This window comes from Genypterus blacodes, unplaced genomic scaffold (genome assembly GCF_046128005.1).
Source record: "Genypterus blacodes isolate CSIRO-AG114 ecotype Tasmania unplaced genomic scaffold, CSIRO-AGI_Gbla_v1 ptg000067l_1, whole genome shotgun sequence".
Lineage (NCBI taxonomy): Eukaryota > Metazoa > Chordata > Actinopteri > Ophidiiformes > Ophidiidae > Genypterus > Genypterus blacodes.
In genome coordinates this window covers 7,661,836-7,803,640 of record NW_027466879.1, presented here as the reverse complement: position 1 = coordinate 7,803,640, position 141,805 = coordinate 7,661,836, and the positions used below count along the sequence as shown (strand labels likewise).

The 141,805-nt window shown below is 40.6% G+C and overlaps 12 protein-coding genes and 1 long non-coding RNA gene across 16 annotated transcripts; 8 read left to right on the top strand and 5 right to left on the bottom strand.

Moving 5' to 3' along the window:
• Positions 1–8,730: 8,730 nt before the first annotated feature.
• On the top strand, positions 8,731–11,330 carry LOC143004449 (guanylyl cyclase-activating protein 2-like). Its single transcript, XM_076155314.1, has 4 exons — positions 8,731–9,044; positions 9,171–9,320; positions 10,591–10,699; positions 10,835–11,330. The coding sequence occupies exons 1-4, from the start codon at positions 8,844–8,846 to the stop codon at positions 10,960–10,962; spliced, it is 588 nt and encodes a 195-aa protein (XP_076011429.1). The 5' UTR covers positions 8,731–8,843; the 3' UTR covers positions 10,963–11,330.
• Positions 11,331–16,666: 5,336 nt separating this feature from the next.
• LOC143004937 (retinal cone rhodopsin-sensitive cGMP 3',5'-cyclic phosphodiesterase subunit gamma-like) lies at positions 16,667–17,210 on the bottom strand. Its single transcript, XM_076156123.1, has 3 exons — positions 17,113–17,210; positions 16,859–16,893; positions 16,667–16,743 (listed from the first exon to the last, which is right to left on the bottom strand). The coding sequence occupies exons 1-3, from the start codon at positions 17,208–17,210 to the stop codon at positions 16,667–16,669; spliced, it is 210 nt and encodes a 69-aa protein (XP_076012238.1).
• A 4,798-nt stretch (positions 17,211–22,008) lies between these two features.
• Positions 22,009–23,714, bottom strand: LOC143005053 (E3 ubiquitin-protein ligase TRIM39-like). Its single transcript, XM_076156293.1, has one exon. The coding sequence runs from the start codon at positions 23,712–23,714 to the stop codon at positions 22,086–22,088; it is 1,629 nt and encodes a 542-aa protein (XP_076012408.1). The 3' UTR covers positions 22,009–22,085.
• A 1,780-nt stretch (positions 23,715–25,494) lies between these two features.
• nadsyn1 (NAD synthetase 1) lies at positions 25,495–34,873 on the top strand. Its single transcript, XM_076156188.1, has 21 exons — positions 25,495–25,660; positions 26,126–26,186; positions 26,526–26,642; positions 27,061–27,114; positions 27,299–27,388; positions 27,881–27,932; positions 28,052–28,140; positions 28,235–28,352; positions 28,652–28,783; positions 28,979–29,050; positions 29,147–29,271; positions 29,712–29,760; positions 29,914–30,016; positions 30,431–30,599; positions 30,977–31,112; positions 31,355–31,461; positions 31,683–31,814; positions 32,119–32,188; positions 33,085–33,213; positions 33,476–33,652; positions 33,916–34,873. The coding sequence occupies exons 1-21, from the start codon at positions 25,576–25,578 to the stop codon at positions 33,949–33,951; spliced, it is 2,103 nt and encodes a 700-aa protein (XP_076012303.1). The 5' UTR covers positions 25,495–25,575; the 3' UTR covers positions 33,952–34,873.
• Positions 34,874–35,792: 919 nt separating this feature from the next.
• tpcn2 (two pore segment channel 2) lies at positions 35,793–50,570 on the top strand. The gene is made up of 25 exons (XM_076155516.1): positions 35,793–36,126; positions 38,581–38,636; positions 39,272–39,348; positions 40,447–40,624; positions 40,912–41,028; positions 41,200–41,306; positions 41,470–41,542; positions 42,826–42,925; positions 43,010–43,075; positions 43,192–43,256; positions 43,397–43,488; positions 43,649–43,730; positions 45,004–45,093; positions 45,171–45,290; positions 45,377–45,436; positions 45,678–45,806; positions 46,772–46,821; positions 47,044–47,143; positions 47,596–47,667; positions 48,006–48,076; positions 48,442–48,529; positions 48,644–48,726; positions 48,827–48,908; positions 49,132–49,223; positions 49,312–50,570. Exons 1-25 carry the CDS (start codon positions 35,973–35,975, stop codon positions 49,385–49,387), a joined length of 2,280 nt encoding a protein of 759 aa, XP_076011631.1. The 5' UTR covers positions 35,793–35,972; the 3' UTR covers positions 49,388–50,570.
• A 971-nt stretch (positions 50,571–51,541) lies between these two features.
• pop4 (POP4 homolog, ribonuclease P/MRP subunit) lies at positions 51,542–54,099 on the bottom strand. 2 transcript variants are annotated; one of them, XM_076155518.1, is made up of 7 exons: positions 53,973–54,099; positions 53,146–53,198; positions 52,534–52,760; positions 52,276–52,353; positions 52,129–52,190; positions 51,869–51,970; positions 51,542–51,679 (listed from the first exon to the last, which is right to left on the bottom strand). In XM_076155518.1, exons 1-7 carry the CDS (start codon positions 53,998–54,000, stop codon positions 51,543–51,545), a joined length of 687 nt encoding a protein of 228 aa, XP_076011633.1. In that variant the 5' UTR covers positions 54,001–54,099; the 3' UTR covers position 51,542. The 2 variants fall into 2 exon arrangements, with proteins under 2 accessions (XP_076011633.1, XP_076011632.1); XM_076155517.1 differs by having other exon boundaries at positions 53,146–53,202; positions 53,974–54,099.
• A 452-nt stretch (positions 54,100–54,551) lies between these two features.
• Positions 54,552–56,360, bottom strand: LOC143004824 (uncharacterized). 2 transcript variants are annotated; one of them, XR_012963989.1, is made up of 4 exons: positions 55,655–56,360; positions 55,411–55,550; positions 54,909–55,300; positions 54,552–54,641 (listed from the first exon to the last, which is right to left on the bottom strand). It is a non-coding gene; the product is annotated as an uncharacterized LOC143004824 (long non-coding RNA). The 2 variants fall into 2 exon arrangements; XR_012963988.1 differs by lacking the exon at positions 55,655–56,360 and having other exon boundaries at positions 55,411–55,641.
• A 1,422-nt stretch (positions 56,361–57,782) lies between these two features.
• Positions 57,783–59,243, top strand: LOC143005094 (pleckstrin homology domain-containing family F member 1-like). The gene is made up of 2 exons (XM_076156344.1): positions 57,783–58,209; positions 58,335–59,243. Exons 1-2 carry the CDS (start codon positions 57,963–57,965, stop codon positions 58,913–58,915), a joined length of 828 nt encoding a protein of 275 aa, XP_076012459.1. The 5' UTR covers positions 57,783–57,962; the 3' UTR covers positions 58,916–59,243.
• A 1,716-nt stretch (positions 59,244–60,959) lies between these two features.
• LOC143004413 (pleckstrin homology domain-containing family F member 1-like) lies at positions 60,960–62,572 on the top strand. The gene is made up of 2 exons (XM_076155275.1): positions 60,960–61,362; positions 61,488–62,572. Exons 1-2 carry the CDS (start codon positions 61,116–61,118, stop codon positions 62,066–62,068), a joined length of 828 nt encoding a protein of 275 aa, XP_076011390.1. The 5' UTR covers positions 60,960–61,115; the 3' UTR covers positions 62,069–62,572.
• Positions 62,573–64,339: 1,767 nt separating this feature from the next.
• Positions 64,340–65,875, top strand: LOC143004446 (pleckstrin homology domain-containing family F member 1-like). The gene is made up of 2 exons (XM_076155309.1): positions 64,340–64,703; positions 64,829–65,875. Exons 1-2 carry the CDS (start codon positions 64,457–64,459, stop codon positions 65,407–65,409), a joined length of 828 nt encoding a protein of 275 aa, XP_076011424.1. The 5' UTR covers positions 64,340–64,456; the 3' UTR covers positions 65,410–65,875.
• A 2,283-nt stretch (positions 65,876–68,158) lies between these two features.
• rwdd3 (RWD domain containing 3) lies at positions 68,159–69,918 on the bottom strand. Its single transcript, XM_076155843.1, has 5 exons — positions 69,731–69,918; positions 69,310–69,542; positions 69,005–69,226; positions 68,524–68,642; positions 68,159–68,367 (listed from the first exon to the last, which is right to left on the bottom strand). The coding sequence occupies exons 1-5, from the start codon at positions 69,813–69,815 to the stop codon at positions 68,253–68,255; spliced, it is 774 nt and encodes a 257-aa protein (XP_076011958.1). The 5' UTR covers positions 69,816–69,918; the 3' UTR covers positions 68,159–68,252.
• A 1,211-nt stretch (positions 69,919–71,129) lies between these two features.
• chrna7a (cholinergic receptor, nicotinic, alpha 7a (neuronal)) lies at positions 71,130–83,975 on the top strand. Its single transcript, XM_076156222.1, has 10 exons — positions 71,130–71,230; positions 73,405–73,544; positions 74,187–74,231; positions 76,312–76,421; positions 77,216–77,295; positions 79,169–79,336; positions 79,754–79,948; positions 81,675–81,761; positions 82,075–82,184; positions 82,904–83,975. The coding sequence occupies exons 1-10, from the start codon at positions 71,182–71,184 to the stop codon at positions 83,444–83,446; spliced, it is 1,527 nt and encodes a 508-aa protein (XP_076012337.1). The 5' UTR covers positions 71,130–71,181; the 3' UTR covers positions 83,447–83,975.
• Positions 83,976–84,394: 419 nt separating this feature from the next.
• trip4 (thyroid hormone receptor interactor 4) lies at positions 84,395–140,454 on the top strand. Of its 2 annotated transcripts, none has more exons than XM_076156220.1 (13): positions 84,395–84,576; positions 85,252–85,433; positions 85,550–85,680; positions 85,818–86,024; positions 86,170–86,248; positions 86,334–86,439; positions 86,600–86,815; positions 86,903–87,023; positions 87,300–87,493; positions 87,754–87,878; positions 88,032–88,123; positions 104,268–104,370; positions 139,630–140,454. In XM_076156220.1, exons 1-13 carry the CDS (start codon positions 84,497–84,499, stop codon positions 139,692–139,694), a joined length of 1,701 nt encoding a protein of 566 aa, XP_076012335.1. In that variant the 5' UTR covers positions 84,395–84,496; the 3' UTR covers positions 139,695–140,454. The 2 variants fall into 2 exon arrangements, with proteins under 2 accessions (XP_076012335.1, XP_076012336.1); XM_076156221.1 differs by lacking the exon at positions 139,630–140,454 and adding an exon at positions 139,484–139,623.
• Positions 140,455–141,805: the final 1,351 nt, after the last annotated feature.

Here is a 141,805-nt window from a genome sequence, read left to right as displayed (position 1 = left end):
GCAATAAATGACTTTGTGCTACACCTCCTTGTAGTAACAGGAAATGACACCTGAAGCATCTGATGCAACTTTGGAAAGTTTTGGAAAGCTGACAAATCTTTTTAGGGATAAAGATTGTTGTTGAAAGACAAACTACCTTTTCCTCTATTTCAAGATGATACTGAAGCTGAAGCTGCCTCACTGCTGTCTACTTTTATGAAATTGACGCAGAATGTTATTTAGCCATTAGTGCCAATACAAAAGGACTGGATTCACTTTGACATGTGAGCTACACAAATTACCCAGTTATTCTCAGAAGCAAAGCCAATAACAAATTCCATCGCTTACTTACTTTCGCCCATATAGTCTTAATTGTTGGTTTCAGTAAAAAGTTTCATACAGTTCCAGATATGCAGTCACATCTCTGCATCTACGCAGCCTTTTTTATTGTTAAAGTGTTGGACTTCTTACTGACAACATTACATAACACAACGTGCTTTGAATTCAGGATTCAACAAATTTAGTTCAGTGTCACTGTCTCCTGTGTGTGTGAGAGTGTGTGTGAGAGTGTTGCTTTACACTCCCCAAGCACTGTAATCTTAAGTAAAATGTGAAAGTTAAAGTTAAAGGTAAAGTTCAGTAAAAAAAAAAAAATCTAAATGTTCACCTGGAAATGATCTATTAGGGTTAAAAATGTGTCAAAAGTATGACACAACCTTTCATCAACTAACATTTCTAAGAAAAGTTTGGCAAAATATTGCAGTGAATAACAGTACCTCAAAAATCACTTTACATTTTGGCAAATAGCTGTGAAATCATATTGGAGGTCTCTGGTGAATCCCGGCCCTTTTTATTCATTCACTCTTTTTATCCACTGTGTAGGGTCATGGTTTGCTGGCACATATCCTGGCATTCACTGAGAGCCAGGGGACACATTTGACAGGTTTCTCGTCTATTGTAGCGCACAATCATACTCACTGGGAATTCCAGAGCGTTTCCAGTTCACCTAACCACTGTGTTGTTGGGACCGTAGGAAGAAACTGAAGCAGACAGGGGAAATCCAGAAAGACACAGAGAATATGCAAATTCTGGAAGAAGAGCCTCAGCCTGATTTGAAGCCAAGACTTTCTCTTTGTCAGCCATCAGTGCTGACCACATCCACTGTTCCACCAGTTGGCCACTCAGGTCAAGACCACTGTGACCGCTGAGATGATATCAGCCAGAGCTACTGTTGATGTTTATGTGTGCTGCTATTTGAGAACATGAAGTGCTAACTCATATTCCAATTATGGGGCCATATAATGCACAGCATCTCCTCACCTTCTCAGACACCCTCTACAGGATCTCATCCCTGATGATGAGAGGGGACTAATTCAGGATGATTTATCAAGGTATGAGGTACTTTAGGATCTTTCATCGCTCACTAACACCATCAGGCAATGGTTTGCAGCCCAGCACAGGATGGTGATGGAACTCATCCCTCCAATTCCCCATTTCTTAACCCAATTGAGGAATTCTATTCAGCATGGAGGTGGAAGGCTTAAAATCACCAGCCACACACTCGATGACCCTGCTGGCGGCCATGAATGCAGCATGTGAGACCATCACAGAACGCTCTCTCGCGCTGAATTGCCGGGGAAGATATCCATTACAGTACATTAAAATTGTAGCTTTATTCATTATAAATCGTTGTCATCTAAACTTTAGCCACAGTTAAAATCAGAGAGTAAACTAATCTTTTGAAAACATGGTTGTCATTCTGTGGGCACTGCATTTAGGATTTTTGAGCAAGTTACAGGCTTTTTGAGGTAATTTCTTTGTGTGGTGCTGTTTGTACTAATTGTTTTGAGAATCGCACTTAATGTTTTGCGTAAGTTAAGGATGATAAGAGAAATGGACCAAAGATATGATGATATGATGATATTTGGACCACGCCTCTGGGGGCATATAGAGAGCTTAAGCCACTGTGTCTTAAGGGTCACAACAGGTCTTCATGCCTGAGGGTGTAGAATAGGGCCCCGAGAGAAACTATCTATGGAAGACAGATTGATTTTGGCCTTTCCGAATGAACACGTCTTCTGATACATTATTAATATAGATTAAAACATCTGTACGCATTGTCCCTTTAGAGAGTAACTCATTGATTTTCAAGACCCCTTGACCTTTCATCTTACAAAACCATCAGTCCATAATTTGACCTCCCTGATGTATAACTATTCTGTCACATGCCCAACCCCGTGTTGACAGCGAAAGTAATTGCCAGAGGGAAGATTATTGGGCCTCGATGGAGGTCACCACTCTCCTGAGTGCTTTCCTGTATGAGTCTATAATTTATTCAGTCAAATATTGCCACTTTTTGATGCCAAGAAAAGGCAGGACTTTTCAAATTTAGGTGGTAAATTGCCCGAGCTATTTCAGGAGAAGTCTCAATAAAGTGCAGAGTTTATTAAGTATATTGTTCAATGTCACCTGGTCTGACTGCTGTTTGCACATGAGAAATGGGGTTGTGATAGAAAAGAGGAAGGACCAAAGGGCCACTGAGAAAGTCCAGAACTCATCTGTTCTGTCCTTGGGAGAGTTAAGCTTGATAGTGTGTGTGTGTGTGTGTGTGTGTGTGTGCGTGCGTGCGTGCGTGCGTGCGTGCGTGCGTGCGTGCGTGCGTGCGTGCGTGCGTGCGTGCGTGCGTGCGTGCGTGCGTGCGTGCGTGCGTGCGTGCGTGCGCGCTTGCGTGTGAGCTTGAGTGTGTGTATGTGATGGAACATTTTTCAAAGAGGAAATGAAAATCATTGCACCCTTGTGTGATTAACACAATTCTTCTCTTTCACCCCAAGTAGTTATGACCATTGACCTTCACAGACTGACACTACTGGCACTACGGGGGAAAGTATTTCTGTAAACTCACTAATGCCACCTTGAGTTCTCATTGAATGATTGATGAAAGTAGCCATTAAAGAGAGATGAGAGATCAGCAATTTCTCTACGGATAAATAAAGTTTTATCTTGTCTTATCAACCTTTATTGTTATGTAAACCAAACCAAAAAAATATTTCACAGTCTCATCCTAGCTATTCAAATGTGGACACAGATGCGACACACATATGAATCAGATTTGTTTCTATCTTAATGCAAACAATTTTCACAGCAAATAAAGAATAGTGTGCAGTGGACTGGAAGGTTGTTGGACAAACTAGACACTGACAAACTGTGTTGGTTGTATAAGCGGGGTCTTGGTGTGCTGTTTGTCGCCTGCAGAGGGTGCAGATGGCAGGGGGGGTGGTGTCAAAGGGGCTGGCTGCTGTCATCAAAACAAGACTTTGCACTGTGCAAACTATTCAAGCAGAGACAGTGTAGTTAAGAACTTGACAAATAATGGAAACCTCTCCTAAATAGCACCAAACCTCCCATAGAATAAGGTCTTCTATTAAAATAGTTGTATAGATAGATAAAAATAATAAAACCCAAATGATGGTCACCAAAAATATAATAGTAATGTAACCATTAAACAGAGGAACACAGGAACACACCCATCAAATACTGTATAAGGCCAGCGAGCGTGTTCATCAGCATCAAGTTTTGCAGAGTGGGGCTTTCACTCAGTGTACACAGAGGTGCAGCGATGATTAGAAGTGGAGGTCTGTATAATATGATCCCTTTTGAATTTGACATTTTCAGGAAAAGAGAGAGACAACGAAACCTTTGTTCTTTTAAAATGGGGAAGCAGTTCCTTCACATGCTCCATTGCGCAGATTTATCTGACACAGTCATTCTTCTGCCTGGCTGGGGTTCTGCCCTGCAGCCCTAATCCTTGTTCCATGGAGTAAAATGGATTTCCAGATGGAATTTGATTTTTACCCGAAAATAATCTGACGTGTGAAGTCTGGACGTCTCAGCTAACTGACTTTTCTGAAGGTCTCTTGTCCAGTCAGTCGCTAAAAGAACAAAACCTTCCTCTTTTCAAGCTTTTCATGTTCATTTAACCCCTTTGAACTCAGACAAAATCATCAGAATAATGTATTTAATTTATTTCAGCAAGAAAAACACATTTATGATTTATTCTGCTTTAACTTTTCAGCATAGTGTTTATGTTATACGCATATTATCAGTTTGCATTAAATTCCAGTGGCACACATCGATGTTTAATGCTTCCATGCACAAGTTTCAAATTTGGGTGAATGTGTCTTTAATGTAAAAACAATTTAACCTTGGATTTTATGTTTATGCACCAGATTCTTTTTTCTGGATATTTTACAACTGTAAATATAAAATTCACTCTCTAGCACTGTTTTTGTTTACACTAAGTCCTGGGAAAGGGTTACCTTTGTTTGTGTATATTTGGTTGGACAACTGCGACTAAGTACTTAAAGAACCTGCGACCAATATTTTTCAGGAAAAAAGCTTGAAATCGACAGTTAAACCTCTTAAAAACAGACCTATCTTGAACAGTTTCCAGCCAATAGCAATACTCCCTTAAATGAAAAAACAGCCACACTCAATGGAGGATGAGATCTTTTTTACCACAGGGAGATAGGAATCATGTGCTCCAGGTCAGAGGTGAACAAACAAGGGGAAGGGAGGCATTCAATACAGCACAGCATGTCTGCTGACTTAGATATTTTCCCAGATAATGGGTTGTTTTACCACACTAGCACCATTAATCCAAAGGGTTTGCTATGCTTTTATCCCTACCTTTAGACCCAAAGCATGATTGATCGGATGATAAATATAAAGTTCTGCAATCCCTCTGTGAGTAATCAGACAGAGTACAAGAACATTGTGTTTTGTGTATGTTATTGTGTGCGTGTGTTTTTTTGTGTGTGTGTGTGTCTGTGTGTGTGTGTGTCTATAATTATGCATCTGTGTGTATACTGTCGTCACCGTATTCACTCAGCCAATGTGAATATAAATTGTTTAGAATTATACATCGTACCTAAGATATATAGGGTAGGTGTTTATTTTTGTCAAATTCACATTAATATTTCAAATGTAAGCTGACAGTTTCTCCCTGTCGACACCATCTGTGTTGACAGAAGGTAAGCAATGCAGACAGACAGACAGACAGACAGACAGAAAGAATGATATAAGTGAAATACAGTGCACTCCTATTAGTGAGAGTCTCTGAAAACAATGATGAAAGCAATGGCAGGGGTGGGGAAGGAGGTGGCGGAGAGGGTCTGCCATGGAAAATGGGATAGAGATAGCAGATAGCAGAGGGATCCACAGAGCCCTATAGATGGACACACCCGGCATCGCTCTGTCCGAGAACTAAACTCATTCACTACTACTGCAAAAAGGAGACTGTGCTTCCTGTTCATTGGTGTGTTTATTTTTATTTTATCAAAGTACACTGAGAAGAGGTGAGACTTTAGACAGGACTTAAAGATATCAAGGAAGCCTGCCTCTTAAATAAGTGCATAATAATAACAAAAATGAATTGCGGCATGAAGTACATCAAAAAAAGTACATTAAAAACATATCACATTATACTAGTACTACATTATTTACCAGTGTACACACAAATAGGTTTCGTTGAGGATTAAGCTAAATGCAGCGGCAGGTTTGTGGGGATTCCTTCGGTCAGGAAGTTATTTTAATCTAATGAGATTTACTGGCAACAGGACAAACATAACACCGTCTTGGTTATCCTGTCACGAACCACAAAGCTCTGTGCACAGGGAAGATGTTTCACTTCCTGTTGAAAATGATCTTGCTTTGCTTATTCAGGGATCAAATGGCTCATAACAGTGATCATCCCCATGACCAGAATTCGATTTTGAAACCCTACAGTGCATCAATTAAATTGCAATTTTGTGTTCTTTCTTGTTTTACTGTCATCTTTTTATTCTGGCCTGCTGCAATCCATCCCAGCATGACATAAACAGAGAAGCCAGTTTGCTCGGCAAAATATGCAAAACAGAACCCTCCCCAAACATGGCAACAATGTAGCTGCCCATTTTAGAGCAAGTCTAAACAAGTTGACCTTTGGCAGAGTTGCACCAGAGTTGTACCAGCAGATTGATGTCTTCATTATCCAATTCAAATATCCCGTCTTTCTTTTTAACTTCAGCCAAGGCTTCAGGGCTGGATTGGGACTTATTTTCAGCCCAGCAGTTTCACTTCTCAATCGCACTTTGGCAAAAACGAGGGTTCCACAATGAAAAATATACGGTTCTATTTGATGAACAAGTATGGGCAAGTATGTATCTCCATTATAGGGCCACAATTAAAAAAAGTGAAAACAATAGTATTAACACTAGTGAATGATAATAACAAAATATATTTAAAAAGAGGTTTTTGAACATGGTTTGTTCCAACCTTCAAACATAAATAATAAACAATAAACAAATAATAAAAAGTGGGAGTGAAGGTAGAAGAAATATTACACAGAACAACAGAACAGAAATAATAATCAAGCACTAGGATCTAGATCAAGATTAATATTTCAACCTGGATGAACCAAGTATTAGTATTTGTAATTTTAAGAAATTTGAACCTTAGGTTTTGCAACTGTTCCATACGTTCCCTACTGCCACTCTGTGAACTATGAACATGAGTGGAACGATGTAAAAGCATAATATGCCCCCTTTCATGTCCAAAATTACAGTACATTATACAAACATTCCAAACTTTGCATTGGTATTATTTATAATCAAACAATCATAATAACAAGTCATCTGTTGTAAACACAATATGAGCGGTGAAGGCTACAAAAGTACATCATAACAAAGATAGATCAAATTAAGTCATTATTCAGATGCATCTGTCACTGGGAGGAGCAGCAGACAGACACTTTAAAGATAATGTATCTATAAACAAATGACAAACTGTCAGCTCTCAGCCTGAAGTGGTGGAACGTTAAATAATCAGATGATGATTTACACTGCAAGTAATTATTTGGCACTGTTTCAGGAGCTACAGTGGAGTGACTGCAACATATATGCAGTACTAGTCAAACGTTATCAATTGTATAGTGGCAGCGGTCCCATTGAAATTTATGTCTTTTTTCTGTATTGATTACTATTTTTTCTACAAATAAATTGAGTAAAATCAAACTTGTGCTTGATAATATCCAAGCTGACCAATTGCAATGAGAATCTATGGTAATTAGGCTCTGCTTGATATCACTAACATAAAGCAGTTGAATCCAGTAAGTTCCATCGAATCACATGCTGCTAGCCCATGTTGCTTCCCCATTAGGCTATTTCCCAGATCAACATCTCAGAGAGTTATTATGGGAGGACAAACTATTCAAGAGCTTCACCGAACGAGGACTACTATGCTAATGTCAACAACAGTTGAACACTGGCATAGCACAGGCTACACACTGTGTCATGAAGAGGTCAGGGAGAGGCTTTAGTTCAAAACCTTTGAGCACCAATTAGAAGTTAATAACTTTGTGATGTCATAGAGGGCACATCTCTATTTACAGTGTAAGCCCAAAAGCCTTTATGTATTTTTATCACATGCTGTATTGTGATCACCAAGACCAGAGAACTAAATTTGTTAAGTAAAATTGGCAGTTCCGCTTTAATTATTGTGAATATGTATCTGCAGTGAGATTATTTAGTGTGAAATTGAATGGATAATTAAGAATAAGGAAAACCTTTATCAGTGTAACACATATTTTTGGACATGCATGAGAAGAAATAAATTGCAACATTAATTCAGCAGAACTCCCAGGATCTCTGTTAGGACTCATATTGTCATCTTTGATGATATTTTGATTATTGTAGGAAACATTTTACAGCGACAGCGACAAAAAATTAAACCAGTCAAAATAAAAGCACAAAAGTAGCAACTCCCGAGGGACAGGATGAGCAGTTTGGACATCAGGAGGGAGCTCAGAGTAAAACCATTGCTCCTTCACGTTGAAATGATCCAGTTGAGGTGGTTCAGGCATCTAATCAGGATGCCACTGGGACACATCTCTGTGTGTTCCAGGCATGTGCTACTGCAAGGAGACCATGGTAGCCCCAGAATACACAGGTGGGATTGATATTACAAATTACAAATTACCAGGACTCTGAGCTTCTTGGATTCATATCTTATTTCCTCAACAACAAATTGATTAGAGATATAGACATCTGCCATTTTCACAATAAATTCAATGACATCATGACACCTCAAGCTCTCTGTATCACAGACAGCAACCATATGTAAACACGACTCACACTTATAGGGAAACAGCTCTTCTTCCATCCACATCCACTTTTAATGGAGTATAGTGCAGTTTGTTCATAACAGTAGAGCATCTTTCTTTCAGGTAATATCTTGAGGGTCAAGTGCATGTTAAGTCACAAGTCATTCAAGACAAAAGCCAATTTCAAATTGCAGATTCTTTTCAGTTCCTCAATGTTAAATATGACCTCTATTGCAAGGCCATGACATTCGTTCTATATATATTTTTAAACTGCATTTGAATAATGTATGTCTAATAGCGTACTAACTGGAGACATATCTTAAATGTCAGGATGAACCTTTATTCCAATTTTGGAGGATTAGGTTTTGCAAACCTGGGTTTTTCCTGGTACCTATTTATATTATTATCCATCACATAATTATTCCTGCAAAGGCCGGATTAGAGCATGTGATTATTGGAATGCTCCCCACTCATATCAAAGACTTTTACATTCACAATAACTATCAGCTAAAGTAAGACTGAGGGAACCCCACCAAACTAAACCTGGGGTAATCCTGAGGATTTACTTATCACCTGACTCAGACTTAAACTAGAGCCCTGGGACTCCACAGGATTATGACTGCACCTGATTGTGTGAGACACGCAATTCAAGTCTGGCTCCTTCAGCTGGGAAAGAAATTCACAAATTCAACAGGAAAATGGACCCTTTCTAAATTCCAGGCTAGCCATGGGACAGACACAGCAAACCGGGACTACTACTGAAGAGATTGAGGTCAAAGCACTTCAGGACATGTACAGGAAGTTTGTCATGGAGTGTCCCAGTGGAGTACTTTTTCTTCATGAGTTCAAGCGTTTCTTTGGTGTGGACCCAACAGGAGATGCGTCTGATTATGCAGAGTGCATGTTTCGAGCTTTTGACACAAATGGGGTGAGAAAATAATTGCTGTGACAAACTGCATATGTGTTTGCAAATTTCCCTGTTGTGGGACGAATGAAGGATTATTTTATGATTAAAACTGATTTAACTGTTCTTTATTCTTCAACCCCCACTCAGGATAACACAATCGATTTCCTGGAGTTTGTAGCAGCTCTGAATCTTGTTTTCCGGGGAGATTTAGAGCATAAACTGCGCTGGTCTTTCAAAGTGTATGACAAAGACTCCAATGGCTATGTGGACAGGAGTGAGCTACGGTCAATCATTCAGGTAGGTCCATCTATTCAGACCTCATATGTAATTAAAGTGCACTGAGCTTGGCAAAAAATAATCCTTGTATGTAACTGTTTTTAAAAATTCCCTGAAATCCTTTTTATACCCTGAGAAGAATCCAGAGATTTAGTAAGTTTAGTCTATGACCAGTATTGTGTCTCTGTAGCGCCCCCTACTGATCGAAACCCATTGAGCACAACAATAGCACAATATTACCACATGGGGATCATTACCTGGGTGGAGGCAGGACTGGTGTGCAGCAGATAGACAAGGGGAGGGAGGGAGTCGATTGGCTTTTCTTTGTGATTCCACCTACTTCACAATCCTGCAGATTATCACATTATCACATATCAAATTCAAACTTTTCAGATTGATGAATTTGTTTTTTCCCAATTTATTCTTCATATATTCTTTGTAGCTCCTACAATATGCAGGAAACGCAAGTGAAGTAGTACAATTCTGCACTGAAACACTTGAATTGATGTGACTCAAACAGAGCGACTCATAAGATGGAGCCTGTTCTTAACCCCAATAAAACTCTTTTATCAAATCCAAGGATGCCCCCAGTTTAACGATTGTGCTGCTGCTTTTGATGAGTGTCCTTCTAAGAGCCATTTTACTGAAGAGAAAGTTTCTGACCATTTTTAGATCAGTGTGGGTGAATGCCACTGTCACTTGAGATTGCGTTTATCAGGCTGCCTTAAGATTCATCATTTGCTGTGTTTATCATTTCTGTGTCCTTGGAAAAGCCTCAGAAAGTCTCTGACATTGGTTCCTTTCATTTATTTCAAATCTTAAGTTGTAGATGCACTGAATGTTAAACTGGTCTAGGTATTTGAAGAGAAGTTTATGCGCAGCTACGTAAAGAGACTGCTGTGCACTAGAACAAAGGAAGGAAACAACAATTCCTGCAAACCGCAGAGAGTTTTGGTTTATTTATTTCGGTTATATTGCACACGACTTTCATCAGGCATCTTGGGAACATTACAATAAACTGACTGACGGACTGGCAATGTTGACAGTTAGCAGGAGCTGTTGTTTTCTTTCTCATTCTTTTTTTATTGATTCCTTTTGTGTCTTCATTGGACTGGTGCAAAATAAGAATGGTTGATCTCAACAGTCTCCTGGTAAAATTACACAAGGTGGAAAATTGTGCTCAAGATCATTTTAGGTAACATAACAAACATAGATAACAAATAAACAATATAATAAAATATACCTCTGATACGATTTAAGTGTGTTTCCTAAAAATATATATTTTTCCTAGAGCATCTATCGAATAAAGAGAGGAACAAAGACCGACATGAATGATGACCACCTTTCCGTAGATGACGTCGTGGAACGAATATTTCAGGCCGTAGACAGTGATGGAGATGGTAAGCATTCATATTCCCATTTGCTTTCGGAGCCATGGAGCCAAAAATAATCTGCGGCTGCTCCTACATTAGCCATCAATCCTGTAATCCTGTTTGGCCTTTAACTTTTAATTGGACTGAATTTGGATTTCACAGGTCATATTAACATGGAGGAGTTCATTAAAGGGGCAAAGGCAGACCCATGGGTGTTAAACATGTTGAAGCTGGACATGAACCCTTCTCGATGGGTGCTCGAGCAGAGGAGACGGAGTGCAAGGTTCTGAAATCCTGTTGGCCTTTACAATTTGAAAAAGAGAGGACGATTCTGAGGAAATTTCAGATTTCGAATAGAGTTTATAAGATATTTAAACATGTGTCCATTAAGTGTGTGTGTAGCCATCATATGGCTCAGAATAAATGGTCCGGAATATACACAGCAAACACAGCACTCCACTCAAGGCCTTTTTGTCATTAAGTGTCAATTTGTAAAAAAAGGTGATAACATGAATGCATTTTGTTAATATGTTTTGTACAGATTGTAATCTATTGATGATTATTATATAATGACATTATTTTAATGTAAACTGAAAGCTATTGTGAAGCAAAGTGATGTAACACTGCTTTACCGATCACTTTCCTGTCCTTAATAGCATGGTTTAAATGTCTATAAATAAAAGATACATTCAAAATAGAATGTCACTCTCCTATTTTTTGAACGATTTCTCTGCGAAAAAATCTTAGGATAGTACTTTTGCTTCTCTCTCTTTGTTTCCTCTTCTCTGCTCGGTCCATCTGACACACTACAGTGGAGGGAATAATACTCTCAATGCAACAGGGCCATCTTGTGGGTGGAGTGAGATTTCAACAGAAACACATATTGTCATATTGATATTTAGTACATTACTAGTACTACAGTATTTCAGAATTTTAGATAGCAGTAACCGTTTCTAAGAATTGCTAACTGATACCTAATTAATTCTTACCAGCACCTATTATCAAATTAATTGAATTATATATTTATATTTCATGTTCATGAATTAATCTATACATTGTTTTGTTTTTGTTGTAAACACAACACAGCAACTGCACAACATGTGTGTAACTGATCAATGTTGTCATGCCACGATTGCTAATGTGGAATTTACATAAATAGCCATGAGACCCTCAGATACGATCCTGAAGTGTTTGTCAGTCACAGTACAAAGGAAACAATACTTGCTCTGGGAGCTTCTTGTTCTAGCTACATAAGAGAGGCCACAAGAGGGCGCTCAAAAAGATGACAATGATAAATAGCAGGCTTGCTGTTGCTCTGTTATTCAATGCTTCTCCCAGAGGGATGAGTGGGCTCAAGGCTATTGCACAGTACACGAGAGGGCAAAGGTGAAATCTATTTTTCTCTCACACACAAAAGACACATTAATCTGAATCTCACAGAATTTGTAAGCACTGGGATTGGTCAGGCGCCCATGTATTGCATTGCATTAATACATCTTATCTGGATCTATCTGCACTATATGGACCTGCTCATGTGGTTATCGTTGGTGAATGACGTGAGAGATTAACATGAAGGTGGCTTTCCTTCATCCACCTTGAGGTGTCAGAGAGCCATGTGCCAAGATGGTTGGCTGAGCTGAGTGGAATCAGCATATAAATGAAATCACCAGCAATGTGATGAAATGATCACACATACTGTTTTATATTAAAAAGGGGACCATTACTGATCCTTCAGGTACCTCAATTGACACACACATGAACACAAAGCCAAATATGCATTTGGACACATCTGACCATTGTGTGTGAAATTTGGTGTAATTATCAGTTGTTTTGCAGATTATGTGTTTAGAACATTCACATTTGTTTTATTTTGGAGGGTTTTATTATTTAATTATTATACTAACAGTCATTCAGAAATGCCTTAAGTTAAATCCTCTAATGATCAGTTTCTCTGACGTGTTTACATCTCGCTGGCTCAGCAACGGTCAGGTTTCACGTGTTAAGGAACAGAGTGGTTTTATCCCTCTAATGTGAGATGAGTACCTCATAATTCAGGTCATCAGGCATAATCCTATCCAAAGCCTTACCACCTCCTTTCAAATATTGCACTGACACTGAGGATGTTGTCCTTTTCTGACCTTGTTGTCTGTCTGACAATGTGTCCATACAAAAAAAAAGAATGGAGAATAGCCTAGGAAAGGTCGCATTTCATTGTGGTGTGGATCCAGATCAACAGAAACATCTAGGATTTGCAAGCTAGGGTGTTATAACTTTTGTGAATTTCTTCAAAAGTAATACGTAAATCTCAACAAAACAAATTTGTGATTTAAATGGATTGGGGGGGGGCATTAATAGAATTGGAAATAAACATACTTCATAAATCTTATCGATAAACAGTCATCATAAGATGACCCAATTTGTTAGATGCCTGACAAACTCAACAGACTCATTCCAATCTGGGAGTTGACATTTACATGGTACATGTTGTTCTCAGGGTGTTAAGATTATCCCTGAAAACGCATCATCTCTGCTAGATTAGATTAACAGCAGGTATATAAAGGACTGACTGACTTCTCCATAGCACACTCTAGAGAAACTGCAAGAAGAAAGAGGACCAACTCTTTGTTTTGCATAGATTCCGTTTCATCTCCTTCCAGGAACCCACCCAATAAACAAGGTAAGACTTTTTATTTGCCAAGAGCTTTCATGTGGCAGTTAAGTTTTATTTGAATGAAGTGACATTTCAACATATTCTTTTACCTTTTACCAACCAAGTTAACAGCTGTATGTTGAACTTTGTTAATTATTTCAATTTGATCAGAGCAGACGATGAGGAAATTAGAGCGTGTTCGATCATAGCAATGTCTGTACAGCTAAAAAGCACAAATATTTGCATTAATATGTAGTATGGAGGTCTTGGTTGAGGTGATGTTGGGTAAACCTGGACTGTCTAAAACAATCCAAAAGAATTATCAATAAATTATTCCCTTATAGTCAACTTTTTTGGCACCTTGACATCATCAGTGTTGTAACATCTGGATGTGACCTTAGGATGTGGGATATATTGACAGTATTTCTCAAAAGGCTGATGCAATTACTGTTACCATAGATGAACGCAGCAGCAGCAGTTGCAGAAGGCTCCAATGCCGCTCCTCCCAAGTTCAAGGAGAAGGAGACCAGGCAGTTCAAGAGCAAGGCCCCCAAAGCTGGACAGAAGTCGTGAGTTTTGAAAAAATACATCATGTAAAACTCTGAAGTCCTGACGTTGGCACATTTCAGCATCGCCGTTTGTTCTTTTTTTTTAGATTTGATGATATTCCAGGGATGGATGGCCTTGGAGGTACCTATCTAAATCAGCTAAACCATAAGTCTTCATGTGCCATGGAGAGCGGAGAGGCCATAGCTGAGCATTTAAATCAGCTATGTTGGCCCCTCAGCCCTCCTTGGTCCATAGTTGGACACCTATGATTAGAGCACAAACTGATACATAACATCTGATTATAAAATTACACACAATGACAACATTCATTAATCAATGGTTTTCTCTCCTTCAGACACTGACATCGTCTGCCCCTGGGAGTCTTTTGGTGACGTCGAGCTGTCCGATCTGGCTCACTTTGGCATTGTTTAAGCCTTAAACCGAATGAATCTAGTTTATTCCTGGAGGCTGTGACCGAGCAGCTTTTTTTGCTCTGCTCTTGAGTTCTCCTCCTCTTTGGGAATGGAGAGGATCCATAGGTACCACCTCAGGAAGAGCCAGAGCGTGTTTCTTCTCCCCTCAATTGTAGAGGAAGAAGCTCTCGGACAACAGTCCCCAAGAATGACGATTCACTGTCCTGGCAACTATATCACATATCATCAGCTTGTGTTTTTCTATCTCAGAGGTATATTTAATATTTGAATACATCTGGATGAAAAAGTCAATATGTCTCCATCATGGCCCTTTTTCCCTATGCAACCCACGACTTGTGTAAAAGTGTGATACACTGTGCCGGTGCTTGGCTAGCAAGGGGGGCAATATACAGTGAATGACACATCTTAAATTTATCTATCTATCTATCTATCTATCTATCTATCTATCTATCTATCTATCTATCTATCTATCTATCTAACTCAGGGTTTCATCATCTTGTTCTTCTCATATCTCTATAAATCTTCATTTTCCTCCCTCATATAAAGCCTCTGTTTTATTTTAGCACCAACACTGGTAAACATACACAAGACCAAATCAATAATTTATGCAAAACAAAGTTGCTTGTCACCACACCTCCGACAGTGGATGTTGCAGCTATCACAATGCAAAGCAAACTAAGTTAGGTAATAGGCAGATAAAACATCTGGATAATATTTGGGTTTTGAGAATTTTGAGATACTCTGCATACAAGCAGCTGACAGAGGCTCAGTTTATCCATCACACCAAAATGTTATCTGTACCCACATATTATCCAGATATGGAAGAAATCGGGTTATTGGTTATATCGGGTGTAAATGCAAACGAAAACTACTTTTGTTTAGAGTTCAGTGGTGGATGGGTGTTGTTTGGCTTACATTGTGATCAAATCTATCTTACCTGCCTGATATACACTCACTGGCCAGTAAAGTGGCCGGTGAGTGTCAATACAGTCTGGACAGCTCAGACTAGTTGAGTTGGTTTCCTAGTGTATTATTTGATGTGTTCATCATCATCAGTCAAGATAGTAAGTGCAGATTGTGTTCTCCAAATCCTGTTTGCAAACAGCAGTTTCAATCCACAGCCACGGGGAAATAGTTTACTGTTTGTCAAAGTTATTTATTTTATTTACACTTTTTTGGTTTTAGGGGTTTATATATTTTTAGTGTTGCAATAAATATGATATATATAAATAAATGTATATCTTGCCCTCTGGTTTCACTTATGTTAAGCCACTGGCAACAATATATTTTTGTAATGTCGAGCTTGTTTGTATGATTGAGTGAACTGGGCCAGGCAAGAAAAACAAATTAGAAGAGCTGGTTCGTTATTATTAGATCCTCTTGGTGACGTAACATTTAATGAGGTCTCAAAATTAGACATAATCAGATCTCAGCGATGAAGGCCAGCGCAAACGCTTTGACTGTTAAGGGGATTGGTTAAGGGTAACGCAGGTTAACTACAGACAAGCAAGAAATCAATAGTTATTTATCGTCGCCCCGAGCAGCCATTGCAGAAGGCATCACTTTTGCTACTCCTCAAATCAAGAAGAAGTAGACCAGACAGTTCTGAAGCAAGGCCCCCAAAGTGGGGTCTGGAAAAATCACATGTCACGATCATAACGGTGAGGTCATGCTGAAGATAACATATTTTCATATTACTCTGTTCTGTTAGAGTTGATGATGTTCTGGGGACAAAAGGCCATGGAGGTAACTGTGGATCAAAGGTACGTCTGAAAAATGCTGATTGACACTAAACTGATTGACGCAGAGAGGACATTTGTTTTGTCAGCAGCCACAGATAATGGTGATTTTCCTCAGAAATTGTGTGAATCCTGAATAAAGGACACTGTGTTAAACTAAACAAAAATGTTTTATTATTGAAAGATACTAACTTCTTTATATAGGTTTTTGCATCTCTCATTTGTTTGTCACACCTGCCCATCAAATATCAGTCATACAGCATGTTCACTTATGGATAAAATGACACGACAGCTCTCACCCACTCACTTTACCTCCTCGCTAATGTTCCTCCCTTTCCTGTAAAGTTCAAATTGACTGAAAATAGCTACATGTGAACATTTGCAAAGACTTGAAACATTGAAACATTCCTAACACTTAATACAGTGTACAATACAACAGCTGTCGGTCTATTGTAACCATGTTTCCCACAATGGAAGACTGTTAGGACTTATAGAGCTGTTTCACAGTCATTGCGCCAACACTTGATGAAATCAGTCCCCTTAAATCGTGTTTCTGTCTTCAAAACAGACACTGTGAATTCCCAGCTCTCCACAGCCTTGGTGGGAAACACATTCTAACAATCTAGACAATTCCAAACTGAGCCAAGTCACTCAGCTCCATGTCCCCAAATGCCTCCCAGGGGCAGACCACTGCAGAGTCTGCAGGAGAGGAACACACACGTTTTAGCAAAGAGTGCATGCATATTTCATAAAATGATTTTACTTGATACTGTGCATCATATAGGGAAGTACTTATTAAGGTAACTATTCTTACCTCCAAGACCTTCCATGCCTGGGACATCATCAAATCTGTGGAAGTGTAGAAATGCACGGCATTAATTCTGGATTCATGATGGTCTTTTAACTGTTGATTTTTCAGAGAGTTTGTTGGTTTGTTATGAAATGTTTTGGTTTGCTCATAGGTGGTGCTTGTTTCAAAAGGTTTGAGAAACACTTTACGCTTTACATGGTATCATGTTGTTGTATTTGTAGTTCCTTCTGGTATGTGTTAATGTAGCTGTATCTCACCCCTTCTGTCCGGCCTTGGGAGCCTTGCTCTTGAACTGCCTGCTCTCCTTCTGCTTGAACTTGGGAGGAGCAACCTTGGCGCCTTCTGCTGCGTTCATTTCTATATGGTAAGGATAACAATTTGTAGTCTGTATTATAGCCTCGGTCACACACACTAGTAGCAATACTGTGTCATTAAGTGATAAAATACACCGCATTGCCAAAAAAAAAAAAAAAAAACACACACACAATATAAAAATGGTAGGAGATGATAAGGAGAAAGAATAATGAATTATGTCTGCCAGTGAGGCTGGTGTTCCAAATGTTGTCCACAAGACACAAGTACAAGTCACTTATTATAGTCAATTATTTTAGAGATCTGTTGTAGAGAATTTTTGAAATGGTACAAGTTTATTGTCCAGTCTTTCTTTGCCCTGTTTCCCCTACCAAGGCACATGCAGCAGGGCTGACCTAATAGGCAGTGTTACATTTTTAATGAACTATTCAATCAATGTAATTCTCAGATTTGCTGTATTCTGCTCTTTGGTTATGGCTATTATAATTTTTAAGTTTTGTTTAACCTTGCCTCTACTTTTGACAAGCTGCTGCTTACCCAAAGGAGAGGCCCACTGCACGTGCCTACCAGCCATTAACAAACTGAAAGGCAAACGCAAAAGAAGAGGCTGTGGAACAACTATTCTTTTTGACTGATCATTTGAATTTTCAACACCACATTTCTATTCAAGAAAAAGACTAGTTTTGGATTATCTAGTAATGTATCTATCACATAGTAACACTGAATGTGCCACAAGTTACAGTATATTTCAATCTCTCCATAATGTAGTGAGAAAAAAACATATTCCTTACTGTTAAGATGAGTTTGTTGACTTCTCCAGCAAAGATTATGTTGTTCTGTTGGTCTTCTGTTTTCACTCCCACCCTTTATATACCCGCTAAGTCTTGTTTGTAATCCAGTTATTCATAATGCCTGGAAGTGGAAGAGGCTTTTGTGTATTTAAGGACAGACTCATGAGTAAGACCAGAGCAGACGTGTCCCATGTCATATTTTTACCTGGGGTTTAAATTAACTGATTATGTAAGAGCGTGTTTAGGGTATAATTTTATCTGCATGTTAACTACAATCACCCACTTTCTTGATAATGACATATTTTTAATTGATTTTTGTTTTTATTTGTTCAATTCCCGGGAACAAGGAAATAGATGTTCCTCCATTTGTTTTCATTTCTGATTCTAAAATATAAAGTGGAAAAAAAATTGTAGTACAGTATTGCTCACCTGAATATCAAATTAATATCAAAGCATTTCCTGACACAGATAGCGGTTTCTATATTTGTATTCACATTTGCTTTAGTGACCAGGAAATCAAATAAAGCACGGAAGAAACTCAAGCTTAAGTTTTCTTGTTTGTAGGTGGTCATGCTGTCTGTATATGTTGTTAATGGAATATATCCTGTTTAAGGTTAACAAGAGGATTGTCATCAATTACCCTGACTGGGATGACCTATCACAACACAAACAATGCAAAACCCAGACTTTTTCCTTTCTCTTCTTTTTCAAGGGTGGCACGCTCATGAAAGAATTATACAAAATTTTGTGACTATATGCACAAGATTGAAAGTCAAGGTTTCCCTGAAAAGATTTACTGTGTTTGATGCTGAGTAACAGAATGACTTCAATAGAAAAGGGTTTTTGTAGGTAGAGTCCAAGAGCCAGTGACAATGGTAAGCCTAAGAGACTGAAGCAACATTAGGGACTACTTTAGGATGTCTGTCTGGGGTCCCCATACCTAAGAAAAGCTCTCCATCTTTATTTTAAAGATCCAGTTTATGATCAAGTTTACTGTTACGGTTACTGTTTCAGATTTTGAAATTTGCAAATGTGCTTGTCAAAACGAGTAAACCAATGTACGGCCTCAAAAAGAAGCCAACACCTCTATGAAAAATCACAAAAATGATGTATGTACCACTGAAGCTAGAGAAACCTTTCAATTGTTGTTTGGAGGATGTAAACCAGCAGACTGAGTTACACAATTTGGTGTTATGCAAAGGTGTTCTGATCCTATAATTTCACTGCAGGGAGATTATTACCTCTAATCCCTGATTTTCACACGGTGTTCTGTGTCCCTGTGGAACCCCTGAGTTATATCATCAGTTTGTTGTGACATTCCTTCATCATTATCCCAGTTACAACTGCTCATGCCCATCAAAGGCAGTTGATAGTGAAGTTTGCAGTTTATTTTACATAATTGTTTACAGTTTACAAGGTATTTTACTTAATGGTAAGTTAAAAAAAACATCCCTATGTATTCATTGTATGGGGCTTAAGCCTACACTCAAAATATCCTACACACACCTGATGACTCAGGAGCAGCGCGTCACGTGGTGTTAGGGGGGCTTAAAGCAGGTATAAAAGAGATGCGAGGAGGTGATGAGACACAGCAGAGACTGCAAAAAGAGAGAGGATTCCATCTTTGTTTTGCATTGTCTTTGTCAAACAAAACAAGTAAGTGCATTTTTCTTACATTTGTACTGACTTCAGATTTTCACTTGCAAAATATCCTACAGCATGAAAAATAGGCAGTTTCAAAAATCCTCTGTTGGAATGTATTGTTTATATAAACCTTAACTATGGCAATGTCTAGATGTTGTTTTTTTAATAGTAGGTATGGTAGCATGGTTCTTCTAATTCAAACTCAAAACAAGTGTTCCTGCAACCAAAATAAGAGTGTTTTCTGTCACTTTATATTTTTTCTTTAAGTAATTTATCATTGTATCTCATAAATCTCATTTGCACCTATTAGTGTTCATGAAATCAAACTATACAAATGATTGATGACGTTGTTATGAGTCAGGCTGCAATCCTCAGGTTGTGTTGATCCATGACTTACCTAAGACCACCTTGTGACTCTGTGACAGCCTATCTATGGAGTTCCAACACAAACAGGATTATAGGATTGTTATTCTAAATTACCATGTAGAATATTTAAAACAAGTAAGAAGATAGGACAAATAAGATCATGAGAGGTGACTTCTTTATAAATAGAAATTACATTACGAGAGAATTTAGAAAGACTAAAAGGATAAAGTATGAGACAGAAGCTTGTTAGTTTTAAAACACATTATCCTAGTTGATTATCATTATTTTAGGATTATTCCTTGTTTGTCTCCAGAATCCTGAAAGATGAACGCAGCAGCAGCAGCAGAGGGCGCCAAGGTCGCTCCTCCTAAATTCAAGCAAAAGGAGAGCAGGCAGTTCAAGAGCAAGGCTCCAAAACCTGGACAGAAGGGGTGAGTCCAAGAAAGTGGTTTCCTTCTCACGCTCTTCCACTCATTAGCCTTGTCATCCATAGTTGCAAAACCTTAACTGAATGTACAATTTAATTTTTCGTGTCTATTGTTGCATTTCCACAAAGGTTTGACAATGATGTCCCAGGGATGGAAGGTCTTGGAGGTAAGAGTGAATTCTAAGCAGCATCCAATCCATGGTCCATCTGACCTGGTCATGATTTGGTCATCTCCTCTCTCTCTCTCTCTCTCTCCTCCAGATTCTACAGTGGTCTGTCCCTGGGAGGCTTTTGGTGACATGGAGCTGAGTGACCTTGCCCAGTTTGGTATCGTCTAGACCTGTTGACTGTTGTTGGCTGACCTTGGTCCTGGAGGGACAGTGTCAATGTTTAAGACGCTCACACTCTGTAAGATGAACGACTGATGCTACCAAGCGATCACTGTGAAACAGATCTTTGCAGTCCAATGGTTTGGGAGCCCTTTAACCAAATACATTGGAAAGAAACATCAACATGTATTATATCAGAAATCTCTTTATTTTGTTATATGGAAACCAAAGTTCTTTAATTCAAATTCCATCTAGCCCATCTTAATAAATCAAGCTATTCTTTCATCCCTATAATCTAAATAGTCTTTAACAGATCCTGATGTAGAAAAACTGTCACTGTGGAGAATTCACTATTTACTGTATATGCTTTTTTGTATAAAAGTTATTTTCCATAGTTTGTTTCATATGTTTTTTTACTTGTCATTAGGTCAGCAGATGTTTTTTTTAAGGCATTTACCACCAACTTTTGATGACCTATTCCCTAAATACTCTTACTGTAAACCAGGGGTGGGGAACCTCCGGCCTACGGGCCGAGGCCATTTGGTCCGGCCCCTGGAGACAATTTTGGCTATTTCAATGACGCCATATAAATAACAATACTTTGATCATAATCCCCCCCGTCAGATCGCAGCGCAAATTTCAAGGCGCACCCCCGTCAACAACAGTTTTGTGTATCAAAGGTATTCAGCATGCAACCACTTTACCTCTCAGCACATTCAACATATTCGTGTCAAGGGAAATGGGCCTCGCACTCCATTAAGAGAAGACAAAACACAATGAAACAGGTTTTAGTCACAGTTATAAAGGAGCTCCATCAGTGGTGCTTAGGAACACCGGCCTACGCACGGCACTTGACAATACTGTAATGTGTGAATCCACTCTATCACACACAGGAGTGTGTAGGCAGGAGCATAGCAGTAAAAATCAGTGGGAAACTACTACAGTATTATTGACTTGTGAGCCTTACAAAAAGTGTATTGTCACGACTATGTGGTAAAGGCGTGTGTGTAAACATCGTTTAGTTTTGTGCTCAATGTAACTGACTAGATCTAATGAACTCACATTTTCATTTGTCACAAGACAAAACTAACAAATAGAAATCTAGAAGAATCTTTTTGGCAGCAATTAGAAATGAGGTATGTCGTCAAATTCTTCCCCATTCACTGATGTACATACAAATACAAATCTTCACATGCACGGTAAAATAAGTAAAGTGATAATATGAAATTACTTTATTTGATATAAATGACAATAAAATAGACAAACAGTCAATACAAACACTAAAATCCATTTGGAGGCAACAGTTTAGCCACTTCTCATTTGTCCAAAAATACATAAGTTGGAGCTTGTCTATCTATATTTTAAATACTTTCATCTGCGTGGGGGGTGTGCGGGGTCACGTCAGTGAGGATGAGCGGTGCCGAGTTTGTTCCCCCTTTGTTATCTTGGGGGCAGAAGTATGGATAGAGCTTCTCCCTGAAGCGATGGCCGCAGAAGGAATAGAGCCAGGATTTGGAATCGGCGTCGTAGAAAGACACCAGGCCCCTACTGAAGTCCACGAAGACTCCCACCCTTTGGGGTCTGTGCTTGGAGGGGATTTTGACATGAGACATTCCGTACGCTTTGTACACACCCCTGTCCAGCCCAATGGTCCAGAAGCCATTTGTGGTACACAGCCTGGCTTCTGCCTTTCTGTCCACAGACTCCCTCATCACGCCGACCGCCCACTTGGTTTTCCCCTTCACCAGCACTTCAAAGTAAAATCTCCCTGTCGTGAAGCCCTCCATCGCCAAAACGTCTGGATGTGCATCAGGTCTCTTAGGGAGGTTCTGTCCTCTCCTTGCGTACGTCACCTGTTTCCCATCTTGGCTCACGGCGAGCAAGCCGTGTGCCGTGGTCGGATCCAAAGTCAGGTCCACCGCATGCCGCCTTAACTTTTTTATTTTCCTCTCGGGGAGCATTTCCATGTTTCGAGCGATCTCCTGCTTCACCAGAGCCATGGTGGTTCTCAGCGACTTCACGCACAGGTCGCCGTCGACGCTCACGCTGGACCAGTCCTTTAAAGGGAGACGGTGCAAGGTCAAGTCGCTCTGAAGGAAAGCATGGCGGTCTTTGGATTGCAACAGCTTCTCTACCTGGGTTCCTATACACTGGAGGTCAAACATTTCCACTCTCAGCTCTCGGATGAACCCGCCTGCCCTCTGCCTCGTCACTTGATGCCTCTCATGGATAACCGTGATGACCTCAGCCAGGCTTATCCGAATGGAACTGATCAGGTCGGTGAACACCTCCACAGTGGCCGCCTCTTCTCTCTCAGCTTCCTTAAGGCTGGTGACCATCGACTTTTCCAACTCACGGATCTTCCTCGTTCGGGAGTTTAACAAACTTTGTATGTTTGTCATTATTTCATCTTTTTCTGCATCATATGCTTCCTCAACAGAAACTACATTGTGGTCTTTGTGGTTGGTTTTGAAGCACAAGACACAAATGCAGATCTTTTCAGTCTTGCAGTACATCTCTTTGAGTTTGGTGTGCTTGGTGCACACCCTCTGACCCATATTCCATATGGGCTCCACCAGCGTGTGGCTCCTCAGCACAGGAACTCTGTCATGAGGCTCTAGGTGCACATCACAGAGGGACGTTAGACACGTCAGACACGATTTCGCAGCCGCCACTTTTATCACGGAGCAGATATCACACAGAACAGTCGTTTCTGGATGATGCAAGACTGGAGATGAGGCTTTCCCCAGGATCGACTTCTTGTACTCATTAGCCATCTCGGACAAACAGGTGTTGACGTGGAGTTCGGGTCGACTGGAAAATTCCCTTCTACACAACGGGCACTGGTAAATGCTTGTGCAGTCCCAGTACTGATTGATGCACACACAGCAGTAGTTGTGCCCGCATGGCGTTGTAACCGGCTTGGTGAACACGTCAGTACAGATGGCACACAAGAATATTTCCCCTGACAGAGCGTTTGCTGCAGCCATATCTAGACAGAAAGAGAATAAATGTGTATGATTGCAAATGGGCGAAATACATCCTAGAAGTAGCTTCATCTTACCGGCAAAGTAGGAGATTTTCAGTGCAGCAGTGCAAACCACAGCCCAGCAAGAAGCTTCATCACAAGCTCCTCTGCAGCATGTGGCCTTTTAGCTCCTCCTCACACAGGTGTTTCCCATCAGGATCAAATCAGTGTCTCTCCCGTCCCCTCTGCTTCGTGTTGGCTGAGGAAAATCTGCCACTGGAAAGTTTGCAAGTTGCTCCACACATCTTAAATCCTCCTGGGCTTTGCAAAGCTGCACCAGGCTACACGACTAGAATCTTCCTGGTGAATCACAGGTCAGATCACATGCAGTTGGCACCATCAGTGATAAAGCAGCAGAGCATTCAGCTATTTGTGTCATGATGTCACCATCTTGTAGAGGACAGATCATTCAGGAAATCATACACATAAAATGAATCCAACTCTTTCTACAACATACTCCAAAACAAGATATCAACATTTATGATCCGCCCTCGACAGACCGATCAGCCAGTCTGACGGCTACAGGTCACACTGCACACTGCACACACACTGCAGTCATTCCAGTCAAACATCTTCAATATTTAGCTGTGTATTTTAAGGTCAAAAGCTTCTCACATAGTGTTAGGCAGTGAATATGCTACTAACCTATTACCTCTTTAGATCATTTTCACCTTATTACAAGTACCGTTGACCCTAAGATAATTTTAATCCTAATAATTTTGCTACTTATGACATTCTGGCATCATGCACTTCTCTACCTCTAGCACCTCTGCACTGCACATTGAGCCATCTGCAGAATGCGCGCTCGTCTTTTCATGCCAAGGCTGCAAGTGCCGCTGCAGACATCTCATTCACCTCACTCTGTAACCAGGCAACTGTTGGTGGCTGGAGGGAAGATGGGAGGACCGGATCAGCCAACCATGCTACTTACAGACCTACAATGTGAAATATGTGAACTGGAACTGTACTACACCAATGAAAATGTCGTCCTAACAACAAAGGAAAATGATTACAGCACTCCTCATTGACCCCAGTGGGAAGACTGGTCCCATTGGCCCATGTGACTCTAATGCCCCGCAGCAGCAGGAACGGCAGCACCACTGGAACCACTGGAACTGGAAAGAGTAAGCAATCTAAGGAAACATTTAAATAATAACCTAAACCAACTTAACTATACAAATTAGTGTTTATTGTGCACATTAACTGAATGTGCGGACTTACAATCAGACCAATGCACTATAATCAAACACAAACTATGAACCAAAATCCATGTGTGCCAATTTACTAATTATACCAAATGTAGTACAAAATAAATACATGAATTGAGACAGACTAGATTGCGGTCCCATGTAACTGTGTGGCTGGAGGTGTAGCCATCACAGGCTGGAATCAAGCATCAGAAGGCATTATAACCTGAAAGAATAGGACACACAACTCAATTACGCACAGCATAAACGTAAAGAATAGGACACACACAACTCAATTACACACAGCATAGACATAAAAGACAGGAGCATGCACAAATCGACATGTAACGTCATTACACTAGAGTCTCCTTAGCACACTAAATGCACAGATATGCAATCAACTTCTTAATGGAATTAACAATGTTATGAAGGTAACAAGTATGAATTTTATTGAGAGTCAGTTGAGTCAGTCTACTGCTCCACACTCCAGTCCAGGTGGTGGCGGTATTACGCCAATGAACTCACCTGCAATGCGACTAAAAATGGAAAGAAGAAGAAGTCTCAGCCTATACTGTTTGTGCCCAGACTTGTCGTGTCAGTTTGTTATGAAAGTTGCAGCAACTGAGTGCTCACAAAATGGGACGGAAAGTCACTCTCGCTACTTGTTCGCTGAATCAATGGGCGTTAGACTTCGAGGGGAACCTGGAGAGAATTCTGAAGAGTAAGAACGAATACCTCACTGAATCTATGTACTTGAAGTTGTTGTTTTGCGGCAGTGACTGACGACTAAAAACGTCCTTCATTAGTACTCTAGGGTAAAGTGCATTCGATAGTACTCGGGTAAAGTGCTTTCGTAAAAAGCACTTTATACGAGTGTATGAGCTACTTTTATGTAAAAAAAAAAAAAAAAAAAAAAAAAAAAAAAAGCTATTGCACAATCATTGGCTGTAAAATGTCCAGCACATGTTTCCCTGCATTATGTGTACATGAAGTTCTTTCACACTGTAATTGGCCCGTGGGTGTAACCAGCCCATACTGTAACCTGCAGCTGTAGAACTGGTGCAGTAAGTCTGCAGTCATCCAAACAAGGCTGCGGTCCATTTGTCCACCTGCACCTCTGTAGCCAGTGCACACATACCAGCAACGGTAATTCTGTCTGTCCATCTGTCTGACCGTTTCCCTACAGGTATTGAGATTGCAAAGTCCCAAGGAGCCAAATACAGACTGGGACCAGAGCTGGAGATATGGTATGCATAGGCAATAAATGCATCGATTTGTTTCTAAAGCAGGTTTCACGTCTATATGAAAACATCCTGACATAATTTTGGCATGCACATTCTAATAACATTTCATAGTACAATTTACAAAATGTTACTGGGTTATCATATAAAACATAATGAAACATGTGTGCAGACAATACAAGATTTCTAGGGTGTGGGGTTCAGTTCTAATATTTATAGCATATGTTCTGGATCCATATGTTCTGTATTTATTTCACTCCTTTCCCTGATCAGCTGCTGTAACTTTTGTTCTTCACTACTTTGGTATAAGTATTTATGTTGTATTTGTATTCTCCCCTTTTGTAGCGGATTCGGCTGTGCAGACCACTTCTACGAGTCGGACACGATGCTCCACAGCTTTCAAGTGCTTAGACAACTTCTGGAATCTCCCATTACTCAGGACATCATCTGCGATGTGGGAATGTCCGTATCACTTTTACACTTCTTTTCGATCTTAAAGCAGTATCCAGTCTCATAGTGGTATTATTCATGGCTGTGAAATGTCGGTTATGCCCTCACCTGAAGAGCACAGTTTGAATAGTTTGAATATAAGCTGGTTACAATGGATATTAATAATGAACAGACCTCAATGCAGAAAACAAAATCCATAGTTTCACCAGAATATGACTCAAGTTGCATGTACAAATTCAATTGCAGCCCCAATTCACTTGCAAAACCTTGCTAAAAGTGCATGTGTTACAGTGGATTCCATACAACTCAGAAGTCTAAATGCATATGGAGAGGAAACTATGACAATGGGAAAGGAATCTAGGAATGATGACTGTTAATGACTGTTGATGACTTAATTTATTCATTCATATTTTGTGTTTATCCATCTTAGGCCCATCATGCATCGCAATGCGCGGTACAACTGCCGGGTCCTTTTTCTCAACAGGTATGTTAGTGTGCACTATCAATATCACCATTCATACTGAATTATGTCTCTCCTTTTTTGCAATTCATTTCCATTCCCTTGTCTCACTCATATCATACATTGGGTATAAAATATCTCAGACTTTTTGGTGTTCATTAAACTTATACAACATACACAACTGATTCACTTTCTTTCCATCCTGAAGAAAGATACTGCTGATCAGGCCTAAGATGTCAATGGCCAATTGTGGAAACTACAGAGAGCTGCGCTGGTTCTCACCTTGGAAGCAGTTAAGGTTAGTCAGCATTTAGACATTTGTGAGACAATTGTGAGTCTGGTTGCTACGGGACAGAAAAGAATGTGTTTGCAAGATCTGTCACTATGTAGAATGTAGTGTCAGCAGGTATATTTTGTAGTATTGTGGTAGGATTAAGCAAAAGTGGATATCTTTGCTGTACAGCTTGGTTTACAGGGATCAAATCTTGAACGAGATGCCATGTTTGCAATCTGCCTTGGCCACAGGCAGGAAAGGAGTGTTGCTAGGAGATGAGGGACATGTAACAAATATTTGATTTTGAATTTTTTTGGATTCAAGCCGAGGCTTCAGATTTCAATGGGTACTGAGAACGTTTAGTACTGATAATTGGCTCAATACCTTCCATTAATCCCACAACATATTCATCTTTGGCCCAGAGGTAATCTGGGACACCTTGTAAGGAGGGATGTGAAAAGATAGCTCTGGTGTATTAAGAGATGTCTTTTTTGTGTGTGTTTCTCTTTTCTCAAGGCAAGTGGAGGAGTACTCTCTGCCCAGAATGATCCAGGAAGTAACACAGCAGGTAAAACCAAAACATCATCACCTGGGTTTAGTTGAACCTCTTATCTGTAATAGGGAGACCCGAGCCATTTACTCCCCATAGAAAACAAATCTTTCTAATTTTGCTGTTTTTTGTTTTAGGACACTGTACCATTTGGGGACTGTGTGTTAGCCACCAAGGACACCTGCATTGGTACTGAGATATGTTTAGAGCTCTGGCGCTCCCCAAGGTAGGGAAGAAGAGGATTGTATAAGGATTATATTGTTGTAGTTTAGTGTGTCTTATTAGAAATGATGTGTGTATGTTTGTGTGTGTTCCCTCAGTCCTCATGTTCAGATGGGTCTAGATGGAGTTGAAATATTTACAAACTCCTCTGCTAGCCACTATGAGCTAGGCAAAGCTGGCGAAAGAATCAACTTGATCCAATCAAGCACCAGAAAGGTATTACACATTACCCCCAAGGAATTCACAATTTTTTCTTGGTTGACTTTTTGCAATCAAAATTGCAAGACAGTAATTAACAATATGTGGTTAAATGAAAATAAGAGTAATTTGAGTAACATGTGGTTATTGTTTACTGGTTGTATAAAAAGAACATGTCAGTTTAGAAAAAAAATCAAATATATACCGTGTATGTATACATGCATATATACTGTATATACATGTATATAAACACACACAATATGTGCTACTTCAAATATAAAACAAATCACAAACTGCATTTTTTGTTGTTCTTTCAGAATGGAGGTATCTACCTGTATGCCAACCAGAGGGGCTGTGATGGAGACCGTCTGTATTTTGATGGTTGTGCTATGGTGGCCATCAATGGGGATATTGTGGTACAAGGAGCACAGTTCTCCCTTAATGATGTGGTATGTACCGATGAATTGGGTGTGAACGAAGCGGCAACTTCTCACAGTGGTGGGGAAAAATCATTTACTCAAGTTAAAGTACAGGTGTAAAAAATACTCGGTTCCGACTATAATGGTGTGCAAATGCATATTATTTGTTATCCGGACAATTGAGATACTGTATGTTAAAAATCTAAATGTCTCTCTTTCATACAGGAGGTATTAACAGCCACTCTCGATCTTGAGGATGTGCAAAACTATAGAGGCGAGTACTGCCATCCACACATGGTGAGTGTGACCGCCTACAGCCTTCATAAGGCATGATAGACACAAATCCTATTTCCTGCCTTATCTCTGCCATTCCCTCATATTTCTCTTCTTTAGGAACTTGAACCCAAACCATGCCACAGAGTCAAAGTGGATTTCTCTTTATCTGGTCATAATGATATCTACCTCGCTACCCACCAACCAATAACATGGCGCTTTCATACTCCAGAGGAAGAAATCAGGTAATGAACATCTACTGTATCTACCATAGATGTTGTGTGTTTTGCATTTAGTATTAAGTGGCATATTATGCAACCTACAGTATGGTGAATTTGTAGTATATTTTCAAGGCCACCTTTTATCAGCACCAACTTAACTATGTGCAGTTTCCATATCAACTTTTGGGCCACCTTAACAATCAGTAGTATCTCAATCATTTTCTAAAAGCATTACAAAGCCATGTGTGAATATTAACAATATACCTGGCTTGACCTGGCTTTGTCATCAAAATTAGAGCAGGGCTGAAACTCTACAGTCATTTTTAACTCAAGCAAGTCATAATTTTCCCTCCAGTGATTCAGTTGGACCATTTTAGTTACATGGCTATATGAACCTCACGTAGCTAACTTGTACTGTCTGAGTACATCTAGTTACTCTTAGAGTCTATTAACTTGTATTTCAGTTTAGGGCCGGCCTGCTGGTTGTGGGACTACCTCAGGAGAAGTGGACAGGTAAGGAAATAACTCACAAATGCTGGACAGTCTGTAACATTATGTGTCTGATTTTGGTTGTACACATTCAAAATCATTGACATTAACAAGTATTTTTAGAATCCACTTTGTGTGTTTCATTTGCGTATTTAATTATTGTGGTTTCTGTCTTAGGCTGGTTTTCTGTTGCCTCTCAGCGGAGGCGTTGACAGCTCCTCCACTGCCTGTATTGTCCATTCAATGTGTGTCCTTGTCTATCAGGCTATTCAGGATGGCAGTGAGTATGATTTGATCTGTTGAAAATGTATTAACATTTATGTCAACCAAGAACTCACATTTCTCTTTACAATTACCATGGATAAAAATAATCACTGCAGTGAATAATGTGCTTTTTTAAACTATAGTGACGTCTTTACAAATGACCCTAGTTTATCAATGAACATACAACATAGCATTGAACCATAAACAAAAGCCTTCATGCTGTTTCACTTTTTAGACTCTTAGAATCAACCCAAGGTTAATTTAGTTATTTTTGAGGGGCTCATTTTCACTTTTAGACATTAGGTCGCGTTAGGTCAGTGTACTGTGACAAACCTTTGTATTAATAGTATTTAACTCTAAACTCTGTATCTAATAAAATACACAGAAAATAGAATCCCCTTTTTCTTCTTTCTTTCGCTCCTGCCTTCAGATATCCAGGTAATGGAGGATGTATGCAGGGTGGTGGGGGATGACTCCTACCGTCCCCAGGACCCCCATGAACTCTGTGGTAAGATCTTTACCACCTGCTACATGGCCAGTGAAAACTCCTCAGAAGACACGTGCAACCGGGCCAAGGATCTGGCCAGTCAGATCGGCAGGTAGATGTTGACATTTTAATAAAAATAATTTTTAGTCTCAACAAGTCTAATTTTAATCCCTAAAATTAAAGACATGTTCTTCAATAAAACTGCATTTGTTAATGGAACAGTTTTCAATGTTCATAAAATTCTGCTAATTGACTGCTGGATGTCACTCACTCACTTACTATAAAAATAAGTATTGCTATAACACTCACTTATTTGATGTACTTATGACTAATACAAAGCGTTGAAAAGATGGAATGACCAGAACATACACTCTTGTATGGCCCATTCGCTAAAGTTTAGGGTCATGTTGATCTATGATATTTCCCAACATTTACCAGTCAAGATTCTCTGTTCTCTCTCTCTCTTTTCATTGATCACATGGTTTGCAGCACACATCTGAATATCAACATAGACCTGGCAGTGAAAGGCATCCTGGGTATCTTCTCCATGTTTACTGGGAAGTCGCCTCGTTTTCTTGCCAGGGGAGGGAGCCACAGAGAAAACATGGCTCTGCAAAATGTACAAGTGAGTGACATACTTGATCCCACATCACCTCTGTTTCAATGATGTTATAACTTTGACTATTTTTGCCAAAGCTGTTTATTATTTCTCTCCTGCTGATCATTTTGTTGCTATTTAGTCACGTGTAGTTTAACTACAGTCCTTGCACTAATGCTTTAGAAAAACTATTGTGGTTAGTTTTTTTACGCTATTCGCCTGTGCCATTGATAGATTTTTGTATTCTTTGTGTGGTTTTGTATTTTCAGGCCCGTGTCAGGATGGTCTTGGCCTACTTGTTTGCCCAGTTGAGTCTGTGGGCACGGGGCAAGCAAGGTGGTTTGCTAGTGCTGGGCTCAGCCAATGTAGATGAGAGGTACTGGTTTCTGTCATATGATATGATATGAATTCTGTGATATTTCATATTTTCTATTTAGAGTGAATGATGACTGTTGTTGTTCCTACGCACATTTTACTAGATGCCAATGTTAGTTCAATTGGCTGTTCACCAAGAACAAAGTGGTGTTCCAATTACAAAGAAACAGCCAAAAGACAGAACAGTAATGTCTTGTCTCTCCCTTTCTTATCTCCTCTAAGTCTAACAGGGTACTTCACCAAGTATGACTGCTCCAGTGCTGACATCAACCCAATAGGAGGATTCAGCAAGATGGACCTGAAGTCTTTCCTGCTTTACTGCGTTGAGCAGTTCAACCTCACTTCTCTGAGAGGGTAACAAGAGCACAAACTTTATTGGAGATTGTCATGTTTGTCAAATTAAATGTCTGATGATAAAGAACATGAACATGAGAGGGTTTGAAAGGCTGAAGGTCAAGAAACAATTAATAATGTCAGATATCAACAAGACTAGTATGACGATATTGCCCAAAGCTGTCTGAGCCATGGTTTCATTTGTTACACAATGATAATGCTTAGGTATCACAGATGATAATGTGTTTTTACCAAGATGTGGAATGCATCTTGTATGGTAACATTACATAAAGTTTTACTTCAGTGGATATGTTTTCCTCTGCAGGATCCTCGCAGCTCCACCCACAGCTGAACTTGAGCCGCTGACAGATGGACAAGTGTCACAGACAGATGAGGTAAAAGGAGTCATCACTAATAATAGAGACTGGAAAATGAAATCTATAGTGGGAGAATGGAGTTGCTACACAACAGTGAGTTAGGAACAATTTGCCCTGCTGACTCCACTACTCATAAGGGCCATTAATTACAAGTCGATAATGTGAACATTGGGGGGACAAAACATGGAAAAAAGTGTGATGAATGATGATGGGAAGTCTGAGCATTGAAGGTGTCATCTTTACCATCTTTTACAAGATTACACCGTACATCTCAGACCTTTATAGAACAGGTAGAAAATAGGTAAACAAGGTTAGATAATCATCCCAGGAGCTGTACAACCGCAATGTAGTATAAATTACAATGTACCCGTGGTTACATTTTGGAGTGTCGCTTCTTCAGCCTTGCTAATACATTCCTTAGAAATATGGAGATGATTATTTTCCCCAGTCTGGAGTAATGCTTCATTAGGCCATCATATTTTATTTTAGGGCAGTACCTATTTCTGACCACTAGATAGACCACTCCCCATGTATGCTATGGGACCTGGGAAACTTGGTACTCGTCTGATGTTGGAGTTACAGATGGGAAAGACAAGTTATTATATATAGAAAATTTTTTTATTTTTTTTAATGATTGTCCAGGGAGCAAGGAGGAAAGATTTATTCTTTCTTTTCTTGAAAATAATCTGTACAGCAATTTCAGTTAAATATAATTTCCAAAAGCTGTATACATTCACAAAACCAGTTTTTGTTTCTGTGCCAATATGGTTTCAATATGCTCTCCAATATGTAGAAGTTGGTATATTTATTTGCTGCATCTCAAAATATGTCTATCATTTCCCTTTGTCTCTTTTGTAATGAACCAAATCAATTTCCAGTTATTGTCCTCACTGTTAATTTGTCTCCCTCCTTAGGCGGACATGGGGATGACCTACTCGGAATTGTCAATAATAGGAAAACTCAGGAAGATCTCCAAGTGTGGCCCCTTCAGAATGTTCTGTAAATTGATCCACGTGTGGAAGGAGGCTCTCTCACCCATAGAGGTCAGTTGATGTTTGGAAAAGGTAATTTTTTCCCCCACTAGTAGATAATTAAGGTTGCCATCTCAGTTTTTATATGACTCACTGTGCCTCAAACATTGCACAGATGCAGGAAAGGCTGCTTTAATTGCTAAATTCTTCATTTTTTTTCAGGTACAGAAACCATTGAAATGTTTTCAGTCTTCAATCTTTCAGGCACCTCAGCATTCGGTTTCCAGTTACACGGAAAGATAACATGCCAATATGTGTTGTCTTCTTCCTTCAGGTGGCACAGAAGGTGAAGCACTTCTTCAGAAGATACTCAATGAACCGCCACAAGATGACCACAGTGACGCCTTCCTACCATGCTGCAAGTTACAGCCCTGATGACAATCGCTTCGACCTCCGTCCTTTCCTCTACAACACCCGTTGGACCTGGCAGTTTAGGTGCATCGACAACGAGGTAGCAATATATGTCAGTTTCTTTTGGTGAACATGGGTTAATCTTATTTCCTTTTAACACAAGTATTGTGGTTGCTGTAACAGCAGCAACACAGTCATGACGTGTGAAATATCAACCATACCTACCTAAACAGCGTTTCTGCTTAGACACAGACTCAGAGTCATGTGTGTGTGTCTATACTGATTGAATTGTGGAGTTAATACATCATACAAGTTATTTCCACAGTCAGTTGAATAACAGTGTGTTTCTCTCCTTTCCCACAGGTGTCTCAGATGACAGCAAACCCCCCAAATCAATGAGATGCTTAGGTCTGTCAGGTCAAGTTTTATGCATCTTTCAATGCAGCTGGATATCTGTCCTGGACCAGCAAGCAGGATTCTTAATGCATGGGATTGTTAAAATGGTGTCTTAGTTTGAATGGCTTTTTAAGAATCTCAATTGTGTTAATTATTGATGTACATAAAACCACTAGACTTGCCAATAAAATGGTAAAGTAAGATTAAACACCAAACCAGGTTCTGTGTAGAACCATTGGACCACCATGCAATCATAGACCTGGGTGAAAACAAGCCCAAAGTTTCTGGCATTGTACACAATCTGTCAAATGTATCTTAAATGTGCTGTTGCTGTCATTAACACTAAATATATCACAAGTTCAGATAGGAGATGTACTTTATAGGCATGATGTATTCAAACTGTTGACTAATGAAATCAGTAGACTAGAAAAAACATCAAAATTTTCAATTGAAAATGAATTATACTAGATAGTAAGTGAGTAAGAATCAGTACATAAATTACAAATCTGTCAGTCAAAAATGATGCTAGATGATGATATGATCCCTCCACCATTGAACCACCTATGCTGTCAGCAACAGGTGACACAGGGAGTTTTATTTTCCAATTCAACAAGCATTTAGCCACATTCCACTCCAGTTTTATGTATTATTCATATAAAAACCCTTTTATATGAATAATGTTTACCTTGTCATTTCCTTCACATGGGAAGATATTGTTTTTTTCTTGGGTTTCTTCTTCTTTGAGATGTCTTCACATCAAGCCTTTCAGTATCCCACCATTAAATATGAGGCACCGATGTGTGTGTATGTGTGTTTTTCTTGTGTGCTTCTCTCTTTTGTGCATTTGCATTTAACGGAAGAGGATGCAAAGAACTGTCAGGGATATTATAAGTGTGGTTCATAACGTATTCTGTTGAATTTACAAAAGTAACCCTTTTAATAAAACTAAAAAATGTTATTTTTGTTGGATGATGTTTTTACCAACAATACTGAACAATAGTGAGGTGTAGCAGTTGTGTCCTGTTTGGCCCATCAGAGTTGATGTCCTCTATCTGCAGACTTATGACGTTTGTTGCCAGTTTCCTCTCTCTGATAGTCTTTGAAGTTAGAGGCATGCCTTTCATTTTCTGAACTGTCTTACTTCCTATCTTACTATCTGAACGACTTTCAACGGCTTCCACTGTCGTACTGTGTCCTGAGCTGCCTCAATGTACATTTGCTCTGTTTTGCTTATCTCAGCCGTTGTAATGTCACTCTCTTTCTCTCATCCCCATACACAGGGCGCTACACGCAGGCTATGACGCACATTTAATTGGCGACATTTTTAAACATTTGTTTTAATTCGGTGTATGAGGTACACATTTTTACAATTGGAGAATGTACAGATCGCCGACAACAACACATGAAAATTTAAAAGGTTTTTTTAAATCGTTATTTATTTCCACACAGTTGTTTTCAAAGCCACTGGGGCCCACTGGGCTAAACCATGACTCTCGGTGGACGGGCTGGACATCTGCGGGGAAGGACCCATTAACTCTAGCTCGGTGCCTGAAGGTGGCACTTTAATAATTACATTTATATACTGGCCTATAAGTTTTGAAACCTACGTCATCAAATCAATCAAAATGATTTTTCCGTAGTATCCTTCAACTAGGCTCTGCGTGCATTCTAATGTGTTTTCCTCTAGTTTACCAACACATATTTAAACCAGAGTTCTGTACTGTCACCCCGCCGAGATGAATGGGCTTGTCGGTTGGTTGCACCGTAAACCGTGTACAGTAGGTGGAGTTCGTGTGTCAAGTCACACATCAGACAGGAGGAGGAAGAATAAGAGTCGAGGAGTGACTTCCTAAAAGTAGCTCCCCTCCTCCTTCCTGCCCGTCAGTCTGAACGATTTACTCGGTTTCACTTGTTTTCTTCGTGTGCATTTTCAGTTTACAGCCGTTTCCCTCCGCTCTGCCGCCTTCTACAACTTTCGGTGTGCCTGCCGAGAAGCGGCGCCGGCCAAACAAGCCGTTTCCTGGATGGAAACAGACAGTCTGTTGGCCGAAAGTTCTAAAGGAGGCACGGCGGATTATGGCACAGGGTCTGAAACAGAACCCGGGCCGACCACTAGGAGCCGAGGGGGGTCACGCTCCGCTGCTGGGGAGTCATGCGGCGTAGAAGGAGGGTACACAGGTGAGTGGACTTCTGCTCAGGTGCTGTTCCCATAGCCCAAACCGGGTCCAAATCCCTGAATACACCCGCCTGAAATAGCCACTATGTCAGTAATGTAGCCCAGCCTGTGAATGTTGGGAATCACTGTGGCAAGGACGTTGAAGTACGCAAAGACCGCAGGTCACTGAAACGAATCAGCAGCAGAGCCATTCTGTGAACAAATCAAGGTGCCTCCCCTGACACGCCACGTCTATGTAGATGTATTCTCTTAAAGTTATGCTCTCTACGAACACGCAGACAGAGATTCAAACTGTTTTGTATACTTGGCAGTAAACTAAGCTTCTGATATTGTATTAGAAGTTTCTTAAACTGTCCAAAAATCCAAAGGGGTTCCATTTAAAATGATATAAAACGAGCAGTAAACCCTCACATTAGGAGATTTCAACCAGTAAATATAAGGTATTAAGATTACAAGTTAAAGCAATCCATTTTGAAATAGTAAGGATAACTGTTCATGAGAATCACATAGGGTAGATAATTAAAGATGTCACACTTTAAGATTCATGGTACCATAAACAAGGCAGTGAATGATACTGTAGAGATAAAGAAGTGGGTTAACTAGAGTGACAGTACCCTTTACTGTATTTGTTCAGGTCTACTCGCACTACAATAGTGAAAATCACTGCAAAATAAATTAATTAATTTAAAAGGTTTGATTTATGGAACCATATGAGTGAATTACAGTCAAACAGATGTTAAAGTCAGGAGTTAGCTCACTGTCTACTGACTAGATATGAAAACGAGACTGACACCTCATGATCTGGCTCATGTGTCGTCCCCCATTAACCTGGAACTCAGTTCTATACCGTTTGATTGAAATATTACTGATACATTTAGAACATTCCAATGAATTAGCAACAAATTCCAGTTTCACAGCTCCAATCATTTGACCAAGGCTTTATGTCATTGGGGACCTTAATACATTCCTAAACAACACAGGCCTCAAATTAACATCTGCCCAACGGTTTAAAAAAAAATTCTAAATCAAATTTCCCCTGGTTATGCCTCTCTAACCAGGGGAACAAGTCTGGGCCTGTTGTCATTCATTTGTGGACAACAAGCTTGAATACCTTATGCTAGTTTATTAGCACTTCTGAAAAACCTTCTACAAAGCACAAGGTTTAGCCTCTCCTTGGCCTGTATCGTGGCATCCAATTGTTCAGTGTTTTGAGGAACTGTCAAACAGTGAGGGGTAATTCTGTTACTTTAAAAAGTCTGAGAAGTTCTGCTCACAGTGTGCGTGTAAGTGGAGTTCGGTCTGCAGCCATTTGAGGTGTTACTTAGTCACCACCACCCTGACACTTGCTGACACAACCAGTGAGTCAGCAATGTGTATGTGTGTGTGTGTGTGTGTGTGTGTGGCATCAATTGAGTCATCGGGTTTGGTTGCATGTAGGTGCTAATGGAAGAGCTTCAGTCATTTAAAACAGTCTTATGAGCACTGTGAAACTAATTGCCAGCAATGTTTGACCTCCAGGATGGAATGTCTTGGCTTAAGTATTATCTCAAAATGTGTGTATAAGATTTAGCAGATTTACAATTTTAATTCTTGTCTTTTGTTCCTGATGATCATATTGTACTGTTACTGACAGCATTTGTCATAAACTACTTCAACTTAAAGTTCTTGTACCCATTTTCAATATCCACTTGCCAATAAATGTACTAAATCCATATATGTATGTATTCATATTTCCTAAAGGATAAACGTTTATCCTTATCCTTATTCCTCATGTGGCACCTCAGGCCAAACAGTCACCTTTTCACAAGAGATACTTCATAATCAAATAGGAGGCTTTGATTATGTTTGATTAAACATTCAGGCTTCTAAGGAGAGCATCAGTATCAGGACAAAGAGTAAATGTTTGCTTTATTGTTTGCACATTTGTTACAGCGTATTGTACTTTGTGTGGAATGAAGATCATGGTCTCACATACTGCATTTGTATGTAGATAATGTGGTTTTAAGTTTTGCTGTGACAATCTCAGTGACATGCTCATTTATTTTATTATGACGTAATAATAGTGTTTGCCCTTGGGGTTGAGTACATAATGCCCATATATAGAAAATTGTGCACCACACCTTTTGACGTTTAATGGGTTTTCTCATTTTGTTTGTGTTACAATTTGGCCCTGAGAAAAAACAAGCCGCCTGTCCAACCAGTTTGACAGACAACATCAGGCATCATCAGTTGTAATCCTGTTTCCTATGAAGTGCGACGAGAGTCGACACATTCTATCCCACAGGCAGCACACTTCTCTTCTGGAGTTTCTCTAAGCCAGTGTACAGATGTTATTTGTTAGGACAGCAAAAATAGAATTTTCTTTGCAGACGTGGGATACGTAAAGATTTGGTTCAGTCTGTCTGAGGGACAAACTAACAGCAGCGTTTCCATGCTCCTGTTTTCACTTACCACAGGTGATGAAGCCCTGTACATTCAACAAGCTGTCGTATTCATCGAGGATGCCATACAGGTAACGATTAACTTCATTTCCTTCCCGTTTTCTCTTAAGATGAAAGATAAGAGGCGGTAATTATGAACATTGACACCCATATGTAATTCATAATATTCCAAATAGGGTTGTTTTTGTGTTTAGTAATTGTGTGAGTGAAGTCAAGTGAAGCACAACAACAAACGGTTCTCGACCCAGCCCAAAGCTCTCTAATAAGACAAGGAAATCTTTGCTTAAATGTAGCCAGCTAGTGTAATTGTGACCCACATTGTGATACTCAATGATTCTGAAACGGACATCTCTGGGAAGTACTAGTTCATCACTCTGCAATGTTTTTCCCTACTAATGCACTGCACGGGGTTAGGGTTAGTGTTGTATGTTTTTGTCTGTGGAATAAACTACATGGTGATTCTAATGTATGAAAATATTTGTAAAAAACAATGCATTCAATATGTTAAGGGGTTTTATGAGTAATTGGTTTATGGAATAGAAAGCTAGGTTAGCTGTCAGGTTACATAGACAGTGTTTTCATACAATTGTGTCATTGTTAGTTTTCTCTTCATTTGATTTGTTACAATATGTATGATTTGTACAACAATAATAATAACATGACCATCCTTTCTTTAATATGTCTGTTGTAACTGTTTAACATAAAGTACCGGTCCATCAATCACCGGGTTGATGCAAGCTCACTCCGACTGTATCAATGGTACTACTCACGGATATGCCAATGGTACGTTCAGCTACAATGCCACACCTGTTTAGAACTATGATATGCTACATGCTGTTACATTCAAATATCCTAGAGTTTGAAAGTGAACACACAAAGACTCTGTTGTCTTCTGTTGGGACTGATGGAGTTATAGATCACTGCTAATAACTCTAACTATGAACTACTAATGTAATACTGCAGTCTCTTTATTACTTTTCTCTCTAGTATCTTTAAAACCCATAGTATGTTATTGGACAAAGAAGATAAGTGTCCTCTGACTGTGTTGCAAGGTTAGAAATCATTCAAATGAAAGATGGCATCATCTGGGGAGCATGAACGTCTTTGGCAATAGTAAATATTTTGTTATATCATGGATATAACTAAATATTTTGACCTACCTGGAATATAATTTTTTGTACATTCTTAATTGAAGAAAGCATTTTACAAAGCAGTGCGCATACAGTCATAGGACATTTTGGAGATCATGATGAGATCAAAGAGAGAGCAAAGCATGTGCACATTTGATTTCATAATGAGAGAAAGAACATAAGACATGGGAACTTATCCATTCATAATAGGGAGTAAAACAGTCCTAACATGTCCAAAACTGGTATTCTGGCAAGGGTCGCCTTTTGGGAGGTTACTGTTACCTAAAGCAGGTGAAATGCACTTTCAAACACAAACCAGGGAGGATCCCTAAAGTGTTCCCTAAGGCTTTCATCTGTATTTGATCAGGATAATGCCCTCACCAATGTTGTTGGAGTAGATATTGTGTTATATAAACAATCCCTACTGGCACATCCAGCAGATTCTCTGGAGCATTAGTCATTAGAGACTATCATTACCGGGGGTATGTCCTGGGAACCTAATTGATTCAAGTCCAATATTGACTACCAATGTCATGGCTGCCAGCAAACATACCTATTGTAACAATAAACAAAACGTGTTGATATCAATGCCATAATAGTTGTGAAGGTTACTTATTACGCCACATTAACTGGCAAGTAAGTGTTTGTGAAGGTGTGAAGGATAAGAGATGTTTAAATCTTTAGAAGGGACATTTGAATATGCCATATGCCCTCCACTTGTTAAATCATCAACCCACCTATCTGTCCCCAGGGGCTTGGGCCTGACCATTGCAGTGGTGTTGTTGCTGGCATTCGTGGAGCGTCCCTCTTCCCTGACAGCCACCTCAGACCTGCGATATCGCCCGCCACCCTGGGAGCCTTCCTGTGGCTTGACTGAGAGTATCGAGATAATCTGCATCATCATATTTTCTCTTGATCTTGCTGTCAAGGTAAGCACAGCCAGGATCGGACACAACTCATGAGCCATATCTTTCTTCTCCAAAAATATACCAGTTCTGTAACTGCAAAAAATCTGCTCCTATGTTTTCTACTTCACAAAATATTTTTTATCCAATTTTATTTTATGTTTTATGTCTGACCAAACCTGTCTCACTCCTTTGAGTATTTCCTAATGATTTGAACCACTTAAAGAAAGAAAGACACTTTATTGATCCCCGAGGGGAAATTGTAAAAAAAAAACGTTTTTTATTTTCCACTTCACCTATTCTGTCCCCAGAGCTATTTGATTGGCTGGGAGGAATTCAGGAAGAGCAAATGGTTGATTGGCTACACTGCAGTCATTACCGTGTCTGTCATTGACTGGATGTTATCTGTCAGCATGGTTTGTGATGAGGTAAGGCAGTCTGGTTTGTGATGGGGCAGTTGCTTTGTATATATTGGGTCCAGTGGTACAGTTTGCAAGCACACAATGTGAAATTAAACAGAGAATTGCAATAAACAGTGTCAACATGTAGGCTGGATTTCATTCAAGACAACTAATACATCTTCTCTCTTAAATGATCAGAAACTGAGAGTGCGACGACTCATCCGGCCATTCTTCCTCCTCCAAAACTCCTCCCTGATGAAAAAGACACTGAAGTGCATCAAGAGGACTCTACCAGAGATTGCCAGGTATCTGACCAATTTGTACTTTTGAAATGTACATGTTATGCCTAAAAGATCGGATCACAGTGTTTTTAAATAGGCCACAAAAAGAAAATAACACAAAAAATAATTGAAGAACAGACTCTAGACTCTGTGTGAGAGAGTGTGTGTTTGTTTCTTGTCCCTCTAGTGTCATCCTGCTGTTGGCACTCCACCTCTGCCTGTTCACTATGATCGGTATGCTGCTGTTTACTAAAACAGAGGTGAGCCACACGTGTCCTCACAGCCTTCATCTATCGGCATAACACAATGAACAATATATGCCACCAATAAACAATTTAGAATGATAATCTGATCAGATGACACTTGTCGCCACTTGCGTAAATCATGCATGATCCAAAGAGTTTTTGTAATGGGGTGGGGCAGGGTGTACTTACAACAGGGAGGTTCTGAAGTAGAACGTCTGACATTTGCATAAACACAGCCACCACATATTTGTTTAGATCAGAGCACGTCGAGTCTTCTGTCAAGTCAGGTCAGTTTTATTTGTATAACCCATGTGAGGTCCATAGGCCAGAGAAATGGTCAGTCAATTCACAAGATATAATATTAAGGGGTTACAGAAGGATATAGATAGAGAAAAAGCTGATGCGCCCCATCCTCTCACTACACTCACACAACCACGCTATCTCCAACAGAAATATTGAATTATTCTGATTAAACTATACAATTTTGTAAAAATGACCATCACATTTTATCAGCGATACTTGTAAATAACTGATATGTGAGGTGTTTGGTGTTGTGTTTATTTCCTGTTTCATTTTGTAGTAGTTTCTGTTGCGTATTTGAGTTTACTTCTCGCCATTGTGTTCCCTGTCTGGTGTTACTTGATTGTTTCCTCCTGTGCAATCGCCTCACCTGTTCCCTGTTGTTGTCAACCCTGTGTGTATTTAGTCTGCGTCCTTCCCTCACCTCTCGTCGGTTCCTACTGGTTGTGCCCTGGTCTTGGCCCTGCCGTTTCTCGTGGTTCCCTGGTTTTATCGTTGCGTCACCCCTGGTTGTTTCCTGCTTGTGCTACTGTTTGTTTCCCGATTCCTCCCTGCTTGTCCCCTGTTCCCCGACTATGTTCCTCAGTCTTCCTCCATGCTCCTCATGTTTTGTAAGTCTGCTTTTTCCCCTTGTGTTTTTTCGTAACCGTTTGTTTGCTCCCATTTCAGTTTTGAGTGGATTTGGTTTCCCCCGTGTTTCCTGAGCCGCTCTTGCACAGTGTTTGAGTCTCACCGTTTTCTTGTAATCATGAGCTTGAATTTCATTTATTTCTCCCTTGTTGTCCCATGTGTTTGTATTCTTGTTTTTGAGTATCCCTCTTTGTTGTCTACTCTTTTCTGTTACTGTGTTTTTGCAGTTATTAAATTTCCTTTTCTGTTGCCCCCTGTGTCGGCCCACATTTTGAGTTCTCCTCCTCTCTTGCACCCAAGCTGGCCAGAGAGCTCTCTCTCTCTCTCTCTGTCCAAGATCATAACACCTCCCGTCTGCTTCCTCTCAGGAGACAGAGAGGAATGGGGAATGGGAGCTGTATTTCAGAGGCCTTCCTCATTCCCTCACCTCTCTTCTGGTGCTGCTCACCACAGCCAACAACCCAGACGGTAGTATTACTACTACTTGCTAACACTGTACTTTGATGACATTGTGTGTGAGACTGATCTTTTTTTTGTGTTTTGTCTCGTCAGTTATGATCCCTGCCTATTCTTTACACAGAGGCTACTCACTTTTCTTCATCACCTTTAGTGTAATTGGTAGGTACTAATCACTACCTAATGCCTGTTAATTTAATCCACAATATTAAATATGATTCTACAGAAGAAAAATACAAATGTCTTTTTCAGAAAATATTTGTTTTACTTCCTTCTAGGAACCTATTGTTTGATGAACTTACTCACAGCCATTATCTATAACCAGTTCAGAGGATATTTACTGGTGAGTCACACGTTATTTGCATAGTTGTATGAAATCTTTTTTAAGTTAGCTTAAGTGTGTGATATTGGACACAACTCCACAGCCAGGAACACAAATATTTAAAGAAAATGTTCCTATTAATCATTCATATTTTGTTCCAGTTGTCAGTCAAGACTTCTATCATCAGAAGACGGCTGGGAATACGAGCTGCTTTCCAAGTACTCAGCTGCCAGGGAGCGGAACAACCCACTGAGTATGACACACACACACACAGCCACACTCACCAGAGCATTATGCATCACTGAATAATGCTCCAATCAATTGTATTTGTCCCAATTCCCTATCCAAGTCCTTTGGTATTTGTTTTATTATCAATTATCAATTTGATTTAGTTTCATCATTCTCTGTGTTAGAGCACGTGTACTTGTTGATGCGGTGCTGGAGGTGATGTCCAAGGTCCAGATGAAGAATTACTACAAAGAGGCAGTCATCACGGTCAGAGCTGACAGTACTCTCTGTATACACACTCAGACTATGCACACTAACACAGTGTTCCAAATCAAGACTGCGATCCTGTGTTTTACCCGCTTTGTGTTAGGGGTGCAGACAGGTGTTAGGTCAAATGATGAAAGCAGAGAGAAAGTCAACTGCTTGTGATTTTTGTATCCCTCGTGTACTTCCCATGACCACAAATGGGCTGGCATCTTCATAAATAGCTGACAATAGCATGTCCAGTTCATCCACAAAGTTCCCCGAGCTGGCCTGGTGGGCGATACATACATCCATCCATTCTCATCCGCCTATCCTTTCAGGGTCGCAGGGGTGCTGGCGCCTATCCCAGGGTTGATTGGGCGCGAGGCAGGGTACACCCTGGGTAGGTCACTAGTCTATCGCAGAGCTAACTGATCACTCACACTTCTTTACCACCGCTGAAACAGCCCCTTTTGGCTTTCCACAGGAAATGGAATAGATGTGAGGTGTGAGGTGTAACTCCCATCTATTGAAATTCAGAGTGAAACCAGGAAGTGGTCAGCTCAACCAAAAACAAAGCTTGTCTTCCTAAGAAAGAAGCAAATGTTCAAACACACTTACCAATTGTTATCTTAGAGCCCCAGCCATTCTCTCTTTAAAGAGTTTTAGTGAAGATACTGCCCCTTTCAGTTTTCAACCACAAAAGCGTAGATAGAGGGTGTGACCCCATCACATGACACATGTGTCTCTGCCAGATAGGTAACTGTAAATGTAATGACTCAACTATTTTCAATTTATTATTTTATTAATCAATGTCATGTAGTTATCTGTTTCATTTAATGTGTAATTAGATGCATTTAGATGTAATTTTCTCTTTTAGCCTATCAAGGGACAAATTCTCCAAATAAGCTTTAGCTGGAATCCTTACATTATCTGTTACATTCTATGTGACAGCGTCTATATGTATGGTCCCTATTGAATAAAACAAATAGACGAAAATAAAAATGTGTATGTGTGCTCAAACAATTAAGGGCAAACAACTGCGTCATTACTCATCACAGTATAACACCAAGTCAGTTCAACTTCAGAGATTTCAATCTTCTTGTGCTTGTGAATCAATTTCTACTTTGATGCAAATAAAAGTGACAATGGAGAGGCAAAAGCAAGACAATCCCCCAAAAGGAAATGCTTTTTGATGTGGTGTTATATTGGTGAGGACATATTGAGATAATAATAATAATGTGTCTCTTCTCACTCTTTCTTTATTCTTCTACCATCTCTACCTTCATCATGTTAGAAGGCACAGCAGTATGCAACCACTGGCGACATGGATCGAGAGCAATTTAGCAAGATGTTTGATGAACTGGATAAGGATAGAATCAAGGAGGTATGTCCTCTCCTTATTTAACAATTAATGTTACTTTGAGATCTTTTTGTCACTTTGGTTATGTGTGTGTCTTGCAGCACCCTGCCATGCCTGAGTACAACTCTCAAGGCGTGCAGAAACTTCAAGTGATCTTCAGCCACTACTATCTCACAATATTTGGCAATGCAGTGGCACTGGCCAACGTCATGTGTATAGGTGTATGTTCCATTCCCACACACACATACACAGATTGAGTAATTCAAATGGCAGGCAAACCCTATAATGTTTCTCATGTGTCTTTCAGACGATTCTGGTGTTGAATTCTGAAAAGTCCACAGCAGAGAGAGATGACCACTACTTGGAGGTTAGTATCTGATTTCTAACTGGTTGCACATTTGCTCTCTGCTCTCTACTTTTACCTTGTGGCACAGTAATTGGCACCGTGGTTGTTTCAGCAATAGACTGCTGCTTTCCCAGAGGGAAGCCGGGGTTCTCCACCACCAGGACTCAGTGGCTCCCGCTGCCACCTCGCATGTTGAGGATATAACATGCTAATGAAACGAGCTGATAACACTGACCTTTATTTCCACTGTCCTCATTGTCAGGTGATCAACTTTTGCTTCATCCTGTACTACCTGTTTGAAATGTCTGCAAAGATCTTTGCCTTTGGCTGGAGAGGATACTTTTCCTACAGAAACAACGTCTTTGACGGCTTCCTCACCATCTTTCTACTGGTAACACTGCTATTCCAATTTATTTTGATGGTTATTATGCCCACGAAGAAATATTGTCAGTTATAAGTTCAGCTGCTCTGTGCTCCCACTTCAGTAAATGTTACATTTTGCATCACTGGTAAAACTCACATGGCATTATTACATAAAAATACTTATTACATATTCTTGCTCTTACATAAAAATCAAAAGTTGTGGGTGATGGGGAAAAGGTGTGCAGCTAGAAAAAGCACAGCGGATACATGAATGGTTGCTAGTCATAATTTCTGTGCCAGTATAGGTTAAAAGGAGCAATAAATTGTAAGTGCGTGTTTCTATATCTGCCAACATTACAATTGACCCCACACTGGTAAAACTGACCATCCCACTTCATCCAGCCAAATACTAGAGGTGATTCTTTGTTTTATTATCCACTGTACTGTAACTGTTGCACAGTAATTTCCCTCTGGATATATATATATATATATATATACTTTTATCTTATCTTAACTTATTAGAATTTTTCAGTTGTCAGTTGTGAAAATGTATGCAGCTCTGGCGCAAACTGTACTTAATGATAGTCTTTTTCATTTGAGATTGGTATATATATTTTATATACATAATGCTCTATTTTAAATATTCCGATATCCTCCCCTGGCTCTGGATTTACACAGGGGAGCCTGATGTGCACTGACCGGCAGGGACTTTGCCCAAAACATACTGCCAAGACAAACACAGCGGCTTCAAACTGTCAAAATAAACTTAAGTTGAGACAGACACAAGCAAATGATATGAAACTTTCGCTAGGGACACCCAAAATATGAATTTCTGTGGTGTCCGTTTGACTTTGGCTATGAATACAGACCCTGAATGGTCAAACAGCCATGCACATTTCAAAAATTGTCATGGTAAAGAAAAATGTAAAATATCCATATGAGCACTGGGTTACTTTCTGTACTTCATCACAGATCTTTTGTTCACCATTATAGGTCCTCCAGATCATTATATTTGCCATCTATAGAAGTCCCTTTTCTCAGTGGTAAGTTTGCATTGTCTTCTTTTCATTGCGCCCCATTTTCTCTTTCTTGTTTTTAACTGGAAATTCCATCACAGAAATAAACCAGTTTCTGTCAGATCTAAGTGAAAGTTAAACTAATCAAACGTTGTATTTTGGAAGAAATGTTAAATTAGTCGGATCAGTTGTAATCATCCTCACTGGAGTTACATATAAGTGTTTTTGTATGTGTGTGTGCCCCAACAGGGTGCCAGCTGCTCATGGTGTAATGTCTCTATGGGAGATGGTTCGCTTGGTCAACATGCTCATCGTCTTCCGCTTCCTTCGCATCATCCCAGATATCAAGGTATGAAGAGGCGTCTCCCTCTCTCTCTCACTTATTAGACGTGAAGTGGATGAAAATATATCAATACATTACCATTATACCAAGTGGACAGTTGTTTAGAAGCATATCCAACACAAGGAAATGATTCTCCCTTGTAGTGTTGCTGTTTTATGCAGTTATAAAACAACAATTGACAATGAACTGTACTGGCAAACTGAGCCACCACTCCTTTACTTGGAATTTTATCCAGGTACCTTTTACTTTTTATAACCTCTACACCTACTTGTCAAATCAGGGTCTAACTTAAAACGCTACAGGTAAAACTTTGTGCTGGAGACCCATGAATATCAATGCACAATATCAAGATGTCAGCATTTTGTTTTACGATAGAAAGATTCTTCAGAGAGACGAGGCAACAAATGAATGTTTGTGTTGGGTTCCATTCTGATGCATCTTTTTGTCCTCCTCTTCAGCTCATGGCTTTAGTTGCAAGCACACTGCTGGACTTGGTGAAAAACCTCAGAGCCTTTGCAGGAATACTGGTGGTGAGTTACAGAACATATACCATATATCTCATTCGCTTCACATTGGACACCCCGACAAATAACATGGCAATAATGGGACCAGTAAGCTTATAAACATAAAGGACACTTTCACAATGCTTATTTAACATGGTGTGTAAGACTTGTGTAGCTTGGGTAAGGGTATTCGCTCTAATGAGTGCCCTTCCATGTTTGTACTCTTTTAACTCGTCACTACAACAACAGAACATTTAAAACCTCCAAGTAAACATTTTGGCGTTCCAAGTCTTTCATTATGTCATCAGTGTACATGGACCAGATCAAGAAGAATGATGCTACCTTTTGTTGCTGTCTCTCTGTAGGTGGTGTACTATATATTTGCTGTTTTGGGGATCTGGCTGTTTGAAGGAGCCATTAAAGCTCCACCACATAGGTACAGTCATTTCTCCTGCACACATTAAAAACTGATTCGGTTCAGTTCATGCATCTCTACAACATCTTCTGTGTCTGGCTTGACCTGTGCGACTGAAGACTTATTTTGGTTAGAGGCCTCCTTGTTTTCCGAGTGTTTGAATTTGCAGTTGTTTCTATTATATCTTGATGCTTAGCTTCTCTACATTAATCTGAAACATTTTTCACTTCTTTCAAAAAAATGCGTGGTTTTCCATCGTACTTACCAGTGTGAGGTGAAGCCCTCTTGTTTTGCGATGATTTGATTGTAATCCAAAATTGTGTGTGTGTGTGTCTGTGTGTGTTTGTCTGTGTCTGTGTCTGTGTGTGTGTGGTCTCTCATTTCAGCATGAATAACACCAGCACTAACTACAGCGTGGAGTGTGGCACCTATGAACAGTTAGGCTACTGGCCCAACAACTTTGACGACTTCGCTGTGAGTCCAAACTCAGACGAGTCAAATGACACAGCTATTTATAATCATAAACATCCTCATTCCATAAAATGTAGTAGAAAGGAATAGCTTCTTTCCCCTCTCCCCCTCTGTTAGGCTGCTGTCATTTTGCTGTACGATGTCATGGTGGTCAACAACTGGCAGGCCTTCATGGATGTGTACAGCAGATACACCACTGAGTAAGACATCACACACTTTACTGTCATGTTATTGTTGATGAGAAGAGTGTTGATGATGATGACGATGTTGATGATGATTTTGATTCATCTTATACCCCAGGTGGGCCAAGATCTACTTTGTGTGTTGGTGGTTCACCTCATCTGTCATGTGGGTCAACGTCTTTGTGGCACTCATTTTAGAGGTGGGTTCACTCATTCATTTACAGTACAGTGTGCCATGACATTTTCTTTTCGGCATATTTTTTATCATAAATACTTTGAAGTTCACTTCCCTCCAACTGCACGAGGAGATGGCCAATCTAGGTCTAGGCTATGATTTATACATTTTCAATTTACTAACTCATCCTTCAGACAACAAGCATTATAAACTACATCTTAATGGATATTATTTGTTGTCTGGAACAGAACTTCACCTATAAGTGGGACCGTAGTCACAGCTGTTCTGTAACAGAAGTGGAGCGGATAAGATATGAAACGTCTGTGCAGCTCATGTTCAGGTAAATTGATTGTGCGTTTAGATTATTTTGTCCTTAGTGTCCAGAGTGACTCTTACTCTATTCTTGTGTGTTCTCCAACCCCATCCAGGGAGCAGATCCAGGAGCCAACAGAAGAGGAACTACTTTGTCAATTACACCAACACCGGCACCTGCACTTACACTGATGACTAATGGAGTAGCACACGCACACACACACACACAAATCACACGTGAGGACAAGCCTTGAGGAACTTTTTCACTGTGTACTGTGGGTAGAAGATCCCCACTAATAGTGATAGACCAAGATCAGCAATTTGTTGTCCTTGTTGGAACATTGCAATCCCACCAAAACCACTTAGTTCAAATGTTTTGTCAGGTAGTTCTGAATATTGATCCTTACCAGAGCCACTCAGGTCACAATAACAAGCTCAAGGTCAGTGAAACATCAGTGGGTGGAGGTTTTGAAAATTGATGCTCTGTTACTAAATTCTAAAACCTTTTAAAATGGATTTTAACAATAGTTAGTCTAAGCTAGGTGAGCTAGCTCCACGGCTCTCAACCCTGTTCCTAGTGACTCACAGCTGTGCATGTTTTCCATCTATCTATCCAGCTGAATCAGGTGTCTAAACTTGACCGTTGTTTAGTGCATCACACACACAAATCTTGATTGGCTAAATACACTTTATTATTATCAGCTTTGGGTGGAGCAGTGAAAGAAAATCTGCAGTGTAGTCAGTCACCTGGACCTGGATCCAAAAGGAGAGAAGGAACAATTTTTTTATATTTACATAAGTATGGTTTTATTTTTACATTTGCTTAAGTCTCAACACTGAGTACACACTTTGTTTCAGTGTTTTGTTCATTTCATTTGTTAGCACAGTTGCCACCCTAAAAGAGTGTAGCAGAGCTGCTCGTAGCCCTAAAATTGGGAACTCTGGAAGAAGATGAAGCATTCTGGTTTCTATTGCTGTGTCGACTGAGGGCTTGAAGGTTATCAGTGGTTTTTGGCCTTGACCGTTACGATGAGATTTCTCAGGTTTCTCTAAATCTTTTAATATTATGGACTTTGTATATGAAATCCCTTAATTCCTTTCAATCATGTGTTGAGAAATATGGTTCTCTTAACTCTTGGTATATTTGCCCTAACTAATTTTCACAAGTTGGTGAACCTGGAACCATCCACTCTTAAACAGCCGTCCTTTTAAGAATGGTTATTTTATACCCATCACCTGTTACTATGAACCTGTTTACATGCTGCATGTTTTTTGAACATTCTTCAACATCCCTCCCCCTCCCTTCTGGAACATGTTGAAGGCATAAAGTTTAAAGAGAAGTTTATATTTGCAAATAAAATGAAGTTACATTACATTTTTGTATTTGTAGTTTTTAAGTCATTAACTTAACTTAACTAATTTAATAAAGAAGGGTAATATATTTCATTTTACACAACCTCTCAACTTTTATGGAATCAGGGTTTGTATTAGGGTTGGTTCTGTGAGAGGTGAGCGATAGTCAATGTACAGTTGGACTCACATTCTCACAGTAAAATCCTAGCTAGGGGTTGGATTCTCCTTTGGGACTTCCAGAGCTCTGTGGTGGAATGGACTACTGTGCAGAATGAGAGGGTTGCCTCTTCTTATGATTATAACATGGTGGTGATATTATAGAGAGAACATCAATGAAATGAATGAAGACCTATCACAGAATTCCAATCTGCAAATCTGCAAAATCATGACCCATCAGGAATGGGCAAAGACAATGTACTTTGATGATAAAACAATACCCCATATTGTCAATATTAAATAACATAGTGTATTAAAATCAGACCCCTCATGAATTGATTGAAGTCTGTTGCTAAGTAAATGTGAAGTAAAATGACTGAGAACTGTAACTGTAGCACAGACAAGGGTTTGAAACATCATACACGCTCAAAACGTCAGGCTTAGTTGAATGATCACGGGGATAATCCTGATTGGTGTGGGGAATAACAGTTTCTCTTTTTGCAGTGTGTCTTCTGTTATTTCTTTATCCTGGATCATAAAGTGACTGCATGTAAAAAAAATCACAGAAATGAATTTATTAACAAAATATTACAAATGTATTTCAATCCAATCAGATCAGTCTTATGATCTCATTCAGCTCAAACTGCCACGTGTCCGGTTAAAGTGGAATAAGTTTCTTTCACTTCCTTTCCATCACCACACCCTTGATTACCAAAATCTAAACATTGCTGCCAATATTGTTGCCATTGCTGCTGATGACCAGAAAGTCCAGTTAAATCCTGCTTGTTGAGTCGTTGTCCACTGTGGCACAGCAGCTCTACACAAACATGAACTGCCATCACAAGTCAATGGTTCCTTTAACTTTAAACTTCTTTGCGGAGCGTTCACTAGCACGATGCTCAAACTTGCTTCCGTAGATGTGTGAAACAAAGCCGCCTATTTCCACTGCAAATACGTTATTCCTCTTTGGCATAACTGTCAAAGGATAGATAAAGGGAGAGAAGAGAACAATGTTAGCCTCAATATCTGAAAGGTGATAACATCATTTACAAGCCATGTGACAGCAACTTCTGACACACAACAACACAGTTAACATCAGTATAAAACAACACAGTGTGGGAATCATGTTGTGTTCAGTGACTGAGGGTCATTGAGCAGCCTAACCTTTGAGTTTGTCCTCTTTGGTGATGATTTTAAAGATGTGTTTTAACTCTTGAACTATAATCCCTGTAGTTCCCACATACGATGGACACTTGGACCGGACCACTGCAGGAATCAACACACAGCAAACTGTTAGTCAAACACTGCTAATAACATCTGTCAGTCAGCGGCTCATTCAGTGGTCAGCGACAAGAAAGAAAATTTCAAACAAAGTGCTGTTAACATCTACTTAGCTACAGAGAAAGTAATGAGCAAAGTTGTACCTGTGATGATGGCACCATGGAAGTCTGCCTTCAGAAGCTTCTGCTGGATCACCTGAGGGTTGCTGTCAAACCAACAGAAATGTTAAGACTGAAAAACCAGAGCGATCAGGTACAATTCATCAAGTACTTATATCCAAAGTGCTTTACCTGGAAGGCTTTAATCCATTGCACAAATCAACAACATACTGTGTCCAGAGCTCATGTAGAGGCAGGAAAAGATCATATCTGCAGTGGAGAGCAAACATTTAAGCTCGTCAAGAAGTCTAGAAACAGAACGGATCACCACTGATAAGCCTGGGGTTCAGATTAGAGTCTAGATTTGTTCTCACAACAGGAGATTTTGTTCTTCAAAACTGTTTATTCTATTATTTCATTGATTTATTTATGACATGATTATCAACTAACCTCTGCTGCTCAGGTTTGATCTGGAAAACTTTCATTTCTCTCTTCTGTCGTGCATTGAGCCCTTTAGCTTTCTTGCTGTTCCTCTTCTTTTTCCCTTTCTTCCCCCTGGTGAAACCGAGTGTCACGGCCTTGTAACGCAGACTTTTCAGATTATGAGATGAATGTAGCTGTGTGCTGTTCCTCAGGAAGGCACCGGTGAAGGCCTCAGCTTTACCGACTGCTTCAGACTGAAAACAGGCAATCATGACATCGGTTATCTGAACTCTCTTCCTCTGCAACATCAAAGGTCCAGACACTTGTTAGTCAGCATTTCAGCCACAACACTTGCAGATTGTGAGAAAGTTTACGAGAGGACCTTATGTCACACAGCATGTATACATGCATTTAACACATTTTTAGAAGATATTGCTATTTCAGACAGTAAATGGTGTACTGTCACTTTAAGAGACATGCTTATTTGCCTACTGGGAGCACTTTCCCTCCATGTATCAGTCTTACTCTTATTTTTGCTTTAGTTGCAGAACAGGGAGGGAAAAACAATGGGTGTGTAAACATATGGACGGTGACACTCATTATCACATCACATGTTGATTGAGAAAAAGGTCTACTCACCTCAACACCAACTAACTTTTCGAGCTGAGATGGAATCTTGGCTTGAACGAGTCCTTCGGTGGAAAAGAAGTTATATGCTCTGTAAATAATACTAGTATCAAACAAACTGGGCTTAGACTACAGTACAAAGCGGCTTTCTATCATTACGTCATCATTATCATCAAGAGCTGTCAAGACAACAAATGTCTGCACTTGTCTTTAAAATGGCTCGTCACAATAAAGTTGATTTCTCATCTTGCTGTGGTAAAGGGGAAAATAGAGAATCAAGTGTGTTGTGACAAGACTAAGGTTTTACTCCCCTTGTTACATATTGTAACACATTGTAACCCTCTCTTTGACTTTATTACATCTCTCAGTTATAAAAACATTGACAATTGTTAGCCAAGGTCACTGCTGCGGCTGATGACAGTATACACTGAAATTATAGCGTTTTCCGTTGCGTTTGTAGTTGTGCTTTTATTTTATTTTAATTTTTTTGGGGGGGCACCACATCTGGTGTGACAGTAAAATGGAACCGTACTTGAACCGACGGATGAATGGCTCCAAAATTAAAAAAATAAAAAGTTTCATTTATCAAATACACCAATATCGGATATGCCGTGTTCATGGGGAGACTGTCAAACTCGTGATGGAACATCAGCTCCAGGTTGTTGAAGATAATGTACAAGAGATTAAAAACATGCAACAAGAACAACAACAACAACTGTGTGGCACACGTGCAACCGCGGAAGATAGACTCAGCACAGCTAACACAGACTCAGATCAGCTAAGACAGATTCAGCTCACACAGACTCAGCTTAGACCGTGTTTGCCATCACACATCTTACCTGGACAGTTTCTATCCTCCTTTTGCATTCTAACGTTGACCTCCTGTCGCTTCCAATAGCTAAATGAAAACACATAGACTGGTCGAGAGTTCTAAAAACACCAACGCAGACCCTGTCTTTCTTCTTCTTGATGATTTATTAAGTTTACGGTTGGCAAACATTGGTGCATTACCGCCACCAACTGGTATGGAGTGTGGAAATACAGTATAAAGAATTAATAGTACTGTATATTTAAAAAGATATCCTCTCCATCAAAAGCTTTTTTTGTAAAATATCTATTAAATCTAATTACATATGTATATATTTCTTCTTATATACATATATAATCATAATTATAAAATTTGTTTCATTTGCTCCAATTCTTGATTGTGCAATTTAAGTGTTTCTTCACTGCCAGTTAAATAAATGAGGCAATACTTCTTCGTCTCGCTGCAGGAGAATGAGCGTCCACATAACCGTTTGGATGTAAATGACCTTAAAACATAAATGGCTTTAAGCAGAAATGACAGCAGATTGTGTGTTTGCTGCAATAGAACGTTTATTGAGTAAATGCAGCAGCTGCTGGTCTCAGCAGTGAATCTGGAATGAAGTGATCAGTTGATCTTCATCTCTTCATGCAGACATAATGCATTCTGTGGCTACAATCAGTGTCATCCCACCTTCCATACTCTGCAAAAAAAAAACCACAAACATCATGTTCAGGGATTTTACAGAGAAAATCTCACTCATCTGAATTGTTTTGTGAACCTTGAATGGTTGAGACATAAAAGTGTACATGTCTCACACACACACACATTGCAGTGTAGTAATCATAACAAACCAAAATCTAAATGGCCTGCGATAGGAAAAAGGTTCCCCACCCCTGGTTGAAGCACTTGACCTGGGAGCTGTTGTCGTTTTGTTAGATCTGGGTTATGAGTTTGTTTTCAGACTTACGTTTAGAATTGGTGTACATACACTTCGTATTGTAGTTATTTGGTTCCCGCCATTGCCAGTTGCTGTAGTGGAATCTGGATCCGTCAGACCACCTCCATCCTAGCCCCCACTGAACAGAAAGCACCAATCAGCCCACAACGCAGTAACCTCAGCTCCCATTGGACAGCTGCTGACCTTCAGTCCGACGCCATACTCAGTTCCTTTTGTTCTTCATTCATTCACCAACCACGATCCATTTGTCCATTCTTTTGTTCTTTTTTTTCTTAACCTATAAGCTCCGATCAAAACAGGACGCATTTTGCGAAATGTCAAGAAAGTCAAACAGGTCAGATGATAAGTTTCTAGAGTAGTGTGAACTGAAGCCAGCACAGCCCGTGATTGTGGCAGCTTTGCTGTAAAGACACAAACACAAATGAGAGTGTTAACACAATGAGCTCATACTTACTGTGAATTACCATGTTAATCAGTATGTGTGTGTGTGCGCGCTCGTGCATTGCATCACCTTTGCCTCCCACCAGTTCTCGTGTCTTAATATTCCCATGCAGTGCCCCCCTTCAAATCTCTTCCGGTAGCGGTTACACGGCTTCAGCTTGAGGTTTCTACAGTCGTAATCCAACGTCCAGGGACGTGGATTAGCAAGAGCTGGAGGACAAGAAATGAAGATTTTCACTTAATACAAGAAACAAACTGAAAATAGAAATTGAGAGAAAATTGCATTAAAAAAAACAAAAGAATTCAATAATGACCCTCCACTTGCACATCTGATGTCAAAATGATCATTTGCTTTGCTGGCTCTGTAAACACACTGTGTTTGTTTATGGGTTTGTCCATGCAGGAAGTGTGAAAACAGTGGTGACTTTGCTAGTTCAGTGGTTCCCAAAGGAACAACATTTTCTTGCGACAAGAGAGAAAATTTGAAGTTGAAAGCAAAAATGCTGATACTAAAAGTAACGCAGTTTTGGGAACCCCTGTGCTAGTTTACAGCACAGCAGTCAGATCCGGTTCTCAGGTGAAAGCGGTCCCTCCTTCGCCTACGGCAGCAGTTAACCAGCAAACACACAGAGACAAATGTGCCAAATATCCACAGTGTTTACTTAATGAGCTCATGCTGTGACTTGGCATGCCAATCTGTGTGTGTGCATGTGTTTGGAGTCCAAGGTCTTAAAACAAAAATGTTTTGGATTCAGTCCCAGGACAAAGGATTTGATCAGTGTCAGCATGCAAAGTCTAAATTGATGAGCACATTGATTGAGGCTTAAAGAACACAGTAAAAGAAACAAACAAACTAAGCACAGAATCACATTCTCTCTTCCCAGGGTGCATCTGATGTCTGTATTTTGTCCAGCATGCATTACTGATCTCTGGGCACCAGCACAGATACCCAGACTCAACAACCACCATGGCTGAGTTCAGATGAAGATCTGACCTGACCACTGTTCCTCACCAACAATTAAAGTTCAAGTCTACAGCCCAACATGGGAGGCAGTGGCTCAGTGGTTAGTGCTTCTGCTTGGGAACCGGAGGGTTGCCGGTTCGAGCCCCTGCCAAGGTGCCCCTGAGCAAGGCACTGAACCCTCAATTGCTCCCCCCTCTGCGAAGGGTGGTAATGTAATGTAAGTCACTTTGGATAAAAGTGTCTGCCAAATCATTGTAATGTAAGGTAACATGGAGAGCTGCCATTTCCCATGTTTCCACTTGTAAACGTGAACTCTTGTAAACTCTTCATTCATCAGTCTGTCATCATAATAAACTGGGAATTTCCAAGTTGCTCACATCTGCTGGGAAATGTCCTGAAACACGCATTTCACGTTGTTTTAGTCAGTGAGTTGTTGTTTTAGATAGTCAAACCTGTCAAACCTGCTTGTCTTCTATTTGACGCATTACAATTACAGGGAACAAGGAAATGTTTTCAGTAGTTTTCGTAGAGAGAGCACTGTCCTTGCAAAGATGACGCAATAACAGAGCTCAAAGCCAAAAATTGTTCAAAAGAAAGCATATGCCTTGTACACCTCTTAGGTCCAGAATATATGAATGACATGCTAATAGAGTATAGACCCAGTAGAGCTCTGAGATCTACTGACTTAGGTCAGATAGTGGAGCCCAGAGTTTAAACGAGACATGGTGAAGCAGCTTTTAGCTGTTATGCTGCACACAACTGGAAAAACTACCAGCAGAACTGAAATCAGCCCAAACTGTAACCACTTTTAAATCCAGGTTAAAAACATTCCTCTTTCAATCTGCTTATGGCTGAGCACTTTAAATAATTTTAAAGCGTAATACTATAAAGCCTCTTAATTGTGCTATATTATTTTTTTCTTTTGCCTTTGTTTTCCCAACTCTTCTTTGTTTTTACTTTCAACTGTATGCTGCTCTTTTAAATGCCTTGTCTTTATGTAAAGCACATTGAGTTGCCTGTGGTATGAAATGCATTACATTACATTATGAGCATTTAGCAGACGCTTTCATCCAAAGCGACTAACATTACATTACCACCCAGTAAGTTACAGAGGGGGGAACAATGGAGGGTTCGATGCCTTGCTCAGGGGCACCTCGGCAGGGACTCGAACCGGCGACCCTCCGGTTCCCAAGCGGAAGCACTACCCACTGAGCCACTGCCTCCCATGTTGGGCTGTAGACTTGAACTTTAATTGTTGGTGAGGAACAGTGAAAGATGCCTTGCCTTGCCTTGCCTTAAACTGGGGGCAGGAATGCTGAAGAACTGCCGCTCCTGTGGTGAGACTGAAGGCTGGCACAGAGCTGAGCTGTTAACAGGCAGGGTGGAGCAGGCAGTTTACCGGAGCTGAGACAACAACATGGAGGCTGGGCGCTTGAAAAATTTCCACATCTTTCAGGTTGAACATGCTCCTCCTTTTAGCGTCAGTGATAGTCGTGATTGTACTTCCCCTGCAGGGTTCGTCTCCCTATTTAAGAGACAGATCATGACAACATTCAACAGCATAGACAGATCAGCACAACAGCAGAGCTACTGTCGGACTACAGCTATTCAAGAAAGATATTAGTTCATTTCTGTTCATCAAGTGATATTCAGGCACAATGGTGGACCAGTCTACATTTTCTCGGGAGAACCGTGAGCGGATCCAGGCAGTGGAGAACTCATTTGGCCCATCAGGGAGGTCCCTGTACCACCCAGGTCGGTTTCTGATAGGAGAGGGGCGCTTAAGGAAGCAGAGCCGTCGGAGGCCACAGCCAAAGATTTTCTACCTTTTCAATGATGTGATGGTGTACGGCAGCATCATTCTGAACGGCCGCTGGCACAAGAAACAGAAGATCATACCTCTAGGTGAGAAATCCACTGTCCACTCAGATAATGATACAGAGTTTGCAGTTGCTAAGTGAACATGAAATCAATAATTAGAAACTGTTGATGGCCCATGTGTTTTAACATCATGTTGTTTCTTATTTCAGAGGACATCCAGCTGGAGGACTTGGAGGATAGTGCTCGAATGAAGAACCAGTGGCTGATACGTACACCACGCAAGTCCTTCTATGTGGCAGCTGCCTCGTACGAAGAGAAGCAGGACTGGATTAAACATATAGAGGACTGCCGTACCAGGTGGCTGCAGGGGGGTGTTTGCAGACCAAGCTCCGATTTCGCTGTTACCTGGATCCCAGATAAAGCCTCCGCAATCTGCATGCGTTGTTGTAGCAGGTTCACAGCTACCCAACGTCGACACCACTGCCGAAACTGTGGTTATCTGGTCTGTGCTTCCTGCTCCAAGCAGCGGACAGTGATTGGACATATTCACCCCACTAAACAAGTGAGGGTCTGCTCAAAGTGTCACACAACGAAGGAAGCAGAAGCCAAAGAGATACCTCGCTGGAGGGGAGACAGCACTGAAAGTATGTGTACAGATGAGGATGATGTGGTTGCACCCACTGATGTTGAGGACAAAGAGGAGTCAATGGAGGATCAAAGTCCCAGCAGGTGGCTGGACTCTCGCATCGTGACTTACGGTTACCTGAAACCAGAGCATAGGAGGCCATAGAGAAGGGGATTTCAGCTTGTTCACCATCATTACAAGCATTGGACAACCTGTATGACCACATTGTTTTCTAACTATAACAGAGTTGAACTTCGGAGATTTCTTTTGATAGAGGTGTAGAGAAGTGTGCTTAACAGTTGTACGAGAGCACATGTAGTTGTCGGAGGGAAAGACAGCACTAAAAACTCACAATGATGAATTAATTAACTTAATTTCACTGTTTTGTATTTCTTCTTTTTTGTAGCTATTTGTTGAATTATTTATTTGAAGCAAACATTTTACATGACATTGTACATACAATTGTTGGATCTTTTGGAGATCATTTTTTATACAGACAGAGGTGGAAAAGGAGAGAGAGTGAAAGAGAGAAAGAAGGACAGCTGCACTATCAATGGTATAAAAAGAACTCGATAATGCTTTTTATTTCCTTCTAAATCACATCAATTCTTCTGATTGACATTTCTATTTCAAATGCACTACAAAAAATAAAGCACTTCAAGACCAAATGTTTTGTTTGTTGTGATTATACATGACAGTATCACAGAATAGTACTAAAGAAAATGAATACAGATTGCTGATGCGTCACCCTGGATTATTGTTTCTCCTCATTTGCTCCTTTGACTGCTAAGGCAGCTGACACATGAAGGAACACTCACCAATCATGAGGATATAGAGACCAAACCTAAAACCAATTGAATGAGCTTACCTAGTGGTTCCCAAACTTTTTCTTTCGCGCCCCCCTTGTATAGATCCAAAGTTTTTCTGGGCCCCCCAGAAGGGGCGGGGGGAGGGGGGTTTAAAACTATACGGGACAGGTGTTCGGTGTAACGTAAACAAATTTAAAGTGTAGCATTCCCTGTCAAATAAATGAATGCACCAGCACAGATACCCAGACTCAACAACCACCATGGCTGAGTTCAGATGAAGATCTGACCCTAACACTGATCCTCACCCACAGTTTAAGTTCAAGTCTACAGCCCAACATGGAGAGCTGCCATTTACCATGTTTCCACTTGTGAACATGAACTCTTGTACACTTGTAAACTCTTCATTCATCAGTCTGTCATCATAATAAACTTGGGATATCCAAGTTGCTCACATGTGCTGGGAAATTTCCTGAAACATTTGAAACAATTAGCTCCCAACACGCATTTCACATTGTTACCGTCAGTGAGCTGTTGTTTTAGATAAGGTGTCAAACCTGCTTGTCTTCTATTTGATGCATTACAGCTACAGTGAACAAGGACATGTTTTCAATAGTTTTCGTAGAGAGAGCACTGTATAGATGACGCAATAACAGAGCTCAAAGCCAAAAATTGTTCAAAACAAGCAAACGCCTTGTGTTACTGCACGTAGGTGACAGGAATAGTGAAGTATACATGGTGCTCTGTAATACATTTCAACATAAACCATGCATTCATTTCAAGAGATGTAGTCAGAATCTAAACCATCAACAGATATATAAACAGTATTTACTATTTTGAAATCCATTATGTTGTGTATATATTGTGTTAGTAGTGATCTGTGTAGAGGAGTAATGTGTTCAGCTCTCCTCTGAATTTTGTTACTTGTACCTGTGACATGCAATGACAATAAAGTTGAATATAATCTAATCTGATCTTCTCCTGCAGCTCCTATTGCACACCCAAGAGGAGAGGGAATGTTTCTTTAAATTGCCCCCCCCAAGATTCTTTTCTTTTCCTTATATGTTAGGAGTTTTGGGGGGTTTTCCACATTATCGCCATCAGCTGGTATGGAGTGTGGAACAGGATATCTTAATAATCAACTACTGTCCTGGATGTTAGTACTGGATGTTAGGATAACCACTGGTTTCCTAGCAGTACACTGGGGCCAGGAATGCTGAAGATCTGCTGCTCCTGTGGTGAGACTGAAGGCTGGCACAGAGCTGAGCTGTGAACAGGCAGGGTGGAGCAGGCAGTTTACCGGAGCTGAGACAACAACAAGGAGGCTGTGCGGTTGAAAAATTTCCACATCTTTCAGGTTGAACATGCTCCTCCTTTTAGCGTCAGTGATAGTCGTGATAGTACTTCCCCTGCAGGGTTCGTCTCCCTATTTAAGAGACAGATCATGACAACATTCAACAGCATAGACAGATCAGCACAACAGCAGAGCTACTGTCGGACTGCAGCTATTCAAGAAAGATATTAGTTCATTTCTGTTCATCAAGTGATATTCAGGAACAATGGTGGACCAGTCTACATTTTCTCGGGAGAACCGTGAGCGGATCCAGGCAGTGGAGAACTCATTTGGCCCATCAGGGAGGTCCCTGTACCACCCAGGTCGGTTTCTGATAGGAGAGGGGCGCTTAAGGAAGCAGAACCGTCGGAGGCCACAGCCAAAGATTTTCTACCTTTTCAATGATGTGATGGTGTACGGCAGCATCATTCTGAACGGCCGCTGGCACAAGAAACAGAAGATCATACCTCTAGGTGAGAAATCCACTGTCCACTCAGATAATGATACAGAGTTTGCAGTTGCTAAGTGAACATGAAATCAATAATTAGAAACTGTTGATGGCCCATGTGTTTTAACATCATGTTGTTTCTTATTTCAGAGGACATCCAGCTGGAGGACTTGGAGGATAGTGCTCGAATGAAGAACCAGTGGCTGATACGTACACCACGCAAGTCCTTCTATGTGGCAGCTGCCTCGTACGAAGAGAAGCAGGACTGGATTAAACATATAGAGGACTGCCGTACCAGGTGGCTGCAGGGGGGTGTTTGCAGACCAAGCTCCGATTTCGCTGTTACCTGGATCCCAGATAAAGCCTCCGCAATCTGCATGCGTTGTTGTAGCAAGTTCACAGCTACCCAACGTCGACACCACTGCCGAAACTGTGGTTATCTGGTCTGTGCTTCCTGCTCCAAGCAGCGAACAGTGATTGGACATATTCACCCCACTAAACAAGTGAGGGTCTGCTCAAAGTGTCACACGACGAAGGAAGCAGAAGCCAAAGAGATACCTCGCTGGAGGGGAGACAGCACTGAAAGTATGTGTACAGATGAGAATGATGTGGTTGCACCCACTGATGTTGAGGACAAAGAGGAGTCAATGGAGGATCAAAGTCCCAGCAGGTGGCTGGACTCTCGCACCCTGACTTATGTTTACCTGAAACCAGAGCATAGGAGGCCATAGAGAAGGGGGTTTCAGTTTGTTTACAATCATTACAAGCATTGGACAACCTGTATGACCACATTGTTTTCTAACTATAACAGAGTTGAACTTCGGAGATTTCTTTTGATAGAGGTGTAGAGAAGTGTGCTTAACAGTTGTATGAGAGCACATGTAGTTGTCGGAGGGAAAGACAGCACTAAAAACTCACAATGATGAATTAATTAACTTAATTTCACTGTTTTGTATTTCTTCTTTTTTATAGCTATTTGTTTGAATTATTTATTTGAAGCAAACATTTTACATGACATTGTACATACAATTGTTGGATCTTTTGGAGATCATTTTTTATACAGACAGAGGTGGAAAAGGAGAGAGAGTGAAAGAGAGAAAGAAGGACAGCTGCACTATCAATGGTATAAAAAGAACTCGATAATGCTTTTTATTTCCTTCTAAATCACATCAATTCTTCTGATTGACATTTCTATTTCAAATGCACTACAAACAATAAAGCACTTCAAGACCAAATGTTTTGTTTGTTGTGATTATACATGACAGTATCACAGAATAGTACTAAAGAAAATGAATACAGATTGCTGATGCGTCACCCTGGATTATTGTTTCTCCTCATTTGCTCCTTTGACTTCTCAGGCAGCTGACACATGAAGGAACACTCACCAATCATGAGGATATAGAGACCAAACCTAAAACCAATTGAATGAGCTTACCTAGTGGTTCCCAAACTTTTTCTTTCGCGCCCCCCTTGTATAGATCCAAAGTTTTTCTGGGCCCCCAAGAAGGGGCGGGGGGAGGGGGGTTTAAAACTATACGGGACAGGTGTTCGGTTTAACGTAAACAAATTTAAAGTGTAGCATTCCCTGTCAAATAAATGAATGCACCAGCACAGATACCCAGACTCAACAACCACCATGGCTGAGTTACATTACATTACATTACGATCATTGGGCAGACGCTTTTATCCAAAGCGACTTACATTACATTACCACCCTTCGCAGAGGGGGGAGCAATTGAGGGTTCGGTGCCTTGCTCAGGGGCACCTCGGCAGGGGCTCCAACCGGCGACCCTCCGGTTCCCAAGCAGAAGCACTACCCACTGAGCCACTGCCTCCCTCCCCAGATGAAGATCTGACTCTAACACTGATCCTCACCCACAGTTTAAGTTCAAGTCTACAGCCCAACATGGAGAGCTGCCATTTACCATGTTTCCACTTGTGAACATGAACTCTTGTACACTTGTAAACTCTTCATTCATCAGTCTGTCATCATAATAAACTTGGGATATCCAAGTTGCTCACATGTGCTGGGAAATTTCCTGAAACTTTTGAAACAATTAGCTCCCAACACGCATTTCACATTGTTACCGTCAGTGAGCTGTTGTTTTAGATAAGGTGTCAAACCTGCTTGTCTTCTATTTGATGCATTACAGCTACAGTGAACAAGGACATGTTTTCAATAGTTTTCGTAGAGAGAGCACTGTATAGATGACGCAATAACAGAGCTCAAAGCCAAAAATTGTTCAAAACAAGCAAACGCCTTGTGTTACTGCACGTAGGTGACAGGAATAGTGAAGTATACATGGTGCTCTGTAATACATTTCAACATAAACCATGCATTAATTTCAAGAGATGTAGTCAGAATCTAAACCATCAACAGATATATAAACAGTATTTACTATTTTGAAATCCATTATGTTGTGTATATATTGTGTTAGTAGTGATCTGTGTAGAGGAGTAATGTGTTCAGCTCTCCTCTGAATTTTGTTACTTGTACCTGTGACATGCAATGACAATAAAGTTGAATATAATCTAATCTGATCTTCTCCTGCAGCTCCTATTGCACACCCAAGAGGAGAGGGAATGTTTCTTTAAATTGCCTCCCCCAAGATTCTTTTCTTTTCCTTATATGTTAGGAGTTTTGGGGGGTTTTCCACATTATCGCCATCAGCTGGTATGGAGTGTGGAACAGGATATCTTAATAATCAACTACTGTCCTGGATGTTAGTACTGGATGTTAGGATAACCACTGGTTTCCTAGCAGTACACTGGGGCCAGGAATGCTGAAGATCTGCTGCTCCTGTGGTGAGACTGAAGGCTGGCACAGAGCTGAGCTGTGAACAGGCAGGGTGGAGCAGGCAGTTTACCGGAGCTGAGACAACAACAAGGAGGCTGAGCGGTTGAAAAATTTCCACATCTTTCAGGTTGAACATGCTCCTCCTTTTAGCGTCAGTGATAGTCGTGATAGTACTTCCCCTGCAGGGTTCGTCTCCCTAGACAGATCATGACAACATTCGACAGCATAGACAGATCAGCACAACAGCAGAGCTACTGTCGGACTGCAGCTATTCAAGAAAGATATTAGTTCATTTCTGTTCATCAAGTGATATTCAGGCACAATGGTGGACCAGTCTACATTTTCTCGGGAGAACCGTGAGCGGATCCAGGCAGTGGAGAACTCATTTGGCCCATCGGGGAGGTCCCTGTACCACCCAGGTCGGTTTCTGATAGGAGAGGGGCGCTTAAGGAAGCAGAACCGTCGGAGGCCACAGCCAAAGATTTTCTACCTTTTCAATGATGTGATGGTGTACGGCAGCATCATTCTGAACGGCCGCTGGCACAAGAAACAGAAGATCATACCTCTAGGTGAGAAATCCACTGTCCACTCAGATAATGATACAGAGTTTGCAGTTGCTAAGTGAACATGAAATCAATAATTAGAAACTGTTGATGGCCCATGTGTTTTAACATCATGTTGTTTCTTATTTCAGAGGACATCCAGCTGGAGGACTTGGAGGATAGTGCTCGAATGAAGAACCAGTGGCTGATACGTACACCACGCAAGTCCTTCTATGTGGCAGCTGCCTCGTACGAAGAGAAGAAGGACTGGATTAAACATATAGAGGACTGCCGTACCAGGTGGCTGCAGGGGGGTGTTTGCAGACCAACCTCCGATTTCGCTGTTACCTGGATCCCAGATAAAGCCTCCGCAATCTGCATGCGTTGTTGTAGCAAGTTCACAGCTACCCAACGTCGACACCACTGCCGAAACTGTGGTTATCTGGTCTGTGCTTCCTGCTCCAAGCAGCGAACAGTGATTGGACATATTCACCCCACTAAACAAGTGAGGGTCTGCTCAAAGTGTCACACGACGAAGGAAGCAGAAGCCAAAGAGATACCTTGCTGGAGGGGAGACAGCACTGAAAGTATGTGTACAGATGAGAATGATGTGGTTGCACCCACTGATGTTGAGGACAAAGAGGAGTCAATGGAGGACCAAAGTCCCAGCAGGTGGCTGGACTCTCGCACCCTGACTTATGTTTACCTGAAACCAGAGCATAGGAGGCCATAGAGAAGGGGGTTTCAGTTTGTTTACAATCATTACAAGCATTGGACAACCTGTATGACCACATTCTTTCTAACTATAACAGAGTTGAACTTCAGAGATTTCTTTTGATAGAGGTGTAGAGAAGTGTGCTTAACAGTTGTACTTGCTGTACGGAAAGACAGCGCTAAAAACTCTCAATGATAAATTAATTTACTTAATTTCATTGCTTTTTTTTTTTTCTATTTGTTTTTATTGAAGCAAACATTTTACATGACATTGTGCATGCAATTGTTGGATCTTTTCGAGATATTTTTTTATACAGAAAGAGGGGGAAGAGGAGAGAGAGAGAGAGAGAGAAAGAAGGAAAGCTTCACTATCAAGTAGTCACTATCTGATAATGCTTTTTATTTCCTTCTAAATCACATCAATTCTTCTGATTGACATTTGTATTTCAAATGTACTATAAACAATAAAGCACTTGAAGACCAAATGTTTTGTTTGTTGTGAGTATACATGACAGTACAACAAAATAGTACTAAAGAAAATGAATTGTGATTGCTGATGCGTCACTCTGGATTATTGTTTCTCCTCATTTGCTCGTTTGACTCCTCGGGCAGCTGGCACTCATCAATCATAAGGATAGAGAGACCAAACCTAAAATCAATTGAATATGCTAACCCAGTGGTTCCCAAACTTTCGCGCCCCCCTTGGGGGAGTTGGGAGGGAGTTAAAACAATAGGGGACGGCTGTTCGGTGTAACGTAAACAGATTTAAAGTGTAGCATTCCCTGTCCAATAAATGAATGCATCAGCACAGATACCCAGACTCAACAACCACCATGGCTGAGTTCAGATGAAGATCTGACCCTAACACTGATCCTCACCCACAATTTAAAGTTGGTGCCATTTCCCATGTTTCCACTGATGGGAAATATAAAGCTGCTCAGGGAATCTTGCTAATTCCACCTCCAAAATCAAGAAAGAGCTGGCATTGGTGAGGTTGATGCCTATGGGTGGAGGACTGGTGGTGTGTTACAGTTATCTCTTTGTTCATCAGTCTGTTGTCATAACTAACCGGGATATGACAAGTTGCTGGGAAATTGCCATGCATTTCACATTGTTACCGTCAGTTTTGAATATGGTATCAAACCTGCTCGTCTTCTATCTGACAAATTACAACCTTCAAGGAACAAGGAAATGTTTTCATTAGTTTTCAAGAAGAGAGCACTCCTCGCATAGATGAGGCAATAACAGCGCTCAAAGACAAACAATTGTTCAAAACAAGCAAAATCCTTGTGTTACTGCACATAGATGACAGGACTGATGTATGGAGTATGTATGTATGAAGTATACATGGTGCTCTGAAATACAACATAACGACTTAAGCCATTTCAAGAGATGTAGTCAGAATCTAAACCATTAACAGATTCATAAACAGTATTTACTATTTTGAAATCCATTATGTTCTGTATGCTTTTTTGTAGTGATCTGTGTAGAGGAGTGATGTCTTTAGCTCTTCTTCTCCTGAGGCTCCTATTACACCCGAGAGGAGAACGAACCTCTCGTTGAATTCCCTCTCCCAAGACTCCTTTCTTACCCTTATATGTTAGGAGTTTGGGGAGTTTTGCGTCAGGAACCGTCTGTTGCTGTGGGCCTCTAGAGTTCTTTGAGACATTGTATGTGATATTGGGCTAGTGCAAATAAACTTGACTTGACATTTGGTTAGAACAGATTAATTTATGTTGTAGAATGATCCACAGCCACTGAAATTTGGGGAGGAATATAATAATAATGATGCTTTTTATTTATAGGTAACTTTCGAAGCACTCAAGCACAGTGGAAAAATAAGCAGCAATGAATCAAAACGACATGAAATCAAACAACACACAAGTAGAGAAGAGAGAGAGAGAGAAGATGTGTACAGTATGTGTTAAGGTTTAGGTGAAATTTGACCCTAACACTGATCCTCACCCATAATTCAAGTGCAAGTCTACAGCCCAACATGGAGAGCTGCCATTTCTCATGTTTCACTGATGGGAAAAATAAAGCTGCTCAATGAATCTTGCCAATTCCAGCTCCAAAATCGAGGAAGAGTTGGCATTGGTGAGGTTGATGCCTATAGGTGGAGGACTGGTGGTGTGTTACAGTAAACTATTCGTTCATCAATCTGTCATCAATACAAACTTGGAATTTTTAAATTGCGCACCTGCTGGGAAATGTCAAAACAATTACCTCAACTGGCTTTTCATGTTGTTACCGTCAGTGAGTTATTGCTGATTATGGTGTCAAACCTACTCTTCCTCTATCTGACGCATCACAGCTGCAAGGAACAAGGAAATGTCTCTTATATTCCTCTGTCACTTGATTGACAGCTTTGAAGAGGCTTACTAAACTTAATGTCTTCAACAGCTTTCATAAAGATTGAAGTTAGTGGTTCTTTTTAATTTATACTTGTAGAGCACCTTTCATTCATACATATATACATACACAAAATAATGTGAAATAATAAACACTGAGTTAGCACAGATGAAAGGACAACTAGGTTTAACCCCTTAAAGCCCAATGTTAAAGCTCGCCTGTATATTTGGCTTGTTATTTATGCTTATAACTCTTTATAAACTCTGAAATGCTGTTGTGTTGAGGGAAAACAAACTCACTGCTGCTGTATTTTTAATATCAATGATGTCTAGTCCCCTAATTGTCTTCCTGAGATTATTGCTGACAATAAATAAGCAAGCTACAGTTAAAAAAGTAGAATATACTTTATCGAGAAATTGTCAAACAAGTTCAAACTTTGGTGTTGCTGTAAACATTCAATATATTTTATTTTTCAAAAGGTTGTAACCAAAGCTGACAACAGTAAACCAGTCAGCCAGTTAATAATGTTAGTATCTGCTGGTAAAGTTCAGTCCTGTTGATTTCCTGGAATGCGGCCATCAGCTCTGATACAGACTGGTACTGCTTCATTAGAAAACCTTGAGGACTGAGCAAGAGAAAGAAAGACACACGTACACACACACACACACACACACACACACACACACACACACGTCAGTCTTCCTTCTGGACGCTGACATTTCTTGGCTGACGTTAATGCTGCAGTTCTATTACACCGCTGGCATCTGTTTATGATCCATACCAATGTTTACGGGGCGGGGATGACGGGGTTTCACTGAGAATCTTCATCTTTCTCTCTTTGCACTTCCTGCCTGAAGAATCGACATCCACGTTCACAGTCTTCAGCAGGTGACAGAACTCCTGAAGAGAAGACACACAAACAGTACAGCAAGAAAGACCCCATACTGCATTTCACTCTGCTCTCTCATCTCAGCCTGTCCTGTAGAGATGAAGACTCTGTCCTGCTCAAAACCAATACCTTACGCTCCTCTTATTATTATCTGTCTCTCTCTCTCTCCTCAGCCTTCTTTCTCTCTCAACCCAACCGGTCAAGGCACATGGCCTCCCAGTTCTGCTGAAGGTTTCTTCCCATTTAAGGGGAGTTTTTTTCTTGTGGCTGTCACCAAGTGCTTGCTGCTGGGGGAAAATTAAAGAGTGCAGTCTCGACTTGCTCTATGTGTCTAAGTGTCTTCAGATAACCTTTGTTGTGAATTGAATAGTACCTTGATATGCTGTCTGTCGCCCTGGAGAACAATCAGTATATACTGTCCCAGTAACAACCTTCCAGTCAGCTGAAGCTGCTGAGTCCAGCGTTCCAAAAGTCGAACGTAGCGGTTTTGAGATCGGATGTGATCCAACAGTAGCACTGCAGTCCACTCTGCATCTGTTTCTGTCTCTGGCACTTCCCCCTCACCTCCTCTTTCCTCTGTCACCTCCACACACTCCTACAGGCAAAACAACAAACATTTGGTTATTTACCGACATGAATGCTTTCACTTCATTATATCCATCCCATCCCCATCTGTACCTGTAGCCACACAACCAGCTGATGAACCATTGGTTCTCCTTGTAAGGCTCCTGCTTGATCCAGTAGCTGCTGCCTGATTCTGGAACACTCATTTCTGGAAAGGCCAGTAGAGGTAACGGAGATGTCGGGAGGACAGGAGGGGTAGTCAGGGTGCAAAACAAACAACAGACTCACCTCCACCCCTCTTTCTCCTCCTGTAGAGGTCTTTATTTTGATTATGAGTCCATCTTCACCTAGAAGGTCAACAGTAAAGCAAACCACGTAAACTCACAAGATTGACATCCTCAAAACTGAAAACTGGTGTACGTTCTGGGGTATAAAAAAAACATTAGCTGATTTTGTTCCATCTACTGCTGAAAACGTCTATAAAGAAGTATTCACAATAAAGTACTGATGAGTTGTCTGAACCTTGCTAACTAACCAGACTGTTGGATTATCTGAAACTCTCCTTCTCCGCAGTAAATTGATGATAAAACAGAAACCTCCTCTAAAGCAGGCTCAAGCATTTTTCAGCTTGTCTGTAAAACAATCCAGTCAAGTTGTAATAACGTTCATGCTTTTGTTTACATGTATATTGTGGTCCGAACTCTTCTATCGTCCGGGTGGATTCAGGTAGCGAGTTCCTACGTTCCGCTTCCTTTGGTGAAGTGACGCCGTCCTTGCTAGAGAGACTGCGCGTCAAGACAGCACGTCCTTTGAAACTCCGCGTTCAAATCAGCCGTCTCTCTCTGCATTTGAGTGAACGCGTATTCTCACTTTTATGGTACATGCGTTGAAACGGAATTCGATAAAGTTTGCGCAAGAATTCACAAGTGACTACGTCCGTTTTTTTTCTTCAAATTAAGCCGGTAACACGTGGTATATAAAATCTAAATCCATACCATGAATTTCAGAGGAGCCACATATTCCAGCAAATTCCAGCATTTGCCTCCTGCTTAGGGGAATACTATCTTTCAAGTTCCAGCCATCTGCTGTGTGCAAGTCAGCTGAACATATATGAAAAGTAAGGATCCGTGGCTGAAGATCTGAAGAGCTACCAAAAAACATCTTATCACCATTCGACATGAATGGTGCATTCTGTGTAAATGCAACATTTCTGACTGCTTCAGCAGCCAGTGTGGATTAAACATTGGCAGATTTTGGGCAGGGACAGGAATTTCCTGATGCTCTGTGCCTGTAAAGTCCATTGAAACGTTATATATAATAATAAAGTTGACTTGATTTGACTCAGGCACCAAACAATCTGCCATTTGTGTCCACTTGACCACCAAACTGGCTTCACCAATGCAAAGAATCTGAGAGATTTGAATATTTTGCACAAGTGCAATGCAAGATGGAATGGAATGGTCATTAATGTCAAGTTTACTGATCATGTCAACCGCAATTTGTATTGCACACACAGGAACATGTTTGAGAGTGATATCCTGTATCTGTCTTATCCTGTATATAGATTTTAGGTTTTTGGGAGATCCCTTTGTTTACCTGGCTCACCCATTGTCCCTTTAAACATTAAAGTCATTCACGGAAGAGGTGTGCACTCATTCAAGTCAACCATGAAAACAATGTATTTTGGACAACGGTAAATATTTACAGAGATAATTACCGAGAGAATATAATGGACCCACCTCCTTTGTCTGTTTTCCTGCTAATGAAAAGATAAATCTCACTCTCTATTCAATGGGTGGTTAACAGAATTAAACTGTGTGTGTTTGTGTGTGTGTGTGTGTGTGTGTTTCACCGCCCCCGAGGAGGAGCCATGTAACACACTCCATCACACTCTCACGCCCCCCTCTTACATCCCACTAGTTGAGGGATGAACAGAGGACCATCTCCATCTCTGCTCTCTCTTTCTCTCTCTCTTTCTCTCTCGTCATGGGTTTGTTTCTGCTCCACGCCGCTGTCACATTTTGCATGTTGAAAGGTAGGTAAGAACACATTGTCTGCAGGGGATTTGCAAGCTTCTTTTTTTTGCACATTTTCCGATATTTGATCTCTTCTGACTTGTTGTGGATGTTTCCCATCACTCATTACCTGTTGTACTGATTGAATACAAAAAGTTTAACGACCTTATCTACTCTGATGTTATTTCAAAAATCTCGTAAATGATGGAGAAATAAGCATTAACATGTTTAATACAAAATAAACGAATCATTTTCAGGTATTATTCAGTTAGATACATTAATATCTTTCCACATATCTTTACATCAACTCAGTCCTCATTAATCATCAAAGCTGGAGTTGAGCCTGAGAGTGAGATAGTCTTTTAAAATATTTCAATCACATCATAAATACACATCAGTGTATTTAGTAAGTATGAATAATAGTAGCCTCACCAGTTTTTACACATTCCCCACAAGGGGATGTTAAGATTTATGCTTTGGTCTATATTGAACAAACTCAAATTCATCTTACAGTGATCGCATTGCACTTCATATCATTGTGGTGCATGCTCTGCTTTGGACATACGGTATGCATAGATATACAGTCACATGTCTTCCTACTGCTGATGTTACTGTAGAAATGAGAGAGAGAGAGACTGAGTTACAGCTGCTGGAAGATGCCAGGAGCCAAAGTGTCTCAAGTTTAAGAGATCTCCTTCATTGTATTCTGTGACTGAACAAAGCCAGAGTAACGCTGTTTTGTATGTTTCACACTCCATTTGATTGCATTGTTCAAAGCACCTACTTTGCAGCATGTTTAGTCCACAAGTCACACACAAATCTAGAAAGTATGATTAGTAAATAATGTGAATTATTACTGCAGCGATAGTAAAGTAAGTGGAATATTCAAGATATGTTATCTATTAATTTTTTCACAGAAAGATCTTCAAATTTTTCCCAATTTTCAATGGGGCAACTAATTAAATGTTAATCTGCAAACCTCCAGTCTGCAGATTACTGGCAATATCTCTTAGAGCCAGTTATGCAGGAGGAGGAGGGTTGTAATTGTGAGTGCATGTCCAAGCACATTTAAATACCAAAGCACATGTCCAGAGTTCTTACAAGCCCTTGTCCATCTTACTGACATTCTTAAGGCTGTTAAATTGGATTGCTGCTCCCTAATGTGCTTCCCACCTCACATTCAGCATCGTATTGGCAAGACATCAGCGATGTTTCTTGTCTGCAATGATGGTCGGTAACACACTGGAACACACTGTATTACAGATATGTTTTTGGATAGTAATGCACAGTGATGTGTTGTTGGTGGTCCGCGTAGAGAAATTTGATTTCGTGGAACAGATCTGAGGGGAATTGGTTTATGGACAAAGACAAGCTTTCAGACGATCTTTCTGTTCAGAGAGTCCCTTTTGTGAAAGAACAGTATTCAGAGAGCAGTGCAAAGAAGAGATTCATACAGACAACAGAGCCGCCAAACTGTCTGCCACATCATCAGGACAAAGTGCTTCTCATAGTGGGTTTGGGATGAGTCTACCATAGCCATCAGTGAAGTGAATACATGTTGCCAAATTGCCCCATCATTCAAATGGGGAGACAGGAGTGTGTTAAAATGAGAGAGAGACATGAATTTGTGTTTCTCCACCTCGAGTTTTTCTATTTCACTGTTGCTCCAGTGTTTTGGCAGCACAGGTGGTGCTCAGCACTCACTGCTGAGGTGGTTCTGCACTGCTATTTCCCAGAGGTTGCTCAAACGTCTTCGTCTGTTCAACCATGGTGACCTTTTCTTCAGGTTTACTGCGCAGTTCCTTGTCTGCGCCAAACAACCAGAATAAAGCTGTGAAATGAAAGGTCGTGATCTATGTTTAAGCTTCCTATTTTCAATTTCTGTTTTGAGAAGCTGCACACACCTTCAATGTATTTGAGGGTGTGAGTTCAGGCAGTGGAGGCTCTTTTAATATTGCAGCATTTTTGCTTTGCTCTTGCTTGAAAAGAAAACGTATTCCCTTTGTCAGACAGTCACTGAATACAATTACTGACTGACAGTAAATTAAGTTTCCATTAGACGTAAAGGGTTTGTGTTCAATTATGGCTGTGTGAATGTGAGTTGAATTGGCAAAATGTTGACTGGCAGTGTCTGTCTCTTTCTTTTGTGCAGGTGATGATATACTCACTCTGCAAGTTTCTATCTCTTCTCTAGTTTCTTTTCAAGGGCCAAACCAGCGCAGACTCTACAGCGACCTGATGGCTCAGTACAATCCACTGGAGAGACCCGTCTACAATGACTCGCACACTCTTACTGTAAACTTCACCTTCAGTCTCATGCAGATCATGGATGTGGTGTGTAAATTCTGGTACTTAACTTACAGCAAACACTGCAACAATTGCTTTGGTATTGTGACTACAACAATTGTGAAAACACTTTAAAAACAAAGGACACCACAGCAAAACCTATTCAATAGAAAGAAAGAATGACTGAAAACCAAACGAATCTGTAAGTCCACACCCATGCTGAACCCCAGTCAATAAACATCCACTCGGCCTGAAAGTTCAATTCGTCTCAAAGCATGCTTTTGTTTAACGGCAAATAGAAGGGCATAGAAATCGCCATTCTAAATTGGGAATATATAGGGCACGTTTGTTCTTTCTCCCAGCCATTCTGAAAGACGACAGAGGAGTGAGTGGTAAACACATAGAGGCGAAACACTGTAGACTAGATGGTCAAAATGCAGATTATAGGTGGAGTTACTTTAACCGTCATTGGCTCCTCTCTGCATTGATAAAAGTTTTATTTGAATAAAGCCAATGGTTGTTCTTAAGCTAGAAAATACTTCAAGCATATTGCCATTGACAACACGGCAAAGTAAATCTTCTATGGATGTTCACAATTTGAAATCTTTTTTAAGAATTGTGTGTAATGAGAATCCATGTGTGAAACAATAGTACAATAATAACTCAATCTTACCAATTTGTCTCACACAGGATGAAAAGAACCAGGTGTTAACAACCAACATGTGGCTGCAACTGGTAAGACACAAGAACCTGTGTAGAAAAGATGTTTCCTCCACAGAAACGCTGTGCGGCACACAAATTAGGCTTATTAAGACTAATGGTGTCAGCTTTTATGCTCATATCATATGCATTAGTTACTACACATAACCCTAACAACATTAAATGGGACATATATGTAGTAGGTTGAACCTCAAGTCAAAGTTACGAAACAAGGCACACACCTGTAGAAGTGCATCTACCTCTATAGAATGTTTACATCCACATGTAAGGATGCCACACCCACCAAGTATGAGGCTGCTGAGGGAGTGTTTGGCCTCCATCCCACCTAACAACTTAGAACCGAGTGAGCTTTTCAATGTGGGACCATGAGATAAAGCGTCCCTATTTGGATGTAGAGTCATTATCTCACATTCCCGTTAGCTGATATCCGTTCTTTTATCTTCTCATCTTCCACAGATGCAAAATGCCAATCTCTCCTCCGTATTACAGTCAGATGAAGTGTAGGGAAACAGATGTTTTATCGCAGCCCATTCACTGTGTAACACCGGCTTCCTGCTGCTGCACAGTCAGCAGGATGTATCGAGGCTGTTGGCTCTTTTAAATCACCCAGCAGCAGTCTCACTCAATCTCCCAGGGTGATACTCCTCATCCTGCAAAATCGACTTTGGCCCTCAAATACTAGATAGTACGACGGACAGCATCCACAGTATCTAATTTCACACACACAGATTACACACCCATCTTTTTTTCTTTTTTTTTTTGCAATTTGTTTTTATTGAAGCAGATATTGTACATGACATTGTGCATACAGGTTAAAGCGAATTTTGGAGATCATTTTTTATATAGGAAGAGAGGAAAGAGGAGAGAGAGAGATAGAGAGAAGGGAGGCAGGTTGTGGTATCCCTACTACCCACCCATCTTTGACATATTTGCATATTTGTGATGGAAACCACTTAACCACTTGTGTGTGTGTGTGTTAATCTGGATAACAGCACCTGTAGTGTTGGTTGCTGACATCTTTTTTGTCATACATATATCAGTAGTCATCAGTCAGATATGGGTTAAAATGACATTTCTATTCATGCTTTCATTTTTCTCAAAGGTATATTTAGACGTGTCAGCTTCAAAGCGTGGCTCTGACTCAGTGTTTCACGGTTCTTTGTGATATTGGATTCTGCGTTATCTTTTATTCTGCATTAATCCGTTTCCCCCTGACATTTTGTTGCCGAGCTGCCTTTTCAAATCCGAGCTCAGTTTAGTAAATTAAATTTTTCTTCCCACCTATTATTGAGAAACCTTTTTGTTTGAGCTCTTTTGTAAATCATGAAACCGCTTTTTGAACTGAAATGTAGAAGTGCTAAAAGTCTAATCACTGCACTCACATCTCCCCAAACAAAAAGGTGTTAAGGCTGTCACAGTGAAGGCTGTTCTGAAAAATTATTTTTGAAATATTATATAACATTTACGTACATACCGTGGAGCAACAATTAGGTATGAATTGTGTTTCTATAGTTACCTGCCAGAGCAATTATTCCTTCATTCATTCTCCATTGCCACTTCTCCTATTAGGCTGCCAGTGCAATTGATTGAAATCTCTATGTGACATTCAACTGCTTTGTCCATGTATGAATGACATTGCAACGAAGCTGCAACAAGTGCTCTATTTTTCCTTCAATGCCCTGTTAAGATGTTTCAGATTGCTTGAATAATTATTCCTGAACCATTTGCATCCATAGTGGAAATGTGTTCACTTACGTCTCATGACCTACATATTTGTCTGTCCATGCTTAATACAGGCACAAAAGGAGAATAGTGTCAGTGTAGCCTGCAAGCTGTATTTCTGCACAAAATCATTCAGTTCTGTGCAGCCTGTGGATATAAACGTCAAATCCCAGTTTGTGCTTCTGAACACACCTTGTTGTGCTGTAGGCTTCACAAATCAAACCTTACGTTACAGTCACGTTGCAGCAGAGAGGCTATAACGTGCCTCATCAGGGCTCAGCGTGGCTTTAAGAGAGAGAGAGAGAGAGAGTGTGTGTGTGCGCGTGTGTGTGTGTGTAATATGACAAGAGCCTTGTGTCTCTGCATCCAACAGTACTGGAGTGATCATTACCTCCAGTGGAATCCATCTGATTATCCAGGTGTGACCAATGTGAGATTTCCTGATCATCTCATTTGGAAACCAGACATTCTGCTGTACAACAGGTAGGTGCTGTGAGGACAGATGTGCTGGGTGTAATTGGATGTGTATGGTGCCAGATTCAAAAGGCATACATCGGCATACACGTTTAGAAATTAGGGGGGAAAAGTTTGGGAACCACTGTAATAAGTAATCACATGATAACTTTAAAATCCTGCAAAATGTCTAAATAATGGTGAAATAAATGATGAAAAAAGCTTTGACAACTAGGGCAGGCACAAGAGTAGATATCTGACTATTCTTTGTTGCTTGTCCTTGTTGTAGTTAGGCTGGTCCGAGGGTCATCACGTCCTCCTTACTCACAGTGCAATAAATCACTTGGACAAATTAAGAAAGCATAGCTATAGACAAGAGAAAGAGCATCTTATTATATGTCCCTTATGGAAAAGCCTGCACAGACCAATATTAATCAATCTTCAAATATTTCTGAACAAATCACATTAGAGGCACTCTACTCAACAAATGAGGGGAAAAAGCTTTGTGCTGCATTTGTCATTGTCCAACTCAGTAAAGCTTCAGCTTGAGTGTCTTTGCGTACTTGTATTCTTTTTCTTTTTTTAAGCAACGGTGTCACCTTCAGTTCAACCCTGTCTCCCTCTCTCTGGGGAGTTCGTTTAGAAACAAGGAATTGTGGGTTGCAAAGAGCAAAATGACTGAGAGAGCACCTCCAGGGGAAAGTTGAACCTACTGTGACTCTGAATGTTTACAAAACCTGCCACAGACAGCTTTGTACCTCCCTTTCCTGCTGAATTACAGTTGCAGGAAATGAATACTGATGTTCTCCATGTTTTCTTCACAGTGCAGATGAGAGATTTGATGCAACGTTCCACACCAACATTTTGGTCAATGCCTCTGGCTTCTGTTCCTACTTACCTCCAGGTAAGAACCATAACCACCTCTGTAAATAGTATTCCTTTAACCACTTTATTTGGTGGCTTTATTTTGGGAATGCTGTACAAACACAAATACAGAGGTGCAAGTCAAGGCAGTTAAGTTGATTTGTTTTATACCCTTCAGTCTCAAAGGCAATTCAGAGTACTGAAGCAAAATAAAATGTAATGTAATATACAATGAAAAACATAAACTAAATAATATTAAAGAAACAACAATGACTGATATGCAAATTTAAATATTAGCAGTACCTGGGTTTTGCTGATATTTATATATGTATTTGACTTTTTAATGATATCTTAGTGTTGGGGCTTACCAAACAAATATTTCTTCTTCTAGGGTAATTTATTATTTGTTTTGGCTATAAAATGTCTTATCTGTTGCTTTTTTTTCTCAGGCTAACATTTACACTTTAGTATCAGATTTGTGGCTTATCATTTGCCCAATTGAGCCGGATTAGATCTTTAGGGTGACGGATTGATGTGAAATCAGAGATGGAGAGCGCCCCACAAGGAAAATATACAGTGGTTTATAACATTCACAATCAATGACAACTTCTCCAAACTACATGGAGATGAAAGAAGGCGATGGATTGCCAGGAGACATTGCAGCAACTGCAGGAATCAAAGATTATTTATGAATGCTGAACATCCTTCAGTTTTCTCTGCACTGTCACTGTCTGGATACCTCAGAGCAGCTGTTGTGTGTGCTTGGATTCAATTCTATAAAACCATCCCCTCATTTGTATACGTACACATACACACACACACACACACACACACACACAAAAGCACATTTAACCAGTCTTCCCTGTCACACCCTGTGATTTCTACTTAAACTCGTCCTCCCTCGTTTTTCCCTTACTATGCAAAAGAGCCGACGCGCTTTCCTCGGCATCTTAATCAATACAGGCGTAAATAGCTCCATCACTGGATTTCTTCTGGATTGATTGCATCTGTCACAAGCAAATTGCTTCTAAACTTTACTCCAAAATGAACCCTCAATGAATGCCCCCATTGGCAAAGTGCATTAAACGAGTAGAGCTGCGTGCAGATTTGAGTTAGATGGCTACTCCCGAATCATATGAATTGCCTGACATTCGTCTTGCCACTGAGGTTCCATTACATTAAACCGACATTGTTTGATTTGTCTGCTCTTCATCTCTATTCATTCTCTGTTGTGGTTTATTGTCTTTGTGGCTGCGTGAGAGGAGAGATCTTTGTTTACTGCCAGCCTCTCATATCGTTCTAAAATGTGCCTGTAAATTAGTCTGCATGTGTCCTGAGGGATTACCACCGTCAGGTCAATGTTATATTGGATTTTTTTTTACATTGCTGAAGATGGACAGCACTTCGACTTTATATTATTGGAGACCTTTCTCACTGCCTCCCCAGTCTCCCTCTCTTCCTCTGCATTCTCTCTACACATTACATAGAAGTCCTGCATTCAGGATTATACTGAAATGGAAATACCATAAGAAAAATGTATTCGATTTTTTGTCACAGCAGCAAATTCAATAATTTGGAATTAAATAATTGGTTACAGTGAGATTTCATTGTACGATAGAGGTAAAACCAGCCTGAGACAACAACGTTTTATGGTTATATCTTGCAGGGAATTTACAGTTTTTGTACAGAACGGCAAAGAAAAGTCGATAGAAAAAAAATCCCCTGCTAATGTAGTTGGGTAGAAAATGGAAGTAATAATAATAAACTACAATGACCTCAATAAACTACATGCACCATGTTAGAAGTAAGTGTTTCTCTCAATCATCTATGTCTCTCTTCATCCTTACACCTTTTATTAAGTGATAAATCCCTCTATGGTCCGGCTGATCTTTTCATTTTTTTCATCACAACAGGAATCTTCAAGAGCACGTGCCACATTGATGTACGCTGGTTCCCCTTTGATGTCCAGAGATGTGATGTGAAGTTTGGCTCCTGGACATACGACGGCTGGTCTCTGGACTTACAGATGATTGACGCGGATATCACTGACTATATTGCCAATGGAGAGTGGGATCTGGTCGGTAAGATGAAATAATGAGTGCTGTAGTTTGCAGGATATGGATGTCATGGATTTGGAACACACACTCGGCCCTGTGCAGGTGGGAGACCAGAGGGCAAATTTGTCTGAACCTTGCAGTTTCTAACATCTCGCTCCTCTCAGACGTAATAAATACCTGTCAGTTTATTCTCCTCATTGAGACTGTGGAAATGGAGAGAAAAGCAGCACCTGGCATTTCTACACCATCGCCCTCCCTTGTTCCTGGCGACGAAAACATTGAATGTGAATTATTGAGAGCATAAATAGAGTTTCAGTATCAAAACCCATTTTGAGAAATTTAGCATTTGTGTTTGTTTCTGCCAATAACTATCAATATACATAGTAAGAACAGTATAAGGTTTGTGTTTCACTTTGTTTGTTTGTTTGTTTTGGGTCCCAGAGGTCCCAGGAAAGAGGAATGAGCGATTCTATGAATGCTGTGATGAGCCTTACCTTGATGTGACTTTCACTGTGGTGATGCGGAGACGAACGCTCTACTACGGCCTCAACCTGCTCATCCCGTGTGTCCTGATCTCCACTCTGGCCCTGCTGGTCTTCTTGCTGCCTGCCGACTCTGGAGAGAAGATCTCACTGGGTAAAGCAGCTGGACACACTCTCTCTCTCTCTTTCTCTCTCTGTCTCTGCCTCTGTCTTTGTCTCGACGCACCTTGCTTTCTGTCACTCTTTCGTTTTTAAAACACTTCTGAATTGCTGAGGGAATTTTCTTTCAGAATTAATAAGTAATTATTTATTAAAATAATTGTTTTCTTATGCTGCATTTCCAGCCATTCAGTATTAGACACTATTAGTATTTTTTTTTCTCTAAAACACCCTTTTACAGCATTTAAGTGTGAATTTAAACACAGTGAACTATACAGCATCTGTGTCCCTTGGGCTCTCTCTCTCTCTCTTGGGCTTTCCTTGTTCATGAGCACATTCACTGGCATAGGACAATTTAAATTGTAAATTCTGTTTGGCTCACTGCCTTTGTGTGCCTCAGTGACCTGCAGTGCCCCTCATCCCCTTTGCATCTGTACAAAATATCCCATGGCTACCGCATCTATTTATGTAAACCATCAATTAACAAGAATTATGCTCACATATTCACTGCATTCATTCCTAAATATTGTGAATTCCCAAAAGAACCTGGGACCTGGGTTTTCTGCATATTGATTGTCAACGTAGCAAAGACATGGCCCACGGAACTTTGAGTGTTTTGACATTTTATCATTTCAGGTCATAATGCAGGCAGGCGTGATGGAGTCCTGGCATGTTATGTTTGATCTGTGCACAAAAGACAATACCTTAATCGTAGACAATGGAACAATGGAACATGTGGCTGTCTTAACTCAAGTCTGTCAGTGGAATAGAGAAAGTGTTTAGGCTTATCTCATCTGTCACAGTTCACTTGAATGTTTAAGTTTATTTTCTGCAGAATGAATTATACAGCCTTGGCAAAGAAAGAACCTGAGGGTGCAGTGGCAGTGGATGGGGGGCATTGATTTGCGCATCCTACATCTTGCTTAAATCATTACAGTCAGACTGCAGCTGTCTGCCTTCGTTAACCAAACTGTGTATGAGAGCCAGATGTGTGGGCTTTTGCAGTGTGTCTTTGAGTGTGTATGTGTATTTCCTGTGATGTTTTTGATAGCTCATGGACAGCGGGAGGAAATGTGAAATGTGAATGGCATTCGTGTGTGCTTGTGTGTGTGCGTGTGCTTTACATCTGCTCTCAAACTATATGAAGGCAGTGATGAGGGCATGAGCTCACCCACACACTGCTATCATCATCTGCCAAAGGATGATGAACACACAGAGAAATGAACTTCATGGCTGCATATATACACATATCTAATTTTAATAGTGATGGGCTGTCATATGGTTTATGATTTGTGAGAAATACAAATAGATCTACTTGATTTATTTATTGTATGTATTCACTCTCATATTCCCTTTAGAGTTTTGCTTTCATGTACTGAATGAAAGAATGAAAAATGCATAAGATTGAGCTGTTTTAAATCTATAAAACAGAAAAAAGAGCAAAAATATACATTTCTAGTACGCAGCATAATATGTATACGATCAAACTCCCTTTGCATAAAATTAATCGTAATTCAGATAAAAAAGGGAGGAAATGAATGTGGTCAGTGGTACCAATATAAGATCACATCTACAGTAAGCGTATGTATAAAATGTATGTTTATAAGTTTGGTATGTTACAGATTAAACATCAAAGAGCCGTGATATGTTTGACGTGAGAGCATCACACTGTGATTGACACATGAGCTTTGTTGTCAACTGAGATTTGGTCTTTTTCACAGGAATTACAGTCCTGCTCTCCCTGACTGTCTTCATGCTGCTGGTTGCAGAGATTATGCCTGCTACCTCTGACTCAGTGCCTCTAATAGGTATGCCTGCCTGAGGTACAAGCAGTTGCCATGGATTTCAAGTACACTCAGCGAGAAGATGTGTTGTCAGTTTCCATCAGGGATTCTTATATTTAGTTGTGTTTCAGTGAAACAACAGCATAATCATCGTACAATGTTTTGTTTTTTAAGACATCTCAGTCATACTTAAAACAAACTTGAAACAGCAAGTAGTGTTTAGTTTTTTTCAGCTAATAATGTGAATTTGCCTGAGTCTGCTAATTTCCCATGTATAATCTCTGCAGGGTTTAACTCTATTCTTTCTGTCTCTCCTATGTCCTATTTAATTTACCAGCTCAATACTTTGCTACCACCATGGTCATTGTTGGTCTTTCAGTAATTGCAACGGTTCTGGTTTTGCAATACCACCACCATGACCCTGATGGAGGCAAGATGCCAAAGTGGGTAAGTGTCATTTATTACTCCATTATAAGTTGTCCCATATTCTCAATACTTTAACTGTTAACTGTAGTAAAACAACATTTTTTCTTTCATTTTACACCCAATTGTAAATTTAAATAACCTTCAAATTAACCTACAAATCAGATAAACTGTGTTTTTTGTGTAAAAAGTGGGCCAACTGGCAATGCAATGTAAAGTACAAATATTGCCATGGTTACGGTTTGCTGTGCCCAGTGCAGTAATTTGATTAGAGATTAGACGTGATTAGACTGTCTGTGTTTCTAATGTCCTGACATGTGGTTTATGTTTAACATACAATATATCTTGCCAGTCAGCCAGCCAATCAGAAACAAATATTTTCCGCAGGCTCTGATGCCCAGACTATTAGAGGGGCTGTCAGAGCTGTGAAAGCTTTGATAACAGTTCAAATAACATGCTGGCAAATGCACGAGGTCCTTCAGGGGCGTGTTCAAGTGCCATGGATCAAAATCATTCTCCAGGCGATTGGGTCACCTATGAACCACTCAGAACCTCAAACCAACATGTCATTCAAGTCATATTCATTGTTTCAGAATGTCAGAGTATCAGAAAAGCCTCTGTAAGGGTGAGGCCTCAAGTACTTACATCAAGTAGCTTTATATCGTTTTAAACCTGCAATCTACAGTATTCATTCTTTGCAACTTTTAAGTTAATAAGAGATTTATTTTGTGATTACTCCAAAGACCCGAGTCATCCTCCTCAACTGGTGTGCCTGGTTCCTCCGCATGAAGCGCCCAGGAGAGGAGCGAGTACGTTCAGCCTGCCACAACAAGGGCCCACGCAGCAGCCTGACCAGCATGGACCTCAACGCTGGCACCTCAGCCCCACACTCTAACAACGGAAACATGCTTTATCTTGGTTTCCGTGGCCTGGAGAACATGCAGTACTCCACAGCTGCCACCTCCCCTGACTCTGGGGTTCTCTGTGGGCGACTGATTGGTCGAGCAGGTGAGGATGAGGTGCTCCTCCCAACTGGTCAAAGCTCAACAGTGGGGAGTGTGGAACCAGAGCTGGCCAAGATCCTGGATGAGGTGCGGTATATTGCCAAACGCTTCCGCAACCAAGATGAGGAGGAGTCTCTGTGCAACGAGTGGAAATTTGCCGCTTCTGTCATAGACCGACTATGTCTCATGGCTTTTTCACTCTTCACCATCCTCTGCACCATTGGGATCCTCATGTCAGCACCCAACTTTGTAGAGGCCATTTCCAAAGATTTTTTCTCTTAAAGACTTAAAGCAGGCTTCATCAGACAGCAAATGAAACGCAAATTTGAAATACAACGTGAGCATTTGTAAACTTACGGGACGTAAATTTGTGTTCTCATCTCAGTCCAATAGGTGTGTGTTGGACTTCTATATAATTGACTATTTAACCAAACTAGAGCTAAATCAAACCTAGGACTAAAAAAAATGTAAATGGCATCTATCTTGTATTTTATTGCCACCCAATAAAAACAGCCTTTGTTTTTTACATTACACAGTCTTAGTGTATAGAAGAATAACATCTGCATTTTATTCCCCTGGTACTCTTTTGTATGTTTTACAGTATGTAGGTAAAGCTATGTTTAAAGTGACGTGTAAAAAATGTTATGTGGAATTATCTGTGTGTTATTGTTCATATCTTTATATTACATTCTCAAATTAAACACATTTCAGTCAAGATTCTCATCATACTTTCTTCTACATAGGGAATTTAACGGCTGGATATCTTTCACTGAAATGTTGCTCATACTTCACAGTCAACACAACTATGTGATGTTGGAAAAGTCACATCTGCAGTTGTTTCTATAATCATGTTTATCAAATAAATGTATTTTTTCATTAAAAAAGTCAGATTTTTTTCAGTGCATTAGAAGTCAATTAATTAATTAATTAGAAACCATGGTGATATGACAGATGAGATATTTTGTTGCTATAGCAATCTCAAGATAAGGTGGAAACACGTGCGCTTCATTGCTGCATTAGTGCTCCTTTACTGCCACCTAGAGACTGACCTGAACAGGTGGACTGAAACAGTTTTAAAGAAGGTTCTGTTTTGTTTGCGTTTTCTGTGTGACAGTAACTTAAGATATTAAATGTTAATCAGTTACTAAATAATTATTTTTGTATCATAATTTCAACACTTTTATTATTATGATTTAGTAGGAACCTTAACTCCAGTCGGCCAGCACTGTGTCCGTCTGTGTTTTTCCGCCGACTGGAAACACATTCGTGCTACGAAGGCTTTAGGAAACGTCATTCATCCGTGATTTCGGTTAAAACCTATTAGCTGTTAAAATGTCGGACGCGTTGGTACAGTGGTGTGTGGAACAGTTACAGCGCAACTTCGGGCTGGAGGTGTGTGAAGACATCGTTAGGTAAGTTAATGCGACTATTTAGCTGCTAACAGGCTACTTTTCAGGCGACCAGCTAACTGTCTGCAAGTCTGAAGGGGACTAGCTAGCTAACTGAGCGGCCTTACGAAGCAAAATTACACTTTACGAGTGAAAATAGATTAAACTAATATATTGATTATTGAATTCTTCAGGCTATTCTGTTTAATATGGTCGTTACAATTGAAGTACAGTAAAAATGTTAGGAGACAGAGCTGACTGACCTGTCAAACTGTTAAAAAGCCTACATTTGTAGACGTGTACTCATAACTCTGTGTAGCTCTGTTTATACTTCGGTGTCATATTATTTAGCTTTGATGATTGTGTGTACTTTTTTGTAAAAGTGTAGGCTACTCCCATTCAAATATTTTTAAGGTGTGTTTAAATTTACTATTAATTACTAGTTCAATTACTGATCTAATTTTATGGGCTGATTAAGATTCTTCTCAGGTCCAAACTCGTTTTTGAATAAATGACTCAATACTACTCAATACATTTTCTAAACTGTTATCACTAACTACATCCTAACGACTGACTTTTCAAATTGATTTCTGGACCTGGTCTGGCACCCAATTCCCCCGACTGGGAAAGTTATAACCTTCAGTGAATTATTACAGTGAATTAAAGTGAATTGGATACTTGTTTTTCAATACCCCTTAGATACATCCTGTCTATTGAAAATGCTGAAGAAGTTGAGGAGTATGTGGGAGGCATCCTACAGGGCACAGATGGGAGAAAGGGGCAGTTTATAGATGAGTTCCTCAGAAGATGGACCATATCTCAAAGAAAGGCCACAGACACTGATAGTCTCTTCATCCTCAAAGAACCTCTGTCAGCAGCAGGTAGGTCAATAAATGTTGCATGTATGACATCACTTCATATAAATTACAAATGATCATTTCAGACATCAATTATTCTTTCAAATATGTTTGGCATATAATTGGTTAATTTTTCCTAGATTCTCCTGACATGAGCAAAGACTCCCAGAAGAAGTCTAAGCGCAAGGGTCGGAATAGACAGGAGGCGATGACTGTGAGCCAAGCTGAACCTGAGGCAGAAGCAGTCAAAACCCCCATTGATCTGATGATGGTGAGGGTAATTACTCATGGTTGTGGTTTCGTCATAACAACAGATAAAACCGTTTGTTAGATTCCACATTGTATGATTTTATTTTGCTGCTGCAATTCTGCCTCTGACTGCGACCTGCCCTCTGCTCTCCTCCACAGGCCCAAGAAAGTGCCTCTTCAACAAAGAAGAAAACTAAGTTTGTAAGTCTTTATGCCAAAGAGGGACAACTGGCTATTTTGATCCCTGGTCGAAAAGCCTGCGATTGCCTTGCCCAAAAGCACAGACTCGTCAACAACTGCATCAGCTGTGGTCGCATTGTGTGTGAGCAGGAGGGCTCAGGGCCATGCATCTTCTGTGGAAGCCTGGTATGAGAGTGTTTCCACTGCCTAGATTTCATATGATTCACTACATATGCTGCTGATACTCCTTATGTTTTCTGTTCAATATTTGGTCATGATATATATTGTCATTGTTTTTGACAAGTGGTTATTTTTTTTTTAATTAATTTAGGTTTGTACAAATGAAGAGCAAGAAATTCTGCAACGAGGTTCCAATAAAAGCCAAAAACTGCGAAAGAAACTAATGGGGGGTAAGAATTAAAAGATTAGAATGGTATGATAGTGTTCTTTTTTTTGTGTGTTTTTTTTATTACATGTGTCTGTTTTTCATAATAGAGGCTGGAGAGAGAGACTACCTGCCAGGTCAAGAGGCCCGGATTACAGCTGGTTTAGAGAAGGCTTTAGAACACAAAGAGAAACTGCTGGAATATGACAGAAATAGGTATAAAACACACTCATTTCGATCCACAATCATTGCTCGCTAAATGGGTTTAGGCAGAAATTTTACATATACTGCTTCATGTGCAATATCAAAAAGGTTTGATTCGAAATATATGATAGTACTTTTTTACTATCACCTTCACTTCTTGTTTCATCTGCAGTGTCAGGAGAACTCAGGTTCTGGATGATGAGTCCGATTACTTTGCCACTGACTCTAATCAGTGGTTGTCACCCAACGAGCGTGAAAAGCTGAGGAAAAAGGAAGAGGAGCTAAGAGAACTTCGCCATGCGTCTCGCAAGGACAGAAAAATTACATTGGATTTTGCTGGCAGACAAATAGTTGAAGAGGGAGACAACCTCAGCTCCTACTACACCAAGTAAGATGGCGTAATATTGCTTGAATTAGATTCATGTTATGTTGTCATGCTAAAGAAGTCTTCATCTTCAACCACCTCATTTTGCAGATTGGACGAGACCATAAAGAATATGACCAGTGACTCTCCACTGAAATCAAACCTGAAGTTGGAAGGGCGGCAAATCCCCAGCGGCCTTGTTAACCCCAACATTGTGCAGAGTGCACCTATGGTATGTCAAGTGAATTTGCAGTGTCAAAACATTTTATAGATGGCAATTCATCAGAACAGTAAAATTATACTAACAACAGTATGACTAACAGCTGTTTTCCCACATGATTTGGAAACCCACTTGTAGCCTTGTAGAGTTCGCAATGCCTATCTTCAGATTTCATCCACCATGAAAATGGTCCAGATGGTATTCACACTGTTTCTGCTAATGATAATTGTGACAATGAGTGCACTCTCAGATTTCAGTCAGCATGCTAATTAGTGTATGTTCTCCAAGTGGGTGGATGTGGAAGGCAGTGCAAAGCACAAGACAAGCAAGGAGAGAGGAAAAGCCTTGGAGGAGGAAAGGGGAGGAGAAGATCGCTGCAAGTTGCGGCTTCAAGACAGAGAGCTGCAGGAGATGTCTGATGGGGGCTGGTGCCTGAGCATGCACCAACCGTGGGCCTCACTGCTGGTCAATGGCATCAAGAGGTCAGGAACGCCATGTCAGCAATGAGCTTTTTATGATCGATAGAACTGCAGCGTGACTAACAATACACCTGATGATGCTTTTACGCGTTCAGTATTTTATGACCTTCAATAAGTCATGTTTTGATCAGGTGATGGAGCTTTTAAAATGTTGGCGTACTATCAACTTTGTCATTTTCTACTAGGACTGGGCAATATCTAACAAATAAAACATCAAAAGATTTTTCTCACAACACTAATTTAAATCTGTTGGACATGTTTAGGGTAGAGGGGCGGACCTGGTACTCTTCCCACCGGGGTCGTCTTTGGATTGCCGCTGCAGCTAAGAGCCCCACCCCTCAAGAGATTACTGAGGTGGAAATCATGTACCGGCACATCTACAAGAAAGGTTTGTATGCGCAGGCAATCAGTTTGTAAATACTATAAATATTAAGCTTTGAACGCTTTTGCAGACAAATGCCATGCCAAGCACTGTTGAAACATCTGATACGACGCCTCTGGTCTCACATGGTGGTTGATGATTTATCTGTCCTCTCTGCAGAGCCAAGGTTTCCAAAACACTACCCTACTGGCTGCTTGTTGGGCTGTGTCAACATGACCGACTGCCTGTCTCAGGAGCAGTTCAGAGAACAGGTTAGTGACACATGCACAATAGCCACAGATTCCCAGGACCAAAATAATGAGTTTATTAGTGAAAGTACTTGTCTGTCTTCACTTCACTAAACCTGAACAATAGGGCAGCATTGAGATGGACAAGTAGAATGGCATACAAAAATCGATCAGATGCTTGAAATGTTCCACTAAAATTACATCAATGTGAGACTTAAATTACAGAGTTTGATTGTTGAATGCCAGTCTTTGTGGCTCAATACGTTAGATGATGTTCTGGATAAGTGGGCAAAGGGAATGGATGGATGGTCTTGTAAGGTTGACTGAGGGATTGGTTCAAGTCTTTGTTTCATGCTCATACCAAGTTTTATATGTTGAATATCTTCAAATTAGTCTCATGTTATGATGTTGGAGTCAATATTTAGTTTGGATTATTGTAATAACACCACATGAAGGCAACATTAAAAACACACACATACGCAGACCATTTGCACAGTACATTACAAAAGCTTATTTAATATCACCCTAAAAGTAATGGATAATGTAAAAAATATAAAAAATTCTTCTGCACACAGTGACTCTTGTTGGTTTGAGTCAGACTGAATTTATATATTGCGGAGGTGAAATTAATATGTGGCAATATTACGATAACCTTCACTAAGTTGACCCGATGCAATACCATCTCTTACCAGCAGAGGCCACGCTGCACCATTTTACCAACAGTCCCTTTGCAGCATATTTGACACTAGAGGCACTATCCACCTTGGAAATAATTGCTCAAGCACAAAATCCAAACCTATGTCAGGCATCTTACCTCCCACTAAAAGGAATAAGTATACACACACACACATATATATATATGTATATATACTGTCACCAGCCTACTTTGTGTGTTAATGCAGCCTTATTTCACTAGGGCAGTCTGTCTCTGAGCACAACACATGGACAGGAAGAGTGCTTAGTGATGAGTAACAATAGAGTTTACTGCTGCCTTCAAGGCTTCCTTAAACTGAAATCCACCCTTCTGTTACAAAGAGAGGCTAAGTCGATCATTTGGAAAAGCATGTAGCTCCGTTGAAATACGGTAGAACGCTACCTCTTGTCTTGTCTACATTAGTTGAAACAGTTCATTTGTTATGACTGTAAAATTCACTCACTATGTACATTAAGTTGTCTTGCACATGCAATGTTGGTTGTAGGACTCTTTAATACATTGCTCTCTTCACTCTCTGAGGTCCATTGGCTTGCCAATGGCTTCTTGGTCATTTAAAGATTTTCCCTCCTTTTTGCCACAAAAGTCACAGTAAAATATTAAAGCATCTTATCTCATTATATTTCAGGCAAATATACACACACAGATTCAAAATGTACAAGGCGGAGATGAGACACATGGTGCAAAGCGTAGCCTAAACCTACATGTACACACCTTTTAATGAAATACTGACACAGCAGTCAGCTGTGTTAATTAAAAGATTGAACCATGGTAAAGCATCGATCTCTTTTAAGGATTTTCTGCATGCGTGTTTGTGTTTCTCTTCATATGTGCATAAACTCTTGAATAATGATCATGTTTTGTGTATGAAGAGCCCGGTGTTTCGGTTTAAATCAGCTTAATACTTAAATGTGTGCTCTTACATGGGGAGAGCTTTTCCCTTTTGTACTCTGTCCTCATTCTCTCCTCAACCACTCATTCCACCCATGGCTGTAAAATCATGTTTGCAGGCGGTGTGACTGCCCTTTCATCCTGTGTGTGTGTGTGTGTGTGTGTGTGTGTGTGTGTGTGTGTGTGTGTGTGTGTGTGTGTGTGTGTGTGTGTGTGTGTGTGTGTGTGTGTGTGTGTGTGTGTGTGTGTGTGTGTGTGTGTGTGTGTGTGTGTGTGTGTGTGTCCACTTGCACAGAGCAGCCATAAATAACACCACCCCCCCACACAAGGCCCCTCAGAAAGAAGAAAGAAAGCCATATGTAGAAAATAGCAAAGGCAGCCAGAGAAGAAGACCACCACAGACCTAATGATGGTGCTGAACAGTTGGCTGGTGCTTTCGTACCATTGGAAATGTTGGACTAAGCAAAATGTCCTGGCTGTTTAGTGTTTAGCGATTTAAGCATGCATAATTTCCGAATAAGTGGAAGTGAGCTTGTTGTGCTGTTGCATAGTAGTACACAGTAGAGTTGAGCTTGGCAGGGTGGGTGGACGGGAGAGGTGTAGGATTTACTGTCCTGTGTTGGCAGCTGTGGGTGGTTTAAAAGGGGGATGGTGAAGGACAGACTGTCATTATACTTTGGGCTCTTCTAATAAATCTGTCCCGAGTGATGAATGAATTATTTAGAGAGAGCGGAAAAGTTGGGACAACAGGAGAGTGTGAGAGAGAAACGATTTGACAAGGTAAATACTGGAGTATCACGACTCCATTGTGATAATACTCGGGCGACTGTTGAGGCGCTGTTGCACAGAGCCGTGCCGACAACCTGATACCCCCGCTGACAGACAGTGTGGAAAGACCACCTCAGGCAAGAGTAGGATTTCCATCTGTTTGACTTGGACCAATTCTTCCCCTCATTAGAAACTGACTGGTGTATTGATCCATTCTTCCCATAATCTCTCACTCCTCCCACCTCCCCAGCCCCCCTTTGCTACTGATAATTGGCTAGCCATTATGATCTGTGCTCTGCCTTTCCACCCCCCACCCCCACGTGCTCACTCAGCAGGGGGTGTAGATGTACGCCTGACCTGCCTACTGGAGGGGACAGAGGGGGAGGGGGTTGGGGGAAAGATGGAAAAGGTCTGTTACAGATTGAAAATTGGAATGATTTTGAGGGAAGAGGGAGGGCAAGATAATTTAAAAAGGATGAGCAAAGAGCTTCAGCCAATATTATTAAATGGGAGAGAGAGATGCCGCAGAGGGCTTATTTAATGCATACCAGCGATACGTAATCATGCAGTATTTTGATGTTGTCTTTGTATATGTTTCGAGTCATTATAAGGACTGATGCACACACCTTTTGTCAGTCTTCAAACCGGTATACAGCGTTAGCACAGGCATGTCAAACCCCATGCAGTGATCCAATCATACCATCAGCTTATTCCTGTGGAGATAAAATTGACTGATTCAATCCACACTCTAAATAACAAGGGTGTGATTTCTTACTCTATTCTGAGGAGCACATCACCAGCTACAGTGCTGCATTTCATGGAGAATAGAAGTCGCAGGGGTTTAATCATTTCAGACAGACAGAGAGTGAAAGCAGTGAGTGTTCAGTGCTGTAATGATTCTTACAGAGGCAGAATGTATGCAGTCTGTACATGCGCTATCTTATCAAAGGACGCTGGGAATTCCCTGATGGGGAAATGTTGACATAATAGTTGAATTTGTACTTTTCACAACATTCACGTGAAGTTTGAACAGTAATACCAGTGTTCTTCCTGAATACTTAATTGAAATGCATTTAAAACCTTGTATCTGGTAGAGGCTTGATGTTCACCCTCTCAGTTATAATAGGTCCCTTACCATGTATTTACAGCTGACGGGTAAATTTGTGAGGTTTGGCTTTTGGTAGATGGTTTGTGATCTGCGTTAACTGAATCAGTGCCGTAATATTTGTTTACATGAGGAAAAGCACTTCGGGAACAGGTTTATGGATTTGTATTTGTATAAATCTTAAATCTTAAAGCTCCTGCTGGCATTAGTTTACAGTAGATACAAAAATACTTACTGTACATAAAGACACAAGGATGTACAGAAGGATGATTGGAGAAAATGACATTGCAATCTATCTCTAAATCTTTATATAGCATACAGTAGATCGGAGACACTGCTAATGATATATATTAGATAACAAATAGCTGTGTTAGGTGTTGTTTTTCCATTCACTGTCCAGTTTGCAGTGAATGGAGAGTCATATTCTCATTTACTAAAGAGTGACTGTGGTTCTGTATCATATGTTGTCATTGTATTACTTTTCTTGCGTGAAAATCCTTATCCTTTAATTTCCAGTAAATGAATGAAACCACATTATTTCGCTCTTCTGTGAAGCTTAAAGCCTCCATATAACTGTATATTAACCTACTCCAGCACTACTTCAATCGATTGCAATTCACAAGATGTTGCATGCATATCATGAATGTCAGATAACTGAGACTATAAGCGTCAACCGCATCACATAGCTGCACGCCCAGCCACTTATCTGTTAAAAGAAATGCTGCTTTCTCTGGCATTCCATTTGTGCGAGCACTCCCTCTGACCTCCAGAGTGGAGCTCCTGTGCTTGTTAGGCCAGCTGTATGCTCGGACTGATGCCTGCGCTTCCTTGTGTGGTAATGTGATATTTATATGCTGAAAGCCTTCCTGCCAGCATGCCACACACACACACATGCACAGGATATATTGGACTCATTCCAAAGGAAAGGAAGGCAGGCAATGCTATTTCTTTCACCCCTTTTTCTGTGTAACATTGTGTGAATCCTAAACAGTGCCCCCCCCCAACCCCCCATCATTCCATTATGTTTTTCTCTCTGTCTCTCTGTCTCTCTGTAAAAAACACGCCCTCTTACTTTTCTCTTTGCCCAGCCTCAGTCACACACTAACACAGTCTCTCACTCATATCCATCCCCTTCCTCCCTTTTGCTTGCTGGGCAGTTTGCCATGGCACAGAGGTCAGACGGCATGTGATTCTGCAGTGGTGTGTAGAATGCATTCAGCCCAGCGTCCCCAGGCACTGGATGACAAGCAAGCCAACCCCAGTCACAGGTTTTCAACAGCATGAAAAATGCATAAAACCCATCTGACAGAGTGAAATGGCCTGCTGCACTGTCTAGAATTTTTTACTGCTGTCTTCAGACCACTTCATTAACTGTCACACACTCTCTACTGTTGAGGAAACTGACAGTTAAGCCCCTTTTTATTATGTCTGGTTCTCTTCGATTCTGTTCCGCGCGTATAATGTGTGCACACTGCGCTGATCACAGGCGCCCTAGATCAGTGATAAAGGCAATATGAGAGCCGCTTCAAACAACTTCCTTTGATGTTTAAAGCTGTACCCATGTTGATGGAAAGAGGACCGAATCAAAGAGGCAATACAAAGCTGTAGGACTGAAAGCACTGCCTCTCTCAACACAAATGACAAGAATCTGAACCATTTTCTGTATTTAAGTACACACAAATGTTATAGTAAATACACAAAATTGATTAATAAGAGGGAAATGTAGAGCTATAATGACTTATGATTCATTTTTGACCCTTTTATAACAATGTGCACTGGCGACAACCTGACAGTGGTTTCCAGTGATTCATTTTATTATGTACATCTGATTAAAAATTTAGGGTTTCTATTTTTAATTAACCTCACATCCCTGCTAAATGTAGGAATTATACATAAGCCCTTGTAGTTATCCTCAAAATTGCTAGCCAATTTGAGTGGTGAACATAGTTTAAAGAAGACGAGAATCTTCAAAATAATCTTAAATTATATACATACAGGGCTAGGATAGTAAAGGGAATCAAAGAAATCAAACTAGATCAAGCCACTCGACTGGAGTCTTTACACTCCAAGGCTATCATTTCGTGGTTGAAGTATATTTAGCGGCTGTTTTTGAATGTGTACGTTTACAACACCGTCAATTCGGTTCTGCAGACTAACTTAAGGTCTTGGGCCATGTAACTGGTCTGCAACAACCATTTGGCAATGAGTTTATGGAACAGACTTTTGGCACTCAGTTTGTGTACTCTGTGAAACATTAGCTCTGTCATTCTTATACAATGTTTGCCTATAGCAGAAAAAACTCTCTAGACTTGAGCATTGTGATCTGTCAGTGCTCTTCCCCCCCCAAATAAGATTTAATGAAGCAAAGAATCAATATGTTTGACGTTTACCCCCAGTATCCACATCTGGTGTTTGTCGTTGATGCCCTAAAATGGCTCCTCATGTGGCCAACCTCTCTGCCAGAAATGCATGAAGATTATGTGGCGTAATGTGCCACTCTATTGTCCCGCGTTTATATTTCTTGGAAATATCAACTCTCAGTTTGATCGTTTATGTTTATTCTCTTCCAAACGTGAGAACAGCTATGACTTCATTCATTACTTCTTGCTGACTTTGGCTGGTTTTGCCCACATTCGTCAGACGTGCTTACACTATCGATTTATGTGTTCACACATGCCTGTATGTTTTGAAAAGGAGAAGAGATTTTTATCCAGTCAAGACGTAACCCAGCAGCAGCAGCACGACCACAAGTATCTGCCATAGAGAGGGGGAGGCTGTCTGCCACTGCAGGGTCAGAGATTACAAACTCAATTGTACTCTGCTGGCTGACACGTCTGCTCAGCAACTCACTGCTGGCGACATCAGATGGGGAGGAAAATAAGGAGAGAGTGTGTTTCCCTTCCTCCTGCTTCCTCTGCTATTATCCTTTCTCTCTTTGTGTGTGGCAGACTGAATGATTTTACAGGTGATTATTTGTCTGAAACCCCATTCTGACAACCTTCTCTACAAAACTAAAGCTTCCAATGTTAATTTTTTTAAATTTTAAACAAAGCACTTGCCTACAAGGCTAGTGACTTTCACTTGGCCCTAATGTGGCAGCGCTCCTCAGTTAACTATGATGAAATCAAAATGAAGAGAAAAATGTTTGCTTAGGAATGCATTAGAAATTAATCATCCAATCTATAAAATGTGGTTAAGCTCATTCTTTTAGAACTGATACAATCAACAATTTGATATGATTCAATCAACCAATCCAATTACAGTCACGTATTGCTTTATAACCTGAAACATTTATACAAAAAGGCCCCACATAATAGATCACGTAAAAGTGTTTCTACCCATTGCCAGTCAGTATGCTTCCACAGTGAGATTTCTTTTCTTTGCTGTGATGGAGGTCAAAATGGAAGTAAGCGATATATAGAAATACGTGATTGAAGTGATTGATTTATAATCAAAGAATAATACAATTTTAAGATGCTTGTAAACACATCAAGTGTCCTTAAAATGGTTAACAAAACCCATACTTGGATATTAGTGTTGTAAGAACAAGATGATGCTTCAGATTCCAGCCCAGCAAGGTATAAGAGCTGTTAGCCAGCTATGTTCAGTCTTGCAAACTCTACCCAGCTGCTCTTGTCCATAAAACTGGTTCAAAAGCTACAGTTCTAATACATAAATGGATTCTTTCTTGGTGCCAATCAAAGGGAAGTGCAAATGTTCCTGAACAGATTAATGCAGAATGAAATGTACAAAGGTGAAAGTACATAAAGTTTTTACAAAGACACTTTCTTTCTTAGCGGGAAGGATTATATAAAATGTATAATTAACCAGTAGCTTCATTGGTGGTCATAACAAAGCTCTCAAGTGTAACTAAGGATTGTTTTACAGCACTTTAATCACACCAGTCAGCACATTATGCAACAAGAATCAACTCTGTAACGTGGCTCCACACTGCTCCACTAGAATCACATCTCCTTGAATACTGACATATAGCTAATACTGTATAATACGCATAATTCTCCACAGTAATTCACCATGGATTTGTTTTGTTTATTTGGATTTAAACCTGGATAATGAAGCACATGTATAAAGATTTAACAAAAATAATCCGATGTGGAATTGCACAGCATTTCTTTAGATATATTACAAGGATTTTGAGAGTCGGTAAGGAATGTGATTGGCAAGCATAGTTACAACCAGAAAGTATGAAAGTACACGCTGCAATGTTGCTCCCTTCCCTGCCAGTTTCCTATTTTTATTCCAGGATTTTCTTGGCGCACGTACTACACATTGTCTTTTGCTATGTTCCACTGGGCAAATCTAACATTAAAATGCTTCAGCTTTGGCACGCACACTGTGTGCAGTACAATATTGATTTACATGCAGCACCACTCACTTTCCCTTCGACTTTCTTGCAAGTCTAGCAGGAATAAAGTGGAACAAGTGAATAATCCTGCCTGTTCAGATCTTTGATCAAACCACGTGGCCTGTGCCTGTGTCGTCTTTTTCAGCCATTTTAGTTTCAGTCAGACTGACAGAGGCTGTTGTAAAGGAGAGTCCATTCCTTGATAATCTTTTAAGACAAATTTCATGGTATTGTTGTGATAGACTGCTACTGTATAATCTGAAATACTACACACTGAAAGGTATTTCTTTTCTTTTTTTTTTGTATATTTTTATTGAAGCAAGCATTTGACATGACAGGGTGCATACAGTTATGGTATTTCTGATGTTTCCTCCCCTGGTGGTTTATACAACAGAGACATTGCAGCCTAAAACACTAACTGTGGCCTCAAAAATGAACGCGCAATACTAAACCTTTCTGACAGTGCTGGTGAAAACGAAATGTGTTGTACACGCGTTCCTACTTTACTGGCCAATGAGTGTAATTAAATTAGAGACGCTTGTTGATCATGTACATGTAAAAAAACTACTCTTCTACTTAATGTCTCATTTTGTCTTTTTAATAGCCTCTGTCATCTCATGGACTGAGAGAATTGTGTACTGTATTAGTTAAGGGAAAATTCAAGTCTTACTTAAATCTGCTGCGGCTTAGCCCAAAATATATAAAGGCTTCCTCAAAAATTAATCCAGCGGGGAAAATGGGCACGCACTCTCTATCCGTACGATCACCTTATCTAATCAAACTAACCCATGGGTGTAGGGAAACCTAAAACTTGTTTTTGATAAGAATCAAGGGACAGCCTTCCGTCTGTGCTCTGTTCTCAAATTGTGCTCATTGCCAGCCTAGAGAGAGAGGAGGAAAGAGAGACACTTATTTCCCACAGAGGCTGAGTGAACACAGATGGCAGGGCTGTACCCTAGCCTCAAAATATCAAAGCAAATATTCACCTTAAGAGACAGACATGTTCATGAACTCCCCAGTCATTGTCAATTTCCACATTAAGAAATCAAATACCCACTGTGAGGCGGTTTGTTACCTGACTTAAAATACAAGCCATTTCGCTGACAGCACCTGTGTGAAGGAGAGCTGGATTTGTGGCACCGATAAAAGGAGATCTTGGGGGGAAAATAAGAAGTTTTAATGCCCAAGATTCCCTGGAATTTTTTCTTTGAAGTTGAGGTTTGAAAGCAGACGAGGTAATTGTCTCCAGGGGTCCTCGCTGTGGGTTCTTGCATATATGGGTGTGTGTTGCAAAGGAAACTACTAAGTGGAGAGTTTTGCATGAATGACTTTCGGTAAATGCAGTGCAGTTATCAGACACGTCCGCTCAGCTTAAAGGTAAAAATAGCAAACTAGTTGTTTTCTCACTGGGGTTGAAACAGTTGGAGCCAACTTTATTTATTTGATCGTGCCACATTTTCTCGCTGTCCTATTGTTGAGAAAGTATTTGTCTCCAAAATGCTATTTCCTGTACACATTATGAATCTGTTTTTCAACCTCGCTCTACTGTGCTCTTCAAACAGAGGCTCAACTGTAAGTGCCAGAGAGAACCCTTTGCCTAGGAAAGTTCCAGCAGTTGGCTTGTAGAGTATAAAAAGCTTCGACTGTTGTGAGGCAGTCTTGTTTTCTCTTTGCCCGAGGGCCACTGCAGGAGGTGAAGTCATAAACATGGCTGGGAAAGTGGAATTGGACTAAGCAAAAAAGCCTGTGTAAATCTCCCTGCAAAAACACATGACTTCACTACACCTGTCAGCACTACTGCTAGCTAAAAGGCTAACATGTGGCTCTCTTCTCTTTTGGGGCGGTTGGCTGTGAAACCTCAACGTAAGTTATGTATGTAAGTGATGTTTCCGTGGCTGGAGATACAGAGTAGGTTCTTAAGCTAAATACCACAGTTAAAATAGACATTATACTATAGTTAGCATCAGTTAATCCTGTTTAAGTTTATCACTCACTGGTTTAATTGAATCGCTAAAGTTCTGTAATGATTCAAGATAGAGATTCAGAGGTTTAGGTTTTTGCTATTTTCGTCATAGCATTAACTTATATATGTAGTAACTTGGGGCATACATTTTTACTACTGCAAAATGTGTCGGTTGACCTTTTAGCTGTAGTGGAATAAGGAACAGAGTGTGTTTAGGCTGTTAAGGACCTGTGTTCTTCCACTTGACTAGGCTGACACACTGGCAATAATTGGAAAATCCTTGACCCCGTGTTGAGGTGCTAATAATCAAACATGTCTCTCCTTGTTTTGAGGACATTAATAATAATTCAGCAGCCAGTGTCGGACACTCTTGGATAATTAATGTTCACTCTCCAACTTGACACCAGTTGATTCTGTAGGTTAAATTTTTAATCATGGCTGTGCACTCAGTGTGCCTGAGCTCCAGTGAAAGAGACAGAGTGAGATATAACAGCTGTCTGTTTAGACAGAAAAGTTAAATGTTGGCTTGTGTTAAGCTCACGTGGAAGTGGTGCGATCCTAATGCTGTCAGTATTTACTGAGTGTGTGAGCTTGTCTTTGCTTTCTGTTTTGAAATGATTTTAAAGGATGTCTCTCACAGCTACACTGTTTGAGCTTCCATCTGCGCACAGTCCACATTCAAGGCTCACTCATGGAAATAAGGAAAGAAGGGAATTTGGCTTCTTTGGAAAGGGTTCACGGATGAGCAACAATGCAAACCCTTCAGTCAAGGTCATATGGGCAGCTTAAATCAACTACTCTACTAAGAGGCCACTGGCTACACGAACATGCTTGGTGTAATCTGGCTGCTTGACACACACACTGGCAAAGGTCTTGTTTTGATAAAGCTGTTTACATTTACTGTGGGATACTGTGAAATGAATTCCCCTTGTCACCATGAATAACCACTTAATAAAGAAATCCTGTTTACCTGTGCAGCTCTGCCTATAGACAAACACTCCTCCTCGATGCAAATATACTTAGATGCTGCCTTTGGCTAACAAGTACTACATTTCCAAACCCATGTTTCCTGACCAACCAGATTGTGTGTCTTACTGTGGTAATTGTTTCTGTTGTGGCCACGTATAATTAAAGTCAATAGCAATAGAACCATTTTACTTACTTATTCACACAATTAGTCCAATTTTGTTATACAATCATCCATCCATAGAAGATAGAATTAGTATTTAAATCAAGTAATAACGTATCAAACAATCTCACCAAAGGCAATTCATTGTTTAAATAAATACACTACAGACATGATGTGGTGGATAAGTAAAAAAAAAGAATGCAGAGGTTTGGTTTGCAGCTCTAGTTACAGTCTGACATTTATTTCCACCATTTTCTGGTCTGACCTGCAATTAATTTTGGGGTTGGTGTTTTGGATTGAACTCCTATAACTATTGTGCGTTTGTCTCTGTGCTGTTGTACTATTATGTAAAGGAATGGAAAAGCAAATAACATCTTTTGTGCTTCGAAGAAGGAGGGGGGGGCAGCTACATTGTTGGAGGCTTCATGAATGCCAGAAACAGGCTTGTGTTGTTTGGTGAACAGGATAGATTATAGAACGATTGGCAAATGATCGCTGTTGCCTGCAGTTCCCAACAACACCCTTTCACCTCCCACATGTAGCCCATAGCTCAGCGACAACCCATCTGTTTCTCTATTCCCAAGCCCAAACCAGCCTTGACAGAACTTGCTAAACAGTATTTCAATTTTGTCCTTCGGAGGAAGATGAAGTTTGCTGCGTGTAGTTCACTATCTATCAAATTCTCTACATCTGTGGCTCTCCCTCACATTTATACTCTATTATTATCCATCTTTCCTATCCTGTGGTATTCTCCATTTTTTTCTCCCCTCGCTTGTTCTCCCTTATCCTCTTCTTCATTCCATGCTCCCTCCCCCTTATTCCACCCTCCTCATTTTTAAAAGCCACATGCTCCCAGCCCGTCTGGCTCAGTTGCACTCTGCCAATGAAGGGCTTTTTATTGGGCTGAGATTGAGTGCAGCCAAGCAGGGCCTGGCTAGGGCTGAGGCTGTCCCCCCCGCCCCACACACACACACCCCCCCGGCCTTCCTCCAACTGCACAGCCCACTCCACATGCCTGCTCTGGTCTGGCCCTGTCGCCCAGAAGGAGATTACTTGTCTCTGCTGCCCTTAATTGCCGACAGCAGCTGAAAAGAGCCAGAGAGAGAGAGAAACATTGTAGGGAGAGGAGAGGGAACAGTGTTGGCTTGTTGAGCTGTTACTTGACAAGCTTGGACTCAATGGTTTGTGTTCCTGCACTCAAATCGTGGCTCTGTATTTGTTGGTTTGATTGAGGTGGATGTTTTCAACAAAAGCATTCCATAACACATAATGTTTTGGTTTCATGCGCACAAAGAATAGTACAGCATATAGAACATGTGATGTATTGGGGAAAGGGAAGCTGATGAAATACTCACACTAAGCATAAACCTCAGTACAGATTGCTTATGAGGATTTGTGGTAAGCGCAATAGGACCATTGTGCCCTCTCCCTGCCCTCTAAGCCACTGTTATGCACTATAGCTAACAGCTTTCTTCCAAGAGCCTTTGCCCTCCCCCCCCTTTTTCCCTTTTTTTCCAGTGAACTTGTGAATTTCATATTATTACAGTTGGTTATTGTTGAATCCCCTCTGGCACCATACCAGCAAATTAAATACTGGGCAGTTTATTGAATTGGCAGTCTCCACAGAAAAAGCTAAAGCTGCGGGCTTTTTTTTCATCTCTACCTTTTGCTGGTTTCCATAGGTTTTTATTCAGTAATTTTTTTCCCCAAAATGTTTTGTTGCACTTGGTTATTTCACTACACGTGTCAGGATTGTATCCTAGTCGTGTTAGCCACATACATTACCACATGGCACGGCACATTTGAAACAGTATTTTTTAACGTGTTGAAGAAGTCTTCAGTGCATTTACACCTGCATTTTTATATGGCCTTTTCTTATCCGAAATATTGTCCAGATACTGAAGAGGCATGAACTCTCAGGGCAGCAGAACTGACTGATCAAAAAGTGAACGTAAGGTCTCTGTGTTGCTCTTTTGTCTCTGTTTTCCACAGGTCTATACACGGGAGAAATGTCATTTTATGAAAGGGTAAACTCTAATAACTGCAGGATGACTATAAGGTTACTGTAGATTTACAACAGCTTCACTTTAACCCTATTGTAGTAACATGGGGGGATTTGCAGGCCTCTCTGCCATAAATTCTGCTGGAGCTGCCCTGAACATGTGTTCATTATCCAGTTTCATACTTGGGGTGTGCTTTTGAAAGAAGCACAAGGCCGGGTCAGCTATGAAGAACAAGATAGACATTATCCGGTGAGCAAGCTCAAATTTGATATCAGAAATATCTGCCAAAACACCCTGGCTGGGCCAAAACTATCCACCATCCTGCCAGTAACCAATGCCAGGATGAAGAAGTGTATTTAGAACAATTTTCACGTGGCTAATTACTTGCCCTATGAGGTATTTGTCGAAACCTCTCCATGGTATCATGTAGCGTGTTAGCTTGACCACTTGTCACTATTGTGTCTAATTGAAAACAGACTCTGGAATGGAATAGATGGAGGCAGAAACTAACAATTAGAAGCTTATCCCAGCAGTCCACATCTGTTGAGTCAAATTGATAAAAGGCTAACAACTTAACCAGTATTATCGTGGTTTTCAAAACAATTACTTGGTAATTTATCATGTCTTTAAATGTTTTCAGGATTTGACTGGCCTAATATAAGCCTGTAATGTATGATTGTATTAAAGTTTAACAGTCTCTTGAGGAAATGTTTTGGCTTACTACCTTGTGCAGAAAACAAAGTCGAGATTCTGAAGTTTTTATTGATTTTCTCTCGAATGAACCAGAACTTTTTCATTCATACTGACTCATTGTTTATAGTAGTGACTGTCATGCTTGTAACATTGTCAATAGAACAAACATGTATTTAGTTTGTACTCCCTGATCTCTAGCCCTCAGATATAACTAAGGTCACTTCTCTGTGTTACTGTGTATGCAGTAGGCGAGGTTGAGGAGTCTGTGTGCCGGTGTATTTTCATTACTGCTAACCAGTACTAGCCTGATATGCGAGTTGTGAGTGATGTTTGTGTCACTAAAGAGCAAGTAGGCTTGTTGTGTCTCAGTCCTTGTGCAATAGCTTTCTGTCATCTAACCCAAATAAATGAATCTCGTATAACATACTGGTGAGACGCCATTCACGTTGAGGCAACTTAACGCTGCTGTCACCAGACCAATACACCTGCCAACCTTTGCATGTCACACACTGTGCCCACTGCCCAGAATGCCCCAAGGCTGTAACCTTAACCTCAGTGACTAATAAAGCAGCTCACAAACAGCCTGGATCCCTCTTAACTCAATTCAGTGTCACAGTCATTGTTACCATCAATGTATTCATGTAAATCCACTTAACAATGACTTAATTCAATGGCTGCGTTTCTCACCAATCCAGACTTTAATTCCATTGTAAACAAGTCTAGTCTGGCTGCATTAGATCCTTCCTGGTGTGTATAGAGTGCTTTAGCAAAAACCTCCTTGTCACACAACCGCAACGTTTCATGCCCTTTTGATTAACATGGTATGGAAACAATTAGGTGGGGGGAGGTGGTGAGGAAAAGCAGCACATTCAACAGCTTTAAATGCTAATTAGCTAATGGAGGATGAAAGAGCAGGCAACTGGCGGGGTTTCACATGAGCACATTCAAGCTCTGGCTCCAGCTCCTCTCATTTCATCTGAATTTAGAAGGACCACCACCATTTTGTTTTGTTTTATTACTTCAGACAGTACAGCCATCTTGTGTAACGTCAGATTTTCTTTTGCTGTGATCTCTTATTTATGTTTTTTTGTGCCTCAAGTTACTACGTCTTATTGGGCTTATTGTACTAGTCCATTTAGGCTTAATTTTGGGTTTTGGTTATCTTAACCCAGCCAGGTTTAGATACAGACTCCTAAATAAATATCAATTCAAATTTACTCTTAATTGAGAAAACCCTCCTGTTACTACTCACAATTTGTTTTGCGTTTTTCCACCAACCACACGTCTTCCTATTCTCACAACTTTTGCCTCAATGGAACCACTCCCCACTCATAAATCACTGTATTATGGAGTGCCTGTGGGGGTTGGGGATGGTGTGCTTGACTGAGAGACCCTGTTTAATTGGAATCACTCTGCGTCAATTGTGCTGGAAGAAGGAATCAAGTGGCACTGTTAATAGAGTCTCTACCAGGCTGTAATGATGCTGTGTTTACATATTTTATCACTCACTGGTGAATTACAGTCGTGGCAACATAGAATGTATTCTGAAATAAACATCTCTGTCATCCCTCCCCATTTTGTCAGGGAACATACTGATGGTTTGCTGACTCTGTTGATTCCCCATAAAAGCCCCAAATTTGTCACAACCTTCACTGCTCCTTTGAGAGCAATAGAGAGGCTGTGAATGAGAAGGGGGGGGGAGAGAGAGGAAAAAGCATGCTGTCATGAAAAGAGCTGCTTCCTAGCTGGCTAGATGCAATCATGGGCACTATCTGATAACGCCAGAGGAAATTGGATGAGCCGAGAACCATTGGCCACCAGTGATGGGAAAGATGACTCCTTTGTCACTGTGTCAGTCAATTCCCTACTCTCACCTGAGAGAACAATCCATAACACAGAAAGAGGTGCTCTTGCGTTTCTTGCCCTCTGTATACTGTGGGCAATTGCTGCTGGCGCTTTAGAACACAAAATGTGTTATGACATGTTATATAGTGTAAATCTCTTATCAATATGTGATTCAATTGGATGAATTTCCGTAGATATAGGAAAAGTGTTTATATTAAGTTGTGATACATTGGGAGGGGACTAATATTTGGAAAGTGAATTTGTAATGAAACACATCCTCTTGATTGTGTACATTTAAAAACACAAGCAATATGTACATCTTATTAATGTCACGTTTGTTGGGTGAGGGCTGTCAAAATGTATTAATCTGCACTGCAACAATCTATTAGATCAGCTTACTAACTGTGCAGGCGCTTTCATTAGCAAATATGTGCAAATACCGTTTAATAACACGAGCAGACCCACAGAGAGTCATAACTATCTGTTTCTGTCATGCCTGTAGTCATCCATCAGCCACAGGAGGCATCACACATAATGTAGGCATATAAATGGTGACACACACTGAGTGATTCATAACAGCGATACCAGGCATCATGAGCTTTAACATATTTTCATCACAATATGGTCATGCTTGTTGTGTGTAAGATGACGCTCCAACTATTCTTTGTCCACCCCCGCCCCCCTCCTCTGCAGTTCCCTGATACCAGTGAGGAGTCGGCTTCCCCATTCGTCTTCATCTGCACCAACCCCCAGGAGCTGGTGGTGAAATTCCCAATGAAAGGGAAGCACAAGATCTGTAAGTCCTGCTTCTTTCATGTCGGGGGAGGTGGAGTGTGTGAAATGAGTCTGAGCGTCTTTCAGATCATCAAGGTTCTATTATTTTATTTTATAATCAACTTTTTCCTCTTTGTTCAAATGCACACACGCATATTTAAACGCTCATGTAACAGAATAATCATAATGAAACGCACAGAGTCTGATTCATGTATTTTTATTTATTAATGAAACAATATTACACACACACACACACACGCAAACATACAGTGCATCATTTCACATACACGCATATAAATCCTCGACAAGAGCCATCTGTAAAGACAGGATTTTGCTGTCAGGTTGCCTGGGGGACAATCCCAGCCTGGATGTGCGCGGTTGTTGCCGGATTGTGTGATTTATAATAGGACTCAAACACATTTCCCCCTCTGCTTCCATAGCTGCTGCTGCAAAATGATGTACCTGCAAGCTCTTTTGTTAATATTTCAAAACCCTCTAAAGACTTGAGAGGATGTTTTATGCAGCTGTGCCTCTTTCAGATCTTTCCCCGATCGATGCGGAAGGCTTTTGAAAAGCTCAAGGTAAAATGTAGTAGGAGTCGTGCCCTTGTGCTAAAATGGATATGATGTGCTTGGCTCCAATTTTGTGAAAATTAGGAAGGAATCGGAAGGTGTGAGAGGTTTAGCAAAGTGTTGGATAGTGAAACAAGTAATGCAGTACTGACAAGGTGAACAGCAGGTCTGCGGAATATGATTGCTGATAAAGAAGGAAGCAGAATTGTGTAATAAATATAAAATTGTTCCTCCATTTCATTAAAACTGGCAACAGCAGCATCTTGCATAGAAATCTGAAACCGATCAAATATGCAGATACAACACCACCACTACTTCTACTGTAAACTCCTTAATCTTAAACTTAATCTGTATTTGTAAATGTAACCTGTGTTGTAAAATGTACATAGGAATTTTGGATACAAACTTAAAGGAATGAGCCAGTAAATTATTCAAACAACAGCAGGATAATGTTCCAAAGCATACCAGCTGTTGCAAGAATATTTTGCTCAGGAATGGAATGGCCCTCCCAGAGCACAGACCTAAATCCGATGGAGCTCCCAAAGGATACCATGGAGAAACAAATGTCAGCTGGGTGATGCTCCAGTGTAGATAAACTGAAAGCTTTGCTGACTGAAACACGGTGGACACTGCTATCTTTCTTTAAAATAAATGCCATTTGTTTCCACATTTTGTTATCTAATGCAATGATATGCATACAGTTTGAAGTGGTGCTTTATTCATCCAATCTCTTGGGTCAAATCATCAGATGATGTATTCTTCTATGCTTGGATTTACTAATGATGTTAGTCCAAGAAACTACTGTCTTTATAGAGATGTTGGGCTGATCCAATAATAACTATAATACAATACAGTAATATTGTAATTGATGGTCTGAAAGCGACTCCATCTTGGCTCTGCTGGCAGTTGTTGGCAGGTAGTGGACTGGCCGTTGGCTTCCTTCAAAATTGTAAGCAACTGAAACCTCATTAAACCCTCAGACGGTCAGCACTTGAGCCAACGTTAACATTTTTCTTTGGTCTGTAGGACTGTAGAACACCAGTCCACTCCATTTGTGAGTTCTGAAACTCATTCTTCTGGGAATGCTGCTGCTGGTCACATGTGTGACCCATGCATGTGTGTTTGGTGATCATCACAAGCCCCATAACTGCTGTTAACAACCTTGCCTGATATTTGGAGTGTTTATGCTGTCCTACTGAACCCTTACACGGACCAGCCTGTCGTATTCCCCAGCCAGTCACCAGCTAACTATTCAGTACTTCCCTCTCTCACTCTCTCGCCCCCTCTTCCACCTCATTTCCCAGTGCATCTCATGGGTCAAGGCATTGCTGCTCATCTTGCTCAGGGGGGCTTAGCACAAGTATTTTTTTGCTTCCCCCAGCAGCTTACATTGACTACATCCAGTATTACCGCCTATCTCCTGTCTGATCAGAATTAGCAGGAAAAGCATTGTACATTTCCCTGCTCTTACATTCCTTTCAACAGAATCAGTGCCTCATCGTTGCAAATTACCAATCTGCTATGAAGCACGTCAGCTATTTATGTCTAATATTTGCTGTTATTTAGAGCTGGATGGGTCTAGATATCTTTGTTTGCTGGATATTCAGCCTTCTTCACCAGCCACCTCTTTAATTTTGTGCTCTATCATTTAGTTTCGCAAGGTGGCATCCAATTAGCTCCCATAAGCTTCCTCTGCTGCCCTAGGTTTTAAATTAACCAAAACAGTTTGGGGTTGTTGGATTTGCAAAGCGGTATAATTGAAAGCATTGACAGATGCACAGAGAGCTCGACTCTTGACTCTCAGTGAGACTGGCAGTCGTAGTCATCCTTCAAGCAACACCACTATTCTACATGAAGATCCTTTTACCAGACTCACTTTTGGTTTAATGCATATTTGTTTCCCATGCCAAGATGGAAACAGACTAAAGCGTCATCGTCATAGTAACTCCTTCATATAACAGGGAGACATTTGTTTCAAAATCATATTTAAAAAAAAAAAAAAAAAAAAGATGTACAGCTGTATGGTTGAAAACACAAGAAAGCTATGAATGAATACCTTTAGGACAGAATAAACCTGCCTATTGTCAGTAAGTATATCTATGAAGATAATTTGGCAGGTTACCTTGGTGTAAAATCTGGCTGATCAGTCATTACCCTGTGGAGATGTCTGTGAGGCTTTAAATGGCACACTGCCGGTGCTCACTCACTACGATAAGGAATGTGCCTCATGGTTTATGGGCACATCCTATGATTGTGTGTGTTCGTGCGTGTGTGCGTTTGTCTGTGTGTGTGTTTAAGATGAGGGTCAGCCCAGGTGCTGAAAGCAATCTGGCACTCTGACACCAATTTGCATTTTTCTTTGACACATAACCATTCCTTTCCTCCTCAGTGTTTTATACAGACTGCCATGTTCCATATGTTGCGGTTGTAGTGTTTAATGCATACAAACAGAAACGTCCACACAAGTCATACAGCACCCTTGCACAACACCGCTATTCTACATGAAGATCCTTTTACCAGACTCCCTTTTGCTTTAATGCTGTTTTAAATCTTTTTCCCAGCCAAGATTGAAACAGACTAAAGCACATTTACTGTATAAATATAAACTGCCAGCAACTGAACACAGTTAGCTAGTATATGTTTATAACCTAGACACATCGTAACACAATGGTATAGGTTATGATGTTTACAATGGAGGTATTAACAGAGGGGGATGTAATCCGTGCAGGTCAGTCGTTAAATGTGTGATTTAGAGTCTTTTCCTAGTTCTAAAAAGTCTTGTTGTTTGTTTAGGCTCGTGGCTTAAATTGTCCTTGTCCATTCCCCTTAAACCACACAGTGATTTAAGCCTTATTTTAAAGAGGTGCTCAACCAGCACCCAAAAAAGCACAACAATCTATTGCACAAGCGCTCTCAGCAACTGACAGAGGCGTTGCAGACAGTCAGAAAAGTGCAACAGTGCGGCAACAGATGTGTTTGATCATCTCCAGGCATCCCATTCCTTTGGTTCAGCTTTGATTTATTTGCAGACCTCACAGAAACCAATGAATTAGAAAAGAAGATATTAAAGAGTTGAGTATGTAAGCAAAAAGGTACTACTCACAGTTGCTGATTATCTGCTCTTACAACTACCAAGCAAAAACAGGTGATCCGCTCTTCCCCAACAGTTTGGCTCTGAAGGCTTTAACACTCCGTTACATGCAGTGCTTAAAACACACTGGCTTAGCGTTTTATATAAAGATTAGCCACACTGACAACTCTCCCACAGACACAAAAGAGCCCTTCTCGGATGAGGTTTGATCCCTCAGCTGAAGGATGGGAATCACGGGTATAATTGCTAAGATGAGAAATTCAGCTTTAGCAGCCGTCTGAAATCAGGATAAGATTGTTTTATTGCTAATAATGTAAGCCATTAAAACTCATTGCAGACTGGAGTCATTCCAAAGGGTCCATTTCCCCGCCTACATAGATTAGGTTTCTTCCCTTTGCTTCTTGTGTGTGGATTAAAAATCTAAAACCTAAATTTAGCCTTAATGTATGTGTGGTTTGTTAGCTTTAAATGACCTTCGCTAACACGCCTCGCTACATGTTTGCATATGGTGCGTGTAAAATGTTGTGCACACACACGCATGGGAAGCGAGCCAGTTATACTATTGATTCTCCACATATTCACTTTCATTCAGTGACTCTTCACACTGTTCTCTGGCTGTTGGTTGTCACTGATAACACACACAATAACATACAACACAGCCTGTATAGTGCCTCTTTTGCCAATAACTACCGTGTTATTGTTTACGCCATATGTTCTGTTTAAAAAAAGATAAATGAAATCTATCACGCTCATAAACTTGTATGTATATACTGTATATGTGTGTGTGTGTAATTAAGCATACTTCAAGCATACAAATTAATATCTGATATTTACTTGCATAACCGCCAAATGCCAAAGGACAAGTGAGTGTGTATATAACAAATAAATGATTCTCTTTATTTACTTATTCTGCATCCAACATCATACACCTTGTACACATTACAATTTCTGCTCTCTTTTCAATGGCATTTGCATTTTCCACACACATTATCAAGCTGTTGCAATATGTATGGCTTTTTATCCCTCAGGTTGCACCACATATGGAAATATCTCAGTATTTTTCTCAGTGAAAATATTGCAGGTGAACGTTGCTCCCCTAACCACCGGCTGCACTCTTACCTTGTGATTACCTCTTTGTTTTATGTGTGAAATCACTGCGCAATGGGATTGCAAATAGAGAAAGCCAATTACCAAACAAATGTCCACTTCTCTCCTGAGGTGGTGGTGATTTTTTTTTCTCCTCTATTTCTCCCCTATGCTCACTCTCCTTCAGCCACTGCTGGGAGACAGAAAGAGGTTACAGCGACGGAAGTCCTTTTTTGGTTATTTATTCATGGATTTCCCATTTAATATTCATGCCTTTTTCAGGGCTATCTGGGTGCTGAGCAGAATTTGCTGCCTCTGAGGCGGCCGGGGCCAAAAAATCAGGTTTCAGCTCCAATGAGCCCAGTGGATGAAGGGAAGAGAGATAGATAGAGAGGGAACGGGAGAGCAGTGCTTCATGTGTTCTTCAGTAAATGAGAGGCAGGCCTTGAAGGTGACAGGCTGTGTTTATTACTGATCTGTCAGCCGGTTAATAGGGAGAGGGGAAGAGAGAAGCGAGGAGAGAGCTGAGCGGCTGAGCAGAGACCAGAGCGCACAGATACGAGAGCAAGAGAAAGCCCCAAGCAATAAACTTTGTCATACTAATTCCCCTTGTCCTTAACACAGCCAGTGCTGAACTGCTTTCATTTAAAAAAAGATTAGGATGTATAAAAGAAAATATCTGAATGTTTAGAGTGACTGTAGTGGAATTTGTGTCTGTAGATAAAATAGAAACAGCACTGCAAACCAATCCAGCATTTTATAACCTTGGCTAGAAAAGGGCCACATAAATAAAGTCATCATGAGTCTTTTAGGTACTTGTTCAAATGCTGTGTTGGGCAGTCTTCCCATTTCAAAAATGTACTTTGTGAGGTCCACTGGAAATTCAAAGGAAAGACAATAATAAGGAAAATAATAATGATAATACCAAACAGGTCAAATATAGGTCAGTGCATCACAAACGCCCACATTATCAGCTTACTTACTTTATTTACATTAACGAACCTTAAGAAAGTGCATAGATTTCTGCCAAAATGTCGCTTGTCATCATTCATTGTTTTCAATTTCAAATGCGCTAAGATGTTTCGTCAGCTACCATTGATATCGAAAGACCTCTGGTTTTCTATCTCACTACAGGGTGAAAAGGCTATGTTAAGAATTTAATCTTTGTAGCATTAGATTTGTATTTATCTGTTGTCCTTATCTTAAACCACATAACCCAGTATTGTTCCCTTTATCAGTCACATTACAAAACCCCTATAAGTCCACATTTGACGAGCCAACCTGTCAAGTCCTCTCTGTAGTAAGCCTGCTTACTGTTTGTGCTCTCATTGGGGCTCTCAGATTATTGCCACATGTGAATCCTATTTTCCCGTCTATCCATATTTCCAAACTGCATTAACCCCAGTTTGGTCTCACAAAGCAGAACAGGGGACTTGCTCACTGTAAAGGACTGTGGCTTATAAACATTTGCAGCGAGACACATTAACATCAACATTATTCAAGGATGTGCTTCAGAATCTCCGCGTTCATAAATCTGACACCTAAACTGCGTGTGCACAAGCCTAATTCCTACACTCGTACCAAACCATAAATGGATAATTAATCAGACTTTAGTGTGGGAATAGAAACATCCTCTTAACAGTCATCACTCAGAATGTATTTGGAACCCTGATAACAAATGACTTAATGACATTGAGTAGGTCTAATTTATGGCCGGATGTAATTTGTTATTCCCACATTCCCAGATTAAGTTCAACTCAACTACATGTACTTCAATAAAGAACAGCTGATACTAAGAAAGATCATTTGGTTACTGACTCAACTTGTACTGAACATCTAATGCAAGCTTAACGTGTGCAAAGAAACAGTTCATTTGTTTGATAATGAAGGCGAGACGTGCTTATGACAGGCTACGTCTGTTTGATGAATGCCAGATGTCTGAGCAACTTTGCATTAGCAGCGACATTATTATTAGCTAATTGTTCAATTTCCCAACAAACATATCATACATTACAATTCCTGTTCTTGTCAGTTTTGATGCCATTGTTATGAATGTTTTGTCACCCTATGGTCAAAATTATGTCTGACCAAATACTTGAGCTTTCATAGGTGCTTCTCAAAACACTAATGCCTGTTTCATGCATCATTTTTGGAATTGGAGTTAGACATCTGGTTTATAACTAAATTAGAGTAGACATTTTCACATACGTAGATGTTTTCATTCTGCCTGCACACATCAAAATGCAGTGGGCCATTCACTGTCAGTCTCAGTCCTGATCCACAGCTCAAATATTTGGCTTCACATCCCTGCTAAAGCAAGATACACACCAGTTTCTTTTATCCACTTACAAGCTTTATTCATGGGATCAGCGGATGTGAATAGAGAGGAACAAGCTGTACTTGATTGGCTTCAGTTCTTCATGGCACCATTGCAAATGTGACATTTCTAGTTTTTGTTTTATTCACCACAACTACTGTAGCTCTCTTAAGTGAATGGATATATGAGCCACTTGCTAAAAATACTTTTGACTTGGAAAAATTATAAGAATTTTCTTGTTGACAGGAGCCATATGTTGTCTGCCTGTGGTTTTCTCTGTTTTCTCTCCCACATTTCCATTGTTTCCTCTCTTTGTTGTCCTCCTTTTCTCTCTCTCACTTCTTCTTTGTCTCTTCGCTAAATCTGTCAACGCAATCAATCCGGGTCAGCGCTGAGAAGGAGCATGCAGTCAGAAGTGGTTTGCACTGTGATCGATGTCCTTGATTAGTGAAGCATTATTCCTCTATGTGTGTGTGTGTGTGTGTGTGTAGTCCAGTGATGGGAACTAGTCACCATGTTTCTTCCAAATTGTGAAATAAGGTCATACCAACATCAGAAATGTCACAAAAAACAAGATCTCAGTTATGTGCAGTTGCTGTTAAAAGTAAGAGTAAAAGCAAGTAAATGTTTGTGAAGGTAAAGATCAATGTGAAGATAAAAATGAAATCCTTTTGGCCCATTCTTAATACACCAAATATTATTCATACAACTATGAAAACATTCATATAAACATGTATGAAATGTTGAGAAAGATGCAGTAGATCCATATTTTGCATGAAACACAAGATGTCGAGGGAATTTTGAAAGGAGCCTGGTGTTAAATATTTCCCTAAAGTCAACAAATAATTTAAAAAAATCAACCAACAATGTTATAATCCACCTGTCAATGCATTCCAATTTCCTGCTAAAACTCTAAGAGACTTCTATACAATAGGAATTAGTACAGATCAATAGCCTCTAGTCTCGCCTTTGGTGTGTGGTGGTATAATAGAAACAAAGGCTTAATAGATTTTATCCGAATTGGAATGCATGTTTACAAATGTTCTCAAATATTCAACCAGGAGGGAGCAGTTGTAGATTCAAGGTTGATTCACACCATAAAAAAGTAAAATGGACCATGTTGACCTTCCATTTAAACTGAAGACAAAATAACAATTCCTGGCTGTGTAAACACATGAGTATGATGTAATTCCATTTCAAAATGTACATCAGGTATAAATCCCTCTTTGCGTATTTGAGGAAATGCTAGAGAAATTGCTTTGTCCATCCAGCTTCTCTGTTTGATACATCAACATACATACATTACTAACTATGAAAACAACTCCAGTGTAAATCCAGCCTCCAGCTTTATGATCTCATTTAGCTGAAAATGATGCTAGCATTGGACACACCTCAGCAAACTATGGGAGTGCTTACTAATGTAGAGTGACATCTGAAAGGCATGGTTGTATAAGCAGTGAAATACTGCTACCATAAGGCCATCATCACGTCTTTCAAAACACATCTTAACCAATATAATCACCTTATTGCACTTGTGAGAAAGATCAACATTGGTAATTCCCCTCAGAGGATCCTGTCAGCTTTCCATCAGCTGTCAGTGTTTTCATTCATCCCGTTTTCAAAAGAGCATTTGATTCTTGCAGTTTTCCTCTCTCTCTCTGAAGAGAAACAGACAGATGCAATAGCCATTAGCCTCGGGGAGAGACAGCACAGATGTGTCAACAAGGCTTGACTTTTACAGTCCAAGTGAGTCTAAGCAAACAGCGGCTGTGTGTGAGTCCTGTGTGGTTGAGCAGTGATCCAGGGACACACTCTGCACAGCATTGCCCCGGGACTCCAAACAGACCATGACTCTAGCTCTCATTACAAGAGTGGGTCAGACCACCCCAATACGTAAAATAAATAATGCAGGGGAAATCCTGAGTGCTGCCACCTCTCTGACAATATCCACACATCATGAAGAAGCGGTTCAGCCTTTTACAGACTCCTACTCTAGCTTTTTTTCAATCTTGATTTGGTCGATTTTTGAGTACCAGGATAATATATGCAAGTCAAAATACAGTATCTAACCAAATGTGATCTAAATCCTCGGCCCATCACCCAGAACCCAAACGCAATTCCTCCTCTTACAAGCACTCCAAAAAAATTAGAAGAAATCCCATTCTTTATCTTAATCTGATCTCAATTTCCTCTCGCAGTCACAATGGAAAGTCTAAGATGAAAAGGCTGGAATTCTAATGAAGCTGTAAGAGCAGCACCCAGTTAGTATTTTGTCCTCCTTGTACATTTCTCCCTCGTCAGCCTTCTCCTTCCCTGTATGTTTAGCTTGATCTCTTCAAATTTATTTCCTACTTTGTAACCAGAGGCAAGAGCCCTTGACTTGCTGCCCCCACAGCCGCAGCCAAGGCAGCCATTTAAGTTGTGATTAAAAATTAATGGTTGAGTGAGAGGCAGCAGAGAGGGAACAGGGGAGGGCAGAGACAGAAACAGACAATGCTCCAGCAAGAGGATAGGCGTTTGGGAGAGGGGAGAGAGCCCAGGCAGCAGCTGCTCCCTGATGGAGGGTTGGAAGGTCTTCTCACAACTCTGCTGTGTTTAACTGCTCTCCTCACACCCCACCATGAATATTGCATTAGCGCACTACTGGGTTCCTTGTGTTACCCCCAGTGAGTGCAAAGCAGAGGTAGTGCTGAAGTATCCAAATCAAGCCTGAACACTCCCCCCCACCCACACACACACACACCAACACTGAGAGACTGTCCACATCCAGGCAGACAAGCCAGGCAAGCCAGACCAGCTTTCACACCACAATCCCCAGATGGTTTGACGAAGGACCCATGTCTCGATACATTTCACCAGCAAATTACTAAGTGTAGCCACAAAAAATTGAACATTTCTGTGTCATATTACCATTTTTTGGCCTATGATCTCTGAAGGCACCTTTAAAGAGACCATTCCAAAGGCTAGTACTTCACTATATTATCGAAGGAAAGCAAAGCCACAGTGAGAATGTAGAACACGTTTAAGCTCTATTAGCTCAATTCTTTTTGAACAAGGTCATTGTGATAGAGGCTATTCATTTTGAGATTCTTGCCTAACGGCCTTGAAGCATCGGACCGATTCTCTGGCCATTTCTTTAAAAGCTAAACAGAAATGCCATGGGGGCTTTACAAGGTCCTGACCTTGACATCAGCAGATGATGAGTAGTGGCACTTACATCACAACCCCGTCGTTCTTTCCTCTTAACCGTTTCATTACAGTGTCTCTCAAAGTCCATTACCCAGAGAGATACTGTATGCACTCAGCTCTTTTTTTCCTGTCACACAATTCACACTACAAACTGCAGCTCTGAAAATGCTTCGCAATAGCAATCTTACAATTTAAAAGCATGAAAGAAACATTACATAAAAAGTCTTATCACTAGCCACCGGGCCTTATTTTCATTGTTTTGGACATTATTCCCTAAAGGATACTCACATTTTTTTATTGCTGAGATCAGCTTTGCAACAGAGTCCAAAAGAAGCAATAGAGAGGTTTTTTTTTTTTTAAATCACAGGTTTTCGCAATTATCTAAAGTACGTTTTGGGAGGAGAAACCCAGATGCAGTATTAACCATTGTGAAAATGACAATGTAGTTAGAGAAGCATAGATTTTTTAATTTTAACTAATAGCCTTTGGAGGTTTTGCAAAATTGCATTGTGTTTGATCACATAGTAACATACATACAAAAGAGGAGAGTTAGAGAAAAAGAAAGAAGGTTGTAGTATTATTATTGTTGTTGTTTTCTGGAGACCCTGACTTAAAAAATTAGCAATTCTAGTTTTTCATAATAGTTCCCTCAAGCATTGTGAAGTACGGTAAACACCCTCTGTAGATGTGCATCCAATTCTGTTCTAACATCAACAAGTTTAATGTAAATACAGAAAAAAGCTGTATTTGTCATGATAATGCATTCTTCTTCCTCACTGCTTTTGTGAAATTGTTACCAGAGTTACATTCTATTGCTTTGCTCACATGAATGCCGAAGGCTCTATCACTTTTTATCATTTTACCGACACAGTTTGCGTGTAAATGAGGATGAACTTTGCTCACATCGGAGCATTTCATTGTGAACATGAATAGAATTTGTTAAATTTGTTGACTTCGACTGTTGGCTCGCAAATCACGGCGTGACCATCATCCTGATAGTACAGACCTGAATGTTTTTACATTACATTACGATCATTTGGCAGACGCTTTTATCCAAAGCGACTTACATTACCACCCTTCGCAGAGAGGGGAGCAATTGAGGGTTCAGTGCCTTGCTCAGGGGCACCTCGGCAGGGGCTCGAACCGGCGAACCTCCGGTTCCCAAGCGGAACACTACCCACTGAGCCACTGCCTCCCTGGTTTTCACAGGTGGAACATGCTTGCCAATACTTACCTACTAGTGCGTGAACATGCAAGCGCTGCTGAGGAGAATTGTGAGTAAAAGGGCCAGATCCTTGAGTTCAGGCTCCTTTAAGGTCATGTTCATTACTTTGACAATGATTCTTTCAGTGAATGGAATAGAAAATACCTTCATTCATCAAAACGTTTACACAAAAATGTCCTAACATAAGATTGGAATTGTTCCTATACTATTTGCTACATAAAGTATTCTACCAAGAGCCTAACTGAGAAGGGTTTATTATAAATTATTGTTCTTGCGATGGGGTTTAACCACAGCTGTCCTAAGAGAAGATGGAAAAGGCCAGTTTGAAGAGAGCAGTTTGCAGTCGTTAAAATGTCCTTACCTACTGCACTAAACTCCACTTTAAATAATGAACACCGTGGATGACTTTAGGATCGACTGCAGAAAAGGAACTAAGATAGCGCTGACATGATTGGACAGGAGGATTAAGATCAGAACCATTAGGTGAGGCAGCACTACTGCATCTTAATGACTGTTCTTTCACTGAGAGGGACTGGAAACTCATTACACTTGGCTGATGGCAAAAATGAAGGTGGAAAGAAGTATTGACAATTATCCAGTGTTGGCAAAGGTTTATGGATTATTCTGATTATGTCATACTGTCATTCACCAGTACAACTGCTTAGACTTCGTTATTGATAAATAAGTTTCCAGTTCCTCCGCCACATTTCTGCCTTGAGGCAATTTCTGTTGATGTTCAATTTCCTTTGTCCCCCAAAGATGAGCCACTGTATTATTTCTTAGTTTATTTGTAAGTAGTTCTTCAGCTCTCTCCATGTGAGCTGTAGAACAGTGAAAGGCCACCTGAGGAGAATGTGTCAGTCTTTCTACCACTAGACGTATTATTGGCATATATCTTAAATCCTCTTGTGCAATAAAAAACCATTAGGAGATGCTGAGAGCTTAGCGATCTCATGGGCTGACCTATAAGGTGACGTCTACCAACAAAATGAGGTCATAACCGCACAGTCCTCATAACTTATAGAGCAGCCAGACCAAAATCTTGGACTGTGTTTTGTAGCCTACAGTGAGCTATACTCACACTGTAGCCATGCTTGTTGGATACTCTGTTGCGCTGCCCAGGCAGGCATTGTGTAAGACTGAACTTGTTAACATGGATGTGAAACTAAAAGCGAGATGTTCCGCCCCTGCTGAGGTAACACAGATGCAACGTTTAAGTGTGAATATGACAGAACTAAAGAAATAATGTGGGCAGGAAGGTGAATAAATGAGGAAACATCTGAATGATGATGATGATATTCTTTGAAATAAGAAAATGCATTTAGAAAGCCAACAAGCCAATATTTTGTCATTTGTATCCTGTTTTATTGAAACAACTCAATTGGTTCTACTTCTTCTTCAGCTATAGTTGTGGTCCAGTTACATTGTAGTTGCGGCACAGTCGTATGTCAGATGGTGTGTAATACAAGTGAAATCATCTGATTGTAAGCGTGCCATGCCTCAAAACATGTCATGTTTGCGTTCTTACAATTATAATATTCTTTCACCACCTCCTCGTTATTCACCCCTCTGTTGCTACACTCTGTTCTTCTTCTTGTTTCCAAGCTTCTTACATAATTTGTTAATTCTGTCCTATTTCCTCTGCTGCTGCTGCTGCTGCTGCTGCTGTCATCACTGTTCCTGCTTTAGGTGTTGCAATGCTAATGAGGCACGGCAGAAAGTAATGATTTGTGGGGAAAGAAGCTGCCTGGAAAGATGGTGATATGGTAATACAGCTAGACTTGGCATATGGACAGTTCATTTGAATATACATTACAATAATGTATAAAAATGGAAGGATTTCTTCCTCAATATAACAGTGTACTCAAGGCACAGTGAAGTGAAGGTAGACTAGATAATAAAGCATGAAAATGGAAAATACCATATTCCAACTGGTGGGTAACAGAACAATTGCACTCTGTCAGACGACGGCAGCCCTTGCAACGTGACAGCTGCATGTGTAAAACATGCAATATGGATGCTAACATCCATCACGCAGGCCTACTTCAAAAAACACGAGTATGAGGAGAGAATATCTGTTGAGGAAAGCCAGATGTGGTATTTACAACCCGAATAAATGGATTTACAAAGTTCTATTACTCAGTTTATTTGAATTTAAATAGCATTACGGTGTGTATTTGTGTTTTCTACCTGAATAAAACGTTTTATATTTTACTGTGCATTTAAATGTACTGCGTTAAGCCAATGGGAAATGCCTATTGACCAATATTATAAACACTGGCAAAGCTACTTACTGGAGTGTCCATGTTGGAGTTAATAATGAAGCTATTTCTGATCAAATTGTCAGAATACCCACTCTTATTTTTGGATACTGTTTGTATAGCCCTTTCATAGAGTCAGACAGTGCAGTAGAGGAAGCTGACAGTGTTATTAGGTTTGATCTTTTTCATAATAGGATATAGAAATGTTGTATTTTCATTTTGAAACATAACGCGCAAGATGTGCCTCCGAGCTCGCCCTCGCCCTCGCCTCGCCATTTCTCCATCACTTTAGGGACCTGCCGCTTCTTCACTTCGTCAACACGCAAGGAACCATTACTCAATTTCAACCCATTTCACCCACAGACAGCTTTCAGTAGGCAGCTCCGTACTTATCTTCCCACTGTCTGTGTGATTGAAATTACAGTCACGCCAATAGCAGAGGCAAGTAAATGGATTATTGAGCAACTGTAAGTGGTTCACTCTGCAGGGCTGGCTGCGTATGCTTTCTGGCCAGATACATAAACTCTAATATTACCAATATGTGCTTCAGCTCTAAAATACTACCAGAGATAGTTCTGTTTTTGTTCCGTATAAGTGTTGTTTACAATGAGACTTTGCTCTTGATCTGCTTACAATTGCTTTCATGCCAGCCATGTCAATCTGAAGAAGTGAAAACATACACACACATGTTTTCTATGCTTTAGTCAAAGGATGGCTCATTTTTAAAATGTTGCTAACTTTGTAAAATGTTTGCCCCCTCAACTTTCCAGCACTGGGTGTAAGCAATGTAAAATTGTTAAATCTACACTCCTGATTATGACGTTATAAAAATATCTCTTAAGATTTCACTGAGTTGCTCTAGCTTGCAGTTGTGTTTGCTGTGTCAGTATGGGTGTGTCGTCTACTAGCCATTAAGATTCAGTCATCATTTTTAGTAATCAGTGTTATTTTGTGTATCAAATTTGTATTTTCCTTGTGTTTCTTGAAAGCAGTAGTGTGTATTCAGTGTAGTCGGGGTTTTTTTATTTGGAAGATGGATACAAATCTAACATTCTTTTTGCATCTGGTGTTTTCTGTCTTGCTTGCCAGTGGCATGAGTACCATTAGATTTTAAAGTCCACAAATGGCACATAAGCCAACTGGTGCAAAGGTCAAAGGCGGTTTGGCTCACAATAACAAGCCCTAAACAGCTGATCAGACTGAGAAAATCTGTCTGACCCTTGGGTCAGGTTCATTAAGCAGGCTTATGGAGTTAACCAGCTGTCAAACATATTCTTGTCTTTTAGCTGTTTTTGACATGCCAATTCAACCTGAAGTGATGATTGAAGCGGCAGAAAGGCTGCCTGCATCGTTCATTCGGCTCTTATCTGCCTCTCGCTAGCAGCTACTGGCTTCCAGCTTCGTCTTAATCTCTTTTTCACCACAGATTTGATTGTGAAATCAGTGTGTTTGAGGAGCGTGCCACTTGAAAAGGCTTTTGACGTGTGACTGCCTGCTCCCCATGGGGTTTGGTGCTGGAGCCTCAACAAACAGACACAGATGAGAAAATGAAATGATATGATATTGTCTATTCCAGCCTTTAGAAGGAGAATTGTGGTATAAAGGAAGTCCTTAAACTTGCATGCAAATTGCAAAGACTGTGTATTACTCGCGTTTACTTGTTTGACTTCAATGTTGGTTAACATTGCCTTTAGCCACTAATTAACCTCAGATGTGTTGAAATTGTGCATTGGCTATGTAACATGCAGAAAGTTGGCTGGAATAAGCTGTGCAGTTGGTCACCATCCAGTAAACTGAATCCTGCTTTCAGTATTATATAACTAAGCCTGTCAGAAAAGGAAAGATGGAGTGTGTGGCAGCAGTGTCGCAGTCTCCTACACAGAAACGAGTGAAGATGGAAGCAACACTGACTTCCTCTGTAAGCTTTTCAGTCCCTAAGTCTTTATCTCACTTTCTCTCTCTCTCTCTCTCTCTCTGCTTCGCATAACCCTCTTCAGACTTCGCCTGAGAGCACCTGAGCTTCCAGGAAAGGACACACACACACACACACACTTACACACTTATACACACACACACAAACATATCAACTCCAGCTGAGCCCCCTGCTTACAGTGGTGTTATTACTGCATCCTTCTCCCTCGGTCATTGAAATCGCCTGATTACCGATGGCTTTGGAAAGATGTAGTGCCGTACCTCCAGGCTTTGAAGTGGAACAGATATCGGCACGTTGTCGTTGTAATCTCTCTGAGCGAGACCTCACATTTTTGTTTCTTTGTTGACTGTAAGCGGTGTACCTTTTACAATTAGGTTTGAAAGGTTACAGCGAAAAACTGCCATGACAACCGCCTGAGTTACGCTTCTAGCAACTAGCACCCATTCTGCAATTTCAAATTAACTCAGATTAGAATCAATCACGATAATAAAGTCTTGGATCTTGTTTATAAGGAGAATGATGTCTCTTAACATTGGACATGTTTTGACTCTAAGCCAAGTAATGAAGGTAAAACCAGCCAATTTAGATGAAGGAATAAACCTCAATATTACCATAGCAAACATGGAAATAAAATCACCTCTTCAACATATTCCCTCTCTGCCGCTATGACTTCACTCAGATCAAACAGCAGTACTGCCTCAGAAGGCTAAATCACCCCAGCCACTCTCACACACACATGCTTAAAAGCTTCATCTGCCTCCCTGTTGTGGCCTAATTATTTCAAAACAACTGTGAAGCAAAACCCAGCTCTCCACAGGCCGCAACTCAAACCCGAGGAAGACACAAGGCAGACTACTTATTGGAACTATGTACCAAACCTGACGTGATGCGGCTGCTTGGACGTACGGGGGGCGACAAAGACTCAACCATTAAGGCCGATGACGTGACATCTTATCAGTGTTGTTGTTGTCGTTGTGGCGTCAACGAAATTAATTGGATTTGTCAGGAGGCGAATGCGCTCTGCACAAATAGAATCTTAACACGAGCAATAATATAATGTAAAAGCCAGGAGGGAAACCAGTGCACGCAAACGGTCGATGTGTATAATTGAAAAATAAGTTGTAGCAACAGTCAGCCACTCTAGCTTGCATATTAATACCTTACTGTTGAGGATGTTAGATTAATGTGTTGTAGGCTTTAGAGTATTAGCAAAAAAAGACAGACAAAGCATGAAAATTGGCGATTTTGCAACGCCCTCCCGCTGAATGGTACTAGCCCAGTTTTACACCCACACATTCATCTGTGTTCCACCTCTCCCTGATCCCCCCTCTCTCTCAAACATGCCTTCCTCTTCTTGCTAATTACCAAGTGCACTGCTTTATTCCTCTAGTAGCTTGTTAAGCTCTGCAGGAGCATCATTGACCCACTTTACATGCAGATCTGTAGGCTAAACCCCACTGATGGCTCCTCTCTGTCTTTGGAAACGAGCCCCGGTACTATCGCTATGTAACGGGGGTACATTTAACCTGCGTCAGTCGCAATACAGTCAATGTAGAGAAATATTACATTACGATCATTTTGGCAGACGCTTTTATCCAAAGCGACTTACATTACATTACCACCCATTACAGAGGGGGGAGCAATTGAGGGTTCGGTGCCTTGCTCAGGGGCACCTCGGCAGGACTCGAACCAGCGACCCTCCGGTTGCCAAGCGGAAGCTTTTACCCACTGAGCTACTGCCTCCCTAAATAGCAGTGACTGTTACCGCGGAGAAATGATTTACACAGTGAACCGGCTATATCCCTTTACAACAGAAAGCAAATCCATTTCAGTGTGTGAATAAATCAAATGTCTCAGCAGCAGAGCCAAATGTGTTGTGTACGCGGCTGTGAAAGCGTAGCGGTAATACATCAGTCCTCTTTAGATATTGTGAAACAGATTGTGTCCGTCGAATGAATTATAAAATACGCCCACTAAAGAATAGAATGAGAAATCGAAGCTGTGATTTTTTTTTTTGTAGCCTAAACATGAATGTCCTTTGCATTTTGGCTCGCCCGGTTTCGTGGCTAACAGAAGGTTTGTGATGCATGTCTGCTGTTTGTTCACACATTTATTTTGGAGAGTAAGATTTGAATAAATGGGCCACGCGGGAAACAATGTCTTGCTTCCACTTTTTTAATAGGAAGAGGAGCATTAACGTAAGGAGGCAAACGCAAATTCAAGCCTCAGCATTCTGATGCACTCTGCCAAATTGATCTGCTGGCTTCTTCTGCACAGTGATCGACTGCTTGTGCTGACTAAAATTAATTCACAGCAGTTGTTTCCTTTGGCGTTAGGAATAAATGAGAGTAAATCAGATGGTTTGAAATTTATTAATGTTTAAATGTCTGTATTTGTGGCGCTTGACCTTTAAAGAATCCTATCATTGATGGAAGCTGTATTATAAAATGTGAGTCACACAGTTAAATGTCAATTTGCAACCCACAACCTTTTTGCCATTGGTTTACAGAGACAGTATGTTGATATGCACGTCATTACATTTATAATACTGCCTGATGCACAATGAAATTGGCACAAATCTCAGTATACTGTGAGTAACACAGTGATTATGTGACCGCAAATCAATTTATTCTGGCATATAAGGAGAAAGACACGTTTACATGCATTTCCACAATGGGGGGGACTCGCCACACACTTCAATTACGCAGCCCATCATGCATACTGGCAGATCAGTGGAGTCCTATGAATTCCATCCATTTATATGGGGTAATTGCGTTTTTCCTTAATCACAGTCAGGACAAATAATTGGGCTATTGAGTGCTGGTAAATGTAGTGACTGTGATTGTTGAGCAGGAATCTGTTGGCCATTGGTAAATGCATTCTAAAAACCTTTTGCATTGACTTGAACACTCAGATCTGGGGTTGCTTGGAGGGAACAAAAGAAGAACAACAACACAAACTCATGGAGAAGCCAGGTGGATGTGTTTGTTGTTGTGAGGTGACGGTTCTAACTGTGCCATTGTGACTTTGTGTATTTACACCACAAGACCTTTGGGAGGACGTCATTGAATGCTCAATTCTAACAAAACAAGGCAAGTGTTGCCCTAACAGCAGAATCTGCTTTGTTGCTACAGACCACTATATGGAATGTTTAATATGTACAGTGTGACCAAAGTTTGAGTTTATTCAAACACAACACGCAGAGGTTTTGTAATTTGTTAGGGTTTGTTTCTGGTTTGGTGGACAAATCTAAATACACTTCCCTTCAGTGATGTTGCAAAAGAACAAAACGCATTATATTTTAAAAATCCAGCATGCGCGCCTGTATGCTTTCAAACACAGGCAATAAAAATAAACACAACTTCATACAGCTCTGACTGAGCCGGCAGGAAAAGAACAGTTATGACAACGACAAGGAATTGCTAATAATAACTTTGACTGCAACACTATTCTCAAGTTAGAATAATTGTTAATATAATCAATAGGGCAACATACATTTTAACCTCAAACCGCAAGGTACGTAAACATCATCTGTTTATAATTTCCCTGCAATCCATCTGTTATTTTGTCACGACATGAACTTGCATTGTATTCATTATCATGTCTTCAGTATTAACAGATTTTCTCCGCAAATGACATGCAGGCCTACTGGATATTGTTTAATCTCTTGCATTGCCTCTCTTGTCACATGCTACAGCAATATTTGCACATTAAAGCAAACAGAGAAGACAGTGCATCCTATTAGCACCGTGAAGTAATTACCCGCGCCCCTCTCATGCTCGGCGTCGACATAGACAAGATTCAAATATCCAGCACCAATTATAAACCCTGACTATATGTCCCCGTCATCGCCGGCGACGCTGCCTGTAACCCTGCCTCTCTTCCTCTCTGCCTCTTCTTTTCTTTTTTTTTGTGAAGGTTACACCGTGTTCAACATAACGATCCAATTCATCTGACTCTAGCTGCCATTAACACAGCTCCCTGTAAAAGCTTGCTGCCATTCTGAAAATTTCCATCATTAGCCGTACCACCCCTGTGCCTCCCCACCCCCAGCCCTCCAAAAAGAAATCAATAGCATCTGCTGCTGTAAAGCCAAGTCGGCTTCATTGCTGAAGGAGACAAACAGCGGGTCAGCTAAATTGATTAAGTATCAAGCTATTCTTAGACGTGGCGATTTCGGAGTTTGTAACTCAGAACTGCTCATTGATGAAGCTGTAAAAGGGAGCGCGACATAGATTTGTTTTGTTTAAAATTCACAATCTTCCGATGAATACAATACTCCATTAACTTCGAACATGTATCTAAGTAATGACGAAAAGGCTTCGGCAGGCATTTGTCACATGCCCACAGTGCTAGTGGTTAATTAGCGTATGACACCAAATGCCGCTGTGCTAGCAAACGATTCATATAAGAGACCTAATTGCATGTTGTGGCATATTTGCCATAATTATCAACCCCACCCCACCTCCACAACCACCCAAGTTCTATTGAAATGTTAGCCGCTTTAAGCATTATCATGATACACACGACAGCAAACTGTTAATCAGGAAATGGCTTTCCTTCCTTCAGCCTGCATCCCCTTCCCCCCAGCTGCCTGTGTTTATTTGCTCTGCATCTGTTTGAAGTCTCTCTCTGCCTGAAAAACAGAGGGAAGCGTTGTAGAAGGAAATGTTAGTATATTTACATCTCTGTTCAAATAACACGATGGGTTTCCCTGAATTGTTGGAAGTCGTCGGTGCCATAATACTGATTAATTGTCTCTGCACCAGCCTCTTTGTCAGTGCACACGCATGTGCTGGTACATTCCTTTTTGGATGAATTCATCGAGTGTCGCGTGTGTGACTGTGTGCATGAGAATAACACGACTCAATTTCCATTTTTATGAACAATCCAGTTACCTCTGTCAGGGAGACGGATGGAGAGAGGTCTGCTGGATCAATGTCATCGTGCCTCTGGCATGCCAAAGACCCTATCCACTGTGTGACTGCTTCCTTTGCTAACACTACTTACACTACGACTTCCCAAACACACATAGCAACGAACAGAAATACATGGAGATGCATTTACACGTTATCATACTTCAATATTTCTTAGAATCGACATTCCTCCCTCGTTACCTTTCAGTGGATAGGATACAGTTTAACGCACCAATCAGCATCTTTCAGCTCCGGCTCTACAGACATCTGGGAAACCTACAGAGACCCAAAAATAACCTTGAGCTAACTTAACCTTGGGTTAAATGTGCTACTTAACCAGCCCCAGTAGATTCCTTTTCTATTGAACAGTTAGAATGTTAGCGATGGATGCTCAAACACCTTAGTGAGAGCCTTAAAAAATATAACTGAACATGTGTTGTGTGCTAAAAAACATGGCAAACAGGGATTGGTTTCTTTTATAGCCCTACCGGGGTTTTTTCCAAAGTAATGCAATCGCCCACACAGAAGCACACACATGCACACACACCGTTTGGCAGAGGCTTTTATCCAAAATAGTGAGAACTGTTTGCAGTGGGAGTGGAATCACTACCTCCACCAGTTTGCCCTCTGCTCTTCCTAATAAGCTATACAGCACCACAGCACACTGGACGCACATGCAAAACCGTAACCCTTTGTAAGATTCCTTTAGAAACGATTGTGACCATTAGACAGCGTCAGACAAATATGTTCTTGTTAATGGCAGCGCTAAAACACAATATTAAATCCCCTGTGGGCTTTAATAACTAACCGGGCTAACTGCGTGAAGACAGGTCTGGCAAAACGTAGCGTCTTTGGATTTAACTCGGCAATGATCTCAGCTTGTCTGAAATACCTAATGTAGGAGTTTTTGTTGTTGCTCACCCACAGAGGCGCTTAAATATTTGAAGAAAACGCGGAGCACATTTCAAGGGACCTTTTTATAGATAGCGTATCTGAAATATTGGGTGATAAAAAGATGAAGGCTATGTGCACTTTAGTATATTCCCAAAATATCCAAGTATAAATATTTATATATTTTTTTAAAAACTGTTGCTTTACTGTTCTCTGCAGTGTTCATGCTTTAGTCGATCATAAAAATCACATATCCTCAGCAAAGGGATTGAAACTCATAAATCAAGCCACGCTGTCATCATTGTATATGCATAACCCATAAACTCGCGGACAATTTGCTTATTGAAGAGAGTGCAAAGGCAGAAAGGATGCAAGAATGCAGCTTTTGCAACGTTTGACTCGTGCGGACTGAAAAAGAAAATGCATGTATAAGGTAGGAATGTTTCCAATAACAATATTACATTTAGTTTTGAGCTCTGCAAGTCACTCCGACCTATTTCCAAGAAAAGAAAAATCAATGTTGTGCTCGCGCCGTATTTATTTCAGTCCCACGCATTCATAATTGTCCCGTATTAAAAGTGTAATTTCACAGTGTCGCTGTTGAGCCTGTGGGTGAAATTACAAATTTGATTAGCTTGTGCGTGTCTGTGAAGCTTTCCTTTTTCTTTTAGTCCTCAAATTTCAGCATAAACAGCCCAAAATATACTAGGAGATCTGCGTTTGAGTGGCAGCAGAAAATGGACCTGCCTTTCTGGTTCCTTTCCCCTAGAGACAATTCTTGTTGCTTGAGCTGACTGTTAAACAACAGGCTGTACTGTACGTCACTGTGCAGGAACAAAGCAATGCACAAAGCTCCCTATCTTCTGACCTCATGTCTTATGTGTCCACAAAATCTGAACGCGTGCGTATAGAGTGCGTGACCACATCTGTGTGATTTTTGCCAATATGTGTGTGTGTGTGGGTATATATTCCATTGTGTATCAGTGTATGTGAGGAGAAAGTGCCTGCAGGGGTGTCAACGGAGGTTTAAGATATTCAGCTCCCTGTCAGCACTGACACATTTCTCCCTTTGCACTGCTGTACAGATATGCAAATCCAACCTCCTCAGAATGCAGAGCGCCAGATCAGCTTCAATTTATTCCACTCTGCTCGGCTTCCCAGTCTCCACACTCCCACCCACCCACCCTCCCCTCTCTCTCTCTCTTTCTTTTTTTCCCTGTGTCGATCCTGTCTTTGGTTCTCTGTTTGGTCTTGGCTGCTCTGTTCACAGCACATGCCCCCAATAAGGAATTGCAGGGTGGTGAAATGGAATTCTAGCAGGAGGCTTCAAATCTAAGCTTAGCACGAAGAAGTACCTCATTCTTTCAATCCAGTACAAGGTACAAGAGGTGACAGATTGCCTGAGTGTGTGTGTGTGTGTTTAGTGGACATGAACCGCTGTGTGTATTCCTCCCCTGGTGTCGTTGTGGATTGTTTGCATTGTGCGCCGTGCAACAATATACCACTCCCTTCCCTCTTGTTAATTACCCGTGATAAAACAGTGACGGCCTACATAGCTAGTGGTGAAACACAATTAGTCAGTTGCCAAGCTGCTCTCAAAAAGGCTATCTCACCAACACACAGTGTCATCAGTAATCTAGTCCCGGCATAATCTAAATGCCAATGTCTATCCCCTGTGATCCATCCCCTGCCCACACTACATTTACATTCTAATTAGATGTGGCCAAGGCTGCTTTATAAGGACCCTTTTTTAATATCACGCCTGTATTCACCTTTTCAGAGTCCCATTGCGGCTGTAAAAAAAGTGGGCTACACTTTATGATATTTTGTCCCTTTGACATTGTGGCTATAGATGATTTAAGTAGCTTTTCTAAGCTCTTGGCACTGGCTGTATGCAGCCTGACAAGAGGTTTCCCCCTCTGTAAAGGATGAAATGTACATGGAATTGTAAGAAATGGAGACATGCTGTTAATGCAGAAAGACACCAGACATCATCACATCTAATGAGTTTGTAATTAACCATAAAGAAAGTGTGATTGTTGTCTTTTCTGTTTTTTTCTTTCATAAGTGTTTTCACTCTGTTAGATGAACAATGTTTTCTACTGCAGGTGTAATTAGCAGCTATTTTATAATGCTATTTAACTCAAAGTTTTCTCGTCTAATTTGGTGTGAGTTGACAGCTGTTCAAACAGCATGCTGTTACAGGCTTTTAGAGGGTTCTGACTCACTGCTGCATTTGGTGTTTTTGTGACAACACGCTGCTCTAACAGGGCGATGTGATAGAAGCTAATGTGAAAGGAATAAAACATCTCCTGGAAGACTGCCATCATTTGCACTCCAGTGAACACTCCCTCAAAGGTGGTGAGAAGTCTGTGTGGGATCCCACGTTTTCTCATCACCACCATTTTCATTTCACACCGACAACACTTCATTTCACCAGCTGAGACGATAACTGTCATTGGTAGAGTTTTCATAGAATGCTAAGCTATCAGCAGGCAGCTTAATTAAATATGTTGCATATTTGCATCCTGGGATTTAGATTTGTACAAAGCTCAATTAAGCATTATTACCTTCAACAAGGGTGTGATACTGACTGTGTCAATAACAACCTGTCTTAAACAACACTATCTCATAAATGTGCATGATATTTATATATATTTAGACAAACGTTTAGTTGAATTTGAAACATATTTTTATGTAGACTGTACCATTTTTTAAATCTGAATTATTTTAGTGAGTTTGGTGAATCTTGGTAGTTTTGACTATGCAACGTCTCCTGTATGTAAACATAACTCTTGTTATCTACTATTCTCCCGCTGTGCAAAGGCAGTTACAGAAACTCTAAATATTATTATTATCATAGTCAGCTAATCACAAAGAAATACCTCAACCAAAAATCTCTTTGTCCATCTGTCAGTACATCTGCTTTCTGCTATACTCAGTGAAAAGCTCATTCATTCCCATTGTAGATAAATCTGAAACTACAATGTATACACCCAGAAGGCATATTCAAGCTTTACGCAGTGTGGCTTTGCTTGTAAACCTTGTGCAAGCTACGTCTGACCATGTTCTTGGTGGAGATAAGAAATGACCCTCAAACTACGGCGTGGCTCTTATCCATGTTTTGAATAGTTTTTTGGAACTTAATGTTCTGTGGCACAAACAGAAACTCTATGTCAGCCTCGGGCTGCACACACACAACGTATTAGATGGATGGAATTACTCAGTGTTTACTTGATGTTAAAACTTAAATTCTACTCTGATTCAGGTAGTAAATTGATATTCTTCAAATGCGACTGAAATCTGTATAACTGGAAGTATTTTTTCTGTTGGATAGATCTAATAGATCTAAATGTCCTCAACAGATAGACTCTTCCCGTACACAGGGTTATTCAATGTCTCATGTATATTCAGAGAACAGAATAATCAATTTTCTGTGTGTACACCCACGCATTTGTCTTAATCGCAGTACATATAAATAATTGGCGTACCAAGGGGATGTAGACTTAAAGCGCAGCATCTGTTTGTTCTTGTCATAGGATTTGTTGACAATAACATTAGAAAATAGTAGAAACCTTTTCCCTAATAAGCTGTTTGTTCTTTGTCCACTCTTTTGTATCACAGTGGCTGCTTTATAGAAAAAAAACAAAGCAGATTTATTTTTCCTTAAATATCTTTTGCAAGTGTCCACAGTATAACCATCAAGTGGTAGAACAACCATCATGGAGATACTGGGAACCACAAGTAAGCCTGCTTTCTGGGAGTGCAGTGTTCAAGGAGGGCGAAAGGGTACTATGAGCTCTTTAAGGTATGATGGAGCCTGACCATTAAGAGCTTTGAAAGTGAGCAGTAGGATTTTAAATTCTATTTTGGACTTTACTGGAAGCCAATGCAGCGAAGCTAAGATGTGAGAAATATGATATATAATAGATCCCCTTCCCTAGTTTTGTCAGTACGGGTGCAGCTGCATTCTGGACCAACAGGAGAGTCTTTAGAGACTTATTAGGGCAGCCTTAAGGCACGCTTGGAGTTCATTTAATTGACTGGACTCGTCTGGCTTCATTGAAAGGTAAAGTAAGGTGTTATCCGCATAGCACATAGACATTCAGACAACGCATTGACGGCTGCTTTTTCAATGAGCTTAGAGAGAAAGGGAATGTTAGATACACAGTATGCCCGTAGTTGGTCAGAATGTGAAACTGCTGTAAGCTTAGGCTGCATTACTTTAATTGAAAGTCTTGGAATCTTTGAAGAATTAGGATGAATGAGCGCTGGGATTGGTTTAAATGAAATCCTGTCCATGCGTGTCTCTAAGAGAGAGTGAAGGCAGAGGAGATAGTGAGGAGAGTCTGTAGTTGGACCCAGTAAGTGATTTAGAAACTCAATTTGTTTCATGTAAATAGAGAAGAAGATGCTCATTATATTCTCTGGAATGACAGTCGGGACAAAGGGATGCATTAATTCCTAGACACAATTCTGTGGGGGGATGCTAAATAAACCCGTAAAACACAGTCAGTGTGCGTGACTACAATATTTTTATGCCTTAAACAAGAAACGAGTGCTCACAGAATTTCAGTTCGATTTCATCTATAGTTCTTGTCATCTCCTGCTTACTTCTTTGTTTTGGGCTCGGCTGTGAATGAAAATCCAAACCTCCTGGCCCTGTGACAATAATACCAACATGAAAGGAACAAACATTACAAACATCTGCTTCGTTTTACACCAATCACAACGTTGCTATAATTCACTCCAAAACGTTACATGAAGTGATGAAATATGTAAATCAAATTGGTCTATAATTTTCAGGGTTTTTTTTCTCGTCTCACGAGAAATCCAACACTTGTTTGTTTGCAGAGCTGCTGTGAATCAGATGAAATGTATGTCGATGTGAATATTTTATGGGCAGTTTTTCCTTTTTTTTTTTACTCCGCGCTCCAGTCTTCCCAGTCAAACACTCTCCTACTACAGACACCAGTTTAGCATACAAGCCTGTGAGGGAGTGATTGATAAGCTGTGAGCCTCTTTCCCTCTTTCCGGGAATTACTCATAGCCGCAGGGGGAATCTGCACACTCTGTGGGGAAATGTTAGTATAGGCAACTCCCTGTAACTGAAAGACTTTTTCACTCTGTCAAGTTCCCTCAATACTATGCCTGCAATACCTGATGGTGATTCTCTTTAGTTTTGGATGTTTGACTAAAAGCACCATCCAAAAACAAGGGTCAGGCATCAGTGGTGCTGTGATAGTGTAACTGAGACATGTAACACATGGCTTCAGAAGGAACATCCATCTGCTCATTAATTTGTATTCAACAGGAACTGGTAAATGAGTTCTACAGGAAAATGGTCAAATCGGAGAGGATTTCAGAATCTGCTATTTATAATTTTCTCCAAGTTTATGTGTGGTACTTACTGTAGAATCCATTTCAATTCAATTCTTAACTAGTTCTAAGTCCTGTGTAGTCACTTACTACATTTGCACCCTAGGTCTCAGTGTCTAATTCTGTTGTTTGCTGTTATTGTCTTTTTGGGGTTTTATCTTAACTTCTTTATAAGGGTCCCTATCCAATGCATGTAATTTAGATGGTTTAGACCTGGAACAATCCACATCCTGAAACGATGGCAGGCAGAGGCACAAAAGACACAAAACGCCCAAAAAGCACAAAAAGCAGGAAGCTTCATTTGCATCTAGTAGTACTCTAATGCAGTTTACATTTTTGAAGATACAGATAATGTGCACTTTACTGCTTTTATATTGCCTTTCATAGAGGCTTGGGACACTAATTCCCTTAAAATATTATGGAGTGCCTGTGAAACTATAAGTAAAAAATATTATAATTCATTTCTTAATCTGATACATCAGCTCTAAGCCAGTTTAAAAAAATGCATCCCTGCAGTTGAGTAAACATTGTGGGGAAGCATTGAATGGATATAATAAACATCTACTTTACACTTACCAGGAAATCTATTGACAGTCGCAGTCTGCAGAAGGTTCAGTTGAGGCCAGAACTCTCTGGCTCACAGGCTTAGAATCTCTGAACACATCAGCAGTTTCCTTCATCCTTTAGCTCCACAAAAAATGGAATGAATTCTGGTTGCGTGTTGGTCATGAAAGCCTGCAGTGTCGATGTGAATCAAAGGGAAGGAAACAAAATGCCCACAGCCAGGATACATGTGATCTGCTCTGGGAGAGGAGTCAGTTTGAATCACATTAGATCCACTATTGAGTTTGTGTTTTAGCTGGTAATGATATGGATCTGCGCAAAAAAAACATTATTCTCTTTATTGTTTTGATCCATAGTTTAATAACTTTAACTTATGTGAATATTTTTAATGCTCAATATGAAGACATGTTCCACACCTCTGCCTCAGTTTGCGTTTCAGTATGGCTCTGTAAGTTTTCCATCCATCTGTTGTTCAGAAAGCCTAAATGTTTCAAAGCAATGTTGCACTTTGCTGTGGTGGAACTGTTGTAGTGTTGACAAAGAGAAAAGTAGGGCAGATGGAAACTCATCTTTGTAAAGAAACAATTCTGGTATGAGACCTGTTTCTGCCTTTCTTCCATTGTTTTATCCCCCAAAATAGACACAGAATCTCTTTATCCTTGTCACCCACTGTTACATACAGTACCTCAACCCCACCAGAAAGCTAGAAAATAGATCATTAAAAGGACATTGATAAAAGAATAAGTGTGCTTAAGTACTTAACTGAGTACTTAAGCACACTAAGTAACTGTGATACAGGTGTGCTGCTCCAGCAGAACAGTTGAAGGTTAAGTGTTGCACTCAGAAGCACTTTAACAATTCTGTTGCGGTACAACCCCACCTGGATTCTGCTGACCCTCCAAATAAAACATTCACACTGTAACCTCTACACGGCTACCACCCCAGTTTGATGAGCTCAGCACTGGAAAAAACAAGCACTTTTATTTACTGTAGATTCTGCAGAGTGCACTGTTGTGTCGCTTCAGTAAAGTCATCGAATGAATTAATCTTGAATAGAGAAGCAACATTAAGACAGTTTCCTTCACAGAGGGATGATGTGGGCAGATATTAAACCAAACAATACAGCACTTAGTGATTATCACAGATCAAATACAATCAGCTGGCTGTTTTTTAATGAAGAAAAAAATGTATGTTCAGATTGTAAGTGATCATGTAATTATTATGTAAAATGCCTGGAAGTTTATCGCATTAATAAAATGTAAATATTCTTAACAAATATTGCTGTATTGTAATAGTATGATGTGTAATGATTGAATAAATGTTAACAAAATATAATATAACAATATCTCTCATTCCAGCAGGGAAACAGGCTTCTGTTATTAATTATAATCAGCTGGTAAACACACAGAATGCAATTTTGCTATTCATTAAGGACAAACGCATTAATTATGTGTGTGAATTTAAATGAAATTGACATTGACAACTTGGAACCACAATAAATGCTACCAGAATGAAAATGACTGGAGGAAGGAAACGTAGCAGACAGAGATATAAGAACAACCACTCTCTATATTCTGTGTGTGAGCGCTGCTACACCGTGTTCTCACTGCTCCACATCTGCCCACTAACAAACTAACATCTTAGCTGTCCCCAACCTGCCAGACTGTGGTGCTCTGGTGGTGTTGTGACTAAATGTCATGTGCGTGACTAAAGCAGCTCAGTGTGCTGCAGGTTGGAGAAATCACTCAGCCATTACAACCCCACAGTGTCTGTGAAAACAGCTTCGGGCAGCAAGGTTTGGACAGACCAAGACATGGGAAGAGTGATTATTTTTTTCCTTCCTGCTGTTGAATTGTGGTTGACGCTTCTCCGCCTTACCCCTTGCAAACAGCGTGCCGACACAAGTCTTACACACAGCACTTTCTCTATCCACTTGTAAATTCACCAGCTAGGCAGCACAGGAAGGGAATGTAAATTAGGTGTGACTAACAGCAAGATGGGAATCCAGGCAGTTTTCTCCCCCCCCCCCTCTCCCTCCCCCTCCCTTCTTGCTCTTCTCCCCTGGCTACTGAGAGATTTGTACACATCCACTTTACTGCAGTGCTCGGGGCTGTAGGCTGGGTTTCACGCACAGAATGACTTTAGCTGGAGGTGTACTAAGCTGAGGCCAGATAAGGCAAAGAAGATAGAAGGCGGGCGGGGGGCTGCTGAGCCAATGTCAGAATGGAGCCTTTTTAGAAAACCCATTAGATTTATCATGACCTGAGTTTCTGTTCCCCTCCATCCTGAAAACCACTGGACCAATGTTGTGCTGACTGAAATATATGAAAAACACAAGTGGCACGTGATTTCATGTCATGACATGTTTTGAGTGCTATTGACCCGTAGCTGCTTTGCAAATATATGCAAAATTCTTTCAATATCTTAAAGGTGCAATCAACAATCCAAATATAAACAATTTGAAACTGCTACCATGCTTAAATTGAAAGAGTGTGTTTAGTCTCGTTCACAGATCTATTATGTTTTCAAATGCTGTCAATATGATTTTATTATACACATTTGCACGTTCTTATTTTCATTGAGGAGTCTATTTGTATATGCTTTAATGTGCAAAAAACACCTGTTCTTGTCTCCATTGCTACAGTACAGCACACTAAGTGAAAACAGGTAATCGTAGGTTCAAAAAGCTGCTGTTTTATGTGTGTCTTACCAGATGATAATATGAAACAAAGCTCAATGCAGGACCTATGAGATGCATTTCATGTGGTTTGAAGCATATAGTATTATCCATGTTCCACACACACTTTTTTTAATCATAGTGTCCCTGTTAAAGGTTTACATCAGTCATGTCTTGTTCATCCAGCAGGAAAACAGGCGGCATCTTCAGTCATCAGTTGAGAAATGCACAAAGACCCATTCCACTTGCTGCATACACAGACTGACACTTCAAAAACATGTGTGTCTTGCATGAAGAGCTCAGATGAGTTTTTTTTCTAGAATCTTTTTTTTTTTTTACAAGAAACACAAGAGATTCTATGAATAAGGAATGCGCATCTGCAATCCAGTATAATACGGCCTTTGGGTGGAAAGCTGTCATCGAGTGACAGGAATGATTATGTTTCTTTTGTAGTTTTCCATCTCCGCCTGACACAGTGTTTGAATCCACACCATTAAATCCTTCCATTTAATATTAGAATGCTCCAGACTTTTTCATCTGCCCCCCCCCCTCTCTGCCTTTCACTCTCCAGGCAGTAAGCTTCTGATACACTCTGAATTGGGTATTGTAGGGTCCAAGTGGGAATCATTGTAACAGATACTGTGGAAGGTGTTATATTCAATCAGAGGACTAGTCGTGCACCACTTTCAACCATCCCTTTCTCTTTTATTATTTGCAGGTGTGAAGTAATTTGCTCGTGCCAGAGTATGTTATCAGAAGCTGTATCAACACGCTGTTATGCTGTGTGTACATAGCCGTTTCTGAGTTCATTAGCCGGGTGCATGGGGGAGTGCGGTGTAATACAAAGCTATAATATAAGAAATGCTACTTACTTCAATTCCCGTTCTTCTCCAGCAACTAGACGATTTTTCTTTGATTATTATTGCAAGGAAGCTTTTGTTGCAGCGGTCTTATTGATGTCTGGGATGAGGCGTCAATAGACTTCTATCAGAGCCTAATAAATAGTTGTTGTACTACTGACCCTAGAGCTTAAAGGGATTATACGATTGTGCTTCTCATCAACGATGGACTATATTCTCCTATTAGGCGTAATGGCGATAGTGTGCGTGCAGTCATATTTGCGAATACGTAAGGAGGGTCTGAAAGTGTAATGTATGCGCTTCTGTGTGCCGGTGTGTGTTCAGCGGTGTGTTTTACAGTCTGGATGATGGAGCGCGAGCCCTCTGCAGACAACCTGTACCTACTTTACAGCCCTCCTCCCCAGCTGCAGCGTGCGGGCAATAAACCTTTCTCCAGCAATCTCCAAACAGTGCAGCAATCAATGGGAAATTATCTCAGCCAATCGATGGGCCGGCCTTTCTATTTCTCGCTCTACCCCTCTCTCCCTCTACGTTTCTATCTGTATCCTTGTCTCCCTGTGCCTATCCTCGCTCTCTTTCTTTCTCTGCATCTGCCTCCTTCTCTCTATCCCCCCTCCCCCTCCCCTCGCCTCTCTCTCTTGCTTCTCATCCCTTCTGTCTCATTTTCTGCTGTCTCTCTGTTTTTTCCACCCACTTTCACTCACCCCCTTGTCCCTTTTTTTACTCACGCTCCCTCCAGCTCTCATGGCTCCTCAGCACTCACTGTGAAATGCGACAGCTCAACAGCTCCAGATCCATTAACAGAAGTCACTTTCACACATGCCATATATATCATTGCCAGATTCATGTTCTGGGTTCAATGCAGCAGTTCTGACAGGTTACATTTGTACCAACATGGCCCACTGCTGATTTGGTCTCTTCGTCCTCGATTGCCATTTGCACCAAGACTCTTTATTTAAACCTGAGGAAGGTTTCCAAGCCTAGGTTCATACTTCACTTTGCTTACCCGTATGCAAAATAGCTTAGTATCATGTTTTTATAGGAAGTGTTTTTGTTTCCGGTCCTTACATTTCCCTCCGTCAATCCTAACCCTATACTATTTAATCTTACAGTTTTTCAAGCAATGCTCAAGCAAATATGTGGGCACTTCCGCTAGAGTTCTACCTGTGGATGGAAGTGTATGCATCGTCAGCAGCCATTAAAACTGCCAGACAAAAGTGAGAACGCGCAAATCAGGTCATGCTATCATAAAGATTTTAAGCCTCTGTAGCTCTCAAAAGCAAGATACGTCTTCCAAGATCAATGCTCATTCAGGAATCTCCCCAGACGGCAGCATTAGCTTATGCCCTCTGCACTTTCATGACGCACTGGAAGGTCTGTAAAATAAAAGTCGAGCAAAGATGTTTTCGTCCGATGGCGTTGCGGCTCAGAATGCTGCTGTAGCTCCATTTCAGTTGTTCGCTTCTATCAAGCCAACGGCTAGCCTCAACATCCCCTTTTAATATTCATCACCTGGCCAGATAATATGTACAGTCAGTTGTGCACTCAGGAAGAGGGTTGTGTTGCTCATAAAGCTGTTTTACTGCTCTTGAAATGGAGAAAAACCTATAAATGTCTCCTCATGCTTGGAGGATCTGTTTTGGAATTGGTCAAATCAGCAACTAATACATTGGAGTGGATGAAGCTTGAGAGTGATGCACTGGATACAACGTGAACCATGAATATGCTGGGGAAGTCTGCTGAGGTTTAGTGTAGGGGACCCCTCACTAGGGTGGATCGTGAAGGGTCTCAAGGAACCAATCACTTGGACTCGCTTGAGCTTCAAGCCAGTGAAATCCAGATCCCTGGTGCTAAAGAAGGACAAGACCATTGACAAGTACCACTTCACAGTTCTCAGCACACAGATACCATCAGTCACAGAAAAACCTGTCATGAGCCAGGGGAAAGTCTTTGACTGCAGCCTGAGGGACACGGCATCTATCTGAGTGACCAATAAAGAACTGGAAGCGTGACTGGCGGCTGTGAACAAGTCAGGTCTTCCAAAGAAGTTGAAAGCCTGGATAAACCAACACAGATCCTCTGCCAATTTTTGGTCTACGGAGTCCAATTTCTCCCGTTAAGGGCTTGGAAAGGAGGGTCAGCAGGTTCCTACGAAAGTGGTTGGGTCTTCCCCGAAGCCTGAGCAAGATCGCCCTGTACAAAAATAACACCATGCTGAGGCTCCCCATCAGCAGCCTGAATGAGGAATTCATGGTGACCCGTGCTAGGGAGGTCAAGCAATACCGGGAGTCGAGTGACCCAAAGGTCTCTCAGGCTGGCATCCAGCAGTGGAGGTTGAGGTCGCGGTCGAGGTTGCCGAGTCAACAAACCACTCTACAATAATGCAAAGGGGAAGGACAGGAGGTCCATGATTCAGCAGGAGGTGCAAGCTGCAGTAGAGGAGGAGGAGCAAGCCAGATAGTCAGAATGCGGAAGCAGGGAGCCGGGACAAGACGGGAGCAAGTGGTGGAGCGGTGTCATGGGCAGACCTGTGGAATGCGGAGACCCACGGCATCCAGTATTTGTTCCAGACTACTACTATGGTGTACTACTGAGCCCATCCTGCACATCTGGGGGAAGGTAGAGTCGCCGGATTGGAGGAGGGCCACTACCGGTGGTGACATGACGCCGCCGCTAAAACTAGTTGGAGCATCAGTACGCGTCCCACACGTCCCCTCATGCTGGCAGAACACCGCTCTGATTTGGGCTCTCTCGTGTTCAGCTCTCAGTTTTATGACATAGTTATTGGCCTCTTAGCATCTAATATTTATATTCCCCAAAATACACACGAGAGTGGTCTTCCTCTTAGACTGTGTCTAAAGAAGCAAAGCTCTAGAGCCAGTAATGATATTTCTATTACAGAGGATTTATCATAAAAGTAATCTGTGGCAGACGTCTCCTAAAAACCGCAGCGTCACATTCCAAACTTCTTCTGAGCTTGTTGGTGGTAGAACAGACAGGCACAGACAGCCATTCAGACAGACAGGCTGGGAAACGGTGAGTAAGCAGCACTTCTCCTAAACACCTTGTTTATGCTGCTGCTACCCACAGAGTTCAGCCATAATGTGACAACATGAAAGGGAAGCACAAGTGACAACCACCACCCTGCCTGTCACACTTATATAATTTCTGCCTCAGCCAAGGGAAAAGCAGCCAGGTAATGGCACAGTTTGACAAACAGGCTGACAGACACCAGGTTATTGTTTACTAAGCAGTCGATGATATGGGTCAGTGAAGATTATGCAAACCAAAGAAATGTGAAACATGCAATAAGTAGTAGTATGTGCCAATGAGCTTTATTGAGGTTTATCATTATTCTAATTTAAAAGAAGAAGAAATTCAAATTCAAATGGTGTCAATGCAAATTCAACACATCCTTCTGATTTTCACAGTAAAAGCTTTCCACTGGTTGACAGGACCGAATGAATATGCTAATCTTCACTCTGCTTTTGTTGATCTTAACAGCCAGATAATACAGGTGCAAGTCATTTGTATTTGAGACTGTGCTATTACTTGACTACCGGCTTTATATGAGTATTTATATTCTCACCGTCTGTTGTGGTTCACTTACATTAGTCGGCTCCAAAGTATAACCATAATCTTCTAACAATGGAGCCTTGTGTTTTATGGCCGTTGTGCTAATCAGCAAGGACCTGCAGGTGCTGTTAGTTAGCTTAGCATTGGAATCCAAAACAATAAAGAAAGCATTCCTGAACTTCTTTTGTTATATCACACACAGTCCACTGACTAATTACTTAGCAGGAATGTAATGTTACTTAAAACGCAATTCACACTTCAGTTTTGGCCTGAGACTTATATAATTACTTCCTAGCCTTAGTTAATCATTTCACAGTTTGTGTATTCACTTGTGGCTTAGTGTTTTCTTTCTGTACTTTATTTAAAAACTGTATATTTTCATTTTTTTTTGCCTTGTAGCGTTGGACCAATATGACAGGAAGTCTTTTATCTGCGGTGTTGCTTTGGGTTGCAGCATACTGCATGTACATCTATACAACCAGATTAAGAGACGCTGTAGTGCGCTGGCAACAAAGGCAGCCGTCTAATCTCTCTTAGTCATAGAATAAAGGGTCTCATTGGCCTTTTACTTCATCATGTCTCTCTCTCTCGCGCTCAGCCTGCCTCTCCCTCTTCCTCCCCTGTCTACTGAGGCCGCCTCTAATCAGCAGGCCTTGAGCTTTCAGAAAGGTCACTCAGTCCCTTTGATGGTGTTTTGATTCATCTTTTCCTCCTCTTTCTCCTCCTGCTCTCTTTCGCTCACAGGGAAGCTAGAGAGCCACTACCACCTCGGTGCCAAGAAGGGGTTGGTTCCATCGGCTGCAGACTGACATGGGAGGAGGAGGAGGAGGAGGAGGAGGAGGAGCTTGGGAACAACAACGTCTGATTGGCCACTGCTCAGAAGGACACTGCAATTTATCTTGTCTTAAAGATGGGCACATTCATCATTGGGCTGTCCTGCCTTTACGTTATCTGGAGAACATGCGTATTTGCATTTTACGTAAGGAATATTTCTTATTATTATGCGATACATTCATGATTATATCATCAAGATGCCATGCGGTTCTTTGGTTGCCATTGACTTTTTGATTGTGAAGCTGATGATTTGTTAAAATACAAATAAATTGACTTAATCAGTGGGTTGAGTGGGGAATTTTTACAGAAAGGTCTATTCAATATGGTGGAAGATGCTGATTATTGTTTTGATTTACTCGCCTTATAAGACAAGAACTAGCACCACAATGCAAGCTCAGTTTTTGCAGTCACTATGTTTACATGCACCTTTGATTATCCTGCAGTGGATGTAATAAGTTGGGTTTTTTTTTTTTTTTTTCAACGTCATATAAACATGTTAACACCATAATGCGATTGAAATCAATATTGATCAGAATATATTATCAATTCTGTCCATGTACAGGATTCTCAAATTCTTTCCTTAATCACAGATTGATTAATTACAGACAGATAATCAGAGTATAGTGTGCATGTAAGATACTGGTCAATTTGGATAACTTGTGTTCTTGGAAGTATTAAAGAGGCATCACATAAATGTAAAACAAAATGGGATAATAAAAAAGCTTTTCAAGTTTGGTCGAATTCTGTTGTATGTATAACAGCAACAATACCAGAGATTTGATAGAAACGTGCAAAATGACAGGTCAGTCACTACGGCGCTCACAGTTTACATTAGACAGGCTGTCAGAAATGGAGTCCAGACTTTTTGGAATTTTTGCCAGTCAGGGAGTATTTATTCTTTACAGCGTTATGATGGAGCATAACGTATTTTAAAAAATGCTTTTTGTATAATCCACTCAGCTCAGTGATGGCAGGAGAAAATGTCTGCCTGGCCAAACAGTTAGACTTTGTTCTGCAACCCCCATTCTGTCTTGAACCATCTGAGAATATCTAAAAAGGAGTTTGAAAAATGGTTCTGGATCTATCGTTCTGGTACCAAAATAGGTTCTGGGTCATTTGTACGAAATGAAGGAGCATTCCAGTACAAAAGCCACAATTTTACATCCCTATGAGTTCAGTGATTTGATAGCGGTTCCTTAATGATACATGTTTACAGTTTTATTTCTAAAGCTTGAGTTAAAAGTCATATTATGCTTTACATTTAATCATCTAATTTCACAAGAAGTACATTTTGAGACATCTTATTTTTGCTAGATTTTGATTTAACAATAAGAAACTCTACATGATTCTGTACAAAAACCTCAACTTGAAAAATCAAAATTAGTCCTGCTCATGAGTCGTTCAAACTGGTTTCATCTGGGTTAAACCTGTGTTCACTATCCTGTCACATACTCCCATTTGTTTGTGAAAGGTGTATTGGCAGACCAGTTTTGCGTGATGTGGAGTTCTCCTTTAGACAGCGCCTTTTCATTCCTGGGTGCCAAATGTCCCAATCTGGATAGATGCCGAAACATGCAAAGGCTTGAGCCTCTGGAGTCGTTTTCGCCTGCGTTTAACTGCTGCTCTTTGCTTGTACTCAACCTCTCTGACATCTTTATTATGAAATGTCTTTCCTCTTGTTCCAAGTACTGTTGTGACAGGTTTTGATTGCTATTCTGCCAGTGCAATATAATTTTGCGCTTCGACATTTGAACTGCTCTTTGTTACATTGCATGTTTATTTCCTTCAGAAAGTTTTGAGTGCTTGGTTGATTGAGTTATTTATTGCCCGAGGGTGTATTTACCACGGTTTCAAAAGATTTGCATGAAGCACCAGCACGCACACACCCATCTCGAGTTGTTATGTTTGTGTGTATCCATGCCTCGCATTGTAATTCACTGTTGATTAACTTAGATTTACTCTTGTTTGAGTTGCGGATTAGCTACAAGTTTTTGTTCCACTCCATTCAGCTTGAGAACACCTAATTGCACCAACCCTCCCAGTAATCTCCCACCCAGAGAGGGCAAGAGATCTCTTTTGAAAAGTT

Coding starts and splice junctions, on each gene's coding strand:
- LOC143004449 (XM_076155314.1), top strand. CDS start 8,844: ATGGGACAGACACAGCAAACCGGGACTACTACTGAAGAGATTGAGGTC. Junction 9,321..10,590: donor AGCTACGGTCAATCATTCAG/GTAGGTCCATCT, acceptor TATTTTTCCTAG/AGCATCTATCGAATAAAGAG. Junction 10,700..10,834: donor CGTAGACAGTGATGGAGATG/GTAAGCATTCAT, acceptor TGGATTTCACAG/GTCATATTAACATGGAGGAG.
- LOC143004937 (XM_076156123.1), bottom strand. CDS start 17,210: ATGAACGCAGCAGAAGGCGCCAAGGTTGCTCCTCCCAAGTTCAAGCAG. Junction 16,894..17,112: donor CCCAAGGCCGGACAGAAGGG/GTGAGATACAGC, acceptor ACACTTCCACAG/ATTTGATGATGTCCCAGGCA. Junction 16,744..16,858: donor AGGCATGGAAGGTCTTGGAG/GTAAGAATAGTT, acceptor CCTCTCCTGCAG/ACTCTGCAGTGGTCTGCCCC.
- LOC143005053 (XM_076156293.1), bottom strand. CDS start 23,714: ATGGCTGCAGCAAACGCTCTGTCAGGGGAAATATTCTTGTGTGCCATC.
- nadsyn1 (XM_076156188.1), top strand. CDS start 25,576: ATGGGACGGAAAGTCACTCTCGCTACTTGTTCGCTGAATCAATGGGCG. Junction 31,113..31,354: donor TGGCTCTGCAAAATGTACAA/GTGAGTGACATA, acceptor TTGTATTTTCAG/GCCCGTGTCAGGATGGTCTT. Junction 32,189..33,084: donor AAGTGTCACAGACAGATGAG/GTAAAAGGAGTC, acceptor CTCCCTCCTTAG/GCGGACATGGGGATGACCTA.
- tpcn2 (XM_076155516.1), top strand. CDS start 35,973: ATGGAAACAGACAGTCTGTTGGCCGAAAGTTCTAAAGGAGGCACGGCG. Junction 39,349..40,446: donor TACTCACGGATATGCCAATG/GTACGTTCAGCT, acceptor ATCTGTCCCCAG/GGGCTTGGGCCTGACCATTG. Junction 43,257..43,396: donor AGTTCAGAGGATATTTACTG/GTGAGTCACACG, acceptor ATTTTGTTCCAG/TTGTCAGTCAAGACTTCTAT.
- pop4 (XM_076155517.1), bottom strand. CDS start 54,000: ATGCAAAAGGAGGATAGAAACTGTCCA. Junction 53,203..53,973: donor AGGAGGATAGAAACTGTCCA/GGTAAGATGTGT, acceptor TTCTTTTCCACC/GAAGGACTCGTTCAAGCCAA. Junction 52,191..52,275: donor AATGGATTAAAGCCTTCCAG/GTAAAGCACTTT, acceptor TTGGTTTGACAG/CAACCCTCAGGTGATCCAGC.
- LOC143005094 (XM_076156344.1), top strand. CDS start 57,963: ATGGTGGACCAGTCTACATTTTCTCGGGAGAACCGTGAGCGGATCCAG. Junction 58,210..58,334: donor ACAGAAGATCATACCTCTAG/GTGAGAAATCCA, acceptor TTCTTATTTCAG/AGGACATCCAGCTGGAGGAC.
- LOC143004413 (XM_076155275.1), top strand. CDS start 61,116: ATGGTGGACCAGTCTACATTTTCTCGGGAGAACCGTGAGCGGATCCAG. Junction 61,363..61,487: donor ACAGAAGATCATACCTCTAG/GTGAGAAATCCA, acceptor TTCTTATTTCAG/AGGACATCCAGCTGGAGGAC.
- LOC143004446 (XM_076155309.1), top strand. CDS start 64,457: ATGGTGGACCAGTCTACATTTTCTCGGGAGAACCGTGAGCGGATCCAG. Junction 64,704..64,828: donor ACAGAAGATCATACCTCTAG/GTGAGAAATCCA, acceptor TTCTTATTTCAG/AGGACATCCAGCTGGAGGAC.
- rwdd3 (XM_076155843.1), bottom strand. CDS start 69,815: ATGCTTGAGCCTGCTTTAGAGGAGGTTTCTGTTTTATCATCAATTTAC. Junction 68,643..69,004: donor GCGACAGACAGCATATCAAG/GTACTATTCAAT, acceptor TCTTCTCTTCAG/GAGTTCTGTCACCTGCTGAA. Junction 68,368..68,523: donor TCCCCGCCCCGTAAACATTG/GTATGGATCATA, acceptor TCTCTTGCTCAG/TCCTCAAGGTTTTCTAATGA.
- chrna7a (XM_076156222.1), top strand. CDS start 71,182: ATGGGTTTGTTTCTGCTCCACGCCGCTGTCACATTTTGCATGTTGAAA. Junction 71,231..73,404: donor CACATTTTGCATGTTGAAAG/GTAGGTAAGAAC, acceptor TCTCTTCTCTAG/TTTCTTTTCAAGGGCCAAAC. Junction 81,762..82,074: donor TGACTCAGTGCCTCTAATAG/GTATGCCTGCCT, acceptor TTAATTTACCAG/CTCAATACTTTGCTACCACC.
- trip4 (XM_076156220.1), top strand. CDS start 84,497: ATGTCGGACGCGTTGGTACAGTGGTGTGTGGAACAGTTACAGCGCAAC. Junction 86,025..86,169: donor GCATCTTCTGTGGAAGCCTG/GTATGAGAGTGT, acceptor TAATTAATTTAG/GTTTGTACAAATGAAGAGCA. Junction 87,879..88,031: donor CCGGCACATCTACAAGAAAG/GTTTGTATGCGC, acceptor TCCTCTCTGCAG/AGCCAAGGTTTCCAAAACAC.